We start from the raw sequence: 121,896 nt of genomic DNA on the forward strand, positions 1-121,896 counted from the left end.
AACTTTCAAAGAGCAGCAAACCCTCCTATCTCAAACAAGAAGGGGGAAACACTGCATGTGGCAGTTCCCCGCCGAGGCAATGACAGTCGGTACCCGGGTCTACATTCTCCGTAAGGAAAAATGCAGTTACACTTGAAGACCTGGGAGAAGGCAAAGGCTGAGAAGGTGGGGTCCAAACAGCCGAGCATCAGACATCTCTTCAGCAGAAACTCTTGGTAAGGTTCCATTCAACAAAGAGAGGGGCTCTGAACTGCAGCAGCTTGGAAGTGAGGTCCCGCCAGGAGCAGGGACAAAGGCATAGATGGCTCTCTGTTGCCACCCAGTGGACAGGAGCGCCGTGATGGGGCTGGACTCTGCTGAGCTGATGCAGTGCAGAAACTTTAGCCTGCACACAATCACGTTATCTCCTCTAAAGAATTACTAAAGCTTCCAGGATGTCCCTCTCCTTCCCCCAGTCCTCCCACCTCCCTCATGAGCTGCCTTTGTTTATCTCTGAGATAAAGGGGTCTTGGCCAGCCTCTCCTTGTTGACTGAAAACCTCAATATTAAAAAAAAAAAAAAATCAGCTTTTGTGGCACTTGAACCAAATCTGCAGTTCCCTGAATTGGTTTAAAAGAAGGGAGAGAGAAGTGTGGAGGGAGAATCAATGAGAACCAGGGAGAAAGCGAGAGAATGGCTTCAGCTGAGCGCCAAATGGTAAATTATCCCTTTTATGGACTCGTTTGGTCTCAGTCCTACAAAGGTTTCCTTAATTGAGGGAGGAAGCAGACAAAAAGGCAGTTTTAAGTGACATTCGATTCCTCCTGAGGAATGCTAAGGTTTGTGGCTGATCTGCGGGGCAGATAATAGGGATTCTCAAGTCACTCTTTAAAGCCATCGGTTAGTTAACCCGGAATGAAGTGTTTAGTTCGAATTGGGCTGGGATTTTTGTTTCAAGCACATACCTGGCTTCTCCCTCAGTGGGGCTCCCATTCTCCGGCTTATGCGCCGATGCAGCTGGTATAAGCCTAGGGGCCAAGGGGCCTGTCTTTCTAAACCCAAGCCAGCTGCCCACCATGTCTGTGCCAGACAGGTCCTCCCAGAGGCATGAGAGCCTCAGAATATATTTCAGGTAGTTTCAAACTGCCTACCTGAATGCTAGATTGCACTGGGGATCCCACAAATGTCTGAGTCCAGTATCTTTAAAAATTACTTTTACCTTCAAAAAAAATTAAAATGCACTATCAAATGCCTCACAGGTCAAACTGTAACACATCAGGACACTAATAAGTTAACTTGTGTGTCTGGACTTTTTAAAAACTCAGGCCTCTAAATGTCTGCCCAAGTAAGACTGCATGCATGTTCCTTCTGGATGCCCTGGCTGGCTGACCGTGTCAGGCCAAGCTCACGTGTGGCTGCTGGAAGAACGTGCTCTCCCAGCATGTGGTCAGCTGCACAGTAACCAGCAAAGAGATGACAAGACACATGGGGATAACAGCACATTACAGATAGTCTTAGCATTTATTTTACATTCTGGGTGCCTTTTATTTAACTTATCTCTTTGTGATAAATGATATTAACAGATGTTAAATATTGGTAGTCATTCAACTTAATTTTTCTTTTTTTTTTTTTTAAGGATCTTTTGGGCTTTGAATCGATTTGTTTGAAGAGTATCTAGAGATGGTAGTATGAGCTCATTTAAAACTGTTACCATTTGCAAATACTAATCTATTTAAATTAAAATTTTCCCCATTCTACCCAAACTAAACAAATATTATACTAATAAAGCCAGGATAATGTTCATCGGCAGATTTCAATAACAAATACAGTAATATTTGTTACATTAGTAGACTTCTATGGCCTGAAAACGTGTACACAAAAGAACACAGGCTTTGGAGTCTGGTCTGGGCTGACGTATGCCCCCAGATTCACGTGGTGAAGTCATAATCCGCAGCAGCTTCGGCTGTGGCGGTACTTGGAAATGATGTCTCTAAAGAGATGATCAAATTAAAATGAAGTCCTTAAGGTGGGTCTTAATCCAGCATGTCCTTCTAAGAAGAGAGGATCTCACAAGACACACAGACACCAGGGATGTGCGCAGACAGAGCAGAGATTGTGTGCAGACACAGGGGAAGGTGGCCGTCTGCAAGCCAAGGAGAGAGACCTCAAGAGAAACCAACCTGGCCGAGACCTTTATCTCAGACTTCTAACCTCGGGAACTGTGAGAAAATAAATACCTACGGTTTAAGCCAATCAGTCTGAGGTACTTTGTTACCGCAGCCCTACCTAACTAACCAGAGTCCAAAACAATTAGGTCTGGAATTTCCCACTCTACTGCATACTACCTGTGTGGCCTTAAAAAAAAAAAAAAAAAAAAAAAAAAAAGTTTATTGAAATATAATTTACATATCATAGAATGTACCTATTTTAAGAATACAATTCAATCCTTGTTTAGTATATTTAGAGTTGTGCAACCATCACCACAAGACCTGAGAAATCACAACAAAGGCAGTTAACCTCTCTGCACCTTAATTTCTCCATCTGTAAAATGGGGCTAATACCTTTCGCAGGGGTTTGTTCTGAGAATTTAATGACCTAACAAAAACGTGGCACGTGTGTTGTTTCCTTTCTTCTTCAGCCATTTTTAGGATTTGGTGTCCTTCTACCCTAACTGAACCAATTCGCAAATCCTGGTTGCTGCCGGCTCCAACTTCCCTGTCAAGGCTCCAGGACTTGCAAAACTTGGCACATAACACCCTTCACTCCTACTTACCACCTCCTACCCTAAGGGTATAAGAGTTAGCCTTGGGTCCCCAAATACAGTCGTCCCCTGTGTGGTAGGCAGCCACTAAGATGGCCACCAATCATCCCTGCTGCCTGGGATTCATGTCCGTGTGTAATTTCCTTCCCCTGAGTTTTAATGGACCTAGAGACTTACTCCTAATGAACAGAATACAGCAGAAATGATGGGATGTCACTTCTGAGATGAGGTGACAAAAAGCCTGTGGCAGCCCCTCTGGCTCTCTCGTTTGCCCACTGGCTCTGAGGGAAGTGAAATGTCGTGTTGTGAGCTGCCCTATGGAAAGTCCACGTGACAAGGAACTTGTGCCTCTGGCCAGCAGTCAATGGGGACCTGAGCCCTGCCAACAGCCATGCCGGAGAGCTTCGATGCACACCATTCCCCATGAGAGTCTTTGGATGACCAGAGTCACAAATGACACCTTCACTGCAACCTTCCAGATCTGGAAGCTACACCAGGACTCCTGACCCACAGAAACCTCAAGCTAATAAATGTTTGATGTTTTAAGCTGCTTAAAGGGATAATTTGTTATGCAGTAATAGATAACCAATACATTCACCTTTTAGTACTCTAGAAGAGAGTCAAAATCAGGCTAACCACTTCGGGAAGGTCCCTCCTCTGCTCAGTGCTCAACACATTGTCCAATGGCCAAGTAATTAACAAGTAACATCAGCCCACACTTGGCCTCTAAGAATTTGCTAAAACATCAGTTGCTTATGGCTGTTACCTCTTCTTCCCATGCTCTGCAAAAATCACGGCAGTTTCTGTGTCCCCATCTCCTAGAAGGGCCTCACCACTGCCCCTCACCCCTGACCCTAGAATTCAGGTGAGATTGTCTTATGACCTCAGCTCTCTGATGGGCTCAGAAAAAGTTAAGATTTTAGAGATCCCCCAGCTTTTTCTCTTTGTTAAGTCAGAAGCAATGTTCTCTTATGGTTTCCTACAACTTCAGTGGAAGTGGAACCCCAGTTTGGGACTGACGTCTTCTCTCTCCTTTCCTTTCCTTTCACCCGGATGCTGTGACATGGGCCCCGGAAAGCACACATGACCTCGACAAGGAGGTCTGGATTTATTCTTTGAGTCTCAGGTCTGCAGCCGACTGGCCCCACCTATTCCATTAACCCCTAAAAGCAGATATGCCCACTGACCTAGAGGCACAAGAAGGCTGCCTTAGCAATGGGGTTTACAGACCATCAAGGCTGACCTTCAGCCACTGCTTGAAATTCCCACCATTAAAACCAGTAATGAGTTTGATAAGTACGCTGTTGAAGGTGGGCTAATACAGAAAAAAAAAAAAAGCAGTAAACTGGGTGTAGGAGGTTTGAGGGGGTTTGTCCGGTTACCAATTGGACAATCTGTCTTGGGCAATTCACTTATGGGTGAATCAGTTTTCTTATTCGTCGAAAAACCTAAATATGATATTCCTGATGACAATATAAAAATTAGATCCCAAATGATCAGAAAGAGACTTCTTTTCCCCAATTAATCTATAAATTCAGTATCATCATGGAGAAAGAAAAAGAAAGGAAAGAAAGAAAGAGAGAAGGGGAAAGACTTCTTTTCTCCTCTGATTTGCATTTGGATCACTCTGGGTTGGTGCAGAAGACTCCACTGTTTTGTTGGGCTGTAAGCAGACCAATTAAATTTTAGGGAAGGTTAAGGAGAACTTCAGTAACTATTAATCTTTGCACATTTCCCATTCCTCTTTAAAAAAAAAAAATTTCATCCGCTAGAGTGGAGACCCTGGTAAGAGTCAGGGTGGTTCAGAACACAAGTGACTCCCAGGAGGATGTCTGTGTCCAGGGGATCACCTACTATGACGGTGCGTTCCAGGCTGATGCCATCCTCCCGGGACACGCAGTCCAAGAGGAAGTGGTTGGGCTTCCCCAGGAGGTCGGCCTGGCGCTGAGCCGCAGTTTCCAGGGCCAGGACCAGACAGCCGGTACCCGCGAGGAGGCGGCGGTTCTGGACCAGGAGCCGGCTGTCCACCGTGGTGCGCACGTCGGCATCCAGGCTGGTGCCCACCAGCTGGCAGGCAGCGCACAGCCTCGGTGGGTGAGCTTCCCGGAGCTGCGGGCCCAGGCCGAGCCCACCACGAGGGCGCGCGCGCGCAGCCGGGCGCCCGGGCCGTGGCCCCGCAGCGGCTCAGGCCTCGCGGCCACCGCTCCCGGCCTCAGGGGCCGCGCCGCCCAGAGCACAGGCCTCGGGGGCCGGCGCGGCCAAGGCGCGGGCGCAGGTAGGGCGCGGTGCACCAGGCCGCGCCCAGGACCTCGTGGCCGGCCCGGCGCCGTCTGGCCCGCGGGGCCCAGGCGCCTGGCTTCGCGGCGTAAGCCCGAGGGTCTCGCGGCTGCTGCTGGTAACGAAGCTGAGGCTCAGGGCCTCGCGCCCGCGGCACCGCCGTCCCGCCCGGCGGCGCAGTCGCACAGCAGCGTGTCCGTCAGCCCGTGGCGCCTGCGCTCACCTGCGCCTCGGCCGCCTCGCCTTCCTGCCGCCCCCGCCCCGCACAGACACAGACGCACGCGCACATGCACGCACATGCACGCGCACACACACACACACACACACACACACAGACACACAAACACACACAACAGGAGTCGGTGCATGACCTAGACCTGGCCAGTCTTAGGACTTTCACCCTGCAGAGTTCGATCTGAGAGACACAGGAGAGCCCTTCTCTTAGCTTATCATAAAGATTCGGGAGAAGGTAGTTCCCCTGTTTGCTAAGCCAGGAGAATGTGCCTGCCACTTGGAGAGAAGCTTTCAGCAGGATGACACCAACACACGGAGAGGGGGAAGGAAGAGAGGGAGAGGTCTCTGGCTGGACTGTGTTCTGGTTCCAATTTTTTTTTTTCTTTTTTTTAAATTGAAGTATAGTTGACTTACAATGTTGTGTTAGTTTCAGGTGTACAGCAGAGTGATTCAGTTATGTATATGTATATTCTTTTTCATATTCTTTTTCATTATAGGTTATTATAAGATATTGAATATAGTTCCCTATGCTATACAGTAAGACCTTGTTGTTTATCTATTTTGTATAGAGTAGTGTGTGTCTGCAAATCCCAAACTTCCAATTTATCCCTTCCCCACTCTCTTTTGGAAACTGTGAGTTTGTTTTTTATGTCTATGAGTCTGTTTCTATTTTGTAAATAAGTTCATTTGTGTCATTTTTTTAGATTCCACATATAACTGATATCCTATGATATTTGTCTTTCTCTGTCTACTTACTTCACTTAATATGATAATCTCTAGGTCCATCTATTTTGCTGCAAATGGCATTATTTTATTCTTTTTTGTGGCTGAGTAGTATTCCATTGTGTATATATACCACATCTTTTTTATCCATTTATCTGTTGGTGGACATTTAGGTTGCTCCCATGTCTTAGCTATTATAAACAGTTTTGCTGTGAACACTGGGACACCTGTATCTTTTCGAATTAGAGTTTTCTACGTATATATGCCCAGGCAGTTCCAATTTCTAAGACTCTGATCACTACGGCTCTTTACAATCTGTGAGCAAACCTAGTACCCTTCCCAAGTATGTGAATCTGTAAAAAGAGCTGGTTTGAGTTGAATTTCAGTTCCTTGCAACTCAAACAATCCTGATAAATACAGAGATTGAGAGGAGGTGGGGGTCATTAAAACAAGTCCCACAGAACAGAGCACAAAGGCTTTGGTCTAAAGTGATGGGACTCTTCAAGGCAGAGAATCTGGGGACACGGACAAAACGTCCAATTTGATTCCTTCCCAAATGTACATGCTACAGATTGCCAACTACTTCTTAGAAAGTGGGGAAAGATCGGAGGCTTGTTTCTTGCAAGATCCTAGTTGAACTCTTGGGCAACTGGGTATCCTGGGCATGGATTCTTTCAAGCTGTACTTGTCCGTCTGTCCAAGTCAATTGGGGGAGCAACGTGTATGCACTGGAAGGATTAACAGGGCAACCTATGCTGCCTCTAGTGCAAGCAGCCTCTGCTTTGTAAGTACAATGTGGCTCTGGAGACAAAGTCATTGATTACATTGTCATGTTACAAACTTCCAGCTGTGAGTGCACTGAGAGCAGAGACATTGTGTTAGAGGGGAAGGCGGGAGTGTTGGAAATGCACTGGAAGTCGAGTCAGACGTCATACTCTCTCACCCAATCCCACTATGTGCAAGGGTGAAGGGTGTCACCTCAGTTTTGGAGCCATGAGATGCTAACAGCTCCTGTGGGGACAGAGCCAACAGCCTTAGCTTTGGTCTCATTAGTACCAAGCTCTAGCCAGCTGAATTAATCATAGAAACGAACACTTGTCTATGTAACACACATAGTCCCAGGGCAATTAAGCTCTGGGTTTTAAAGGGAAGTTACATTCATAGTAGCAATCCATATTTTGCTGAGTTTTTCCATCCTGCTTGCTCTAATGGAATATCCAACCCCCTCAACAAGTTCCCCAAAATTATGACTTGGTTGGGGGTGGGGGGCGTGGATTTTATAAGGCACAAAAAAGCCCTGACGGTCCCAGTATGATCTCCACCGCCATACTGTTTTTACTACCCTCTCTTTCTCTGTCCCTCAGTGTCCTTCATATGCCAGCAATGCACCAACGCTCTAAGGCACAGACATAAGAAAAATTCTCTTCTAATTCCTAATGCTCACCTACAGGGACTACCACCCACTAGCATTACACCCTGTGAGCACACACACCCCTCAGTGTCAAGCTCTGTCTCAATGATCCCAAAGAAGCAGTGTGTTATACTCCAAGTCTTATAGGGACCCTTCCTACAGCGCACTCTTTTCCATCCCGATTCTTTTCTTTTTATTTCCCATGGCCCCAGATGCGAACCCAAGATGCTCACAGGGAACCGTGTGCTTCCCAGGAAAGTGAAGAAAATGAATGTGATCAAAATCATCTTAAAAGGACAGGCGGGAATTTCTTTTTTCTCTCTGTTCCTTGCCTGACATCTTAGGGAGAGATGTACAAACCATCCAAATAGAAAGTCAAGCTACAAAACAAAACAGAGCAGGTTGGGACCCATACAATCCACCAACTAGGTAAGCCGATCTTTAACAGTGAACACTGCAGGTTCCTAGACTAAACGGTAACTTTTTAGACTCAAATGCAGATCTCAGGTACCTAGGCCACCTCATCTTTCTAATCCTGTGTTAGGGACTTTCTTATATATTATCCCACTTCGGTGTCCAGGATAAAACTCTGCTAGCTGTGATATTTGAAACAAAATATATGGCTTTACCTTTTGTTCTCAGAGTCACACATGTTTACTCTGAAAGAAACACAATCTAATAAAAAGGGACATTTTAAAATCATCCATAATTCCCATACCTAGAGAAAAGTATTTTAGCATTTTGGTATGTATGATATATATTATTCCACTGTCTTTTTCTATGTATATATAACATATAATTTATAATATTACCATGTGAAAGCTACTTTTTTTCTTAACAAGATAGTAGTGAATACTGTTCCATGACATGAAATGTAATTTTTTTCTACAACATGTTAAGGTTACATGAAGTTCTATCATACACCACACACCATGGTAGCTTTAACAATCCCCTCTTGTTAGAGACAAGCTGTTTCCAATTTCTAGTTATCATAGAAATGCTTTGATCAACATTCTAATAGCAAAAGCTTTGCACAAAATCATGATTATTTCCTTCAGATTTATTCCTACAAGTAGAATTTCTGGATCATAGCACAAGTCAACTTTTCAGGCTTTTCTTCTGTTCTGCCAAATATCCCTCTAAATAAGTTATAGCAATTTACATGACCACAAGTGATATAAAAAAAAAGTACTAATTTCACTGCAACACTGCCAGCATTTTTATTTTTATCTTTGCTGATTTTTTGCCAGAAAAATTAACTTTCAGTTGTTTACAAAATGCACAACTCTTGACATTTCCCAGGGAGGTTAAATATATTTTTCATGGGCTTACTGGTCCTTTGCATTTCTTCTTATGTAACGTGATGATCATTTTTTTAATCTCTTTTCTATTAACTATTTTTCTTGTTGATTTGTAAATACTTAATTATTAAATTTTTATAAGCACCATAAATATTTTGTGATTAACTCTTGCATAGGTACCAAAAATATTGTCTCCTATTTTGCTTTTCAATATTATTTAGTATTTTACGTACCTAAGTTTTCATGATAACATTTTTTTTTAATGGAGGTACTGGGGATTTAACCCAGGACCTCGTGCATGCTAAGCATATGCTCTACCACTGAGCTATACCCTCCCCACCATGATAAACTTTTATAGAGTCAAGTTATTCCATATTTTTCTTTATGGTTTTTATATTTTCATGCATTGTTTAGAAAGACCTTCCAAGATTATTATTTTTAATTACTTCCTTACCTTTTAGAACTATAAAGTTTTGTTTTCATGTTGAAATCTTTACTTTGGGTGTGGTCTAAAGCAGAAGTCGACCTTTATTAAATGGCTAGCCATTACTAGGTAATCCATTTTCTTCCCACTGAGTTGAGATGCCAGTCTTATACAAAATTCTGTCATTTTGAGTCTAGTTCAGTTCCATTTCGTTGATTTAGCACGGAGTGTCGCATCATTCTTGTGTCTGGTTTTTCCCCATGTAACCTGCTCTACCATCGGGATTCCTTTTTTGCACAAAGTGAAGACTAGTCATCTGATTTTTGATTTCCTGGAAAAGCAAAGAGTGAAAATAATGATTAGCCATGAAGATTTTTAAATCAAAGAGTGTCATTTGGAGGAAATCATTCCTAAAGTAAAGGGCTTTACTGCTAGCAGTTTTTTTGTTGTTACTGTTGGCCATTAGCAACTGAAAGAGGGGGGAGAAAAAAAGCCCCGTTAAAATGCTTTTCTCTCTCTTTATTAACCCTTGAATTACATGGAGACCCAGTTCAAGGAAGATGGAAGTTGGCCAGAACAGCCATGCTGTGCAGTCCAAGTATACGAAGCAGAGAACAGGGACCCATCCCCGCGGCCGCTTTCCTCAGCTGCTGCTCCTTTAATATGGTAGAATAAGAATCCACTTACGATACTGGGTAGTGTAAATAGGCCTTTGACCCTGCACCAGAGACCTCTATCACTCACTGTTTTGAATCTGTTTCTGGTCAACTCAGTTGGCCCGAACGCACCTCTAATGAGGCTGAGGTCATGGGTTCAATACCAGTGTGGTCTAATTACCAATAAGTCAACTGTTTCGGGGTCTTGGCTTGTACCTTCTAAACCAAGCCAGCCATTTTTGCATATGTCTAGGTTTGGTCACACAGAGGGCAAGGTGAGAGAGCAGAGATAAATCAGAACAAATCTCCCACCATACTGAGACCTGCGCTCAATGCCCCGCTGTTGGCAGGTCGGCGCGGGGTTTGGGGTAGAAGCAACGGGAGCACATTTTTCTGTTGGCACGACGGCCATCAGTGATTGGCATACACTCCCCCCATCCTGCAGAGAGGCTGCCAAACTCCCCTCTCAAAGGACTTATTATTCTAATTTAGAGGATACAGATTGGGGAGTTGGGGGGGGGGTGTCCAGTGCTTTAACAGCAATGTTTGCAGTAACCATGTATGCCTAGGGGTAACTCAGTCAAAAGTTAAATGAAGATATAACCTTTCTTTTTCATTTCATGATGCAGTAAATAAAACATGTTAAAAGAAAATTTGGAAAACAAGCAAGGAAAGAAAACATCCAGTCTCACCAACATTAATACACAGTCAGAAAATTTAAACCCCTTATTTTACTTTTTAATCACCATTTTAATGCATTTGCACAAATGACATTTTACAGGAGGAACATTTTGCAGGAAAATGGAAATCACCTCCTATGTCTAACAAAGCAACTATTTTAAAATTTGCACATAGGCTCTCAATCCTCACCCACAGAAGGACTGTGTTTTGAGTGACTTCTTATAAAATGCTGAGTCCTCGAAGATGCTGACCCACTGACCCCACAAAAGGCCCATAATTTCCATCTCCCAGGAAACAGAAGATACCTCAGTACTACTTACACTTCATATATTAAAGACGTTTCTAATCGCAGGTATTCAGTAGAATATCATTTGGAAAACATCAAGAGGGAAAAGAAAAAAAAAAAGTCCCCGTACCTAACGTGAATGCAGTGTAGTTGGCCTTCAGAACGTACTGTAATTTCTCATGGAAACACTTTGTGAAAAGCCAGCCGTATATCGTAGCCCCTAAGTACGAAACCACGGGTCCCTCTAACCACACAAAACAGCTGTGCCCTCGGAGGAGGGGTCATCTGCTGCAGCCGTGTTTCTTTTTACTTTTAAAGAAATGTCAGACCATGTTTTATGTGGTCCTTATGACAGGGTGCTGTTTATTGTATCACCAAGCTGCCATAACTTCAGGACGAGGAAACTGCCATTATTTGGAGAGTATATATCTTCCTGACTTGCAGGAAAGATGAAAATTAAGAACGGCCCTCTTTCGGAGTGGGTCTAAGTATTCTCTGACAGTCTCCTACAATATTTCAAACATCTTCGTCAGACCCATAAAACCCGACGCTCACCTCGCTTGGCCCGGCTGAAGCTGCGGAGGAGGAGCGAGGACGTTGACGGCAAGTGTGGTGTGAATGCTGCCACTTGGCAGATGTTTCTGAGCCGGGAATTTTCAAGCCGCTTCTTGGTGCCCCTGAGGACTACACAATGTACACAAAGAAATCATGCGACATTAGGAAATCACAATGATGGCGAATGTTTATCAAGTGCCAGGTTCTGTGCTACGCCGTCGACATACATGACCTCAATTTATCCTCACGTCTGTGAGGACACAGTGAGAAACCCTATGACACAGATAAGGAAACTAGGATAGAAAGAAATCAAGGAACTGGCCTCAAGGTCGTACTGCTGCAAAGCAAGGGTGCCGGGACTCCAAGCCAGGTCTTCTCACCCTGAGCCACGCAGGTAAGGAGCATGTAATCAACATGAGCTGATCACGTGACGTTTCCCAGGCAGCTTGGTCCCACGGAATAAAGGGGGCTGCTGTCACAGTGCTCAGGTGTTCCCATGGCGTGTTCCTATCATCTAAATTGGATCTGAGAAAATAAGTTCCCTTCGTCGGCTAACAACCGTGGGGCAGCTTGCATGTGAAACCAGATCTCGGTGACCTCCAGCTTCATACCCAGATGCCACAGTTCTTGACCTGGAGAGTTTTCCAGATCCCAGAAGTAAAGGGACTGTGAAACATTTTCAGAAACCTGCTCTAGGTCTTAATTATCTTGGATCGATGAGGGGAGGTGTTGTGATAAAGTCCCTCGAGTGCTCTGTTTCAAATCCTCGACCAAGTCTGTTTCAGTGTGTTTTTTGCGCTCCAGGGTCGGTGAAATTTCAGGAACACAGAGCCACTTTGGAAATCAGTCTGGATATGGACCACGCTGATGAGGGACAAGCGATTACTGAACTGAGTGCAACCTGTTGGAGTTAAGTTAGTCAAGCGGTACCTCGCCCAGGGTCACCGCTAGCTGTGGTCCCTGCCAGTTAGGAATCTCCGTGGGGATGGGGAGACCTCCGAGTTCACACGGAGAAGGTGAAGCGGCTGTGAAACTTTCTCCTGCTTAAAGGAAGTCACAAGGGAGGCTGACAGTGGACACACAAATTTACTTTCTCTCCTTCTCCCCAGCTTGCCTCCCACTCCTCCCTCCCCTCCCCCCTTTCTTCTCCCTCCCTCCTCAGCCACCCTGGGGCGAGGGAGGGGGTGGGCAGAGCCCGCGGTTGAGGGGAGGGGGGAATCACAGGATAGGTGGGCTGGCTTCTAGCCCCTGCTCCGACACTCACTAGCTTTGTAACCCTAGACAAGTCGCTTAACCTATGTCTTTCGACCTCAATTGCTTCATTTTTTTCAGCAGATTTGTATTAAATGCCAAGTGAAATGTCCATATTTCATCGGTGACATGAGGAGTTAAGCTAAATGGACCCTGCAATCCTTTCGCGTTATAAAAGGCTGTGACTCTCTCCCTCTTCTGCAATGCTTTTTTTTAAAACTTCCTTCTCTCCCTACTTCCTTCCTCTGGAACCTGCATTCCAGCCCACCCCTAAGAGTCTGACCCAGGAGCAGAGAAATAAAGATGGAGAGGAGAGAAATCCCTAGGTGAGAAATCCGTAGGTGAGTGGAACCTTCCTTCCTTCCTACCTTCCTTTCTCTTTCCTTCCTTCCTTTTTCTTCCTTCCTTCCTTTCTTTCCATTCTTTTTCTTCCTTCCTTTCTTTCTTTTTCTTTTCTTTTTCTTCCTTCCTTCCTTCCTTTCTTTCTCTTTCTTTTTTCTTCCTTCCTTCCTTCCCCCATGGTACTTTCCTTTGGCTTTTCGAGAGAGCGTTGCAGGGACTAGAGAGCCCACTCTCCACTCATCTCCTCATGCAAGCAAACATTTTGAGTGTCTGCAAGTGCCAGCATTATGTTAGGCATGACCATTGCAATGACCATCAGTGGGATCTGGGAAGTATTTGCTCACATTCATTTGCAAACTGTGGTTCCTTAGGGAATAAAGAAACTGATGTGCATTGTCGTCACTTACCTCTACGGGAGTGCCTAAACCAAGCCCCTGGACTACCTTAAACGTGACAGCTTCAGGAGTCCACAGCCATAAAACCCTCCCGACAGGGACAGGCAGCAACGCCAACTCTGCTTGTGCCCAACCCATCCAGCCTTGGTGCTTGGGAAGAATGTCAAAGGGCCTGAGGAATAACTAGACCAACGCTGTCCAAGAGAACTTCGTGCTCATGGAAATGCTGTGTATCTGCACTGTCTGATACGGAAGCCACTAGTCACGTGGCTGTTGAGCACTGAAAATGTCAGGAGTGTGACTGGGGAACTAGATCTTAAATTTTACTCTATTTTAAGTATTTAAATTTAGATAGCCACATGTAACTAGTGGCGACCACATGGGGCAGCTCAGATACAGAACACAAGGCACTCATGAAAGGACATAGATGTCCTAGACAGGATAAACCAAATTATGTAAAATGGAGTCAAGTAATACTAAAGTAATGAAGAGATTAAGGGTAATCAAATCCTGAATCGTGGAACTGTTAAAAGGAGAAATGCCAAAACAAGGAGAAAGGAAGGCTCCTCCTCTTGGACAGTTTCAAGGGTCCCTGGTATGCAGTGCTCTCTGGAATGTCATTGGATGGATGACTGGTTCTGGTTAGGCTTGCCTGGTTATTACAAAGAACAAAGACCCACCCACATTAGCTTAAGCAAATGATGGCAGTAGCTGTAGAAAAGCTGTGCATGTTCTATGCAGGGGTTAGGATCTTCTGGACCTCCAAAGTCAGGAGCTACACAGAGCTGGGTCTCACGATGATTGGATGGCTCTGGAGTAAATTTCAACCATTATGGAAAAAAAACCCAGCATGGTGTCAGACACCTATACGTACTGTTATGAGCAATTTTCTGGGTTTTAGCTCTGATAACTGCCAATGGTAACAACAAAAAAAGGCTTTTAAAGGGAATATAAAGAACAAGAAGAATAAGGAAGTTAATTGATCATATAAGGAAGCTCATATTAATTGATCATTGATAGAAACAGAACTACTTGGCTTCAGTTTATTTTTTTTTTCCTCTTAGCCTATTTCAAGGAGCTAGACCTTCATATTAGAAGAGAGAAAACCAACCAGCCCAGACATTGTAAGAGAGAAGCCCAAACTAGTCCTAACATACCTCATTGCTCTCAGCAAGTTCAGGTCCCTGGATCTGCACAAGTTACATCACTAGGGTCTTGTAGAAATAACGAGAGCTGAAATGCTATAAATATCTTCTGAACAACCACAGAGAATAAGAGAAGTCTCACTAGGCTGGAGCGGATTGAATATTTTCCCAATTTTCAAGAACGGGTAGAAAAAAGATTCTATAAACTGAAGACCAATAGGATTGATGATAACCTTTAGTACAATGTCAACGTGGGTTTCAAAGGAAATGCTTTATGGACATACTTTGAAACAAAAGCAGTGATCACCCAGAGTCAGTATGGGTTCACTTAGAATAAACCGTGCCAGTCTGACCTTCATTCTGCTCTGGGCACAGAGAATTGCAAGGCACATAATAAATCACATTTCAGCAGCACATTCAACAGGGTCTCTCATTAGATCTTCATGAACAGGACTGAGAAATTTGAGTTAAATGCTGGTATTGTTAAATAGGTTAATAAGCACTTGGACGCTATCCTCACAGAGTTGTGATTAATAGATGGCTGTCACCTGAAGGGAGGTTTTTATACTGTGCCATAGAACTGTTTGTCCTTGGCCTGCTCTGCTAAATATTTGCATGACTTAGATGAGGACAGTGATGCAAATCAGCAGATGACAGGAAACTAGGAGGGACAGATAACAGATTTCAGGCCCCAGATCTTCTCAGCCTAAGACAAACAATGGGCCAACTTTAATAAATTTCCAGTGGGGGGACCTGCCCTAGTTCACACTGACAAACACCCTCTCTAGCTTCTTAAAAGAGCAGATGGGGTGAAGCCAGGAAAACGTTGCCTGAGTGATTAAAAACTCAGCTTCCACCATTTTCCCTGAACAGACCACCAGAAACCATTTTGCCTTCCAGGCTCTTGGTCTGTTTTGTTTTGTGGTCAGTGTAACCAGCATGACATCTCTTATCTCATTCCTTGGCTCTTCTTGGGACTGACCCCTGGAATGACTCCTCAGTCCCTTGTCTTGGCGCCTGGCTCTGCAGGAAGAAATTTCCAAGTTTCAACCTACAGTTAAAGCCCCCAGTTCTTGGGTCCCCTTCTTGGTGGGGAACGCGCAAAGCTGAGTCTTACCATCTGCCTTGTGATGGGGCTACAGCCCACAGTGACCGTCCTGGGCTTACTGTGTGAAGCTGCACTGTCCTCTGCGCAGCAGGCTCTGCTTGTCCTCTGATGTCATCGAAAAGCCCCAGCCAAGCCTGCTTTGCCCGTTAACACTTTGGAGCTGTGACATAGGGTAGACAATTGAAGTTAGTTGCATTTAATAACCAGTTGTCCAAGGGGCAGCAGTAGACTGTGTTCCGTTGACTGTGAATCCCAAAGCCAATGTGATTCTAAGCTCTGCTGTCAGAGATAATGAGTCCATCATAAGAGAAGGGAGATCTCGCTCCTTCTTGCGCTGATTAGACCATGATGGGTAACACATGGAGAAATATTAACAAGTGGAAACTTTCTTGGAGAAGAATGGCTAGCAGAGTTAAGAGGCTTGAGACCAACTAAATAAAACAAAAATCGGAAACTTTGGATGTTGAGTTTTGACAAGACCATAATAGGTGCCCACAAGTTTTAGTTCCAGCATGTGAAGGAGGATTGGAGTTACTCTACCAGACAAAGCAAGCATCACTGGGTGAAAAGTACAGAAAATCTCACAACAACTTCTCACAACAGAGAACTATCCAAGACTGGCCCGGGCTATTGTAGGAAGTTTTGGATTCCCTGTTGCCAGAACTGCTCAAAAAGAGAAGCATTATCTGTAATGTTACAGTTGGAATGCGTGAGTTAGTGTGTAGTTAACCAGAAAATCTTTAAACTCTTTATACCCTAGGTCTAGTGATTTTATAACTATATATCTGATTTTAGCTTGGGCTATTTTTCCCAAATTCTCCTTGTCTACTATTCCAAGAAGATACTCTGGAGAAGATATATGGCCTCTCTTTTAAGTTTGCAGGGCCAGGCAGAGGAAAGTTGAGGAAGACCAAGATTAATCCTTCTTTGAAGATACAGCTGGTAAATATCTGCTGGGGTCTCCAAAATTCTCCTCGTCATTTGTAACAATGCTTGCCCCCACCCTAGCTCCCTCGGGTCCTTTGAAATATGACTTCAATCCCGTCCTGTTATCAGACTCTGGACAAATGGGTCAGTTTCCCTCCCAAGCCTTCCTCTTCACAGATGGGAACCGTTCCAGGACACTGTGGCCAAGCTTGGTGGAGCAGGCTTCGCTTACTTAGTCGTTGAAGCCCACACAGTGACCTGATTGGCTCCTTCTTATCCTATGATAAGAAAGGAAACAGAGAAACAAGGGAGTGATAACGTAGAAGAGGCTGACTAGGTCCATCCGTCTTCCCATGTCAGCCCATGGCCATTCCACTTCTGGGCCTCTTTCCATCCCTGTGCCTGTCTCTCCAGCTAAACAGCCTCAAGGTGACTCCCCAACCCTCTCCCGTGCCTCTGGGCCACCCTTCCCAGATGAGCATCCTGTCTGCATCACTACCATTCTCTGTCCAAAACCACACATCTTTTACCTGGGAGAGGAAGATCTGGCTCGGCTGCTTTCAGACAGGGAAGGTATCATTATTTTAAGTGTTACTGTTATCATCCCCATTTCCTGAAAACTTACAATGTCCATGCTGGCCGGTACTCCCTTTAACAGATAAGGAAACAAACCAAGATAAAGAATATTTAATAATCGACTAGTCTCAGAACATGCGGTAGATGGAACCTAAAATATGTGGATGAGAAGTGAAACCAGGTGATAATAAGAGAACTTTTTGAATCTAATTGGAGGGATAGAGAGGAAGGAAGGAAGGAAAGAAGAAAGGTGGGAGAGAGGGAGGGAGGGAAGAAGGAAGAAAGAAGAATGGTGATGATGTCCAAGGACTAGGGGTAGGGAGTCATGAGAAGTGATTGTTTAATGGGTACAGAATTTCAGGCTGAGAAGATGAAAAGACCTCTGCAGATGGATGCTGGTGATGGCTGTACACGAAAGTGAATTACTTAATAACACTGAACTGTATACTAAAATGGTTACAAGAGTAAATTTTATGTTATGTGTATTTTAGCACAACAAAATCGGGAAAAATATATTTTTTTAAAATCTAGATTTTGACTCTGATTTTTTCAATTAGAACATCTAAAAATCAGCACATAGGTAATATGGTACAGGCCACAGAAATCTGAGACATGATGCCAAAGTAGGTGAGAAAGTAAGGAAGAAATCCATCTAAGCTGGAAAGTACAGTTCTTAATGGACAACAGAATTTCCTCACTCAGAAATTACTGACACTCATGCCTTGGTTCTCTGGATTCTCAGCCAACAATAGGTTCCAGCAGCACCTCTGAAGAGGAGGATGTGTGCTAAGAAACCACAAAGCTGGATTTGAGTTGGGAAAGGCTTTCAAGGGGACAATAGCTAAGCTGAAAAGTAGAATATGAGTGGAATGAACAGAAAAGAGGGGAGAAGGCAGAGCAAATCATGAGGGTAGCGCCAATGTCGAGAGAGAGCTGGTTGGCCAATAGGCACATGAAATAATGCTCTATATCACTACTTATCAAAGAAATGCAAATCAAAACTACAATGAGGTATCACCTCACACCAGTCAGAATGGTCATCATTAAAAAGTCTATAAACGGTAAATGCTGGAGTGGGTGTGGAGAAAAGGGAACCCTCCTACATTGTTGGTAGAAATGTAAATTGGTGTAGCCATTGTGGAAAACAATATGGAGGTCCCTCAAAAAATTAAGTATAGAACTACCATATGATCTAGCAATTCCACTTCTGAGCATTTATCTGAAGCAAACACAAACACTAACTCAAAAATGTATGTGCCTCCTGTGTTCACTGCAGCATTATTCACAAGAGCCAAGATATGGAAACAATCTAAGTGTCCATCAATGAATGAATGGATAAAGAAAATGTGGTATACATCTACAATGAAATATTATTCAGCCATGAAAAAGAAGGAAGTCTTGCCATTTGCAGCAACATGAATGAAACTTGAGTAAAATAAGTCAGACAAAGAAAGACAAAGTATTGTATGACCTCACTTACACATAGAATCTAAAGAAAAACAAACCTGAACTCATAGACTCATAGATACAGAGAACAGATTTGTAGTTGCCAGAGATGGGGGATAGGGGGAGAAAAGGGTGAAGGTGGTCAAAAGGTGCAAACTTGCAGTTATAAGAAACAAGTCCTGGGATATGATGTACAAGCTGGTGACTATGATTAATGATAATGTATTGCATATTTAAAAGTTGCTAAGAGAGTAGATCTCTACAAGTTCTCATCACAGGGAAAAAAAAGTTCGCTCTGTGTGGTAATGGATGTTAACCTGACTTACTGTGGTGATCATTTCACACTACATACATATATTGAATCATCTCTTCTGGGCGCAAGTTTCTGCCTTCTGAGCCACCCTTCACGTTTCATAAAGGGCAGCATGTGTTTGTAGCTGAGTAGTTTTTATCAGCCTGTTTTTTGTCTGTAGAATTTAAGGAGTCCCACAGCCTTCTTTTATTTTGTCCTCTTTTTCAGCTCACGCTGGCAATGTTTCTGCTGGTGAGACATTCTGAAAAGGCTGTCAGTCTCCTATGTAAGTCGTGGTGATCACTAGACTCCATTAGATCGAAGATTCCTCCACAGCTCTTTCCTGAATAATCTCATCTCTATCCCTGGCTTCTGTTGTGATGGCTGAGTCACAGATCTAATCTCTTCCAAGAGCCCCTGTATAACCGAACACGCTTCTGTTTTGATCCTTTCTAGACATTACCTGAAGATTGTCCAGCCACACCCTCTGGAGAGCACACCTTCCCCGACAGTGAATCCAGTCTGAGCATTGTTTGCGTCTGGATAGGATGAGAATTTCCTGAATCGTCAAGTCCTGTTCATTTTGCTTCAGAGCTCTTCCCTCACTTTATCTCTTTTCTCTCACAGTTCAAGAAAATGTGAAGAAGAAACTAGGGTGTGCCTTTCATATCTTGCTTGGAAATCTGCTCAGCTAAATACATGCATTAATTGTTTAAAAATTCTGCTTTTCCACATAACTGTAGGACACCATTCAGCTAAGCTTTCTGCCGCTATCTGACAAGGATTCCTTTCTCTCCAGTTTCCAAAAACAGGTTTCTCATTTCCTTCTGAGTCCTCACCAGTATTACCTTTAATGTCCTTGTCTCTGCTATCAGCCTGTTTATGAGAACTTACATGTTCTCCAAGACAGTCTAGGCTTGCTTTATTAGCGAAGGATCCTCTCTTTCTTCTGTGCCTTTCTGGGCAGACCCTTTCTTTAACATCCATGTTTCTACTGACAGCCTATAGAAGGCAAACAAAGCCTTCTCTAACAGGGCCTTCAAAATTCTTCCAGCCTTTGTCCACTGCTCAATTCCAAGGCCACTTCCACATTATTAGGTGTTTATTACAGCAGCACTCCACATTTAGGTATGAAAATCCATGTCAGGGTTCTACCAGAGAAACAGGACCAGTAGCAAATCTATATTAAGAGATTTATCCCAGGGCCTTGGCTTGTGATTGTGGAAGCTGGCTGGGTAAGTATAAAATCTGAGGGCCTGGGCCATCAGGAAGGGCAGGCTGGAGCTCTCAGGCACTGGCTGCAGCTGCGGTACACCAGGAAGCCCTGGTTCCACTCTTAAGGCCTATTGGCTGATTGAATCAGGCCCACCTAGAGCATCTAAGATAAAATCCCTGAAAGTCAGCGGATTATGGGCTTTAATCACATCTACAGAATACCTCCAACACCTAGATTGGTGTTTGATTGAATAACTGGGAGTTACCGCCTCGGAGCTTCGTCAAGTTGACACATGCGCTGGCCATCAGACAGACACACGTCACGTTTATGATTCAGCAAGGACGCCAATGTGGCCAGACAGGCGTGAATGAGCAAGTGAGGTCAGAGAAATAACGGGGGGCCTGAAATGTAAAGGGCTGCAGGGCATTCAGAAGAATAAAACGCTTTGATGGCGTTAACTCAGAGAGCCGGGGGCCCAGCCTAGGCTGAAGAGCAACAGTTTAGAGCGGGAACCTTTAGAATCACATTGTTTCCTGCAGCAGTGAAGCAGCCCAGGTTCAAGCAAGTTGAATTCAGACACTCGAAGTGATCTTTTCAGAGTGGACATAACAGAAGAAGGAAATGGGGGAAAGGAAGTTAATTGGTAAGAGGCGTGCAAACTGCAAACCATGAAGTCTAAGCTGGGTAGGAAACAGAGCGCTACTGGATACGAGGGGAGCTGGGCTTCGAGAGGTTCAAGGAGAACGATGCTGACAGGACCCTATGAGTAAGGACCACGTAGATAGGGGCAACTGCACGGGGGCGCTGTAGAGTTATGAGGTCCTGGTCAGCAGTGGAATGTCTACAACTGTCCTTTCAGAGATGGAATGGTTACGGCTTGTGATAGGGTACATGGTGTGTCTGTAGAAAGGGTGGCTGATGAGGAATAGGGTAAAGTTCACCAGGATAAGCAGGACTTTGAGTAGAAATTAGGACATTAGGGCATCTGCCAGGACGGCTAGCGCTATAACCAGATGGCAAAGCTGGAACATGGCGGGGCTTTTCTTCCACCTTGAGGCACAGGTGGAGTCAGAAATGAGGATTATCCATTTAAGATCACTACCAAGGGAAGCAGGGTCCTTAGGAGACAGCCTGGTATCCAATAAAGCATGGAAATAGAGGGGATCTGAGTATAAAGATTGTGGATGCAGGAAACTTGCTTCCTACGTGACTGTGGAAGGTTTGGGAAGGAGAGCAGTGGGCAGGTGGCTGGGGGCGAGGGAGCAGAGAGCTATAAAGATGAAAGTTAGAGGATCTTGGATGCTAATCAAGAATAACAGGGAGGGGAGGCCTCATGGATTTACCAGGGGGTGAGTTTTCCAAAAGAGTTAAGTCACAGCAATCTCCTGGTGGATGAGAAAATGGACATTCAGGCCCTGATGGATTCCACTTGCAAGGGAGGCCAAGTCTGCTGGACAAGTAGCTTCTGGCCTCACTGGGAGGAGACAGCAGTAGTCAAGACTGACCCCGTGAGTCCTCGGTAGGCGCCATCACACTGTCTGGCAGTGGTAGAGTTTAAGTAGATGTGGAACCTTATGTATATGGCGGACTACTTGGGAATGATGCTGTGAGTCCCTCAGGGCTGAAGGTCAATGGAAAGAAAGGTCCAACAGACAGTTAAACCATGGGACAGAGAGCCATAGTCACAGATGCCTCCATACATTTTAATTTTCTCCTTTGAGTGCTGTCAGAATTAGCCTGTCAGTGAAAGAGGAGGAAAAGTACCATCTAGGGATGTCGTTAGTAATCCCAGTAACAATAATGATAGCAAACGCTCACTGAGCACCTCCTCCAGGCCAGCCACAGCTCTAGCTCATGCCCTGTGCCAGCTCACTTAATCGCCTGAACCACCCTAGGAGTAGGTATTAATAATTTCCCCATTCTACGGGTGGTATCACGAAACATATAATGATGGTACTGGAATTCAAACTCAGAGCCCGCACTCTTAGTCCCAATCGTATACTATCAAAAAAAAAAAAAAAAAAAGAGAGAGAGAGAGAAAAGAATTAAAGTCATATTCCTGGAGAACATCAGTTATTAAGAATATACTGCAGAGACAATGTAGAAAGTGTACGTGGTTGAGATACATATGTAAGGGACCCTAAATATGGTATTGAAGGTTGCTTTTTGAGAGGGAGAGTATAGGTCAAGTGGTAGAGCCCATGCTTAGCATGCATGAGGTCCTGGGTTCAATCCCCAGTACTGCCTCAAAAAATAAATAAGTAAATAAACCTAATTAACCCCCCAAAAAAATTGAAAATAGAAAGATAAAAATGTTTTTAAAAAGAAAGTTGACTTTTGGATAAATTCCTGACATGACAGCATCTTGTTTTCTTTGACACTTTTTTTTCCCTTGAAAATGAAATGTGGGAGGAAGAAAAATGAGTTCAATTTAGTTGGGTTTCAATTAATGAAAGTTTTGTGGTATCTGCTTAGTAGCTTAATAAAAGCAACTTTAGCACTGGGAAAATTTCCTCCGGCCTTCCTGTATTCCCACAAGGAATTTTTATTTAAAAAATAATCACCATAATAATAATACTTTTTCTTGTTTTCTAAAGGGGACTCCTTGGACTCCACTCGCTGGAGCAGTTCCTGAGGAAGGATCAGAGGTTAATTTCAGTCCTCCTGGGTTATGAACGCTGACATGGGACTTCAGAAAAACCTTCATCCAATTTTTTTTCCAAATTAAATCAAGAGCATTGATAATTAGTTTCTATCAAAGACGTCTAGTGGGAAATGAAAGAACTGAAAAAGCCATAAGCTGCCTTTACTTCTTCATTAATATTTGCTCCCAAATGCAGGTCAAGTAAACCGCACTCGCAGTTTTAAATGAGTTGCTTTAAAGTTGATGAATTATTTTTCTCTTTGGATTTATACCACCCTATCACGGCTAATTATTCCCACTGCATTCCCTTCTCTTCCTTGAGCTTTCAGTCGAACAAAGAAAACAAAGTGAGGCTCCCTAGAAATTGGGACTCCGTTTTGCTGTAAAATTTCCTTTCACCACACAGGCAATCCCACTTTGAATACTGAGAGAATTGTTCTCACCATCAAAACTCCTCCTGGCTCTAACGGAGAGTTTGTGAGGGCAGCTGATTTCATGGCTTTGGGAATCCCCTGAATAGAAACGTGATTTAGGAAGCCGAAGCCTGTAGGAGCTACAAGTGCAGATCCCACCGTGACCACTGCCAGTATTCCTTGGGTGAAGCTTTCTTTCACTCTCCTGTGTCTTCCTTGGCTCAGAGGCAAGGGAGGGATAAGAAAACTGTGGTCGAGACAGCTAGCTAGCCACCAAAATTCATGCCTCCCCTCTCTGACTGCAGAGTTCTTGCTGGGAGCAATGGTTCAGCTGGAGATGACATCTCCCCAAACCCACTGTATCCAGGTAGACAGATGACCAGTTTTCACCAAGAGCAAGTCCCTGGAGGTGTGTGGCCGTAGGTTTTTAGAGAGTGGGCATGCACTCCCACTTTTCGCTAAGACAGAGTAATGGGTACCAGATCCACCCTCATGCCTGCGACAATATATATGAGGCAATGGTTCTCAAGACGTAAGGAATCAGAAAATAAAGGGCAGAGAACCCTGAGTGATGGAGAACAAATGAGGTGAGTCCAAGGATTGTCCATGCTTTTTGTGCGGAGAAAGCTCCCTGTCTGCAGCATGGGGAGGGGGAATCCAGGCAGGGCCCTGCAGTCTCCCAGCATCGAGGACACGCTGCTGGGAGTCTCAGGAGGCCGAGGCAGCTAGTTCACAGGCCAGAGTACAGGAGAGCAGAGAAAGAGAGCTGCACAGCCAGAGGGCTCGGGAGCGCTGCAGAGGGTCTCCACTGAGTACTCCGTGACATTTTACTCAGTACGTGTGTGAGTAAACTGCGTGAAGCCAGGAAAAGAACCGCTCAAAAGGAGAAGCGGGACCAATGCCCAGAGCACACACAGGGTGGGAACGGTGCCTGCTCCAAACAGCCAGGTGGATAATCTCACAGTTTACGGGGCATCAGGGAACCTCACTACTGGAGAAAGATGCAGCTTCGAATAAACACTGCTCTGGTCTCATCTCAAAAGGCTTTAAGGCAAGATCCAAAAGGACTGAATACTTTAAAGCAAATTAAACTGCATCCTAGTGAGGCGGGAAGCCCCATGAAAAAGACCACAGGACCCCCAGGCAGGGCCACTACTCTCCTGCCAGCACCAACCGGTTCCCTGGCCCAGTGGCTGTATCTCACTTTTTGCCTCTAAAATGGTTTGCTTCTAGGAAAGTGGAACTTGCCCCTAAGATTCTATTGGTTCCCTGAGCTCACTCCTGACTGGTCCATTTGCAGTGCTTCATTTGCATGGAGCTCACTCCTGATTGGTCCATTTCTACAAAGCTCATTCCTAATTACTCAACTTTTGTTACACCTTATTTGCATATGATGTTGCAAAGTGTAGACTGGCAGCCTATAAAAGCCTGTGTAAACCTACAGACGGAGTTCAGAGCTTGGAGTGTTAACTCCAAGTGTTAACTCCTCTGGGCTCGCTGGCATAATAAACCTCCAACCCTCCAAGTGCTGCTTGTTCTCTCGCCCGGATCCAGGTTGCTGTCACAGCTGAGCTGTAACACTGAGATGTAACACACTTTGCTGCAACACCAGAACAAAGCTCAAGGCTATCTGTTAGGACACAAAAATATCCAGCACCAAATCGTGGAAAAATTCACAATATCCGGCATCCAACAAAAATTGCCAGGCATGCAAAGAAGACAAAATGTACAGCCCGTGATGGGAAGGAAAAAAAAAATCAATTGAAACTGACCCAGAAATGACACAAATGATCACAACAGTAGAAAAAGTAATCAAAAGTTTTTTTATAACTATATTCTTCCATATATTCAAGATGCTAGAGGAAAGAAAACAAGCTAAACAGAGACGTAGGAGATACTTCAAAAGGACCAAAGTGAGAAAGTTATTAGAGCAAATGCAAGAAAATCACTGGAACTAATAAGTGATTCTGGGAAGGTTTTAGGATAAAAAAATTCATATACAAAAATCAATTGTGTGTCTATGGTGTACATTGAACAATCAAAAAATTAAATAAAAGCAAGACCATTTATAATAGCAACAACAGATAAGTGATAATTAGGGATAAATCTAACAGAAGATATACAAGACTAATTATACACGCTCAGAACACACCCAATGACCAGCTGCGTCAACAGAAAGCATCTCCCCTGAACAGTCTTTCTCTTTCAATGACTCCATTGCCCCCTAATCTAATGAGGTCTTTGCTCTCCCCCACCTCCCAGCTCTTGCCTTGGAGCCTGAAGCCTCAAGGTCCGTGGTCCTTTTGAGTCCTGTCCCAATGCTGGAGCTAGAAGAGCCTCTAGCATCCCTCCTGTCCATAAAAACTCGCCAGTTCGACACCCCGTCTCCTTTGCACCCCAGTGCCACTCCCATCTTCCTTTTCCATCCCTGGATCTGTCCCCTTGCTGTGTGACTGACGATACGAATTTTCATTCTCAGGGAAAACTCAGACCCCTGGTGTCAAGGTAGCTTACTAAACCTCTCCCATCCACCAGAGCCCAGTAATCCACTGTCAGCACATTGTGCAGGGCTGAGTTTTAAGCACCCAGTCTGGTTTCATCTCATGGTCCCTCCATCAGTATTACCTGGGGCTTGGCCCTGACCTCCTGATGGAGAAATGGCTTTAACAAGAACCAACAATCAGGGGGAGGGTATAGCTCAGTAGCAGAGTGCTTACCTAGCATGCATGAGGTCCTGGGTTCAATCCCCAGTATCTCCATTAAAAAAATTAAGAAATCTAATTACCCACCACTCCCACAAATAATAAATAATAAAACAAAAATTGGGTTGTCTTTTAAAAAAAAAGGAACTGTCAATCACTTTTAGCTGAGGGCTATCAAAATCCACATAGAGGAGGACATTTTTCCTGAAAAGGAAAGTGATCTGTGGAGCTACAACTTTGCCTACAGAGACATCCTTTTACATTACTCTGCAGTACAGCTTAGTCTCCTTAGAGACTCTCATTTTTTTGAAACCATCCTTTCTGAGAAAGAAAGGAGCTTTTAAGTTTGCAAAACCAAAGTTCCATGAGTTGGTCTTCCTGCAACCAAGGATTATTTATCCTAAAGTTCTTCAAGACCCCACCCTTTTTCTTTCCTTTTGCAATGTATTTTTTTCTTTTTTTTTAATTTTTATTTTTTATTGAAATGTAGTCAATTGACAATGTTAGTTTCAAGCATACAGCAAAGCGATTCAGTTATATATATACATACTTTTTTTTAATTTCTTCTCCATTATGGCTCATTAAAAGAAATTGAATATAGTTCCCTGTGCTATACAGTAGGTCCTTGTTGTTTATCTATTTTATATATAGTCATGTGTATCCGTTAATCCCAAACTCCTAATCTATCCCTCCTCCCACCTTTCCCCGCTGGTAACCACGGTTTTGGTTTTCTATGTCCATGAGTCTGTTTCTGGTTAATAAATAAAAGGTATATCTTTTTTTTTAAAGATCTCATCTTTTAAATATATTTTTTCCCTAAGTTTCCAAGATCCCAGGGCTCAATTTCACAGTATCTGTACTTATCCTTTTCCAACTGACACGCCAGCAGTTCATGCAAGAAGGAAATATTTCTAAACCAGCAGCCTAAGATGGGAAGCTGACCACCCACAGCAAACCCCAGGGATCGTAGCCTGTATCTTATTATAGGATACACACACACACACACGCACACACACAGTATAACAGGATATACATGTATTATAGTTAATATATGTATTATGTTTGCTGACCTACAACAGCCTGGCCTGTGAATGGCTGCACTTGTCTGTCTCCCTGTATCTTCAAGACCTTCCTCTGTTCCTAACAGTGAGACAAGGGCCCCTCCTACCATACTTTTATACTAGCAGATAAAGTAGGAGTTTAGCAGGTAGAGGGAAGAGCGAACCTACACCATTACAATGAAAACATCTGTCCAGCTATCAGCATCTTAACACAGAGGACTACAGTAATTACCTGCATCCCACACTGCAAAGTGTCTTCTGCAGGAAAATTCATTTGGTGCTCCAAACCAGTCACTCCGAACACAACCCTCTTTTCCTTTTCACATGCTTATAATATACTATATCCTGTAACATTCCCCAAAATATGTTTTATCTCTATGCTTTCCTGTGAGATAGAGTAGGCAAATTGCTAGCTCCACTGCACAGATGGAAAAGTCGAGGCTAGAGAGCTGACAAAACAAAACAAGTCCACTGGAGGTCCAGAGCACGTTTCCCCTCTGCTAAGCAAGACTGCTTGCCAGCATGGACCAATCTCCCAGATACATAAATGAAGAATCAGAAAGCGAGCGAGAAGGAAGCGAGGAAGACAGAATCTTGCCCAAAATACACAGTATTTTGTCACCATAGTTCAGTCCTCAGACCTGGGCATCTAAACATTTAGAAGTCTTCTGCTTTGGCCAATCGGAAACATTCAGTTATGGCACGACGGCAGAGGAATAAAAGAAACGCCAAACCTGAAGGGATGTTTGGACTGTGCTTTGCCTCCATCCATCAACCAAGAACTTCCTAGCTGGAAACGAAGTCTCCAAAACCCTCAGTTTTCCTTCCTGGCTCCCCACCCTGCCAGCTCTAGTGAGAGACCACCGTGTTCTCTTGACACGTCCCCCCCGGCATCCTCTCACTGGGCAACGTTTGGTTAGAACTCCAAAAGAAACTGTTACTTCCACTTGACTCCACTCCACTCTTTCCTAATAATGCTTGCCAGGCGCTGCGTTTCAGGCTAGTATTTACGTGGCCATGAGGGCTCCTTCCAGGCTCGGCTATCACCAGTGAATGCGGTGACATTAATATGAGTAAATGCAGGGAAGGGGATGAAATAAAACATATCCTATTGAAGGAAATGAGAGCTCCTTAAGAAAGGAAAACACACATAGGAAAAGACGTGGGCATATCAGAATACAAATAGGACACTTGGGACCCGTGGATTCCACAGGCATGATGTTATTGAAGTATTTGATACTAGAGTAAGCACCTGCAGATATGAATTACATCCTTGTTCAGACCACTAACATTCGAGTACTGACATCTCAGGAAGCGCTTATGTTATATTTCAAATCCCCCTGCCCGCTGCACAAATAGCCAATAAATCAATCAATGATAAAGGACACCAGCTAAAAGGCTTAAAATGCTGAACAAGCCACCTCTCCCTCCTCAGAGAGGCTGCCACCCTTAATTTATTGGGGGTTTCCCTAGTCACTCACACCTCGAGCTTCGGACACAGGGAGGGTGAGATGGGCTGTTAACACCTTCAGTGCTGGACTGGGGGGAAAGCAATGGGCTGGACATCTGGGGACGCTTCCCCGAGGTGGGCATCAGCCCGGAGAGGGATGGTGGAATTCTCTGGTGTCTTTAAGGAGCTGCTAATATCTCCCCCGACCCTCCTCCCCTGCCCCCTTAACTTCTCCCTCTTTGGGGTGAGAAATAGGATTGTAGGCCATGCTCATCTTATTTGGTTATAATAACCATGTCTTTTATATATTCAAGACAATTACAGAATTTTAGGTAATTTCCTAAGTAAATCAGAAAAGAGATAACATGAAATCTCCAGTCAAATAGAACAGATGATTAAAAAATTGATCTGTGATACATATAAAAAGAGATTGGAAAAAAATGTCAAAACTCTAATAATGGTTATCTTTAGGTGGCAGAATTTGAAGAGGTTTTTTCCCCTCTTCTTTCCTGCATTTCTCAAATAGTCTACGATACTAATTTGATGTTTGATTTTATATGTCAACTTGGCCATATATTTGGTCAAATGTTATTCTGGGTGTGTCCATGAGGGTGTTTTCTGATGAGACTGATATTTCAATTTGTAGACTGAGTAAAGGAGAGTGGCCACCCCAATGTGAGTGGGCCTTGTCCAATCAGTTGAAGATCAGAAGAGGATAACAAGGGGTTAAGTGAACAGGATAACAAGGCTGGTGAAATGGAACCTCTCTGTCTTCAACGTGGGACATCGGACTTCTCCTGCCTTCAGACACAGACTCTAACTGGAACTACGCCATTGGCTTTCCCGGGTCTCCAGCTTGCCAACTGCAGATCTTGGGACTTGGTCTCCTTATCTGCTTGAATCAATTCCTTATAATAAATCTCTTCATATAGAGATATAATATATATACATGTATGATATATACATATATAATATAATACATATACACATATATCCTATTAATTCTGTTTCTTTAGAAAACCCTAATACAGCTAGTTTTTGTGCATACACTTTTACTACCTTCTACAATATTATTTCTATAATTAGAATATAACTTTTAAAATTTATCTATGCAGATTTCAGAAGAACTGTGTTCTATGCAAAGACAGCCTAATAGAATGAATCCCACTGAGAGCGTTAGTATTTCATTTCAGGTTTAATTTTGATATTTTTTCTTACTACATCAATCCTGAGGCACCTGGAGAGTATTAACATCAACGTTATTTACATAACTTTACTCAACGCCTGTACTGGTTTTGAAAGCTTTTTTTTTTTTTTTTGGTGTGTTTAAAGTTTTGCATTGGAAATGAAATCCATTTTAATTGTGTACCAGCAATAGCCTTCTTCAGTGATTTTAAAATCGGTAATGGCAAAAGCCTTGGCTTTGTTCTCAAAACAGACAGCATTTGACAAAAACTTATTTAACGTTGCACAGTGGCAAGCTTTGGGGCCACGCAATTAACAACGATGAACATCCTTTTAAAATTAACCAAGTGCTCTGTTAATAATTCTCTTCTTTAGTCCTAACTGTAACCCTGTGTTTTAGGTACACTGGCCCCGTGTCACAGGAGAAGCAGGGTGCAGCGACTTACCAAAGGTCGCGTGAGCGGGCTGGTCCCCGAGCTGGGGCTTGAACCCAGGGCTTCTCCTTCTAAACTTTATGCTCTTTCCTATGGAGTGTGACACTGTCCCCCTGCTTGAAGAGCCTGCTGTCAAGGCGAGATGGATACCCAGGAAACGACACGAGAGGACACGATTAAACATTAAACCTGAGTGGTATTTTCATCGACTTTCATCAATTACAGCAGGTCTCGCCTGACTTGTTCTATTTCAAAAACTCAAGTTCAAAGTTGGAAAATAATTCACCCACATAGTTAGTGGCAGCTCCAGAAAGAGAATCCTGGAATGATGGCGTATGTTCCAAATGAGGCATAAACACGGACACAGTTACAGCCCAAGAGGCAGCGTTCTGGGGAGGCCCCAGTGAAGGCAGACCTCCCCTCTGCCCAGATGTTCAGGAACAACAGAATGTAATGATTCAGAGGGGAAAAAGCTTTTGTTTGATTGTTGACTTTTTATTAAGCCTTGACAAAAATCAGTGATTCTCTTCAGGGTCCTCAAAATCACTGATTTCTTCTACATGGAATGCCAAGAACCGGATGTTCTTTCATAATTCACGTCCTCCTTCAGATCATCCAGAATAGAGCTGGGGTGGGGGAGGGGGAGGAGGCGTGAGGAGGATGTGGGAAGACTCAGGGAAACAACAGGAAGTGAGAAGAAAAAAAAAAGCAGAGAGGAGAAAGAAAAGGAAAACAGAAAAAAAATTGGATTTTGCCCAGCTCAAGTTTAGTGTTATAATTAGCCACCATTTTGGAGAATTTTTTAAGGGTGGGGGTCTTTCTGAGGTGTTTTATTTATATTAAGTCTCACAAAAAAAACACTTGAAAGGTAGACTTGGCCATCGTGTTAGACAATGAATTTGAAATTGGGATTGGAATCCAGGTCGGTCTGACTTGGGAGTCTGAGTTCTCAGTCTCTAGAGAAAACTGCATCCCCATTTCCAGGCTCTGTCAGCAGGGACCCCGAATGTTCCCAGATGCTCTCCTGCAACTTGGCCAAACAATGGCAGACCAGTGGTTCCGAAGCTGCTTGGAGTTCTGTATCTTAAACGTGGTCTGTGAATTAAGATCCTTTTCCCACCGAATGTTTAATGTGACTGAGTGCCAGGACTGCTGATTAAAGCACAGGATTTAATTCAAAGTAGAATTAATGCTGGTTCCCGAAGGCTCCAGCCAGAATTCCTCAGAACTGAAACTCTGTCAAGGACGTATCACCCCAGTGGGCCGCACCATCACTGCGGTTGTCTGCGTTAAGGCATGAGGGGACTGAGCCGGACCAGTCAGCGCCGCGTGGCTGGGCAATGAGAGAACAAGTACTCTGCTCTCGTTTGCTTCTGGAATCTCTGACCAGAGCCAAAGGCAAACCCAAAGATGACACCTCCAGTTCCCAAGGTCCTAACCACCCAAAATAGGAATAAATTTTCATTCCAGAAATATACTTGACTAAAGGTGTGTGAAGATAAAAGTGCACAAAAGGATTACTATCACTTTGAAAGAAAGTTCTGGAAAGTGCATCAGAGTTCGAGCTGTGACAACAAAACCCCTACAGCTCAGAAGTATGAGGCAGTGAGTGGAGATTAGCACGCCCTGACCCGGGGGCCCCAAGGACGGCTGCCTCTTGTTTATTTTTTCTCATTTTTATGACAGAAAATGGTCAGCAATCTAGAACAAAGAACACCATTTTTTTTAAAGAGTGTTGTTCTGGAAAGAACCCAGGGCTTCGAGTCCAGAGGACTGGGTTCAAATCCCACTTCTACCACTAACTAAGGTCCTTTGGACAATTTACTAAGCACCTTGATTCTTAGTTACTAACTGGCCAGTTTACTAACCAATAATACCTACTTCACAATGCTGATGAGAGAATTTATTGGAATAGTGTTCAAAGCATCTACCTGGCACATCATACGTGCTCAGTAAAAGTGGGTTGGATCACGATCTGAATTTGAGTCAGAGAAACACCGTGGAGATGCTTCAAGTATTTCCATTAAGACACCCTAGTACTCACAGTCTCCCTCGGTCTCCTGGGGGATGGGTTCCAGGACCCTCTACGGTACCAAAATGCGCAGAAGCTCAAGTCCCAGAGTCAGCACTCCGTATCCCTGGATTCCGCCAACCGCAGATCTTCCAGTGCTATAGTTTGTATTTATTGGGAAAAAACAAATCCACACCTAAGTGGGACTGTGTAATTCAAACCTATGTTGTTGAAGGGTCGACTGTAGTAAGTTCTCCTGTGTTCTTAGGAAATATACACTGAAGAATTTCAGGGTAAAGATGTCATATCTGCGAATTTACTCATGTGGTTCAGAAAATACATCTATATATACATGTACATATATAATTTATCTACGCAGATATACCTGTATCTCTACTGAGAGAAAGTAATTAGAGTACAATGCTAACATTTGGGGAATCTTAATGAAGTGTTTTTGTCCTATTTCTGTAACTTTCCTGTAAGCCTGGAGTTACGGCAAAATAGAAAGTAAAACGGAATGTTACCTAATTCAATCCCTATCATGTGCCAGACACTAAACATGAACTTTACACACGGTATCACCCCATAATTCAACACCCCCTCACAATAACTGTAAGAGAAAAAGACTATCATTATCCACATTTTACAGATGCGGCAACTGAGAGGTTCAGACAGGTGAAGAAGTTTAACAAACAACACGGTAATTGGGGCACCGAGTTTCAGGCTCAGACCTGACTTTAAATTCCGTGCTCTCGGCTCACAGTGGCCCCACCGGCTACGGGCATCAAAGGAACTAAGCAGGAGGGAGGGTCAGCTCAGTGCGAGAGCTCGTGCTTAGCGTGCATGAGGTCCTGGGTTCGACCCCAGCATTGCCATTAAAATAAATAAATAATAAGCCAAATTGCCTCCCTCCCCTCAAACAAACCCCAAAAAACAAAACAAAACAAAAAAAAAACCAAAGTTTACAAAAGAATTAAGAAGCAGAGAGTTTAAAAAACTTGGGCTCAGTGCATCCCAGGGTTCAGCGGCTGCTTGAAGCAGTGGGTCCAAAGGGACACTGTCCTCACGGTAATGTGCTGACCTCCAAATGGGATTGCTTCCATCTGCATTTTAAATAAACTCCCTGGCCAGTTTAAAGGGGACCACACTTTGAGAAATACTGGAATGAGTGCATGAGACGCCTTCTCCAGCCCCACCCGCTCAGTGATTGTGCGGCGGGGGTGGGGGCAGGGGCAGGGGTGGGTAGAATGCACCCAGATCGCCTGCTTTTCCCATCGACTCAACGGTCATAGCAGCTAATGCAGGTATATTACAGCATCGCATGAGCTCCCTCAGCCCCTCGACAAGCATTTATTAAACACGTTCTGTGTCCAGCAATGAGCTAGTTAGTGTGGTTGGTACACAACAGACAGAAAGCCAGGTTGGCTGTCATTTCAAGGTTAGAAGCTGGTTAGGTGAAGGAACATCACACATCCCATACGCACAGCATGGGGGCAGAAGAGGCAAGCGCCCTCTGCCCAGAGGGCCCGGTCTGAGCCTTGCCACTAGACGCCGTGTGACCTTGGGTGAGTTACTCCAACCCCCTGGTTGTCAGTCTCCGCATCTGCAAACAAAGTGAGACCTTTGGCAAAATCGCCCCTGGCTTTTTTTGTCTTTCATCTCCATTATTCTTTGATTTTATATGATTGCTTTATTCAATTGCGTATCAAAAGTCTTCCAAACTACAAGTACAAAATAATATATCCTCAGAGTTTATAGTCAGCATTTTATGGTGTCAATGTCCGTGATACAGGAACATGTTACAAGCAAAATGAGGTCATCATGACATTTTTTTTTTTAAAAGATCAATGTCCAATGCCCTTTGCAGAAGCTATTGGGTAAAGTGGGGGTAGGTTTCCCCAAATTTCAAGGCTAACTCCTCTGGAAGGGGGCGCCCATTCTCACCCTGAAATTTCTTGGTACCAGCTTGAGCTAAAACAAGTTGCTAGAGGGACCTCTTAACTTTAATCAGCCTCTCAACTTAAAGCTAGCATGCCAACTAAATTTATGCTTGACTCTCTGTCCAGTAATTAATTATCACTCAATAAACATTTCTTTTGGCATTTGCTGCTCCAACCCCTCAGCGCAGTACCCTTGCCAAGTCCACCTCCTGGACCTCCAGGCAGAAACAGCGACAGCTGACCACAGCTCAGATAGATTTCTTCCTGAAGTTGAGCTGCCTGTCAGGATGGAAAGGTGCCTGGCTCGAAATAACCCCAGAACTAGATTTAGGATGGACAAGACCCCTGATGGAAGCTCTGTTCTTCTGCCAGATGCTAGTGAGAAGATTATGGGAAGCTCCCCAGTCCTTGGCTAAGACGTACACCTGACCCCTCACTGCGAAACCACAGGTGGATATATTTCAGGTGATGAAATTATCCATCTATTTGACTTCCATGGCTAGGAAAACACTAAAGCAGAGCTAACAGTTTTGAATGATAGAAACTGTTTGCAAAAGCTGGTGCATTCAGTACAGGCTTACACAACCAACCACTCACTGGTTACACGTACGCGCCCATAACTTGATAGAGAAAAACCCAAACTAGGAGTGAGGAGTGTGGTGGGTTGTGCAGCGCTTGAGATTTATGTGCTAATGGGATTGATTTCCTTGGAAGACGTGCAGGACGAGGCTACGGGCTAAAGACATGAGAGCGAGACTAGAAGTGGGGAGACGTGCCCCAAGTGGAGCAAAGGGGCTGTTGTGTCTGAAATCACAAGCTCTCCATCAAGGGCATTTTTGACAACAGTGGCAAGTCTCCCAAAGAGAAAATCCTCATCTTCTCTGCATGTCTCTTATTATCTTCTTTCCACAACCCCCAAAGCTGTGCCTCTTTAGTTATGGTATCTTCATCAAAGGAAAATGGACGTTAGACAGTAGGGCAGACTCCTAATTCCAGCCCTGCCACTGACTAGCGGTATTATCTTGAGCAAGTCACATTACCTCCTAACTTCTCAGCGGCCTTCCTTATCTGTAATAACGGGCATGATAACGAGATCGCATAAAGCGGGGGCACGTGGGAAGACACCTGTTTACAGGGACTACACTGCAGAGCAACAGCACATGAGAAAGGAAATGGGCTTCAGTGACAAGAAAGTGCAGAAGGATGCTGGGCTGAGCAGAACAAGAGGCCCACATCTGTGTCACCTGATTTTCAAGGCAGCCCCATGAAGTAGGCATCACTCATATTTCCATTTTATAGGTGGGGTAGCTGAGAATCACAGAGACTTGTTGTTGTTCTGAGCACTTTACTTTTTAAACTTTTTATTTTAAAATAATAATAGATTCACAAGAAATTGCAAAACCAGTAGAGACGTCCCAGCTACCTTTCACCCAACCTCCCCCCGGCTCGCTCCTTACCTCTCTAAGGTCTGACAGAGGCTGCTGCCGGTTCCTCAGATGCACACCTGAGAGAGGGAGCTGAACCCCTAAGGCTGATGGCTGGGGGGCATGGCTGAGGCCCCTAGAGGGCTTTTACTGGGTTAAGGAACAAGGGAATCGATGTCAGTGCCCTGGGGAGCCTGGACTCAGGAGATTTATGAGACAAGATAATAACTGAGGTTTGCTGACATGGTAGGAATGCTTCTGCCTCAGAAAAGGAAATTGGCTCTACCAGTCCAGTTGTCAGTGGTCCCGCCAACGGAGACTGCCAACACACTACACGGTCCTCTGATCTGTTAACTAGGCTCTGGATACTGACCAGCTTCCAGTCACCAGCTGGGTATTTGGTGAGGAAAGGCGTGCTGTTTTATTACCGATCCCTCTCGTTCATCAGCCTTTCCATCCACTCTGCTCGCCATTCCAAGTTCTCCCTGTCTGCAGCCAGCTAACACATATGGCCAGTTCCACCCAGCTCTTCTCTACTCCAACTTGAGAGCCTGGAAGAGAAAATAGCTCCCACATTTCTTACTGCACTCTTTACTGGATGGCAGTAATTTCATCAGCCACTGACCTCCTGCTCAGAGAATGGGTTCCTGGGAAAGAGGAAACTTGACCCTTTTCCTCAGGGTGGGTATTGCTTGCAAAGGCCACTCCAGCCCCAGGATGGACCTTGGTGATGCTTGTTACTGAGTCCAAGCTCGTACTGCTCACCACACAACAGGCCAGTAAATCTAGAGATGAGTTGCTGGAGCAATGAATAGCAACTTTATTTGGAAAGCCAGCAGACTGAGAAGATGGTGGACTAGTGTCCCAAAGAACCATCTTCCCTATGTTAGAATCTAGGCTCCTTTTATACTAAAAGAAGAGGGGGTGTGGTTGGTTGTTGCAAACTTCTTGGTGTTGGAATCTGTTCTTGCAGCTGTCCATGTTGGTCAGGTCATGATGTTCCTGTAAATCTCCAGCAAGACAAATGTTATTCTCTGTTCTGCAGTTTTTAATCTCTGTGTGAATGGAAAAGTGTTATACCTTTAAAGATCAGAGCCCTGAGAATGTGCTATCCTGCATATTTCAGGCTATAAACAACATTCTTAACTTGTAGCAAAAGAAATAGAATACAAATTAAAGTAAAAGAATCAGATCCAGGATGGAGTCAGATTTGTTCCTATTACAAGCGTCTCCCAAATAGTCCATGACCATGGCCTTCTTCACTACCGGCCACGATGCCCCAAAGGCCAAAACACCCTTACAGAAAATTAACTAGATGGAGCAGCTCCCTTTACCCTCCTGCCCCAGCTGTCCCCCTTCCCACTGCCCACCGGGAGGCCACACTTGCACAACGAATGGGGACAGCCTTCTGTGGCTGCATCCTAACCTGTTCCCGGGTCTGGGGGGCAGACCCCGGCTCGTGAAGCTGAGGGAGTCTGGGTAATTGCAAAAACAAAGAATACTTGTATTCCTTAAAAAAATAAAGGAGAAATGTTCTCTCTGACCCCCACTAAAACAAAAACCTTTACAGCAAAAAAGCACCCTGCTCAGCTGCAAAAAGGTGAAAGGTTAAATGTGGACAGAGTAGTAATATATAAGCAGTTTCTTAGTTTTCTGGTGGGAATACTTAACAACCTAAGTATGTTTCCCCAGGAGGTAATCTATTATATTTTGTCCAATTTCTTCCTCCAAGAACTGAATCAATTCATGATGTAACGCCCCAGGGAGAACAATCTTCTGGAAACTGAGTATCTTTCTGGGGACAAGGTTGAGGAAAACATCTTAATATTGTTACAGCTTTGGACTGGTGGTAACAGCTCTTTGCTTGTGGAGATGGCCAAGCAAGAGCAGGGAAGGCAGTGAAATGTCAAAGGACACACGCCTCCAACGTGTTTGGGATTTGCCGAGAACTGTTTTCCTTTCTTGCAGAAGAAATACAGGAAATCAGTCCACTCGGACATTTACAGGATGGCTGCAGGACACCCGGCACACTCCTCTGGGCCTGAGCTGAGAACGCTGCTTGTTCAAAGGGCTGGCATCTCGGTGTAGACGTTGTCCTGACTTCCAGCTTAAACAGTCTTTCTTCTGTCTTCATTCCTGCCCCCAATCCCCTCTTCCCCTCAAGAAATTAGAGAAAGGATGAATCAATGCCCATCACTGAACACCCAGTTTTAAGAAATTTTGATTATTTGTGAGGGGTTCTGGATGGCTTCAAAACCTTGGTGTAGCTACTGATTTCAAGGGCCCTTCCAACTAAATTTTTATAAGAACAGCCAGCGAGTACCCATATGGCCTGACCTCCTTAGGCACCGGGAGGATGGAGGGGGCAGCCGAAGTAAGTGGAATAAACAACAGGCCGAGTATTAGGAGGCCCCCGGTCTCTTCCAGGCTTTAGCACTACTGGCTGCCAAGCAGAGAAAACCACTTCCCTCTTTTTCATCTTATTTTCAAGATAGCAACAATAGTATGTCTTGCTGAGTCCTTCCAGAGATATGAGAACACATGACGGTACCTTAGAAGGGTGTGTTGTACGTTTTGCCTAGAGGGGCTTGTGAAAACAAACAAACTAAAAAACTAGTCCAAGCCTACATTAAGGGTTATGAGTATAAGTTGGTGGGCCTCGGTTACCTATTTAAAGGAAAGCTGGGTTGTCTGTTTTTATTGGAGGGGAAAGGCAGCCTCAGTGGGAATTAAGAGGCTCCAATTTGTTTGGGGGAGGTATGTTATTTTTAAATATAAAAATAAGTGTATTTAGGTAAAAAAAAAAAAAAAAACTTCAGCACTCACAGCGTTAAAAAAAAAAAAAAAAGAGCAGAATTTGGATAAACCAGAATATCCAATTATTCCTACCCTACCCCATGAAACAAACCCATGTATCTCCCACATTTACGTTCAAATACTAAGAGCTTAAAACAACATCTAAGATTGAAAAATAAGAGCCTGCTTTTTTCCCAAGGAGTTTGTATTCTGCCTCCCTCCCCTCCCCATTGGAATCTTACACTCACGTTTGCCCCTTGACAGACTGAGAGCCGTGGACCTCAGTAACACCCACTTACCAGCTCGTGCAGGCCTTGCCACTTCCCACCATCCACTTAGACTGCAAAACCTAAGTGCCCGCTCCTTAAAATGATTTACACGTCCAGAACATGCCAGGCTCGCCAGTTGATAGGAATGCAATCGGACTTTGCAGAGCTTGGGAAGTGGAAATCTTTGCAAAGGTGTGCAATGTTTCTGAATAAAATGCAAGATGCAGGCAGTGTTTTATCTGTAGCGTTTATTATATGAAGAGTTAACGGCCAATGAAATGATCCAATGGCTTATTTCCATTCACCCAGATGTCTGACGTTGTTCAACAAAGCACCCATGAAATTTAGAATTTTATGTTTTCCAAGGGAGGACCTAAAAGGTGGCTTGAAGTCTGCACTTCCATGTTGAGAGGCAGATTGTCTGGCTTCCCAATTTATGTGGCCAGTATTTCTTGGTTAAGGCACAAACCAAGAGCCTGTTGGTCATAGATGACCGTAAATTTAAAGTTATGATTGTGACTAATGAAAAATATATTTTGCCAGGGTCATGAAGCACAATGGCGCATTACAAAATGAATTATCCTGATTGTGGAGAATAATTCTCCCAACAGAATCAAAGGGTGGGAATACTTAACAACCTAAGTGGGGGCGGCTGGAGTCAGTAAAGTGTTGGAGGCATCCTCATAAAGGAGTCATTGATACTCACTAGAGTGGATTCTTTGGGGGCCACACAAGGCTACCATCAAGGGAGTTTTATGGCATATTTGCTGGGTCTGATATTCCTAGAATTCTCAGATTCTTAGTGCCCTTTCTAAATGTTTAAATACTTAAATTCAAGCATTTATCACTCTTCAGGGACTGCTGTAGAATTTATTTACATTAGCAGTTACTATTATCAAAGAGTTCATTTTAAAAATATTAGCCAAAAAGTAGTCCATTTAAAAGCATTACCACAAAAGCAATTCTTTAAGACAAATATCTAACGTTTAAGAATAGATGCCACCTGCAAGCTGTAAATATGCGTATTAATTTTTCCCCACAGTATTTGCTTTGGCTGTGACCTATCCTAATATTCAGTCGAACAAGGGCTAAAAATTGTCAAAGCAAATTCTTGTTTGAGAGCTGAGCTCTAACTACTGCCAGTTTGAGAGAAACACACATCCAGGTTGAGGGAATATGTTTTGTTTGTTTTGGCTATGACATTGGGCAGAACAGTTTCCATCCCATTCGAATGCATTCAAGAGAGTTTGAAATATTGCACAATAAAAGCCATTCATTATATCTGTCTCCTTTCCCTTCCAAAAACAAAAATGGCTGCCCAGTTCCAAATCTACACAGGGGGCAGGAAGAAGGGAGTCACAGGGTCACTGGAAATCACCCAAGACTAACACCAGGTTTTTCAGGTTTGAGGTAGGGAATACTTCTGAAATCTTCATTCCCCATGTACACTTCAAATAAGAAAAGACTGGTCACGTTGGATTATTGCTCTGTTATGAACAATTAGAAAATGAACCCACTGTATGCGTTCAAATGTGAGGCGTAAAATTGCACACTTGACATCCAAGCTCTTGGCATCTGAACTACACTAACTTGAACCAAAAAAAAAAAACAAAAAAAAAAACCTTTTTACTCACTTTCTCTATGAAGTTTCAACTGTTTGACACCCAATTTATACTCCAAAAAAGTTATTTCACTCTTTGGACCGTACATTTGGAAGACTCTAGTTTTGCAAACACCTGACGCTACTTAGCAGCTATCTGATATGTCAAAATAGAGAAAAAGTGGACATTATTTTGTGTTTCCCAGCAAAACACCCAGGACATCAGACACAGGAAATGCAGCTTCTTTTTAAATGGCAAAAATTAAAATGCCACTAACAGACCACTTACACTTGACGCTTCAAAACACTACCAAAGTGAAAGAATTTTTTTTTAAAGCAAATTGTATGTGGGTGAATAAAGTTGTGAGAATAAAGAAATTATTAGATGTAAATAAATATAATATCTATCTTAACATTTCAGAGCTTAAAAACTCCCACACAAATACAGTTAGAAATCTGGAACTTAAAACGCAATTATGAAATTTGAATTTTTCTTGAATGACAGCTAAAACCCCAAAGCCAGCTGTTTGCTCCCCTGCAGACCGCTTTTATCACAGAGAATTAAATTAAACCATGTAGTCAGACAACGCATGTGCCGTGGACAAATGAGAAAAAGGAAGATTTAAGAAAGGCTGCTCTCCAACCGGCCGTTGGAAATTTTGGAAGTCCCAACCTACCCGTTAGAAAATGTAAACTTCTATATATTTTTTCTTTAATGTGCATGCTCATTTATTTTCCCTTTTCATGTAAGTGATATAATGCTTAAAGTATCAAAAAATAGAAGCAGTTCCAGAAAATACTTGCTTCCCAATATCCTAAAATTTTCCGAAAACCTTTCTAATAAATCTTAAAAATTAAGGTCACAGCCAGGCTAAGTATGATCTTGGTTAAAGATATGGGACAAAAATATGTATCTGGAGAACGGCAGTAATTACTCATCTTCTCACTAAAGCTATTATGTTACTTGTAGCCTGTATCACGATTTCATAAAAAAACGGAAACGCACCAAAGACTGTACAAAACTGAACACACCAGCGCCACGTCATACAAACTCAGAATTGCTAGGCCATAGGAGTTAGCCCGTCCAGGCCAAGTCAAAGCTCTAAGAATCTTCAAGTAAATCTAAGACCAAAAACACCGCACTGTCTTTTTGTCTGTGCAGTTATTTAATTTCATCCCCTTGTCGGCTCACTCGATCTAGGAGTCCAAGTCCAGAGTCAACCCTCCAGACATACTACCAAGAAACTGACAGTAGCAAAGACAGAAATACACACACATCGAATGAGAGGGATTTCTTTACAATTTTCTTACGCACAATTCATGATCTCTCGTCTTGTTTTGAATCCATGCTTTACCCAGGTGTATTCATAGCTTAGAATATATGGGGAAGAAAAATGCGTTAAAAATGTGTATGAGACGAAGCCAATGTAATTACATTGCCTGGTCTCAGTACATAATAAGGAAAGGACGTTTGGAATAGAACGGTTCATTTGGATCTGCATTTCCCTGCAACCCCGATGAATGAACTTTGTTCAAGCATCACTTCTTCCAGAAAGAAACAAAACAAACTTACCTGATCTGGAAGTTGGTGCTACCTCGAGGGCTGAGAGGTCCGGAGCACGGCTTCATAATCTTACCCTCTATGGTAATTCTGCTCCCGTTAGAGAACACTGAGCATCTTGAAGGCAGTGATCACGTTTAGAAATTAATGCCTGGCGCATGTGTATTAATAAATCGACAGTCTGCTCACCTGGGATGACCTGGTACAGGGAAGTTTTCCCGTGTTAAGAAATCATTCTCAAATGCTCAGGCTACTTTCCAAGTAAGGTTAATGACAATTTTTATACTAAACCAAACTATAATAAAAGACTTCGAAGAAATGAATCAGACATTCGTTTTTTACAGACTTAATTTTGATCCTAATTTTAACTCATCCCATTTTCTTATTGATGTATATTGTACAGTGTTGAAGAAGAGAATTCTTTCTTAATGACTAAATCTTACAGTGTCTCGGGGTAACAATATTAAAATCACAAACTCTAGCAAAGGCTTTTACAAGAGGATGGGGCTGACTGTATAGGTACCTCAAGGAAGCTGGCTTCCTTCCCATATTTCTGATAGCTTCTCATTGCTGACTTTTTGCCCTAAATGATAATGCAGGTCTGGGTATAATTGTAGGCTCCACGTAGAATTGGTTGGTCAATGTTTTGCTTCTACTGGCCTCCTCTTTCACAAAAAGAATTTTAAACAAAAACTATCATATTCACAGTAAGCAGGGGGGAAAGCTTTCGTATCATAATCAAGATGGTGTGATGTTGGTTTAAGAACAGACATATAGATCAATGAAACAGAATAAAGTCCCAAAATAGACCTAGACGAATGAAGTCAACTGATTTCAACAGAGGTGCCATTGTAACTCAATAAGGAATGTATAATCTTTTCAACAAATGGTGCTGAATGATTTCCATTAAGAAAAACAACACCCTCGTCTTACATATTATATAAAAATTAACTCAAAGTGGATCTCACATCTGAGAGCTGAAACTTGAAAACTTTTCGAAGAAAACCTAGAAAATCCTAGTACCCTAAATTAGTCAAAGATTTCTTAGATAGGACACAAAAGTATGAGCCATTAAAGAAAAACAATGACAAACTAGATTACATCAAAATGAAAATTGGCTTTTCAAAGGGCACTGCTAAGAAAGTAAAAAAGACAAGCCACAGATTGGGAAGAAATGTTTGCAAGATACATATCCGAAAAAGGACTGTATCCAAGTATACCCAGAACCCTTTCAACCCAGTAACAAGACAACAATAACAACAAAAGAAAACATGGGCAAGAGGTTTGAACAGACACTTCGATAAAGAGGCTAGAAGCGTGGCAAATACGTACGGGGAAAAAAAGATGTCCCGCGTCGACGAGTCATTAGGGAAATAAACATCAAAACCACAGTGAGAGACCACTGCACACTGACTAGCATGCTTGCAGCGAACAAGGCTGACAACAGCTCACGATGGTGAGAATGTGGAGCAACTGAAACAGTGTGTTGCAGGTGAGGATGCAAAACGGTGCAGCTGCCATGGAAAAGCTTGGCGGTTTCTTCAAAAGCTAGTCATACCCCAGCCATACGTCCTAAGAGTCCCACTTCGAGGTATTTACCCAAGACAAATGAAAACATGCGTCTATAAAAAAGATCCATATGCCAATGTTTATAGCAGCTTTATTTTTAATAGCCAAAAATAGATACAATCCCCAAATCCATCAACTGGTGAGTGGATAAACTGTGGTACAACCATAAAATGGAACGTGACTTGGCAATAAACAGGAAGCAACCACTTTAACATGGGACATGGATGAATCTCAAAAGCATTTCTGTTTAAAAAGGCAGATACAAAAGGACACATACTGTATGATCCCGTTTATGTGACATTATATGACATAAAAGGCGAAACAGCCGGGATAGAAATGAGATGATTGCAAGGGGCTGGGGTTGGGAGACAGGGCACTTCTGCAAAGAGGCAGGAGGGAACACCTTTTGGGGTGACGGGAATGTTCTATTACTTGACTGTGGTCGTGGTTACCTGACGGTATAAATTTGCCAAAATTCAAAAAAGGGTAAACTTTACTGTAGGTGAACACACCACCATAAACCTGACTTTAAAAAGGAAAAGAAAAAAAGAGAAAAGCTCTTTCAATGTAAAGCACCAATCAGGCATTCTCCACCATCTCCTCCGTGTTACGCCAGATCCGAGTCTCACCCTCACTTCTACAGCTGAGGCGCTCCGGGCAGCGAGAGAAAATGGAACCATCGTGGCATAAAGTGCCGGGGGAGAACGCGACAGACAGAAAGAAGGTGAGGAAGCCAAAATCTTTATAAAGGGACTTTGCCAGGTAAGATCTAGAGAAAAGAACTTAGTAACCATTTAATTGCAAGGAATTTATCTTACATGTTCACGCAAGCCCAGTGTGGCCTGATTTTCAAGAACAAAGAATTGGTGACAACAAGCATCCATTGGTAAGGAGATGGCTAACTCCATTGTATACCCAAGGTACATAATTCTGTGCAGGACTCACAAAGACTGAAGCAGCACCAGGGCTCTCCAGAGCAACACTGAGGATGTTAACACGGTTATTATTTCATTGAATAAAATTTTACATCACAAGATGGCACATACAGTGACCCCGTTAGAAATCAAAACCTATATTCGTGTTTACACCAGTGAAGGGTCTGGAAGAGGTTTGCTGGCTGTTAACGGTGTTGACATCGGCTGCAGGATGCTGGCGCTTGGTGGAGGAAGGGTTTTTGATTTGGTACGGTTCTCTTACTTTTTTCAATGATACATATTACTTTGGTAATAAAAATGAGTGAAAATAAAAGTTAAGGGGCGCACCCATAGCAACAACGAAGAGCCAGCTGCCCTGGTTTGAGGTGGTGCTCGCAGGATGAAGAACTTCAGATGTCATGCTGCCACCTTCTGGAACAAACGAGAATCTGCAGGACAAGGAGCAGATATTCTAGGGCAAAATGTCAAAGGTTACTGCGGTAAAAAAGATACAGCAAGTTTTGGATTTAAACATCAGTGAAAAGAAGCAAAAACAAGCAAGCATGACCAAATACAGAAACCATTAACTTTTCACAAAGTTTATGATACAAATGAGACGGTGGATAAAATTACCTCCAAGTTGTTTTGATTTCTCAAACTTGTTCTTTTTAGGAAAACAGCCTATTTGTTGTTTACAGACAGCAACAAAATATTCATCAGGAAATAGTTTGAAACACACAGAACTTGTAAAGTATGTTTATATTTTTAACTGCAGGGGCTAGAAAATGAGAACAATTTTTACATCTGAAAAATCAAGCCAAGAAAATCACAACCCAAAATCAGACTAAAATCTTTCCTTCATCCTCATTAGCATGAAATAAAACAAAGCATGTGAAATTCTGAAAATTCAAATACAGTGGAGATCATACACCATACAGTAAAAAGGGGGAGAAAATAACAATTTAATACGTTTAACAATGTTAAGCAACAGAAAACAAAAATTTTTTAACAGACAAAACCCTTTAACATTGTATGTTTCTGAAAGTTTTTTTCCTTTTCTTTGCAAATGACACAAACCAAAAGCCTCCTAAGAAGTTAATTATTTTTTGGTTTTGTTTTTGGTTTGTTTTCAGTGGGTAAGACATTTGCCAACCCCACCAAACTATAAATGGACAAAAAAAGTCCATAAATAATTTACGTGTAAAGATAAAAGAATTTTTTAAACAATCCACCCTTTGGCAGAAGAAATTGGGGATCACTTTGAGTGTTAATGTAAAATACATTAGTCTTTAGCAGCAGGAGTTCCAGACCTATTGGTGCCAAGAAGGTAACAAATAGTCTCTATCTGAGGCGGGGGGAAATGGGAGCTCAGCAGGAGCTTTCTTCCCTGTTGTGTTATTTATAGAGAGCCCTATTTGTTAACATGTTTCTGCTGTCCTGGAGAGGGAGAGTTTAATGATTTAAAGGATTTCAAAGACAATGGTTTAATGATACAAAGATTTATGTGCATTCACAAATTCCAGATCTATAGCAATTTAGATTTTCAAACTGTTGTCACCCAAACAGTGACAGGATATATTGCTGAAGCTTAACTGGAAAACCCAAGACAAGTAATGGTACTTGATATTATGAAAGAAAAAGTTAGAAAGTCTGGAAAAATGCCACGAGAGACCTACCACCATGCTTCATGCGGCCAAACCAATTTTTTAGGGCCCTTTAAGTGAGTTTCTGAATTTAAAAAAAATTTTTTAATGGAGAACTATGAATTCAATCCCAAATTACCTGTGACTAATATGAATAATCTGGGAGATGTGTCAACGAAACTGCTTAAATTTTCACCAAAAACCAATCTCGCATGCAAGAGCCTTGTTTAAAGGTGAAAATGCTTTCCTATTAGTTATTTATAAATTATATGTTCATTTTATAATGAGAGATTTGCAATATTCTGATTACTGAAAGATTTTTTTCAGAATTCCATGTTTACGATTTAATTTTGATCTAACTATTAAAATAAAAATTTTCTATGAGATCGGTAAAGCAAGTCATTAAAGCTTCTTTTAACTTTAATGCAAAAGGAAAACATGTTTTACCATTTCCATCTTTCTTAATTGTTAAAATTTTTAACCAGTTTTTTGGTCAGTATTTTAAAATAAAAACACACCTCATCACACTTTAACAGTTTTCAACCTTGTATTACCTTCAGTTTTCATAGTTACATTGACTCTATCAATTTATTTAAAAAAAAGACAAAAAACCCTCTTCTCATACAGATACAACCAGTTAATTCTAAAAGATTTTTTTTTAAACAACAGATATTCTAAACTTCCGGTGGTAAATATATATTAACACGAAATAAAACTTGAGACATCCTGTTGGGTCTTTAACAGAATACCAATTAAGCAGTTATCATTTGGGGGGAGAAAATATTTAAGAGAATGCTTTCTTTTTGAATGATGAAGAAATTCACTTATTTCTACTTAAAAGTAGGTTCAACTCAAATGATTTTATTTACTTGAAACTTTTAAAACACTGAAGTTGAACAAAGGATGGGAACTGGGATGAAGGAATCCTTTAGGCATGGCTGGTCACCTTCTCTCTTGCCAAATGTTCTGCAGGAGATGCTCTGCAGGAGATGTTCTGGAGCAGACGTCACGCTTTAGTTCTCCGTTATGTCCGGTTCTGTCGAAGTCACCTGGAGAGCTTCCTCTCCCTTCTGGCTGAGAAAGGTTCTTCTGCGGCCTTTTGACCGGGTGGTATCTCTCACGTCGGCAAGCGCAGAGGTACAGAAGCTCTTCCTCCTCCCCCGGGGTAAGCTGGGAGCAGCAGCAGCAGCGAAGCCCTCGCGGTGGTCTTCACCTGATGCGAAGGGCAGCCCACATGGGTTTTGTCTGGAGGGCTCGCTTTCAGGTCCTCTGCTGCCCAGCGTGCCGACTGTCCTCCTTTTGGTTTTTTGGGACGGCCAGGATGTGGGAGGACAGGGCAGCGAAACCCACACCAGCCCTTCACTTTCCAGGCCTTTCTGCAGCCTTGTGCTGCGTCTTACTTTGGTTTCACTCTCTGTCCGCTGAAAGGCTTGCTCGATGGCGTCAGATAAATCTTTATAGAGGTCAGAATCTTCTAAACTCTTTTCTACAGAGCCGCTCACGCCGTAGGAAGGTTGGTTTTCCAAGTGTACACTTTGTCCATCAGAACAACACATGGAGGGTCTTCTGTATTTCCTCTCTCTGGAACTCACACCACTGCTGCCCTCTCTGGAGTTTCTTCCCAGATCCTCACCTGGAGCTTTACTTCCTTCCACACCGTCAGTGGAGACAGCTTCTGAACAACCACGTGCCTTCTGTGAGCCGGGCATGAAATGCTTCGCCGGGAGTCTTCCTTCTGGGATGACCAAGAAGCCATCCTGGTTTTCACACCTGACGTTTACATCTTCTGAAATTTTAAAGATTTCAAAAAGGTTTTCCACATTTTGACCAGCAGCAGAAGCTTCTTGGGACTGGAGGGCAAAATCAGGTGATGGGTTACCTGATCTGTTCCCATGAATTTCTGTAGTATGTATATTTGAATCTTGCTCAAAAGCAGCATTAGTCAGTGACGAGGAACTTCTCATGTAAGGGCTGCCGAATCCAGACACATCGTATTTATTACAGCCTGGAATCAACTGCACATCTGGGTTCTGAGGCAAAAGATTCTTTTCCTTAGGGAGCTTCACATCTTCAAGTTCACCGTTTGAGATGAAATCATCTATGGGCATGTAAGTAAGTTTAAATCTAATTAAAAATTAACAGTGGAAAGAAACTTAACAAATCAGACAGGTGCCATACTGTATCCTGTGCGTTAAGCTTTCAGAAAGTCACACGCCCCACGAACGTTACTCGGTACCTGCCCCATCTGTCATCGTTCTTTTTTAGTTCTTCCTCAGCCCACAGGTTAAGAAAATACACCCTGAATGCATGAACTAATAAAGCACATCACCCGAGACCATGAAAATGAGAACTGTATCTGAAATTGCTTCCTCTGTCCTAACGTGCTTCCCACACTACAAGGTCAATTAGCACCAGGCAGTCACATTTCCCATTTCCCTGAGAATGAACGATAGAAAATGGGCAACATCGTGCTTCTCGAACTTTTCTACCAACATTTCCCCTGAAATAGAAGGGAGAAAACTTGGAATTCTGGGGGATTTGAGGACTTAGTTAAAGGGGTCCTTCTGAAGACACTCAGGTCTTATGCCTTACGTTAAAAATTAACAAACTGCCATGGTACTCTCAAAGAGCCCAGTTTCTTTCAATATTCTGAAAATCTCCCCCCTCCATGTCTGTCTCTGACTATGATTTGTCCTCCAGGAAGACACGTCACATGGCACCTGTCACATGTTTCTGGCACTGTCACACCCCTGAAGACCAAAACATCAAGGTTTTTAAGTCACGTAACACAGCCTAGGTGAGTTCAGGCTTTGGGAGCACTAAACCTCAGTACTGTTAGGAGAAGCCATCTCTCTGATTATCTCAGGTAATAAAGGTTTTAATTGGCCTGTCAAATGTGTATAAAAAGCGTTTTAAACAAAATCAAAACTGGAAGATAAAACATAAGCTGAGCCAAAAATCTAAAAAGCAGTGTTTCAATTTGAACATATATATCTAGGACCTAAAATCATGTCTTGTAAAGCTAGAAATTAACAGAGGGTGGGGCCCCCAAGCAGGGCGCTTCACACAGCTTTAAAAAACGGGCATTTGTGTGTTGTTCATGAAATTAACATGCTAGGAAAGAAAGGCCGGGGAGACAGATGGGGCAGAAAGGCAGGGAGGGGGGGAGGGAGAGAAAGGCTTTAAACCTTTGTAGCAGATGAAACCATTCATTATAGATTTAAAAAAAGAAATTCTCTTATTAGTAAGATGCAAGATGGGAAATATACACTAACAGTCATTGTTCAAAATCTCTGGAGGAGTGCCTGTTAGGAGCTGGGGATATAATGAAAATAAGACTTAGATTCTAATCTCAAGGAAACTGCAACTTGCAGGGGAGGGAGGCAGACAGATTGTTATAAACCAGGTGGTAAAGGTGTAACGTGAACAAATAATTTTCTGGAAAGGCAGCCGGCACACCTAAACCTTAAAGGACAAGCAACATTAGGCTGGATGAACAAGAGGTGGGGTGGCCAACCCCCTGTCCCAAGACGGAGCATGCGAAGAGGCTGGGGCAGGAGAGCGCTGCCCTGCTGGTGCCCAGGGGCCGGAACAGCGTGTGTATGCCTGCGGTTGTGTTTGTTTAAACTTTTGGGCTACCCGGAAATTAAGAAGTCAGTGGGAGCCAAGTGTCTATAATGGCACGTCCCATATTCATCCCTGAAAATGTTATAAATCCTGTACCGAATGTTGCAAATGGGACTCAGGCTATGAATATCTGATGACTGACAAAGGCAGCTATCTTAAAAATGATTCCATGTAAAATCCACACACCAAGTGAACACATATGCAATCTTTTCAGTATGATTTAGTCACTTTAAACGCAAGCATCACACACCAGATGCAACTCCAATCCAATTCTTAATCTAATCATGATCTCAACAGACTTAATCTTCCTTTTAAACAAAATTTTCAAAGTAATCAAGTTCAATTTATAACTTATTTCTAGAAGGTGCTTGGCAGCGCCAGCTCTCCTGAAACATCACGGGGCGAGCTGTTCAATTTTCACTCTTAGTTCATAGACAAGACATCTATCACAAGCCACCGCCTTGTTTGTTTTTCATGATGGGCTACGCCACCAAACCGAATTCATTTTACTTTAATTAAATGCTTTAAAAAGCAAAAGGAAAACAGGATGAGAGGGAATTCTTTCTCTTAAAATTATATGCAATATTTTGTGTCTGCGTTTTTCTCGGGGGAGGATCTGGGGCGTCCATCAGATTCTGAAAAGGGTCTAGGTGACCGCAGTTATAAACGTCTGCCTCTTCAACTTCAATTCTCATGGTAATATTTTTAATTTACGTACTCTTTACACAGCGAAGGAGGAAAAGGGCAAAAAGAAAGTGAAGTAGCAACAAAGAAGGAAAAGAGAAGCGATGGTGACAACAGAAAAAGGACAAGCTACCTGAGCACATCCTCCAGACGCTGGGCACGGACGGCGCCACCTCAGAGACCTCGGGCAGCTCAGGAATAGGGCTCAGAAGCGGCTTCTTAGAAGCAATGTCTCTCTCCCCGTATAAAGACTTCTGAACACTCTTCTTCTTTCCCTTTGCTTTCTTCTTTCGGCAGCTTTTTAAAACCTGAGAAAACGTATCAGAACACTGTAACTGGGAACGATGTAGCATCATGTACAGTTTCGACCCTTGAACTAATTTTTTACAAAAGAAGCCCTTAAGTTATTCCATTTAAAATTGTAGAAATTTGAGTCAGGGGTAAGGGGCTATGTAGCTTGCACCCGCTCAAATAAAATATGAAGCAGAACTCAACTGACAAACTGTAACCCTCTTTAGTTCCCCAAAGCATCTGCCAAAATGAGTTGTGGGTGGCTGAAAACCAGATTAGATGCTACAGAACTGGACAGACTTAAGGGAGGAGGTATTTGTAACTAGAATATGGTTAGAATGACTCAGGACCAACCTAGAATGAGTAACCTACTGGGAACTATAGGAGGCTGTTTTCTGTTCAGAGATCTGGATGAAGAAACAGGTGCGTACCTAAAGTTTGAAGATAACCCAAAGCTGCTTCACACGGCAGGTGATCGAACCACGATTAAACTGAAAAGGTTGAAATCAGGTGGAAGTCAACGAGCACACGTAGAAGATGAGGGACAAAGGTTTGATAATAACTGATGCAAAACGTGGATTTCTATAAAAATTAAAACTGCTTGAATAATATCTGGAGTGCAGTATTAAATTCAATTCCGACCGCATATCAGTAAGCAAGCACTAATGTTCTATGCTAAAAAGATTTTTTCATGTGGAAAATACTTGAGGGAAACTCAAACACTCTATCGAAATAAGATTGTTGTGAGCAAAAGAATGAAATATATTTAACGTGGCAGTTTTGGAAGGAGCCAGAGTTTAGGTCAATATAAGGAACAGGTTGTTAACAATGACGGCTTCTGGAAAATGGCATTCATTCAAACATTTATTGAGAAACAGCTATGTGCAGGTAATAATTTTCTGGGTAAGAGACAGAAAAACAAACAAGACGTGGCCCTGGGGGAGCTCTCAGCCTGACGGCAAGTAACTGTGATACAGACAAGAGCAGGACAGACTCCACGTGGACTGAAGACGGAGACCTGGCCGACGGGAGGTTTCCAAGACAGGCTCCACAGGAAATGGACCGTCTAAGTCAAATCTCAGACAAGTGGGAACTGTTTGCTTGATCACAGGAGTGGCACAGAAGGGCTTTTCAGAGAAAAGAGAAGGCCACACGTAACAGCTGGAAGGAAGAGCTGAGTGGAGCCCAGAGGAAGAGCTGTGTTTGGCGGATGTGGTCAACAGGCCCACGGAGAAGTGGCAAGTGAGGCCTGCCGGAGCAGGCGGACCCATCCGTGCAATGAGCGTGAGCCTGAAAGCACTGAGGGCTGAGCGCGTGGTGATTAAAGAGTGACCGCCTTGAGTTTCCATTTAAGAAAGATCGCTTGGGTGACAGTGGAGAGACTAATGGGGGATGGTATTCAAAGCCCAGAAATGGCACAGAATCACATGCTCCTTGAGATATCTATAGATGCCCTGTGAACACAAAACAAGAGAAGACATTCCAGGGAAAAATAACTTTAGAACCGTGCAAGATAAATGTCCCTCCTGGTGATTTGCAGTATATATTTAACGTTAAATTCTCTAAGAAGTCCTCAGTATAAATAATCTCCATGTACATTCGAAAAATGCTGGGTTAAATATTTTTCCAAGAAACTTTTTTCTTGCATGGAACATCTGTTGACATCCAGGGAACAGTTTGGGAAAACAGCTTGGCCATTGGCTGTGGAAGCAAAGAGAAAAATCTCCACTTGGGCTCCATGGATAAAATGCAAGAGAAATATCTGGCCTTGTGCAAGCCACCTTTGGTTCAAATTCTAACTCTGCCACTTAACATCTCTGTAACTTTTGGCAAGTTGCTTCACCTCTCTGTACCTCATTCTTCTCATCTGCAAAATGGGAACCATAATGGCACACATCACAGAAAGCTGTGAAACGTGAAATGGTTATAGTATGGCTTGACCCATAGTAAGGGCTATGTGTTAGCTATTCTTTTTCTTTTAAATTCCTTTCTACTACTTTGAGAACTGATATAGGGGAAATATTTTCAATATTAAACTGTGCTCTTGGTATTACTGTGTGACATAGGCCTCACGAGGGCAGTTAATACACTGTGGTCAACATCATCAGGCCATAACGTCCGGAACAGTTTCTGAGTCATAGGTAAGGTAAATCCCCCTTTCACAAGATTTTGGAGATCTTTGTTTATATAAAATGTCTCCAGCACCTGCAACCGTGCCGGGCACTGAGTGGTCTCTTAACAAACATAAATGAATGAACAAATGTGAGAGAACAGTCCAGTTAAACTTGGTAAAATTTGCTAAACATGATGAAAGACTAAACATGATGAAATACTGATTTTTCTTGGTCATGGGTCAATAGAAGGACACCACCCCCCCCACAAAAAATTAAAGATGAACGCACCCGTGGTCTGTCATAAAAATATGTTTAGTGATTCTTCTCTTAGCCATGAGAAGGTTTCATCTGCAAAGGCTAGAATCTTAGGAAAATCTGAATTTACTCCAATACAAAAAGCCTTGCTTAGACTTAATAAACAAGAGAAGCCACATGTGATTGGAATCCTAGGGAGGCAGTGCGATCTAGAAACGATCAGACTGGCTTATGATTTGGAGCAGACAAAGGACAACTGAGGACATCACGCCTAAAGTGAATCTTTTTACTCCAAAATCACCGGTATTTCTCCTCATAGAGCGAAGAGGCCATGTATCAAAAAATAAATGCTTACTTCTTGTATTGTTTGCACATGTAAATCTTGTTTAGATTGTTTTCTAAACAATTTAAAGTTTTACCTTTAAAGTTACTTAAAAATAATTCACCTATGTGGCAACACATCAAATTGAACAGGAAAACTTCAGGTGAAAAGCAGTTGCCTGTCCCTGCCGTTTACTTACTGTCTGGTCCATTTCTACTTCTTGGAACTGGCTTCACCTCCCCAAATAAGGGGCTGTATTTTTAACCTTTTATAATGGAAATTCTCAAACACCCCAAAAGTAGAGAGAAAAGTCTCTTGAACCCCAGGTACCCGACAACTAGCTCCTATAATTACCAACAGATAGAAATCATGATTCATTTATAACCCCCTTCCCTCAGATTATTTTAAAGCAAATCCCAGACATTACATCATTTCATCTGAAAATCCTCCAGTATCTCTAAGAGATAAGGGTTTCTTTTTTCCACAATAAAATGGAATATTTTATTACCTGACATTGTATTTTATTGTTGACTTTTTCCCCTTTTACAGTGGAGTTTTATTTTCTAGCTTTGAGATACAACTGACATGTAACATCAGTATGTTTAAGGTATATAACGTGATGATTTGCTATATGTATGTACTGCAAAACGATCACCTTTTTCTTTTTGTAACAAGTACAAATACTACTCAGCAACAGAAGGAGCTAACCACTGATACACACACATCTGGACAAATCTCTGGAGAAAGATGCTGATGAAAAAAGCCAGTCCCAAAAGGTTACATTGTGTGAAATTCCATCTACGTAACATTCAAGAAATGACAAAATGAAAGAAATGGATGACAGATTAGCGGTTGCTGGGGGGCTAAGGTGGGGGTGGGAGTGGGTACTGGACATAGTTACAGCGGGAAGAGACCTTGGTGGCACTGGAAGTGTCCTGCACCTTGGCTGTATTTTGACACTGCACTACTGTGATATTGTGCAGTGGTTTTGTAGGATGTCACCACCGGGGGAAACTGGGTAAAGGGCATCTGGGATCTAATTCTTACAACAGCATGCATCTCTAAAATGATCTCAAAATAAAAATTTAGATGCAAGAAAAACCATAAAGACAGCAACTTCCCCTTACTTCCTCAAACTTCAGATTTCTCCTATTGGTCCCTAATCGTTTTTTTTTCCCCCCCACAACTATTCAAATCAGGATCCCAACAAGGTCTCCATACATTCCATTTGGCTGACAGATTGCCTCTGATCTATGATTTCCCCCCTTGCTATCTATTTGGTGAATGTACTGAGGCATTTATCCCACAGAATTAGCCAAACTCTGGGTACAGGTGACTGCAATCATGTGTCTTCATGTTCCTCCACCCCCGGTATTTCATATCAACTGGTCATTACAGCCAGGCTTGATTAGATTCAGCTTTGATTTTTTTTTTTTTTTTTTTTGGAAGGTTGTAGGTGTCCCCATTGCACCAGGAGGCCCACATTCTCTCCTTGTGTGGCATTATGAATGACCCGTGGGCTCTGGTGATCAGTCCAATCCACCTTTGGGCCCCCATCGGTTTCTACCTAACATCCAACAGCGTTCATGAGCAGATCTTTTGTGCTTATTAGTGGAAATTCTTCTATAAAGAACTTTCCCTTATCAGTTATTTCTTTACCTGAAACAGAGCTCAAACTATTTTCCAGTTTTCAAAGTAAAAGTCGATGCCCTAGACAGCTTCAAAGGTGGCCTTTAAATTTCATTGTGTCAGTTTTTAATTATGACGAACTTAAGTGTTTTTTCCTGTTTGATGTTTGTGTTTCAATCCCTTGCAGGCATTATCTCTGATGGTCGCACTGTCCCACCTCTGGTCAGCGGAAGCCCCTTCGAAATGGCTGTGTCTGTTAACGGGGCCCCGGTCGCCCCTCAGGCGGCCCCGCTCACCCACTGGGACAGACCTGGGCTCCTTTTCCACACTTGCTGCTGTAAATCTGAAAGCAGCCATTTCACGAAGGTAATGCTGATCCCTTTTAGTGGAAACAGTAGAGATGACATCTAGGTAGGACGGATGCTCGGTGCTTCTATGTCTTATCAACAGACAGAGCTAGAAAATTATTTTAAATGGGAAAAAGCACGTGTTCATGTTATTTTCAATTCAAATTTAGTCTAACAAGGCTTTGAATCCAATTTCAAAGTTCATCCTGTCTCTAGTGAAGTCTTGATTCCTAATGATAGTAAAAGAACAAACAAAAAAACCCTACAAAACCCTGCTTTTTTTCTTCATTCTAGGTTGAATTCTTCCATCAACGTGTGTGCTTCATACTGTTTAAGCTCTCTGTGTAGTTATTTTTGTCCTTAGAATATATTCCACTTCGAATTTTTCAAATTTAAAATTTGAAAAAACTCTGAGGTTAGGCCATTAACTTGATATATACAGTTAGATTAATTTGTTTCACTTTTTCATTTTTTAAACTGAGCTATAACTGTTTCATAGTCATGAAGGACATTTACATGGTTCAAAGTCAAAAGTAAACACATTAAGGAAATCTAGCTTTCATTCCTTCCAATTCCCTCTTCTCCCTACAGGAAACCAGTTTTTCTTTGTCCCATTCTCCCACGTTTTTTTGTTGTTGTTTGAGATTTTAAGGAACATGTATGTGTTTATATATATACACACATACATATATTATTTAATGTTCCCTGTTTTCTTAGGTAAACGGTAATATATTTGTTTGCCATATTTGCTGCCATAACAAAATACCATGGACTGGGTGACAATTTATTTTCCCACAATTCTGGAGGCTGGAAGGCCAAGGTCAAGGTGCTGATGAGGCTGCTCTCCTCCAAGGCCTCGCTCCTTAGTATACAGATGGCTGCTCTGCTGCTGCCTCTTCACAGAGTCTTCTCTCTGTGTGCGCACCCAGTATCTTCCTTTGGGTCCAAATTCCCTCTTATAAGGACACCAAGCAGACTGGACTGGGGTTAGGAACCACCTCAGGGCCTCATTTTAACCCAATCACATCTGACAAGGCCCCATCTCCAAATTTAGTCACCTCCTGAGACACTGGGGATGGAGGCGTTCAGGGCTGCCGAATTCTGAGGGAACAAAGTGCATCTCATGACGGGTACTCCCTACATACATCAGTTTACAACTTGTCTTTTTCACTTAACAGCAAATATGTCCTGGCATTACTGCAGAGCAGTATTTGGAATGCTTCCTCACTAATTTCTCCAGCTACAGAGCACTCACTTTGTGAACACACCAGTTTATTCTACCAGCCTCATACTGACGGGCATTTGGCTTGTTCATCTCTCGCATTGGAGTGTTGCAATCAGTAACTTAGCACCTATGCCTTTTCATATTTTTGTCATTGGATCTTTGTGATAGATTCCTAGAAACGGGAGTGCTGAGTCAAAAGGTAAAGGAAAATATTTACTTGGCCTGATACCGCCAAACTGCCCTCACAGAGAGGCGCGCCAGAGTCTGCCAGAAACTGGACCTGTGTGTCTGTCTACTCAGCCTCGCCAGCAAGTGCGCCGTCAAATTTTGGGGTTTTGCTAATCAAAAATGGTAAGAAATGGTATCTTGATGCAATGTTAGTTCTGCAGTTCTCTGATTACGATGAGCAAGCCTGAACATTTTTCCGTATGTTGAAGGATCCTTCATTTCAATTTTGTGAACAAAAAAATCTCTTGGAGATCTTGATACGAATTGCAAACACTTTTTTCCATGTTTGTCCTTTGTCTTTAAAGTTTTCTTAGGGAATTTTTCTCCCCCGTGCATGCTCCACATTATTTGGGTCAAATAGAGTAGAATTTACCAATCTTTGACCTCACTGTTTTTGATTTTTCAGTCATATTTTGGAAACATTTTCCATTTCTAGGTTATAAAGGAATTCACATTTAGGAATTCTAATGCTACTTCCCGGGTAGCAATTTTATTTTCAAAATTTTCCAGCTTTACTGAGGCTATGATTGACAAATAAAAATTGTATTTATTTAGGTTTCACATGATTTAAGGTGCACAATACGATGATTTAATACATATACACATTATAAAATGATTATCACAGTCAAGTTAATAAACACATCCATCACCTCACAGTTACCAGTTACTATTTGTGTGTGTGTGCGCGGGGAGGGAGGCGCGGGGAGGGGGGGCACTTGAAATCTACTCTCTTAGCAAATTTCAAGTCTGCAGTACAGCGTAGATCGCTATTAACTCCTTGCCATGAACAATAAGATGTTGCTCACTTTAAACCTTCCTCTCTCCTGTTACTTTTGCTTCTTCTATCGGTTACCTTTGTTCTATGTCTTTTTGCCAACTTAAAAGAAAAAAATCATGAACCCCTAATTTGCAAGATGATAAACAGCCCCAGTACTCACTATGACCAGGCATTGTTCTAAGCGTTTTTACATGTATTCAGATTCATTTAATATTCACAGTAAACTTATAAAATAAGTGCCAACAGAGGACTCAAGAATCTCACCATTGTTTCACTGCTAGAAGTGGTCAAGCCAGGATTTAAGAGTTTTTCTGGCTCCCGAGCCTGAATTTGTTATAACTACCATATTGTTAGTGTTAATACCTTCGCCTTTCACCTCCTGCTACATTTAGACTGTTTGCACTATTAATGCTTTGTCCTTGGTTGAAAAGAGATAGCATTTACATTATTAAAACCGTGTGAACATTTTTCATTGCTCTGCCAAGGACAGAGCTCTTATTCCTCCCCTTTCCTCTGGCGCCCCCTGTAGGTGGTTCCCAACGCTATAAAATACACTCTCCTTACACTCCACTGAGGCTTAAAATCTCACTAAAGTTTGCTTCAAATTCACTCTGAACTCTTGCATACAGACTTTTCTTTGGCATAATAAAGAATTACCTTTCTTTTTCTTCCTATATGGCACAACTCCCATTTGCTCCATCATAGGTCTTTCGTTTCTCCCTCCAGAGACCCCGTCCCCAGAGCACCCTCCTCCTCCTGCTCAAATTTGGGCTGATTGCTCTTCTAGGCTGACTGAACAGTTCTAATCAGACTTCCCTTGCACTGCTCTCCTGCATTACTAGACCCACTGTGTCCTGAATTCTCAAGCTTGCTTCCTCATTCTGCTAGAGTATCTCCTCCAGGAATATTAAAAAAACACAAAAACCACCAAAAACTCAAAGTCTCTGAGTGTCTGAATGTCTTTCACGCTAATTGAACTTGGCTGCGTGCAGAATACTGGGCTGAAATTCAGTTTCTTTCAAAGCTTTAAATGTCCTGCTGAATTACCTTTCAGAGTCCAGACTGCTGTTAAACTGGGTACCCCTGATTCTTGCTTCCTGGTCGGAAAAGTCCACTTTCCTCATTACCCTTACTGCTCAATTTCACATCGACATCTCTTTTTTTCTTTGTCTTCGGCATTCAGGATGGCCTTTTGACTTGAAGACTCCTTTCTTCTGTTCTGAGAGCGCCTCTCCTTTAACTTTGATCATTTCTTCCATTCTATTTTCTCATTCTTTCTGAGATTCCCATGAAGTCTCACAAACTGGTCCATGCCTCCTGGTTCTGTCTGTCCCTCTTGCCCTGCCTCAACTTTATTCTCTAGTCCAACTACAAACTTTTATATGTTTTTGGAAACATTTCTATCTCTGCTCCTTTTTCACAGCATCCCCTTCTTACTTTTACCCAGACGACGTTTTCTGAAGCCTGAGTATTATCAGAATATTTACTTTCATAAAGCTTTCCTCTATTTCCTGAATAAGCTCTCCCTGGGGTCAGTTTTTCAGCTTATTAATAACATTGGTCTTCCACACTCTTGGTTCTGCTTGGTTGTCTGATGCTTACTTAAGAAGATTACTGGGTAAACTGCTCATCTGCTTTCCAGCTGAATCTCTTTCCTGTATGAAAATTCTACCAGGACTCTGGGAGGGGCAGCGCGGGGTGGAGTGGAGGATGTCAACCGCAGGCTTTGCTTTAGGGAAGAGCTGGCTGTCAAGGCTGCAGGACCCTCCTGACGCCAGAATTTGAACCTGGATGATGACACCTGTCCTGAGCTTCAGGGTGGGGTAATGACCGATGCAAGCTGTTTCATAGGTAGGACTTCAGTTAATCTGTTTTCCACTGCCACTTGTCACTGCCACCACCCATGGTCCCTGCTGACACTGGGCGTGGAGTCTCTCGGGATTCCCATGAGCAGGCTGGCTCTCAGCACCTCGCTGGCTCCCTCCTGGCACATTCTGGGCTGTAAATCTTCCATGTCTTTTGTCTGTCAACATGCCCCCGGTCTGCTTTGTCTTCCAGAAATTCATCGAGGGCTGAGTCGGTTGCTGGATGCCCCTCCTCACTGCATCCTCTCAGTGCTACTCTAAGCCTGCTCCCTCCATCACATCAGTTATGCTGATTCACTGGGGCCCTGGGAGGGGCTGGAGCAAAACTAAATGCTCAACCCTTCTTGAACTTTCTGGCTATTGATCTGATGTGAAGAAGCAGGTGAACCTTCCCTCCCTGTAACTGTGTTTTTAAAGCATGCAGGAACCTTATCTCTAACGCCACAATGTAAGACATGCATATTTTGAATGGATGTGTATTTTTTTCTCAGCGAGGGGATCCTTCAGACGAGTGTGTGACCTACAGAAAAGATGGAACCAGGAAAACATCCGGTTTCTCCTGGCGTTGCCAACTTGGGGATATCTGTGCACTGTTTAAACCAAGCCAGGTAATACTTTCTGGTTCGTGGAGCAGGAGAGAAACGGGCTGTTTAGGGCGGGTGTGTGTTGGGGTGGAATGGATGCGTTTAGTTTGGGAAATGTTGATTTTTGTGGTGCTTGCCGGCTGGTTTAAGACGTCTGGTAGGTAGCTGAACGTATGCTTACAGCTCGGAAAGATTCGGGAGTCGTCAACCATGCTGCGTATGAAGCCATACAGGAAGTAAGCCGTTTAGCAGGGCAAAGCGTAGAAGTCTGGGTGATGTAAACGTTTAGAAACGACTGGGAGAAAATAAACCTTTAACGGAGACCATACAGGAGTGCTCTCAGTTACGGTAAATGCTGTGGAGATGACCAGCAGGACCAAGAACTCAAAGGATGCACGGGAGTTTAGTCACTAAGTTGCTAAATGCCCTGGAAAAATAATTCAAGTGACGGGGCAAAGTGGTGGAGAATGAGGCCCGACTTCTAATAACATGTGAAACAATGACTCTGCAGCAGCCGTGGTGGATGGGAGGGGGGTAACGGTTGCACGAATCCAAGGCTGAAGCAGAATGAAAGGGATGAAGACCTGACGTCACGGACAGGAGTGCTGAAAACTGCTTTCGTGGCTCAGGATGAACAAGGAAACAGAGGACACTAAAGGACAGCTGAGAGTTTAAGAGTAAACACGGTACTCGTAGAGGTAATGAGTAAGGAAGGTGGTGTGAGAAGGCTGGAAGGACGGGAGGCTGGGGTCGGACAGTGCGACGTATAACCGTGTATTACTGAAAGTGGGAAGGCCTTAGGTGCCAACAAGCAGTAAGGTACGGCAGGGGAAGGGCCAGCTCACGGAAGCGGAGGCGCACCAGGACCCGTGTTAAGGCGCCAGACCCGCTATCCATACAGACGGTGACGCCATCGGAGCCGGCGCCGGCCGCGGAGCGCGGAGGACAGAGCTGGTTTCTAAATTCTTCCTTCAACACGGGGAAGTCGTCCAGGCAACCACTGGCAGTAGCAAAGTCAAGTAAGTGGCAGATGGCATACTCATCCCTAAGAAGTCAGAGGATTCCCTAATTGGGTGAGGCTAGGTTAGATTAAACACAAAAATCATTTAACGTGAGAGCTGATGATTCACTGCACTGCGTGCCCGAAACCCAAGGAAGAAAATGCAAAACCGGCCCTCGGGTAGTTACTAATTGCGTATACAATCTCTTATGGCCCTTTCTATGCTGTCATCAGATGATTTTAATGCTCTTGGTCCAGCGTTAACGGGGAGCAATTTTGTTTCCATGTTGTCCCGGCACCACTTCTACCCTTTATTGCACCTTTAAACGCACTCTCACCTGTTTCTTTTTAGGAGGCGCTCTGTCTGTGCGTTTGCTTTCTTGAGACTTCCTTCTATTAACTTTCTTTTCTTTCTGAGGCTGAGCTTCTGTATTAAGTAAGTTGCAAACAGTCTCTTCTGAAAAACTGATCAATTGCTATAAAGAAAATTTAAAGCAGGGATACCGTAAAACCGGGCAGGTACGTTTCATGTCTCTTGCACTTCCTCTCCCTCTCCTGCTGCTTCTACCGTTTTACATCCCATTTCCACTTAATTCACAAATTCCACTAGAAGTATCCTGACCAACTTATACTCAAATGGAAGAAATAGCAAGTAACAATTTCTGGTCAAACACAGACCCAGAAGCATATGCACTGTCCAATTATTTTATAGAAGTGAAAAACAACTTAAGAATTAGTTGTCTTGTTCATTCATCAAATATTTACTGAGCGTCTACAGTTCAGCAGCTAACTACTGATGAGTCATGGGGGGAAAACCATGAACTGTTAGGTCATTTGACTTCTGCGTTTATCATCTAACAAGATCAGCTAAAAACCCTATAACAGGTATTGCATGTTTATGCACTGCGATGCTATACAGACAAAAATCCAATTTCATCTAATTTAATAAAATAGCAAAAGACATGCATTCGATAGGAGTTATGCCCTTACTGAAAACAGTTGAACAGTTTTCTAAAAAGTTCTATTTATGCCATTTTCTAGCGCTGCTAATTACATGCTACCCTTCTGCACTTTTGTACTTCAGCAGAATTCATAAAACCACAAATCCCAAGTCAACTTTCTACACAGATTACCTTCCACATTAACACAAATTCTGAAAGCATCTTGTTTTATTGTATTTTTCTTCTAACAGAATTAACTGAAGTCAAATCAGGAAAACAGCATTACCCTGGGTTACATGCTAACTAGGGTATTAGTTCTCAATACATTGATTAAACCAAGATTTAAGCAGTAAATCATTTGATCGTGATAACAGAAAACAGAAAAAAAATCTACTGCAAGCTTTAAAAACGAATACATTGTGCCAGATACACTCACGCCGCTTCTGTTGGAGGTCCGCGTTTCTCTGCCCACTTTACGGGAGGTTATTTTCTTGAGGTTATTTGAAGAGGCAAAGGTATCAGTGCCTGACGAGCAAGAAACGGCAAAATCAGGGCAGCCAACAAAAAAGCTCTAAGAACTTTCATCTTCCTGACACTGGGTACTTGCTTGGAAACCAACTTTCGCCTTTAGTGTCTTACCATATCTAAACGTAAAGATTAATTACCGAGAGAAATACATTTTGACATTGGAAAAAAATTTAAACACATGAAAATAATTTCACGAAGTTCAGGATAATTTAAATTCGGTCACTTTTAATGGTGCAAATACAAGGCAGCATAACACGTGAAAGAGCGCCGGCTTGGCGGGGCGACAGGCTAGGCTTCCGAGTCCGCGCGAACTTAGCACGGGCATGTCTCGGATTCTGTGCTGATGAGCTTGGTCTGTGTCCTGAGCCAACACGGGATGCGGGGGACCCACTCGAGGATTTCGACCGAGGAGTGACGTGAGTAATAGTTCCCATCCTAAGGGCTCTGCCCGTGACATCTGCCAGCCAAGTTCTGATTTGTCAGGAAAGCACAGAGATCTCTGTTGCCTTGTCGTGATCATAAAAATAGCCGGAGCCCTTAGAAAGTACACGTGCCCGAAATGCCATGCTGACGTTGCCTCCACATATTTAAGAACGGCCCTTAGGATCCTTCCTGTTTCAGCTGTGCAGCCCGAGCAGGAGCTTACTGTTGATCCTGAAGTGTTGAGAGGGCAACTCCACTGTGTGCAGGGATTTGAAAAATGGGGCTGCCCATCTAAGGGAGTTATAGGTGAGACTTGGAATGGAAAGGGATGGATAAGAGACTTCTTGCTTTTCTATACTATTTGCTTTTTTTAAATCAAGTATGATTATAATAAAAATTAAAATTTTCAAATAAGGAGATTTTCATTTACGCACATCTTAAAAATGACGTTTATGACTGTAAGATAAATGGAAGCTACTACCTGCAAGAGCCTCAGAGACTGAAGGCTTACTGAGAGGACTCAGGACTGCAAACGATACCTGAAGAGGTTCTATATTTTCCTAAAGAAAGAAGAAAAGTAGAAATTAGGCACTCTTAAATTCAGTGGACATACAAATAATGTGCTCAAAAGAGAGTAAGGATTTGTTTTTGTAGGGGGAACTGTAATAGGCATAAAGATTGGGAAATCAATAAAAGATTAATCAAAAAAAGAAAAAAAACAAAGATATTAGATATAAAAATGTTTTATAATATTTACCAATCATCTTTAATGAAACCACGTTTACTAACTACAATCCACCAAAATACAAGCTTTTAGTGAAAGCGGCCATGATGTAACTAGTAAGTTAATAACTAGTAAGTAACTAGTAAGTTATTTTTTGGTTTATTTAAAATCCCATATCCTAACTCTTACAAATTTTAAAATCCATTGATAAATACAACCTAATACTACAGCATAATTCAGGTGACCTTCAAGGTAAATATTAAGTGAAGATATCAAATCTTTCCTTTCCTACAGTCATTATAATGTAGCTATTAATTTTTCATAGATAAAAATCTGTCAGGTTGAAGAAATTCTCTTTTATCACCAGTTTGCTCTGAGTTTTTATCAGAAATGAATGCTGGGTTTTGTCACATGCCTTTTCTATATCTACTGAGATGGTCATATGTTTTTTCTTAGTCTGTTAATATGGTGAAGTACAGATTATTTTTCAAATATTAAGTCAACTTTGCATCTCTGGGGTAAAATCTCACTTGGTCATAATTTATTTATTTATTTTTTACATATTGTTATGTTTATGAGGACACTGGACTAGTTTTCTTTTCTTATAATGTCTGATACAGTATCAGGTTAACATTGACATTAATTAATTGGGACGTGTTCCCAACTCAATTTGTTTGGAAGAACGTATGCAGAATTAGTATTATATCTTAAATATTTGGTAAAATTCATTAGTAAAATCTGAACGTGTGGCTTTCTTTGTGGGAACTTAAATTGCCTTAGTTGATACAGGACTAATGAGGTCATCCACTTCTTGAGATTGATGGTTTGTGCCTTTCAAGGAATGTAGCTTAAATTGTTGAATTTATTGGCATAACATAAAGTTGTTCATAATATTCTTTGACGATCCTTTTAATATCCGTTAGGATATTTAGTTATGTCACCTCCTTTATTCCTTCTATTGGTAGAGTGTCCTCTCTTTTGCCTCAACAGTCTGATTAGAAGTTCACTATTATTTCTTTAGCACAGTTTTTTGATTTCAATGATTTTTCTCTATGTTTTTCTGTTTCCTAGTTCATGGATTTCTACATTTACCTTTATTATTTCCCTTCTTATTAGTTTGCCTTTAATTTGCTTTTCTTTTTCTAGTTTCTTAAAGTGGAAGCTGAGATCATTAACTTTGAGACCTCTTTTATTTTTTAAATACAGGCTTTAACTTTTAAAAACTGCCCTCTAAGCACTGCTTTAGCTACATCCTACATGTTTTTGCTCTTTTGTAGTAGCTTAGGGTTTACAGCATACATCTTCAACTACAGCACTCTGTGCATAGCCTAAGAACCCCTCCCATCTTTTATGCCATGTTAATCTGGTCGTACCTTTTATTTACCTGGGTTATAAACCAAATAAAACACTGTTAACTGTTGCTTTGAACAATTATCATTTATGAAGACTAATTAAAAGAAGGCTGTTATATTTGCCCACATATTTAGCATTTTCAGGGCTCTTCATTCCTTTGTGTAGAAACAGATTTCCAATGGAACCATTTTCCTTTCGATTAAAGGTCTTCCTTTTTTAAAAAAAAGAAAAAAACCACTTCTAATGCTAACCTGCTATGGTAGTGAATTATTTCAGCTTCCGTATGTCTGAAAAAGCCTTCATTTCACCTTTATTTTGAAGGATGGTTTCACCGGATAGAGAATTCTAGGTTGACAGGTATTTTTGGTTTTTGTTCTCTAAATACTTACATACATTTTTAAAAGATGTCGCCGCACTGTCTTCCGGCGTGCAGTTTCCAGTGAGAAATCTGCTGCCTCTCTTGTATTTGCTTTTCTTTACATCATGTGTCTCTTTCTCTCTGGTCCTTTCAGGCTATTCATCACTGATTTTAAGCTTTGTGTACTCTCCTTCATGTTTCTTGCCCTGGGAACTTGTTGAACTTTAGGGTCAGTGGGCTTATAATTCTATCAAATTGGGACATTTTCAGCTATTATTTCTCAGATTCTTTTTTTTCCCCTTCCAATCTCTCCTCTCCTTTGGGAACTTTAATTACAAGCATGTTATACCACCTGAAGTTGTCCCAGCTCACAAACTATCCTCATTCTTGCTCAGTCTTTTTTTCTGCATTTCATTGAGAATAATTTGTATTGCTACATTTTTAGATTGAGTAATCTTTTCTCTTGCAGCCTCTAATACGCTATTAAACTCATCCAACATATTTTTATTCCTGGAAATTGTAATGTACAGAGTTTGATTTGGGCCTTTTCTTTAATCTCCCATGTTCTAATAAACAAGTTCAATCTTTTCTCACATTCTTGAACATATCAAATATAGTTAAAATAACTCTTTCAATGTCTTTGTCTACAAATTCTACCATGTATCATTTTTGGGTCTATTTCTGTTGATTCATTTTTCTCATTATGGGGCATCTTTTCCTCTACAACTATTACTTTTTAATTGAATGCCAGACATTTTATATTTAATGCTTCTTGGTTCCGGATAGTTTTTTTTTCTTTCTTTTTTTTTTGGTTGTGGGAGGGGAATCAACCATTTTACTGAGGGGCTCCAAGGGAGGGCTGAGGGCTGGGAGGACAAGGAGACCTGATGCCTTTGGCCTGGCTGAGATCTCCCCTGCTTCACAGTCACCGAAAGCAGTTGTGCTATTTTTGAGGTTCATTATGCAATCTGGATTATGCATTATGCAATACATTACTCGGATACAAGTTGGATCTTTTCAAGGGTTACTTTTAACCTTTACTGGGCTTTTAATTCTGCTCTAGTAATGAGGCAAGACTGAGTATCTGACACCCTCTGAATTACCACTCCTGCCCGTGTGAGCTCTAGGCACTTCCCTCTGCTGCCCCTGGGCAGCTCTTCCCTGGCCTCGGGCAGCTCGCTCACGAGCACGGGTTGGGGAGCACTCAGCTGGAGACTCACGTGGGACCCTTTGTAGGTCTCCAGAGCACTCTCTGTACAGCTCTCTCCTCTCTGGTACATGACCCTGTCAACTCCAGCCTCCTTCCCTTTCCCAGATCCCAACTCCATCTTCTCAACTCATGGAGACTGCCAGATAAGCTGGGGCTCTCCTAGAGCTCAGCTCATTTGTTACCCGCTGTCCTGTGCTTCTCAGTGTTCAATGTCTGTGAACCACCGTTTCATGTATTTTTCTCTGGCTTTTTAGTTGTTTCTCACGGGAATATAAATTCGGTCCCCCTTACTCTATCTTGGCTGAAAGCAGAATCTCCTTATTTCAAAGAACAGCAGCAAGGGAGAGAATGAAAGATGGTTCCCAACATAAAAATGGGTAAGTAAAATTAACAGGCAATTCTTAAGAGAAGAAATTCAAATAGACTATAAAAATGTGAAAATCTTCAAACCTCACTAACAAACTAAAAATTTTCAAGTTATCTTTTTGTCCTATGAAGCTATTAAAAAAAAAAGCATGGTTAATACCCAGGGTTTACAAAGGTATAATAAAATAAAACCATTTATAGTATTGTGAGTCCAAATTAGTACATACTTTCTGAATGGTAATTTAGCAATATGTATAAAAAAGTTCAAAAATGTTCCTATACCTTAATCTAGTAATTCTACCTGTAGAATTATATATATTTTATATTTATATTTATAATATATCAATTCTAAGATTGTTGCTTTCACATTTTAACACCACTGAAATCTTACATTTTACAATTCATGATGTGTGTCATAGTTTAACTTCCAGCATTTTTTCGTAGTGATACATAAAACAATGTACATCTTAAAATCCACAGCAGTTAGGGTCCACAAAATATGCTGTGTACAAGGAGTCATGGGAGTACTGTTTTTAATAGGGGAAAACTGGTAATAATCTACCTAGAAAATGCATTAATTTATACCATGATGCAGCACTCAGTCCATTTCATGATTTCAAAGCACAGCTACTGCTCATGAAAATAGGTGAAGTCTGATGAAAATAAAAACATGTTTGCTCCACATTTTTCACACTTACAAGATTCTCTCCCTTGTCATCAAAATCTGGCTGAGATAACCGCTCAGGAACCGGTGACTGCTCAACTGGCAGGGGACTGAGGCTACTTAAATCCTTTTTACGAACGGGTGTTTCTCCTTTACGCAATGGAGTGTTTGCTGGCAAAGATTCATCGAACACTTCAGGGCTCAGGTCCTCTCCAAAAGTCACTCTCTTCCTCTTCCTCACATTTAGAAAGGCTGGTGCTTTAGAATTTTCTTTACCTTCTATAGATAATAAATGGGAATACATTTAAAAATTAAGCTACATTTCTTATCTAAAAGGCATACCCTAGACTCTTTAACCATGATTAGACTCAGCTATTCTTTTGTAACATATAACATAGTTTGTAGAGGAAAAAAGTTCAAAATGGAAAAGATAAGCAATATTTCTAATTAAAATATGGTAATAGATTTTAAAGTAAATTTTGCATGCTTAGCTTAGAAGACTACAAAATTGGAATGTCAATTTCCTTTGCAAGTTTCCCCAGTAAGCAGAAATAGAGAGATGGGCTGGGTAGAACCAACTATGAGACACTCTACAGAGATTCCATCCCTCCCAACTATTCTTCATCCCCCTCAGGCATTAGCAGATCACTGAAAATACCATATATTATACCAGAATATTTTTTATAGCAAGAAAATGATACCCTCAGACTTCAGAATAAATCTGAATTTCTTACCCGCTTTTCGCTCTTTGCAACAGTTCACAAGAGTTGAGATTAAGCTTGGCTGTGTCCTACTATCACAGAGGCTGTCATGGTGTTCCTACACAAAATAAACTTCGATGAATAATTTTACATATATACACACATACACACAGTCACTAAGAACGGCAACTGTGAATTGTTTTCGGCCAAGGGTCGATACTACGGAGAGTGCTGCAGGTTACCTTTCCTAATTGTTTTGACTTAAAACACCATATTAGCCACAAAGAAAAACTGGGTTCCCTACTACTTTAGTAAATAGTGTTTTAGGCCAAAATTAAAGAGCAGAAATCCATAATGTGGGCTCAGCACATTCCCCCATTTTTGACCTAGCAAATGAAGTTAAGAAAAAAGGAGTGGGTGGAATTATATTGTACTATGGATGGCGCAAGATGAGGCAGACCACATAAATGGTCTAAAGTATAAGATTTCCACTGAAACAAGAAAAAACGAAATATGTAAATGGTGTAATGGGGTGTTTTGTCTTTGAAACATGGGAACCACACCTCTTATAAACCTCTTATAATGTATCACTCTCCTGTCTATGATACCACGATCCTGAGTTAGGAACCAGGAAAGAAGGTAGTATTTGTCCCTCTGTGCTTCTTCAAAAGAAGATTACAGAGAAGGCAAGCTGGGGAGGAAAGGACAGTGTGCACCTGAACAACGGAGGGGCAAGTCCAGACACAGGGCCACCGGGGCAAAGCAGGAGAGCCGGGGCTGGAGGTGGATGAGTCACCCTCAAATCCTCATCTGCGCTTCCTGTCTCATCCTGAGCCCTGACCAGTCCTTGCTCTCTAGAGCTGTTCATTTCCTCCAGCACACCCGTCCCAAGAGCAGTGCCTTGTCTAAAAACCAGTCCTGCCCCAAACAAACCTCCTTCATCAACCGTCTCCCAAGTCAGTTTTTCTGACCCAGTAAAAGCCCTCATTAGTACCTAAGTGAACTTAGAAAACAAAGTTCACATTAGCTTTTAGATTTATTTTTAATTCAAACAACCATGAAAGTTGTATCAAACAACCCAAACTGTAAACACCTACAAATCTGAGGCAGCTTAGCAAGATCAGCAGTTGTGAATGTCTGGATTTGATTTTAGTGGCAGGATGTGATGTTTTTGCTGTCATGAATATTGTTAATCAGTAAGAGTTATATGGGTCCTTTAGATGCTAAGTCTAAGATAAAACACATAGAAGATAGAAATGAGCAGTGCTGTAGACAAACTCAAATTAGCTCTTTAACCAGAAAAATTGTTAAAACATTTAAAACTAACAACCGACCATATGTCCATGTAGACAGAAGGCAGTCTAGTTCATTTTGGCTTTAGAGACAGATTTGTAGGTATAGTTGCATATTAAAGTACAAAAAAACCCCCTGTATTTCTCATTTGCCAGGCACTGGTGCTAAATTGCACATTACTGTCCCACTTAATGCTCAAATTACCCTGAAAGGAAGTTACTAATATTGCCCTTTTATAGATAAGGAAACCAGGGTAGACCAAGGTTAGACAATTGGCCCAGTTCTTAAATTTCAGGCACTTTGACTCCAGAGTCGTCCCCTCTCAGCCTCAGTGTTCACAGCCGGTTATGGATTTTAACATCAGATTTGTCTGTGTTCATTTAACCTCAAGCCTCAGTTTATGTAAATGGGGCTGTTAGCGTTCCTGGATACTGCTGCTGCTCGCACATCATATACCAGCACTGCCCGTACGGAGCACTCAGTAATCGCCAGCCGGTTTCCAGCAACCTACTCGCGCCCCATACCAGCTCGGCTCAGAGAAAGACGCATGCCCAAAAAAGGTACCTCATGTTTTGTCACGTTTGTGTTTAATTTGTAAATTAAACACATAAATAAAGCTGTGCTATTATGCAGAATGTAAGTCTATAGAGATTTTATACATAGTGATTTGTTTGAACATATTTATGTACTACAGTTATAAACAGTTAAAATTTTTAGGCAGGGAGGGTATAGCTCAGTGGTAGAGTGTGTGCTTCGCGTGCAAGAGGTCCTGGGTTCAATCCCCAGTTACCTCCAGTTAAAAAAGTAAACAAAAAGAAACCTAATTACCTTCCCTCCACAAAGAAAGACAATGTAAAATTAATTAATTAAAAAAAATTTTAAAGGTATCTCAAAGGCCAAATATTTTGGGTGGAAGTAAGTAGCACGCACACATTAGTAACTACGAAACTGCTGTACACGAGGAACTGACACGGTGCAATTGACGGTACTTCAATCAAAAAAAAAACTATGAAACTCATAAAATACAGCCTACCTATACTAATTCTACATACTACATTCCATACTGAGTTTAGGAGGGAAAAAAGAGCAAAAGGAAACTCTGCCCAGTGCTACTATAGGAGAGAGAGAAGAGGGAAAAGTGGGGTAAGATATTTCCTGTCACACAGCGTGACACACAGCATTTCAGAGGTACTTCTTTGAACCAAAATGAGTTTTTATTCAATTCGCTTTAGGAAATGAAGCTCTACACTCACCTGCAGGCTTTCTAGACGCAGCTTAGCCGAGGGTTTCTTCAGCACAGAACGAAGTACAAAGGTCGCAGAGGATGGACTATCCCTCGGACACAGGGGAGCAGCCAGTGGCCTGGCTCCCGGGGCTGGGTCTGTGCTCATTTCTGTAGACTTGTCACCTGAAATGGCATCACTCGGTCCTTTGCTCTCTGCACAGCCAGCCACCTGCATTCCTTCAACACAGTGTTGTAAACGTGAGTGGAGGTCATCTGATCAGTCTGTTCCGCACCAAAAGTATTACGTGCTTGCAAAGAGAATCACTATTCAGAAATTCAACCCTAATACACCCTGCTTGGGGAGGAACGTCTGGGATTTCACTTATAAGTGTAAAAAGGAGACAGATGTGGCAATGAATCACAGCTTTTATTTCAAACCTAACTACCAAGGGTAACAGTAAGGAGTTTGGGCTCACGGGAATCTAAGACGGCGTCCGTGGGTCAGCTGTTGACTGTTAGCCTGCCTCCACTCACGACACCTATGACTCACACCATAATGCTAAGCAGAGCTGGACAGCCAATAATGACCAGTTTTACTGCTGGAGTCAGAGGTATTTTCAGCATGCGAGGGTGGTGGGAGGGACGGGACGGGATGCCGAGGAGAAAGATGATCAAACCAAAAAATTCACATACTGCATGTGCCCCCAAACAAGGCCAGCCTCCTCCCTGCAAATTCTTCTCACGAAAGACCCATTGCCTTATGACCGACATGTAACAAACATGTATTAGGCAATTTCAGAGATACAGTGGTAAACACAAGGGACAAGGCGCCCATGTCTCCAGAGGACAAGCAGACAACATAAAGTATAGTAGGTGGGAGGCACAGGAGGAAGAAGGCAGCAGACAGCTGTGCCGGTAACAGGGCAGCAGGAGGGACCCTGCGGTGGGACTATGATAGATGCTAACTCTGCTGTGCTTACAGCAGGCCACACTGGGGTGAAAGCACACGGAGCTAAACGTACACACGACGTGTGTGTGCAAAACTGGTGAACTCTGAAACCACAGGCCCGTGGATTGTATCAGTGTCGATCTCCTGGTTGTGCCAGGCATTTCAGCTTAAAAGGTACCACCACTGGGGAAACCGGGGGGAGGGTGCAGAAATCGCTTCATATTATTTCTAGCACTGCCTGTGAATCTACAGTCATCTCAAAATAAAAAGTTAAAGAAATATGTATGTAACAGCAAGTAGTAAAGCATGCCGGGAAGGAAGATAATGCAGAGATGGGGGGTGGGGGGTGATGTGGGGAGGTGGTGTTCGAGGACAGCTTCCCCAGCAGGCATCTGAATAAAGCGAGGAAGCGAGCCCCGCCCACGTGCAGGGAAGAACATCAGGGGCTCGGGGCCAAGTGCAAAGACTGGAGGTGGGAGACCTGGCGCGTGAAGGGTTGGGCAGGGCCAGTGTGACTGGAACAGAGTGAGGGCAGAAGAAGGCAGCTAAGCATGAGCTCGGAGACAACACTAAGGACTAGGTCAGGGGAGGCCCGTAGGAATGGGACAGACTGGATACTGTCTTAAGTATGCAGGAGGCTGATGAGAGATTTTAAGTAGGGGAATGACAATGATGACTCGCTTTTTTTTTTTTTTTAACTGTTTTTAAGAGTAACAGGTCTTATAGGCACGAATATTTAGAGGACTTTTTTCCTCCCAGTTTTATTGAGATACAGTTGACATCCAGCACTGTATGTTTAAGGTGCACAGCATAATGATTTGACTTACAAGCATCATGAAATGATTATCACAGTAGGTTTAGTGAACGCCCATTACCCCACACAGGTACATTAAACAGAAAATTTTTTTTTCCCTTGTGGTGAGAACTCTTAGGATTTGCTCTCTTAACTTTCACATATAACATCCAGCAGTGTTATTTATATTTATCATGTTGTATATTACATCCCTAGTACTTATTTATCTTGTAACTGCAAGTTTGTACCTTTTGACCACCTTTATCCAATTCCCCCTTCTCTCCACTCCCTGCCTCCGATGACTCTCCACCCTCTGCCTCTGATGATTGCAAATCTGACCTCTTTTTCTGAGTGTGTTTGTTTTTGAAGTATAATTGGTCTACAGCATTATGTTGGTTCTCAGTACACAACATAGCGATCTGATATTTCTATACCTTTCAAACTGAACACCACCGTAAGTTATCTGTCATCATACAAAGATATTCCATAATTATTGACTGTTCTCCACACTGTACATTTCTGACCTGTGATTCATTTATTTTGTAACTTTAAGTTTGTTATCTCTTAATCTCCCTCACCCACTTCTTTCCTCTGCTCACCTCCCTCCCTTCTGGCAACCTATTTGTCTTCTGTCTCCATTACTGTTTCTGTTTCATTATGTTTGTTCATTTTGTTTCGTTTTTCAGATTCCACATATAAGTAAAATCATGCAGTATTTAAAAAGGAGCAACCTGGCCACTGTGTAGAAGACTCTAAGAAAGGGGTGAGAAAAAGGGTGGAAGCAGGGAAGTCACTTAAGAGGATCTGCAGAATAATCCACCCAAGAGAAGACAGGAGCCAGGATCCCAGGGAAGCAGACAGAAGGGAGAAGTTAGGGATTTGACACAATTTAAAGACAAGGCCAAAAGCAAGTGTTGATGGGATCGGAAGTTTAACTTGAAAAAGAAAGGTGTCGGGCTAACGCCCATGTTTTTGGCACAAGCAAGTGGTGAGTGGTCAGACTGTTGCACTGAGGTGAAGAAAACATGAGCAGACTGGGGGAGGAAGCATCAGCAAGACCTGCGTGAGCATGTCAAGTCTGAGACACTTATTAGACACCCATGTGGAGACCAGGAAAGGCAGTTGGGCACTTAAGTTTCGAGTTCAGCAAAGAGGCCAAGGACAGACACTTGAAACTTAACGTCAACAGCACACAGATGGTACTTAATGTGAGAACACCTGCAATCACGTAGGAAGGGAAAAGTCCAAACACTGAACCCGGGGCATTGAACATTTCAAGGTCAAAATACACAAAGAAGAAATGGTCTGTGACACAGGTATAAGTAAGGGAGATACCAGAGGGAAACTTAGATCTTCAGCAAGGAATGAAAAGCACCAGAAATGGTATCTAGCTGGGTAACTTATAAAAGACTATTTCCAATACACGTGTTATTTCCCAAGACACATGGTTGTTTAAAGGAAAAAAAAAAAAAAAATCTTATCTTGTGGGGATTAAAATGAATACAAATATAGTGTGGGTGACATCTATAGTGTAAAGGACCATAAAAGACATGGGTGGGAGGAGAGGAAACAGATCTATAGTTTGTAAAGTCTCTATATTTCACATGCAGTTGTGCACTACTAACTCTAAGAAGGCTGTGAAAATCTAAGGATGTATATCCCAGTCCCTAGAGTAACCATTAAAAAATAATAATAATAAGATGCAATGAGGTATAGCTTAAAAGTCAATGGATGAATGGATTTTTTAAAAGAAAATTTCAAATAAACCCAAAAAAGAAAAGAGTAGGGAAACAGAAGAACAAAAATCAGAGAGAACAGAAAATGTATGGAAAAAACAGCAGATTGAAATTTATTTATATATTTAAACCATATCAATAATTTGGACTTAAAAGGGTTATGCACCAAATACTCCCATTAAAAGGCTGAGATTCTCAAAAGTGATTAAAAAAAAAAAAAGCAAGACCCAACTACACATCTCCCAGAGTGGTACTTAAAGATAAAGACACAGGCAAGTGGAAAGTAAAACTGAGACCTCGCTGGTGCCTTTCACTCAATACCAGCGTACTGATTTGGGGAATGTTTTGGATGCTGGTCCTTTTCACACACTTAAAAACAAAAACAAACAAACAAAAAAAATCACAGTGTAGTGTCTTCCCTAACAAAATACACTTGTTAAATGTTCAGAGACCCTGTGCTTCACAATAGATTCTCAGCTCGGAAATATTTCACTAATTCTTATTGACAGCAGTTTAAAAAAGAAAATGTCATCTCTCACATAATATGAATTCTGAAACATTTCCACTACACCATCAGCTCCTAAAATGTAAGGAATTACTTTTGTTTTCCCAAATTTTAGTATGTAGGTAAACCAACCATGAACATCTACTAAACAAATGTTTCAATGGCGGGATTGGCAAGTGTACTAAGGAAAAATTAAATACTTACCACTTGAAGCCTCTGTGAGCTCTGAACGTGGAGCAGACTCTTCAACTATGCATCCAGACTCAGAAGATTTCTAGGGGAACAAGAGTAAAGATGTATATTTTACTACTTTATAACATTACTGATACCTTTATAAAGACTTGAGTAAAGCATTACAGATTATCTGTAAATCTGATGTTAAACCAATCAATCCATCACCTTCATGACCCAGTGGTTACAAAAGTATACAAGAATCTAACTATAACCAGCATTCATTCTAATTGCATCCTACCCAACTATTTTCAGTTTCCTAGGAAATGTTTACGAGATGTATTTTTGCTGCCTTATTGTTTGAAGTCCAGAAAACTATGCTGACTGCTTTCTTTAAAAAGAAAATTCTCAAAATAACTAAAAATATTATATAATTATTAATCAAACAAGAAAAGTTATCAATAGCTAGAAAAAGAAAACCATTCATGGCCAGGACAGAAAACACACTCGTATTAATGTGGAAACCATTTCTAAATCACGGCTTATATCCAAAAAGGAACCAAAGTTATGATAAGAAACATTACTGGTTTTGTCAGATGATGATTTCATGTTAACTAGAATAAAGCAGAGGGATCAGAGATTATAAGCGAGCGTCTGAGACACACTGACCTTCAGCAGTCTTATTTAATTCCTGTTGGTTCTCGTCTTTTGATGATGTTGACAGGCTCTAGGTAGTTATAAGCAACAAAAAAATCCCTACCATTACTTGAAAGAAGTGAGCAGAGCAAAGAAATTGCTAAACTGCACCTGGTTTCCAAGCCAGTATTAAGCCAGGGAGGGGCAGCGAGGCAGAAGTGCGAGACCCCCGGGGCCGAGGAGTACAGCCCAAGTATCACCGTCACCTGATCTACCAGTCCTGTGTAAGTAAGATCGATGCTCATGTGCCTGCCTCCATGGCAGACAAAACACTGGTCAAAGGCAGGACTGGGACTTTCACACAGTTGTACCATCAGTACCTAAGACCACAGGGCTTCATCTTTTCATTAACTCTTTTTCATATCAAAGGCAACAGATTCATCAAAACTGTCTCTAATAACCAATAAGCCAAACAACCACAAAAAAACTTAAAAAGGAGGAAATACACACATGCGCACACATGCAATTGACAACCCAGCTACAACACAGCAATACAGTGTCTGTAAGTACCATAGTTACCAAAGGGCCTTGACAGCCCCAAAACTGGCTAGCCAGAGAACCCAAGCTTTATTCCCTGTGTTTCCCGTAAGTGAATTACCTCAGAGGGATCTGCTGAAGCTTTAATGGCGCACATCCTGTCTGCACTGGGAAAAGCAGCGGGACTGAGTATCCGGAGATGAGCTGCGTCAGTCACATTTCCATCCGAGTTGCTCGGAGCAGGCTATTCTCCGACGCTTGGATGATAACTTTGCGGGGAACTCAGACTGTTGACATTCACCAAGACTTTCCTTTTTGGCTATGTACATAAAACAGAAACAACGCAACACAGGCATAAATATTTTCTTTTACAGTATCATTTAAAAATTGTGTTCATCGTAATAATTTTAGTAAAATGTAATGCTTGAGCCTAACTACCTTATCAATGGAAAGGAAAATCTAGTAGTGCATTTTTTTAATCCAAAAAAGGAAATCTAACTGAAAGGTAAGAGAACATGACTGCTAAAAAGATAACAAAAATTTAATTATGGAAATTAACTTTCTTCAGACTTTAAAATGTACAAAGACACCCCAAAATAACATTTGCACTTCTGATACAGTATCTCATTCTATTTTAAAATTCAGAATGAAACCGTTTCTTTGGAATATTTTAAAAGATGTGTTTATGTTCTAATACTGGTTCTGCTTTGACTGTGTATGATTTTATGAAAAATAGAGCCACAATGTGCCTCAGTTCTTCCCAGCTGAAAAAAGGGAAATTAATTGTCTGCAGAACTATACTAATCATGGAAATAAAACATTTAAAAGCTCAGGTAAAAACTGAAAAATATCTTAAGTTACAAATTACAAATGACTGCATTGGAGCAGGTCATGTACTGCCGCGATAGATAAATTGGATTCATCTTGAGTAACAGTGTCCTGCACACAAGGGGGTGCTGACATGTACCTGAAGATGGTTCAGGAAACCAAAGAAAATCACGTGGAACCTGAGGGTTATGATGACAGTAAGGCCACGATTTCTGTCTAGTTCTGGTGTTTGAAATGCTTTGCAATTGGGAAAGGGAAAAGGACAGAAAACTCACCAAATAAACTACAATCTAAAAGTCATGGCAGAGGGGATAAATTTGGGAGTGTGAAATATACAAATGTTAGCCACTATATATAAAAATAGATTCAAAAAAATTAAACAAAAGTTATGTTAAAGAATATGGCAGGTTGTTAAGATGCCAGATTGAATATATCTGTTTATAATATCAGGGTTGGGTGATGGTATTCACACAAATGTTTGCCAAACCTCGTAATAAATCCTCTAAAAATCAAGGTCTGTGCACTCAAATAAATCCACCACATGCCCTCTTCTAAAGATGAAATGAGCTCACCAGCTCTGACACTGTAACACTTCACACTTAACTGTGGCCACATGGAAATGGAAGGCATAGGCTCAGGAATGCCTGATACCAGGTTTTTTTAAAGAGAAACAAGGAATCCAGGTTTTTGTGTGAAATGTCCCAATATTTAAATGTTAGGCTCCACTTAAAAATACAGCTCCACTCAGGAAAGACTGCTTTCGCAGTAAGGAACCAAATCTTTTTTATGTCTCAGAGGCTTGTCTAAATAAATAAGTCCGAATTGGCTGCATTCTTTCTACTCACTCGAGCCTGTGGTCTCGAACTTTCTTTCATTTTCTGAGAATTCAGGACACCCGGTCATTTTCTCATTTTCCTTTATGGAGTGAAAAGCCGACTGGAAGGCAGACATTTGCTCTCTTAAGGAATGAACATTTCGATACAGAACAGGGCTGCCCTATTAAAACGCAGAAACATAGAAGGCGTTATAAATCACACCAAATACAGGCTTTCTGAAGATCAGAGCTGGCTGATAAGCAGTGCAGCAGACAGAGCCTCCCCTCCCTTGAATCACACATTTTCAGTCCGAATATTCAGTGCGCTGCCGAAGCTTCTTTTCTCCTCTCTCCTCCCTCCGTTTTTAACCTGGGCAACAGCCGAACGGGCAGTGTAACGTGGAGCTGCAGGCTGGCCGGTGCTGAGACTGACAGCCCGCAGGGCAGGCCAGGCAGGTCTGCAGTAGGTAGAAAGCACTTTAGAAAGGCACCCAGGCAAGACACAGCCAGTTGTTTGGGGGCCAAACCCATCTTTAAGAGGATTCTTTCCGGGGGAATTAAGGACTCTCTTTTATAACTGACAGCCCACAACCTGAGATGGCCTCAGGGAATCAAATTTGAAAGGGCAAGAGATTCAGCACAAACATGTCTGACAGGCTGGTTTAAGAGGCTCCGTGCTGAGCCGTATGCGTTGTTTATATATGCTGGATACTAATCAAAAAATGGGCAAAAGAACTGAATAGACATTTTCCCAAAGAGGAAATGCAGGTGGCCAACAGGCACATGAAAAGACACTCAGCGTCACTAATCATCAGGGAAAAGCAAATCAAAACCACAAGATATGACCTCACACCTGTCAGAGTGGCTGACATGAAAAGAACACAAATAACAAGTGCTGGTGAAGACGTGGAGAAGAGGGAACCCTCGTCCACTGCTGGTGGGAATGAACACTGGTGCAGCCTCTATGAAACCAGTATGGAGGCTTCTCAAAAAACTAAAAACAGAACTACCCTATGGCCCAGCAATTCCACTCCTGGGTATACATCAGAAAAAAACAAAAGCACTAATTCGAAACGATACATGCACCCCCATGTTCACAGCAGCATAATTTACAATAGCCAAGATACGGAAGCAACCTAAGTGCCCAGCAACAGATGACTGGATAAGGAAGATGTGATATATATATATATATATATACACACACACACACACACACACACACACACACACACACAATGGAATATTACTCAGCCATGAAAGAGAATGAAATAATCCCACTTACAGCAACACGGATGGACTTGGAGGGCATTGTGAAATAAGTCAGACAGAGAAAGACAAATACTGTATGATACTGCTTACAGGTGGAATCTAAAAAATACAAACTAACGAATACAACAAAAAGAAAGCTGATGCACAGATGCAGAGAACAAACTAGTGACCAGTGGAAAGAGGGTGAGGGGCAATGTAAGGATGAGAGTGAGAGATACAAACTATTGGGTATAAGACAGGTTACAAGGATGTATTGCAGAACAACAGGAATAGAGTCAATATTTTCTAAGAACTGTAAATGGAGTATAACCTTTAAAAATTATATAAAAGATATTTTTTAAATCAGTACTAAGAATTTTGTGTCTGCAAGTTAGCAGAGGGTTTACCCCAATAACCAACAAACAACAACCAAGAAACTGGGGAACACACAAAAGCACTGAATCCTAGAGATGGCGCCAGGGGGAAGGGACAGGAAGAACCTGCCTATTTGGAAATTTTACCAAAGTTTTGCTAAAAATAGCCTTTGCAAATCATCTGCATGACACCTTTGTCACATGTAGATCCCAGCGTAACTGACTCCATCCAAGCCAGTCTCCATCATTTCCATCCAGACACACCCTCTCCCAGGTGGCCCGAACAGGACACCCGCCCTCACGTGCACCCTCTCCCCTTTAGCATTCTCCCGCTACATCTTCCTGATGTCAGGGCGTCTTACTTCCTTAGAGCTGAAAGCCAGCCATTCACTAAGTTGACAAAACCAAATAGTTAAAAAGGACTAAGCACAGGAGCTCTCTGGAAACTCTGCTAATAGAGTTTCAGCCAAAGAGTCATCAAATTCGATTGATACTAGCAGGGCCAGAAGTGCCAGATGAATGCAAGCAATATGTAATTTAGTTCTGTTACCCACAAAATAAATTACTGATTAAGTTCTCTATTTGGTTCTCTTCGACCGCCTTATTATTTAGACTAACAGATTTCCACTGATTTGGAGGTTACAGCAATTTAAAAAATTACACCAACAGAACGTTTGAGTATTTCAAGCATGAGCCTCCCATCCTCCTTGCTTGGCCCTGCAATAAACCTTTCTCTGCTCCAAAATAAATAAATACATAAAAATAAAAAAGTATACTAACAGGGAGAAGTAAAAGTAAAAAATTACCTCCCATTAAGATATTATATGGAGAAAAGCCAGTTAAAATCTTGAAGCCATGTTTGATGGTGAATTTGCTCACACATTGATTCTATTCCCAGTTAAATACATCCATAAAGCAAACTCTCTGTTACACAACAGAACATTTAAAATTCAAATATGGTTGATGATGTCAACCTTTATGACATAAACAGCAGATAACATTCAGAAAAAGCTGGTGGTCCACTCTTACCTACAGATAAGAGATACAGAGAAAAGGTTTATCCCCAAGTCATACAATTTACCTTCCAATGTACTTTTTTTGTATTTATATCTGAACATGGGAGGGTTAGGTTTAATGACCTAGGAGTTTAGAGCACTTGAAATGCTGCTTAAAACAAATGAAAGGTTCCCTAGTCAGAAATGTTCTTCCTCTATTCCTCATAGGAAAGAAAACAATATTCATGCACAAAAAATCAACGAAGCATTTAAAAATATACTGCTTTTTTGATGCTTTTGTCTTATGACTCCTATCAGAAAGTCAGCCACAGTCTTTCCTTGTACCAGAAACTATTCCAGGGGATCGGGAAACAGAAGGAAGTGACCGAGCAAAGTTCTGAAAACATACGAATGTAGTTTCAGGGACAAGAGGTGCTGCTGAGAAGGGAAAAAGGAATGGGGTTCTGTAATGAAGGTGCTGCTTTAGCTTGAGTCAGGACCGCACTCTGAGGAAACATCTGAGTGGAAACTAAAACAGTAAGTAAGTGGTGGATAAGGGAGGGTCCTGAGGGAGGGAGGCATTCCGCAAGAACACAGCAGAAAGAGAGCGGAGGCCTGAGATGGAAGTGAGTGCGGTAGAAAGAAGGCCCACGTGCCCAGAAAACGGCAGCGGCTGGGCGCTGAGGCTAAGGGTGGGCAGGGCTCGGGTCAGGGAGGGTGCTGAAGGCTTCAAGATGGGGTTTCAGTTTAATTCAAGGCATAACAGGAAGCCATGGGAAGGTTTTAAGCTGCAGAGTGGATGATATGATTTGTATTTAAATGTCTCTCTGACTGCTCTGTGGGATGGTGGATGGATCAGGCAAGGAGGGAGACAAGGAGTGATGGTGATGAGTTTTTGGATTTGACACCAAAAGCAAAAACAAGGGAGACTACATCAAACTAAAAGGCTTCTGCACGGCGAAGGGAATCATCAACCAAATGAAAAGTCAACCTACCAAGTGTGAGAAAGTTTGCAAGTCATATGCCTGATGAGGGCTTAACATCCAAAATATTAAAAACAAAACAAAACCTCATTCAACTCAACACCTAAAAATCAATCTGATTAAAAAATGGGCAGAGGATCTGAACTGGCATTTTTCCAAAGAAAACAGACAGATGGCCAACAGGTACATGAAAAGGCACTCAGTATCACTAATCATCTGGAAAATGCAAATTAAAATCACAGTGAGATGTCATCTCACACCTGCCAGAAAGGCTAGTATCAAAAAGATAAGAGATAACAAGTGTTGGTGAGGATGTGGAGAAAAGGGAGCCCTGGTGCACTGTGGTGGGAATGTAAACTGGTGCAGTCACTATGGAGAACAGTGTGGAGGTTACTCCCCAGAGTAAGAAGTACTGTACGATCCAGCAATTTCACTTCCAGTATTTAATCAAAGGAAATGAAAATAGTAACTCAAACAGACATATGCACGCCCACATTCAACAAAGCATTATTTACTTACAACAGCCAAGATGTGGAAACAACCTAACTGTTCACCGATGAATGACTGGATAAAGAAACTGTGGTATACACAAAATTTATGGGACACAGCAAAGGCAGTGCTAAGAGGGAAGTTTATAGCGATATAGGCCTTCCTCAAGAAAGAACAATCTCAAATAAACAATGTAACCCACCAGCTGAATGAACTAGAAAAAGAACAAAAATCCCCAAAAGGCAGCAGAAGGAAGGAAATTATAAAGATTAGGGAGGAAATACATAAAATACAGGTTAAAAAGACCATAGAAAAATCAATCAAACCAAAAGCTGGTTTTTTGAAAAAGTAAATAAAATCGACAGACCTCTGGCCAAACTCACAAAGAAGAAAAAAGAGAGAGCACAAATTAGCAAAATAAGAAAGGATAATGGAGAAATTACAACAAATAAAATAGAAATACAGAATATCATATGAGAATATTATGACAAACTATATGGAACCAAACTGGATAACCTAGAGGAGATGGACAACTTTCTGGAAACATACTGTCCACCAAGACTGAATCAAGAAGAAACTGACCACTTGAACAAACTGATCACTAGAAATGAAATCGAATTAGCAATAAAAAACCTCCCTACAAAAAAAGTCCAGGACCGAGACGGCTTCACCGGGGAATTCTACCAAACATACAAAGAAGAACTCGTACCAGTCCTTCTCAAACTCTTCCAGAAGATTGAAAAGGAGGGAATACTCCCAAACTCATTCTATGAAGCCACCATCACCCTGATACCAAAACCTGGCAAAGACACTACCAAAAAAGAGAATTATAGGCCAATATCACTGATGAACATAGACGCCAAAATCCTAGCCAAATATTAGCAAATAGAATCCAACAACACACAAAAAAGATTATACATCATGACCAAGTGGGGTTCATCCCAGGGACACAAGGGTACTTCAACATATGCAAATCAATTAATGTAATACAACATCAATAAGAGAAAGGACAAAAACCACACGATCATCTCAATAGATGCAGAAAAAGCATTTGATAAAATTCAACACCCATTTATGATAAAAACTCTCACCAAAGTGGGTACAGAGGGACCATATCTCAACATAATAAAAGCTATATGTGACAAACCTACAGCTAGCATAGTACTCAATGGTGAAAAACTCAAAAGCTTCCCAGTAAAATCTGGGACAAGTCAAGGATGCCCATTATCACCACTCCTATTCAACATAGTCTTGGAAGCCATAGCCACAGCAATCAGGCAAAAGAGAGAAATAAAAGGGATCCAAATTGGAAAAGAAGAGGTAAAAGTGTCACTATATGCTGACGACATGTTACTATATATAGAAAACCCTAAAAGGTCCACACAAAAACTACTAGAGCTGATTGAAGAATTCAGCAAGGTAGCAGGTTACAAGATTAACGTTCAAAATCAGTGGCATTTCTTTACACTAACGATAAATCAACAGAAGAAGAAAGTAAAGAAACAATCCCCTTTAAAATAGCACCCAAAGTAATAAAATACCTAGGAATAAATCTAACCAAGGAGGTGAAAGAATTATACACAGAAAACTATAAACCATTGATGAAGGAAATTAAAGAAGACTTTAAAAAATGGAAAGATATCCCATGCTCTTGGATTGGAAGAATCAATATTGTTAAAATGGTCACACTGCCCAAGGCAATCTACAGATTTAATGCAATCCCTATCAAATTACCCAGGACATATTTCACAGAACTGGAACAAATCATAATAAACTTTATATGGAACCATCAAAGATCTAGAATTGCCAAAGCATTACTGAAGAGAAAGAAAGAGGCTGGAGGAATAACTCTCCCAGACTTCAGACAATACTACAGAGCTACAGTCATCAAGACAGCCTGGTATTGGTACCAAAACAGACATATAGACCAATGGAACAGAATAGAGAGCCCAGAAATGAGCCCACAAGCTTTTGGTCAACTAATCTTTGACAAAGGAGGCAAGAATATACAATGGAATAAAGACAGTCTCTTCAGCAAACGGTGTTGGGAAAACTGGACAGCAGCATGTAAAACAATGAAGCTAGAACACTCCCTTACACCCATATACAAAAATCAACTCAAGATGGATCAAAGACGTAAACATAAGACAAGATACAATAAACCTCCTAGAGGAAAATATAGGCAAAACATTTTCTGACATACATCTCAAGAATTTTCTCCTAGAAGAAATAAAAGCAAGAATAAACAAATGGGACCTAATGAAACTTACAAGCTTCTGCACACCAAAGGAAACCATAAGTAAAACAAAAAGACAACCTATGGAATGGGAAAAAATTTTTGCAGATGAAACCAACAAAGGCTTCATCTCCAGAATATTAAGCAGCTCATACGACTCAATAAGAAAAAAATAGACAACCCAATCCAAAAATGGGCAGAAGACCTAAACAAGCAATTCTCCAAGGAAGACATACAAATGATCAATATGCACATGAAAAAATGCTCAATATCACTAATTATCAGAGAAATGCAAATCAAAACTACAGTGAGGTATCACCTCACACCAGTCAGAATGGCCATCATTCAAAAATCCATAAATGACAAATGCTGGAGAGGCTGTGGAGAAAAGGGAACCCTCCTTCACTGCTGGTGGGAATGCAGTTTGGTGCAGCCACTGTGGAAAACAGTATGGAGATTCCTCAAAAGACTAGGCATAGACTTACCATATGACCCAGGAATCCCACTCCTGGGCATATATCCAGAAGGAACCCTACTTCAGGATGACACCTGCACCCCAATGTTCATAGCAGCATTATTTACCATAGCCAAGACATGGAAACAGCCTAAATGTCCATCAACAGGTGACTGGATAAAGAAGATGTGGTATATTTATACAATGGAATACTACTCAGCCATAAAAACCGACAACATAACGCTATTTGCAGCAACATGGATGTTTCTGGAGAATGTCATTTTAAGTGAAGTAAGCCAGAAAAAGAAAAATACCACATGAGATTGCTCATATGTGGAATCTAAACAACAAACAAACAAACAAAGCATAAATACAAAACAGAAATAGACTCAGACATAGAATATAAACTTGTGGTTGCCAAGGGGGCAGGGGGTGGGAAGAGATAGACTGGGATTTCAAAATTGTAGAATAGATAAACAAGATTATACTGTATAGTACAGGGAAATATATACAAGATCTTATGGCAGCTCACAGAGAAAAAAATGTGACAATGAATATATATATATGTTCACGTATAATTGAAAAATTGTGCTCTACACTAGAATTTGACACAACATTGTAAAATGATTATAAATCAATAAAAAATGTTTAAAAAAACTATATTAAAAAAAAAAGAAACTGTGGTATATACACACAAGGGAGTATTACTCGGCCATAAGACGAATGAAACCTTGCCATTTGCGACAACACGTATGGATCTCAAGGACATTATGCTCAGCCAGACACAGACAAATACCTTACGATCTCACTTATATGTAGGATCGAAGACAAACACAAAGAAAAGAAAATGAAAAAATCAAACTGAGCTCATACATACAGAAGAGAGACTAGGGGTTGGTTGGTGGGGGGTTGTGTAAAATGGTGAAGGGGGTCAAGAGATCACTTTCAGCTATAAAATGAATCAGTCATGCGTGTAACGTACAGCACGGTGATTGTAATAATACTATATTGTACATCTGAAAGTTGCTGAAAGAGAAGATCTTGACAGTTCTCATCACAAGGAAAAATATTTTGTAAATCTGTGTGGTGATGGATGTTAACTAGACTAATTGTGGTGATCGTTTTGCAATATATACTCCTCATCTTTCCTCCACTACTGTTGTGTTCATTCTTGAACATCTCAATGCTAGATACTAAAACTGAATATTCCAGCAACTCTTTTAAAAAGTACAGTCATATGATACTTGTGGGGATGTGTTTATGTATATATGTGGGTGCATATCCTTAAGAAAAAAAATAAGAAAAACCAACAGCAGATATGGAATGTCACCAAACAGAAAGTGACTTAGTCCAGAGAAAGCTGAAACTGATAGGGGCTCCTTAAGGTGGTTTGACAACAAGGAACAAGGTGACTTGCTCCAGACCCCCAGAACGGCCCAGGTATCTAAAGCATCAGGTATTTCTGAAACAAGGGCAGGATTTAAAACAGAGACACTGTTGAAGCTGTATCATCGACACTGGAAGCCACAGATCTCTCCACTGAGAGGAAAGGGCCTTTTTGTTTTGGGGGGAACAGGGATTTAGGATTCCATAAACAGCTAAGGATAGAAGGTCTTCTACTGAAAAGTTTGTCCCAGTCCTCTCAATGCCCTGTCAGACTTCCAGCTCTTTTCCACATTGGCCTTCCAGAGTTCTGGGGCTCATGTTTACACCCCCAGGAACTCCCTCAAAAAAAAAAAAAAAACAGATCTGCTAAAGAGAGAAGACCTACAGGATGCTGACATCTGGGCCTTCTTCCACTGGAAAGTGGTCCTGTCATCCTACATAGAAATCCACCGGCCCACAAACCCAGACCACGCACACCCATCTCCCAGTTTTTAGTGTCACATATTTAAATATGAACGTACAGTCAAGGATCACTAGGCATCTGAGAAAGAACTGAGCATGAATCAGAGGCTAAAATAACTAGGTAGCAAAATGAGACCCCGTGATACAAGGAAGAAAACTTTAAGAAAACTGTAACGTCCTCAACAATCCACAATGAAACACAGTCCATTGTGAAATTATTTAACACCAGGAATAGAGCTTCCAGAATGAAAAAGCAGGCCATGTGTGTCCAATGAATGAAGGAGTGAATGAACAGGATTATTCAACTCTGTACACTAAATATAATAGAGCAATGCCTTCAAAAGTTCGATGGAAAACACATCCAGCCTAGATTTCTACACTAAGACAAACCAGAATTCAAGTGTGCTGGTAGAATTAGCTTTGTCAGGTTTGCAGAGGCTCCAGAAAAATGAGGTAGTAAACCAAGAAAAGATATGAGGTCATAGAAACAGGAAATCCAAATGGGAGAGAAAAAGGGAATTACCAAGGATGGTGAAAGGAAGTCAGACAGTGACAGCTGTCCAGCAAATCTAGATGACAGCCGACAGGAGGAAGACAGGCACCAAGAAACAAGAAAAGAATCGATCAACTCTTAAGGGTTACAATTCCATGAGAATCTGGGGATTCTCAAGATTACATGATAAAAGACGAAATTTAAAAAAAAAAAGGTACTTATTAACTACAGGAAAAACAAAAGCCGTGCATGAAAAGAAATATGACCGTAACACACTACACAGCAACTTGTGAAAAACATCTATACAGTTAAATGATGCAAACTAAACCCTAATTTAAACAAAAATTATAATTGGCTATATTGGAAGGACGGGGAAGGGGAAAGCGTCAGGATAGCTATGGCTGAGATGTGAGAGAGCAAAATCCTCGTTTTTCACAGAAATAATAACAACAGCGAATTGAAATACACCATGTTCCAGGCACAGTTGTAGTAAGTCTTGCGTATTTACTAATTTATTCATCCTCATAAACCCTTGCTATACTATTATCCCCACTTCATGCATGAGGAAACTGAGACAGAGAATTCAAGTAACTTGCCAAAAGTCACATTAACTAATACTAAACTCAAGAATCAACCCCCAGCACATGCCATGCTCCTATCTACTCCAACACAGTTCTCATTAAGTCTAGAAAATTGAGCACACCGAAGACTTAGTTCATGTTGGTTGTATCTATCAAGAGGATTTTACTAGCTTTTTCAGAACTGTATACATTTCCAGTGCAAGCACAAAAGATGCAGTTCAACAAAAATTTCTTAAAGGTTAGTTGTGACGTCAAATACAAAATACGTCAAATACAAAATCTTATCAATCAGATTTTTTCACTGGTAAGAAATACCAGTCTTTCCTTGAAGTGGCAGGTTCACTGCTCACTTTTGAGAAAACACCAGCCACGTTCCTGAGTCCGCCTGAACGTGTCCATCAGTCACCCTTTCAAATAAATATGATGTTCCATGAAAAAGGTAGCTAATTCAACTCACAGCTCAAGCACACCCACGATTTTTTCTGGAAACATCCAGCATACTTCTGTATGTACTTGGGACGTGCCTGATGCCTGCTTCCCACTTCATCACACATAGGACTCCAGGGTTGGAAATTAATCAAATGTACAATTTGTATTGCTTCATCAGGGATGTTATGCGAAACTGGCCTTATTATTATTTCCTGTGAGTGATGGACAGGAATGAAGCTAAAATGACAGTCTGGTGTCTTCAGTTTCACCCACCATTGCTTTTACACCATGAATGCAAACATCAACTCAGTGAAAACGGCACATTATATCTTAGCGCTGTTTCAAAAAATAGTTTTGACCTTGTGGTCCTCTTGGATGGGACTCAGGGATTCCCAGGGATCTGCAGATAATCTGAGAAGCCCTGCATTGCACTCTACAGCTTCATGCAACACAGTGTGTAAAACCTAAACATAAAGAAGTGGCAATAAAAATAACTTTTAAAACAAGGCGAATCAATACTAAGAATCAAAGGAGGGCAAGCCAGAGACCATCTTTCATAGTAAGCCTAGTACTATTTGACTTTTTAGAAGCATGTATTATACTATTTGGATAAAAATCTGCAAAAATATCTAAATACTTCCTCATCAACAGACAAATAATTTGCTCCTTTCCACTAGGTTATCCCAAAGACATTTGGGGGGAGGCATCTTGCCCCTCCAAGCCAACACACAGAAGTCACAAAAAAATTAAGACACAGACAAGGTATGAAAAGAAAAAAGTTGGAAAACACTGTCTCACCTCATTATAGATGTGAACTAGAAAAAAATTTGCAAAATAAAACAGAAAAACACCTCCACAAAGCCATTTCTATCCAAGACCTCAGAACTCTTAACAGATCCACACTCAACATTAGCATTTATGCTAACTGCACAATCTCTGCGAGACACAGGAGAAAATATTCTCTCTCCAGATCCAAAACAGACGAGGTGCCCTGGACAGTAGCCACGCTGTATAAGAGCTTTCTAACAGAGCAAAATATTCTCCTAGAAGAATTCACGGTGGAACTTAAAAGAAGATCATACCTGAAAAGGGGAGTTCTTGGTCAAAGACGCATTCTTTAAATTCCGCTGCTGAGCAATGAAACGAATTAGATGGTTTGTTTCAGGAGAGCCCCGCACGCCAACTGTAGAGCGTCGTCTGGATTTTTTAAGGTAGGATGATGACTCTCCTGGAATGAGAACTTTCTTTTAAATTGGAACAAAACAAGGCCATCATCAGTACCTGTGCCCTAAATACCCGTGATATATCAGCCTGAGAACATGACAAACACATGGTACAGAAACCTAAATTGTAAACCAGAGGCAGAACTGTTCGCACACGATCGGTTGAGGAGGTACCTGTTTTGTCTACTGCTTATTCCATGCTCCTGGAGTAGTGTCTGGCACATAGACGGTGTTTATCAAAAAGTTGTGGAAGTGAATGAACACATTTGAATTACTAAGTCCCGTTTCTGTTTGCACAGGGTTGGGTAATGGCTTGCTTTGGACTAAGACTTTCTCTTTCTGCATCAGTCATATCCCCAATGACGATCTACCCTTGGGCACATACTCTCATGTCCTCAATTGTTCAAGTTTCTCTCAGATACCCATCTCCCTTCAGCACACTACCCTGAATTCCAGGCACATGCCTGAACACACAAGCTAAATTTAGCTTTATGAAGGTTCAAGAGGGACGTTCTTGAGGAGAGAACACAAAACGGCACGCGTCTTGTTTCCATCTGCATCATGTATCTAGTCCAATGCCCTGTGACTTTCGAGTCCCCCCTTACCCTCCATTTCTAAATGCTCTTCTCTCATTCCATTCCCTTCATGTCTTTCTTCTCCAGCTAAGTCAGCCTTCACAGGTGATTTTCATTTCTACTCCTTAAAGGAAACTAACTAGCCCAAGTCAATTTTCTCTGTGATTTTGAAAGAGGCACACCCTAGTCTTTCAATGTCACATTTTCTTAATTGCTCTATAACTTTCTTATTTTTGCCAGAGGACCAGAAAATGTACCACCACTGACAGCATACACACCCCTGTATCCCATGTGTCAGGTGAAAAAGTGATTCACACACATATTCTCCAGTTTTGGCACAGAGCACAACTGTGACTTAGGGAATTATGCTGGGTGCCCTGGGGCTCTGGTCTCCCTGATCCAGCAAGTCTGAGAGTACGAAGTACTACAGTACTAAGAGAGGCAGGGTAGGTGAACAAAACATTTTAGTTTAAAAACTTTTTTAAGCATGGCAATAGAATGACAACTTCTCTTACCTGAAGAGTTCTTTACAAAGCTTTCAGGTGTAATCCCCAGCTGCTCCACAGTTACTGTGGAAAAGTTCAAGGGTGATTTAAAAGTATCTGATGTGCAACGAAGAGGGGTCACTTCAGCTGCATGCTTGTGAGGGGTTACACACTCCCCATTGCCCAGAATGAAAGAGGTATTTTCTGAAACAGACAGCATATTGTAAGAGCTAAACATCATTATCAAGATAAATATCTAAATCTTAAATTTCAGAGAGAAAACAGATCCCTACTTACCAGCATTATTAACAGCAGACTCTTCGGTTTCCAGGGGCTCGCTGTCTTTTGAACTAGTATCCATCTAAAAAAGACAGAGAAAAAAAGAAAAATAACCCCACCTCTCCAAGATTAATGTGATTTGACCAAGATCCCTTTTTTTTTTTTAAAGTTTATTTATTTATTTTTTAATGGAAGTACTGGGGATTGAACCCCAGGACCTTGCGCATGCTAAGCACGCTCTCTACCACTGAGCTATACCCTCCCCTTAAGATGTACTTTAAGTCTAGGATATACAAAAGATTCTCTTTCAAGACTAAATTTGAAATCTATGCTGGCACGAAAACAGATGTCAAGAGTGTGCTTTTGGAGCTCAAATTTAAGAGAAATGGAGGAAACTGCTGTTCGGGATGAAACAAAGCAGCAGATCCCGTACTATAAGCCAAGGCCTTTCCACCTTGGCGAACATCTGAATCACCTGGGCACCGTGTTAATGATGCGGCTTTAAGGGCCCCCCAAAATTCCAAACCAGGAGGTCTGCCTGGGCCCCACAGATCTGCATTTTAAAAAGCACGCGGGTGATGCAACACAACGAACCAGCTCTGCGGTCCTGCTGGATCTGAAACCCCAAGCAGGCCGCTCCCCCCACCTCTCGCTCCCACAGCTGGGCTCTCCTCCCGCTCGGGTGAACGCTCCGCCGGGGAGCGGCGTGGCCTTCGTGCCTTCTCAGACCTCGGCTCTTTGATCCCGAAGGGTTCGCTCGAGAAAGCGACTGTTGGCTGCCAAGCAGGCCGCCGGGGGCTGCCCGGTCCCCGGCCGACGACACCCCGACCCCGAGCCCGGCGCTGCCGACACCCCCCAGCTCCTCAGCCGCTGCCCGCCGCCGGATTCAAATCGCTAGCCCCGCCTCCTCGGCGTCCCGTCGTTATTCGGCGAATCAATACGCCGTCGCCGCCGCACGTGGGCGCGCTCACCCGGAACCCTCCTGGCCTGTACCTCGCCGTCCCAGGAACAGGAGTGGCTTCGTGGGCTCCGAGAGAACTACCGCTGGCTGCAGGTGACACATTGACCAGAGAGACCAGCTGCTGTCGTGTGTCCGCGCGGACTATTTTGTGTGCGACTCTCGCGGAGGAACCTTTCGGTTGGATTTAGCTCCGCCTCCCGCCTTGATTTAGCTCCGCCTCCCGCCTTTCGATTGGATGCTGTAAACTTCGAAAAGAATCATTGGGCCAATCGTGACAGAACGACTGGATAGCTCTTGCCCAATCAGACAGTCCCGACGGCAGCCGTTTCCTCTGTGGGCTGAGCCGGGTGGGAGGGGTTAAAGTTGGGAGGCGCTGACTGGTTTGGATCACTTCCCAGTGCTCCACCTCCCTCCCTCAAACCCCTCCTTCGTATGCAGATAAGCGCTACCTGGTGTTGGCTTTGCGCCTGCTCAGTAACGCTTTGAGCCGCCGTTCGGCTCCAGGTTCAGCTCTGATTGGCTGATAACCCTTCCCGTCGGCTAGACTGCAGCCGCTCCTCCCTCCTTCCACCTGGGATGGATTAGGAAGAGCCCACCCAGCGCAGGCGATGATTGGCTGAGTTCTGGCCAGCACTGCCGGATGATTGGCGGATCTTAGAGTCAGTCTGGGGGAGGTGGGGGAAGGGCCCCAGGCTGACTGAGGAGCCCAGGGGCGGGGTGGGAAGGAGGACCGGCCAACCCCGGGGTGTGGGACGGAGAGTGCGTGCCTGTGGGTGTGTGTCTGCAAGGGAAGGAAGGTGGCGAAGGGAGGAGAGTCCGGGTGGGTGGAGGGAGGGGAAGGGCGGGAGAAGAAAAAGGTGGGAGGAGAGCCAGGTGGGAGGGTGGCGTCTCACTCAGGACCCAGTGAGGGCAGCGCGATGAGGCGGGTGACCCTGTTCCTTAACGGCAGCCCCAAGAATGGAAAGGTAAGGGGGTCGGGAGGAGGCGAGGCGGGCCGGGCTGCGGGGGCCGGGGCAGCGGCGTGCGGAGCGGGCTCGCGGGGCAGAGGGCTGAAGTTGGGCAGAGGGGCTGGGAGCCGGGAGGTGGGCGTGCGCCGGCGTGGGGAGAGGGCATCCGGGAGGCGGCGGACGCCGGGTCCCCGCGGCCTCCTCCCGAGCCTGCCCTTGGACTCCCCGGCTGTCCTCGGGACCGGCGCAGGTCGGCTTGTGCTTAATCGTCCCCAAGCCCAGGTGTGGGTCCTGGAGAACCGAGGACTGGGAGGGCGTGGGGAGGGCCGCTGTCACCTGTGCGCTGGATGCTCCTCTTCCCGCCTCCCCCAGGACCCCGCTGCCCCCCACCCTTGGCTGTAGAAGCTGCTGGTTTCCACCTTCCTGCTGAGTAATGGTCTGCTCCGGAAAGTGGTGGTAACAGCTAAGGCACGTAAGGTCGATCAGGTGAACAGAACTAAACTTTCAGTGGATAAATAAAATACTCTGCTATCCTAGGTCGATTAAAAGGATTGAAAATTAGTGACATTTTCTTCGTGGTTCCCCCCCCACCCCCTTTTAGAAGCCCCAAGTCCCGCTGCCGCCAAACTTCTGTACTCGCTTTATTATTTCGCCTTATTTTAGTTGCTTGGAGGACTGGGGACAATAGACTCAAGTGGACTGATTTACTATGACTCTACTCTGTTAGGCTTCTCTGGAGGGTGTGGTGCTAAATATTTTTCCAACTCTGAAGCAAGCCAAAATGAGTCCTGTTCCTTCTCAGCCGCTCGCCCCACCCAGGAAAGTTGTTCGGCTTCTCTGGAAAATTTGTTCATGGCAGACATTTATAGTGTGGCTAAAAGACACCTAGGAATAACTAAGCCTTAGAGTCTGAGGTGGAGGTAGATTGGCCTTTACTGTCTTGTTGGCCAGAATATTTTGTTTCCTGCATATTTTGGAAACACTGTAATATTTTAAATAGTGTAATTGTGCCACGGTATTAAAAAAAAAAAAGGCTTTCCAACTACCCAGAAATTTTGAGTAAACGTGCTCTAAAAATTTAAACCACACCGTAGTTTGTTGACTAGAATTTTGCAGTCTTCTGGTCTTTGAGATTTAATCCTCATATAAAAACAGCTGGCATAAATTCAGATTCTCGAGTTTTCATAAATGCCACTTCAAAATAGGCTTCATGAGAGTCACATTTCTGGCCATTTACTAACTTCTTCCAAACTTGTTTTTGTCTGTTAATAACTACTACTGGTAATCCAAAACGTATAGTGTTACTTGAAGAAAGATTTAGTATATCCAAAGTTAAAACTGTAATATATTCTCGAAAACGGACCTCTGGTTGAACCCTGTATTCAACATCTCTGCTGTGTTATTCCATGAAAGACAAGCTGTTTGGACCCAGGTGTAAATATTTAACTACTCTAAATCTCTTCTGAAACTACTGAATTTTGTTCTTGTCAAAAATTGGCAGGGTCAGTCTTTTTTAATAAGTTTTTTTTTAAGCTGTCTAGTTTTGATTGGGTTATGTTTTTGGATTTAAAATTATTTCCTTGAAAAATATTTTGTTAGAGAATCTCAGAAGATTGGGGAAAAAACTCAAGTAACTAAAGATGTTTATGTTACACAGATCATAAAAACCCAAACTGGAGAATATTGGTATGATTCAGTATTAAAAATAAGTCATGCCATAATCCTTACTCTTAACTGAAAAACATGTTCTCTGCCAAAATTGTCAGTGTTTCCTCTCCTCTCCCTTCAGCTAATTAAAAAAATAACATTATAGTGACAAAAGAGAGCAGAATAATACATAACAGCCTGCATTTTTATATAAATAGTGACTGTTTAAGCCAGGATTGGCATGATCTTGACATGATTTTCATGAAGCTGAAACAAAGCACTACTTAGAGATTGAGTTTGGTTTCCCATCCACCAGTTGGAATATGTGTCATTTCATTGTCTCTTTACGTAGATTCAGTTTTTGTTTCCTGGCTGTCAGAGTAATGCCTGTTTTTTTCAAGTAAGTTTCCTTCATTTAAAGCCTGTTCAGTGGTTGCCAGACTGGGCCCTGATGCCTGGGGTGGCACAGAGTCACCGAAGGAGACATCACATGCTCACCACGACTTTTCCATACACTGAATGAACATAAATGTGACCTAGTGAGTGTTTTGATGTGGAAGAGAGGACCGTGCATTCTCTAAAACAGCGTTTTCCGGAGTGAGATGGTACACCCAGAGGGTGTGCAAGAAGATTCAGTAGAGTTTAAGAAGAAATATTATACCTCTTATGTATCTATTTTACTTAAAGATATAAAACAGTATCGAGGCTTGATTGTTCCAATCTGGAAAGACACAGGTGCGTTCAGTCACTGCCTAGGTGAGCTGGCCTCAAGTCTTCGGAGAGAAAGGAGTGCGTTCACCTGTGAAAAAGTTGATAGCGACTTCTTCACTGGTTGGTTCCCTTCGGCATATTGTACTGAAGCTTACAAGTGCCAGGTTAAGACTTGTATGTATCCTGTTTTAAGTAAATTAACCCTCATCAAAATGCGGAGTGGCATTACAAGATTCCTGCAAAAAAGATGCAGATTGAAGACAATGTTAATTTTGCAGGCACAAGAAAGCCACCAGGAAATAGCAGAGATGCTACTTCTAATTAATATAAACTATCAGATTTTTAAAAACACAGTGGATCTCTGGATCTGAGAAAAGGGCAGAAAATGCCCTCTTTTTAAAGAAGACTACTTGAAGTCCTGCTTAAGAACTGCTATTAACGATTTACTGTTAGGAGCAGTTAAGTGTAGATTCTTCTTTGAAATATTAGCTCATGATAGGATGTCATCCCAATTAGCGAACACTTACAAATATTTTCCAGCACACAAAGACAGTCAGATTTTTTTCCTTCTTTTTTTAAATGTTTAAAGTATTTTCCAAAATTTCACTAAATTTGATGATAAACATTTTAAGGGATTTTGGCTGGTTGATTTATAGTCTTAAGTCAATGAAAGTCCTCATATCATTTGGGAAACATTCTTCCTGACAGCAGTATATAGTTTATAAATAAGTAAATAAGCATACAAATGTTTGAGCACACACCCAAAAATGTGTCACACTTAGGTTACATTGTAAAAAAACATCTGAAGGCCATATCTAAAAATTGGGATCTTTAAATGTCAATTTTTAAGAATTGCTCTAAAAGAGTCAGTTAGGTTTGACCTTTTCATCCTTTCTCTATATGCCTCAGAATTCCTGATCTCTTTTTAATATTCTCTGTTAATGGTTGGCATTCAGGAATTTGAAATGAGAACTCAGACCTCTGAATGCAGTGAGTGGCTTCTGAGTAACCTGATGGCAATTCAAAGTTTCTGTGCATCTTGGACATAAGTTGCTTTTTTTTTTTTTTTAACTTCAGACTATTCAGCAATGAGCTGTACAAGTCTTAGGCCTTATTCATCCAGGCAACACTTAGTGAGTACCATCTTTGTATGAAGAACACTGCAGACATAGTGGGATATGAAATCTATCTTAATTCTGTACTGATGTTTACAGTCTTGATCCAGAACATCACTGTGTTCTTCTGGCTTTGATATTAGGTGAGAAATGTGTGGTCGGTATTCAGTATCCAGATTTGAATTCATTGTATTGAGTTGAAGAAAGGTGAAAAATCTATGTGAAGCTTTGCCTATTGAAATCTAAACATTAATAAGAAACTTGTTCAAATTCAAATGGTTTAAAAATGTATTTGATACATACAAGAGAATACAGTAAAGAATATTAATATGCATAGAAATTAAAAGGAAAGTAATGTAACAAATACCAGTAAACCTAGCACACAATCCAAGAAATAGGTCATTACTAAAAACTTAATGTACTCATCACTTTCCTGTCTCCCTGCTTCTCCCTTAAAGACAGCCAGTTTCATGAATTTTGTATTTCTCTTTGCCATTTTTTTTTTCTTTTTCAATAAACAGTTTTGCCACATATGTGTGTATAACTAAACTGTATATTTCTTTGTCTTATCAGCTTTGGGCATATCATATCCTAAATTGGCATCATATAAAGTCTTTTTGGACTTGCATTTTTCATTCACTGTTATATTTCTAAGATTTCATCCGTAATATCCCACCTAGTGAAAGTTTAGTCACTTTCACTGCTTTATAACAGTATTCCATTGTATACAGGTACTATCACAGTTTATCCATTCTCAGGTCCGCGGACAGTTGGGTTGTATTCTATTTTGCTATGAAATTGACACTGTGGCCATGAATGTTCCTCTATATCCTGGTGCACATGTGCAAGCATCTTTCGAGGGCAGTGGTTGGCAGATTTTACCACGAGTTGAAATCACCTGGAGGGGCTGAGCTGGGCCCCACCCTCCAGAGCATTAGATTCGCTAGTTCTGGGGTGACGCTAGGAAATGGAATTTCTAACCTATTTCCAGGTGATCCTAATGCCGCTGGTCTAGGGACCACACTTTTGAGGACCACTGGGCTAGGGTACATATGTAAGTTGTAATTATTGGATGTGTGAATATTTCATTTTTTTAAATAATGCCAAATTGTTTTTCAGAGTCACTGCATTAATTTTATACCCCACCAGCATTGCATAAACCTTCTCATTGATCCATATCCTCTTCCACATTTGCTGTTGTCTGACTTTAAAATTTTTTGACTATTTTAATATTTGTCTTTTTGACCTAGGGTCATCTTTTTTAGGAATGAAATAATTTTAATTTTTAAATGTGTTAAGACTGAAAGTGTACGTAGAGTAAATTAATTCTATATTTAGTTATTAACTGATTGGTAGGTTAGTTGGATAAATCAGCTGGCATAAATCTGAGTATTTATTGATTTTGCATTACATAATAGATAATTGTGGGCGTATAAGAAAAACATGTTTTAAATACATGTGCAGGTTTTACTTTTTAAAGTTGAATAACATAGGTTATAATTTGAAAAGTGTTTAAAGGCAAATTAAAACTTCATTAGACGGGCATGTCCTGCTTGGCACAGTATATACCATTCACTTTCCCAGTTGGTGGATAGCTTTCACTTGTCAGTGGGACCTGAAATTTAGAAAGAATTAAGTTAAATAGTGGTGTAATACAGTGGTCATCAACTTTAATAGACGTGCTTCTCAGTTTACTCCATAGGATGCTTCCATTCTAAGTACAGTGCCTAGGTTATAAAGATGGATAATCACAGTGACATGGAAACTGCATGTCCACACTAGGGAGTGTAACTCACATGAAGCAAATACCCATTGTAAGCATGATCGTTTTATAAATGCTCAGCCTCTCTGAGGACTGAAGTGACCTTAGTAAATATCAGTTAGAGCTCATGTCTGTGATACGCAAGATTTCCATTGCTTTTTTCCCCCAAAAGAGTTGATATAAAATGAAAGGTAAATGTGCCAGTCTGTTTGAAATGTTCTCACCAACTTAAAGTCTTTTCCATGTGTATCACATTTTAAAATCTGATATTCTGATTGGTTTATATCAAAGACATTTTGAATATTACGTCTGCAATAAACTTCCATCTTATTTGTGAGTTATTTGTTTTACTATGCTCAAGAGAGTCAAGCTAAAGTGATCTTGTTGAAATACAAATGCCAAAAATGCCTTTCAAATGAGAAAGAAGTATGTTTGCCCAACTTAAGGGAAAATTTTCAAATTTGCAGTACTGTAAGATTTTTTTGCTGTAATTTCAGTGCTCTTTTCTCAAATTGATGGCCCCTTGATTATTTCATTTAAAGAAGATTGTCTATTACTAAATTACTTGTCAACTGCTAAAGTAATTCTGTATTTTACAATATAGTATCTAGAGCAATAGGGATCTTAAATTACAACTTTTCCCCCTTCCTGCATAAATAATACCAATGCACTGTACAAACCCTTGAGAACAAAAAACTCACAAGAAGATAAGTGAACCTTAATTCTACTATCCAAAGATAGCCACTTTGCATTGTTACATGAGCATCACTTTAGAATTGCATTTCTACTGTGTACTTTGTTTTTTAACTTAATGTCAGTGGAAAGGATTTAAATATAACTGACACACACAAAACACGTGTCCTTGTTCAACACTGAACGCAATGAAAATTTCATCTGGCATTCAAGAAACATTTATCAGAGACCCACTATAAAGCAGATATTAAGACGCTTAATTAAGGGGGTCCTTTTTAAATTGGCTGTGGTCATTTTCTGCATGTCAGAGATTTGGGGAGTCCGCAGGGATGGACTTCTTCAGTGCTGCTCATTACCGTTATAAGGGATAGTTGGTTACCTAAATTCACAGAATGAATAACAACTGTTTACAAATTAACATTTTTTATTAAACCTTTACAGTCTGGATCGAAGATCAGATTAGAAAATACTGGTGAAATGATACATTTTGTTCGATATCGTCAGGGCTAATGTAAGTGGTAACAAAATAAAGGTGAACTCAGTTTATATCTAGAATGTGCTCCTTAGAAGTTTGCAGCCTACAAAGAAACACCTGGGGTGCTTTGACTGCCCTGAATTTGCCAAACCGTATGTGTGATGTGTGGGTTGAGTATTTTTTTTAAATCTTATAATCAGATTTGAATTCACTGGGGAAGAAAAGGAAGATGGCAACCAGTGAGCCTTCCATACACAACGATAAACAGGGTTTGAGTTGGACTGTGTCACTGTTACTGTGGGTTGCCATGGCATGGTCAAGCCTGACAAAACTAAAATAGTTGTGTCTTTGTTCTTCACTTTAATCTGCTCTTTAATAAAGAGCAGTGTCCAACAGAATTTTCTGTGATGATGGAAATATTCCGTATTTACACCGTTCAGTATGTAACCACCAGCCAGTGTGGCTGTTGAGCGCTTGAAGTGTGGTTGGTATAACTAAAGAATGACTTATTTTAATTAATTGTAATGAAGTTAGCTGCTTATGGCTAGCTTTCAAACATGGCAGGGGGCTTTACTTTCCCCAGGAGACACCTGACCCACAGGAAAAATCCAGTCAACGTAAAGAAGTAGAAAACGATTTAATTGGATGTATTTTTTTAAAAAAAAAAGTCATAGAAAGTGTTATGCTCTAATATTTAAACCTGGGAGCATAATATATAGAGATATATTAAATTTCTATCCATTTTATGATATGTTTGCTTGAGAGAGAGAAGTGAAAAGTAATAAAACCATGTAAAGATAAGAAGCAAAGATAAGGAAGAGGAGAAAGAGAAAGATCTAGAGAATTCTTAGTGTGATAGCAGCTATGACAAGAATGCTGACGTTGGAAAGGAGGATTTTTCTTACCCTCCCCTGTCAGTTTCCAGACTGCAGAAGTTGTTTTGCATTTGCTTTGGTCAGTCTCTTGGCTCCTTGGCATTTTGGGTACATTCTTTTCTGTGTTTTCTCTTCTCAGGCCCTCTGCCTTAGCACAACCAGGTTTGCTATGTGTAACGCCTCGCATACTTTCTCTTCCTTTTCTCCCAGGAACTTGGGTCTGCAATAATAGTTAGAATTCCAGGCTCTGTTACAGAGGTAAAAATGACAGGAAGTATGAGGGACACGTTCTCTTCAGGCTTCAGTCATTTCTGGCATGTCTGCTGCGTGCAAGACACGGCCAAGTACTGTGTGTTAATTTTTTTTTTTATCGTGGTAAAATATACATAACATCAAAGTTACTATGCTAGCCATTTTTAAGGGTACAGTTCATTGGCATTGGGTACATTTGCAATGTGCTTAACCTCACCACTACTTATTTTCAAAGCTTTTTCATCATCCCAAACAGAAACTGCACCCATTAAGCAATAACTCTCCACTGCCCCTTCTGCCCCAATATCCTTTATTCTACTTTCTGTCTCTGTGAATTAGTCTTTTCTAAGTACCTCATGTAAGTGGAATCACACAACATTTGTCCTTTTATATGTCTGGGTTATTTCACTTATCAGAATGTTTTCAGGAGTCATCCATGTGGTAGCATGTATCAGAATTGTATTCCTTTTTGATGGCTGAATAATATTCCATTGTGTGTATACACCACAATTTGTCTGTTTATGAGCATTTGGGCTATGCATTTAATAACCCACCTGGTTCCCTTCAAATTGTGCTTGCCTGCAGTCCTTCCCCAAAATGTCCCAGCTTGCAACACTTCTCATAGGTGACGATCTAAGAGAAAAGAGCTGGAATCTGCATACTCAGCTATTAAAAGATTGCAGACTCCTTTATTGGTAAACAACCCCCTCCATACTCTAATTCACTTCATTTACTTAATGAAAAATTCTGTGTCTGCTGTAGTCCAGTCATCACCAGTGAACAAAGGACCAGCCCCGGTTCTCATTGCCTATGGCACGTTTATCCAGTATCCAGTGGCAAGTCAGGTGGCTGTTGATGCCGCAGGTGTAGGTTCAGCTCCTCGGCTGCTTTTTATTCATAACTTTCGGAGATCCTCACCGATGATGGTACAATTATACAACAAAGCCTCTAGGAACCCTTAGTTACAGTTATGATTGGAGCAAAAAAAAAGTCACTACCTGTGGAGCGTCTCAGCCCCTTGCCTGAGCAATTGCATGTGTCTTGCACGAGTGTCACACTGCCTGATTTAAAGTGGGACAGAGCAGCTCATTGTAACCCAGCTCTGTGCTGTATTTAGAATGTTAGCCAAAATCTGGCTTTTATAAAATAATATAAATAATTATTGAAGTTAAACGAGGTGGGAAGTTGTTAACCGTTCACATGGTAGTTGATGTAGTAAATGTTACAATAAACAGTAAATCTCTCCTGTTTAAAAAATAAGCCGCCATTCCTTCAACAAAGGAATAATGTGAAAGCAACATCATAAGGACTTAATAGGTCTCAGGACTTCACTAAGCTCTTACCACGCGTTAACTCGGTTCTTCCTCGTGACCACCTTCTGGTACAGGTGTGACTGTTTTCGTCCTTTCTAGTTAAAGCCACAGAAGCACAAGGAGGTTAAATGGTCTGCAGTTGACAGAAAGTGTCAGACTCTAAATTCCGGTGCGGAGTCTCAGAAGAGGAGCCGTATTTACTGTACCTTAAGATCGTAGATTGTCTTTTAGTTAGAGACAATTTCTCTAGTTTTGAATTTCAGAGGTGTTAGGTGCTAAGTAAATAATCTGAGTCATAAAAGGAGCAGAGACACCGTTAAAAACTTCTCAAAATTTCCTTTTCTATGATAATCTGAATTTTTAGTCTTGTTTATTATCATATGGTGGTTTGCAAATTTGTGAGTGACGAAATTCACTACATACGTTGTTCAACTTAATCTGGTGTGTTCACAGGTGGTTGCTGTCTATGGAACTTTATCTGATTTGCTTTCTGTGGCCAGCAATAAACTCGGCATAAAAGCCACCAGTGTGTATAATGGGAAAGGTGGACTGATTGATGACATTGCTTTAATCAGGTAACCTTCACCTTTTTATAAGCTGTCTACACCGTGCCCTCAGCTTCTCAGTGCTGTGCTCTTTCCTTTAAGCAGTAGCTCAGTCAGTGTTAACAGTGCAGGATTTTTGGCAAATGAATTGCCTACAATTTGGTCTTTGGAATTTAAGTAACTTGGACTTCTGGTTCGTTGATCAGATAGAAAACCCTGAGTACCTTCCAATATACTGATAAGTCTTTTTGCATATGTGGCTATGAGGAAGCTTTATGTTACTAGAGATGGAACTAATGAGACATGAATTTTTAATGCTAGAAATCTAATTGCTCTGTTTAATTTGATATGCTCCTGCTTATTATTCAATTCATTTCCTAAGAATGCTTTGAATTTTATAAACGCTACAGAGACCTACTTTTGTGAAAATATGCTAAATAAGGTAGAGTTTTAAATAAGAGTTAACTCACCAGTGTTCTACCACAATAGTGGTTTTGGTTTGTTGGGGTTTTGGTTTTAAGTATCCTGGGCATATTTTAAAACCAGTGTGTGGTTCACCTCATTCCATCCTCGTGGGAACGTTGTAGAATTTTGGAGCAGGAAGAGGCTTAACAACGAAGAAGGAACACAAATTAAGTACTGCCTACGCCGATTACGTTGTCTTTGCTTTGCCCACAAGCTACCTCTCTCAATTGGCAAAGCATGGACTTTCTGAAATTGATGGTGTGAAGACAACGATCTAGATGATGGTAGTTTACAAAGTTTAATTTTCATTTAAACCCAGGTCAGAAAGACCTTTCAATGTAACATACTGCCTCTGAAGTTAATCACTTCTAGTCCCTTTATTTTATAAATGAGGAAACTAAACATCTGAGAGGTTAAATGACCTACCCAGGTCATATGGTTTAATAGTTGATTTTTGGTAATGAGAGGAAAACAGATTTTGATACTAGTCTTAAAAAGTTAACTGGCATGGTGAACAAGTAGAAAAAGATTGTAGACTTCAAAGATACAGATTTAAAATCCAAATAAATTAGGAGAGTTTCTTAGTTTTTCAGTATCTATCTCCCAGCTTCTTTCAGTTTCTATGGATAATGGTCACATTGTTGAATAATTTATATCAACCTAAATTTCTTCTTAAGAGACAGAGTCTGCTTCCAAGAAAAATTCTATGTGTTCCTGTGATGTCTTATAGGAATAATTTATATTCTTACAGAAATAAAATTTCTACAACATAGGTCATAATTGAAGAAGGCCATAGCTGAAGCTTTCTGAGCTGTAAAGTATCTACCTGTTTAGAGAGCAAACCGGTGTTTGCTAGAGGGGAGGAAGCAGGGGGACTGGGTGAAGTAGGTAAAGGGGATTAAGAGGTACAAACTTCTAGTTATAAAATAGAGAAAGCACAAGAATGTAATATGCAGTACAAGAAATATACTCAATAACACTGTAATAATTTTGAATGGTGACACCGATGGTTACTAGACTTATCGTGGTGATCATTCCACGTATTTGTCAGATCACAATGTTGTACACTTGAAACTAACATAATATTGTGTGTCAACTATACTTCAATTAAAAGAAGAGCTAGGACAAGAAATAAACATAATATATATTATATTGTATCATATCATATCTACATCTACCTGTTTAATAATTTGTGGTTCACAGTACAGTCTGATCATTTATTTATACTAATGGAGGGGTGAGGTGAGGTGGGCCAGGGGAGGAGGATATACACTGATAATCCAGATTTTCGGATTATGGGCAGTTATTTACATTTGGGGGTGTGGTGGGCATAGTGGGTGAGTGTTTACAGCAGAGTTACTTCCAATTATATTCTTCCTAGATTCAGTATGGAAACGTATTTCCCTTTCCAAAGTACAAAGCAGCTGATAACTTGGGAGAGAACCCCAATAATTTATTTAGAGTTACAGAACTAAAGTAAAAAAAAAAAAAAGAGAAGAGTTGTCTGCAGCTTTAATCCTATCCTTTGAGCATAATAGTATATTCTTCAATTGATAAGAAACTAAATTCACATAATTTGTATAGTGGGTTTTGTTTTGTTGCATTTCAAAAGTACCTTCATGTGCAGGATCTTGTCTGAATTTTATAAACATCACAGAGACCTGCTTTGGTGAAAATTTGCTAAATAAAATAGAATGTCAGGTAGTGTTAACTCACTAGTGAGTTACCACAATAGTGGTTTTTGGTTTGTTTGGGTTTTGTTTTTGTTTCTCAAATATCCTAGGCAAATTTATCTCTTTAAAACGAGTGTCTAGTTTAGCTCATTCCATCCTCATAGCATCGTAGAATTTTGGAGCAGGAAGAGGCTTAAAAGACCTGGGTTTAAACAAAAAGCACTGGAAATTCAGTTAGCTTCTTTGCAATATAGATTCATAGGTTCTGCCGTCTTCTGCATTTACTCTAAGGAATAGTTCCTCTAGTCAACAGATAATTACTGTGATTTCTGGATTTTGATGGTGGCTTTTTAAATTTTGATTTCCCCAGGGATGATGATGTTTTGTTTGTGTGTGAAGGAGAACCATTTATTGGTAAGTGACATCCTTAAAAGCCAGTTTTGTCTGCTGAAATAAAAAAGATGAAATGGCAAATATTTTTCATAGGTTTACTAAGCTTAACACTTAAAAGTATCTTGTGGCCGCATTCAGCTCTTCATACTTTTCTTGATTCTGCATCGGGGTGGGGGGAGGGGGTTGTGGAAGTAAATCTTTGATTTGAATTGTATGATCATATTTCAATGTGGATACCCCATCTTCTGCGTGCCTTTAAAATGCTATGGGTGTGCACATATTCATTAAACATGACAGAGTAGTTTTGATTTTAGATAGCTGTTTTGTTTTGAAATTTCTCTTTGATAGTAATCAAAATGTTGTTACATATTTTGAAGCATGCATTGCTTGCAGAATTAATGTTTGCCAATCATTCATAGCAGTCAAATCAGTCAAAAATGACTTGGTGTCAACCACGCTCACATCCACACATACACGTACTATACCCTTTCCTTTGGAAGAAAGCTTCTCCAGTGTATACCTCAAAAAATACAGCCCGAGGCTTAAAAAAGGTAAATACTCTTTAATGAATATTTGATATATTTAGTTCCAGACAATCACACCCTGAATATTTAAGTATTTTTTTAAGCCATCACAATAATGGTATTTGGTGAATGGAGGTAGTTCTCTGGATCATCACACAGGCAGTTGCCAACTTAGAAGTAAGTGCATAGTCTTCTCTATCTCTGCCTTAAAACTGTGAGCAAAACTTTTTTCTCATCTTTTTACCCATTAGCCCAACAGAGTGGTTAGCAGGCAGTGGTCACTTAATTGGTTCATTGCATGCATACAAACAAACCACAAAATAAAAAGTACTAACTAGTACGTATTTTAGTTTTATCATTATGAACTTTTGGATTTAAAAATCCTTGGTATGTTTTCATCCTCTGGGTTTATTGATACCCAGATTATTTTCCTTTGGGCCAGTGGAAATCCCTTCAGCCCTTGTCCTTTTCACACAACCCCACTAATCTTTCACAGTTCCCTTACTACCTGTAATACCAAAGTGTTTGTCTTAAACTTCTCTTATTCTAAACCCAGATCAGTGTGTTTTCCAAGAAGCCTTGGTTTCTTTTAGGGGGAAATGTCATTTCAAGACACAATCCTGGTGCTAGGGAGGCCCATTGCTACTGATTTTATCCTCATCATTGGGCTTTTTGGTGGACAGAGTTGGAAATACATAGCTAGCTACAGATAAAATTCACATATAAGAAATATAAAGTTCTATATCATATATAACACGTAGATAAAATATCTCATGGGTTCACACTAATACTTTGGTTAATAACTAGGATTATAGGGTTTTTTATTTAACTGCTTCTGTCTTACATCTAGATCTCCTTTCTTGCATATCAGTAATCCTGATTTTCAGGGACATAGGGCATGATGGAACTATAATGTCACATAAGTACTTCATCCTACACAAAAAACATAGAAGTTTCAGTAACAATCTCAATACTTCAAGTACCAATAAGACTACTAAAGACAGGTAAACATTTAATATGTTCATTCCTTTCTTTCCTTACTTAAAAAATAATTGTATTGTTTCTCCATTGTCAGAATGTTATTACTGTATACCATATACAGTGATGTATATATGCATGTATATATATGTGTGTGTATATATACACACACACACACACACATACAGATGCACCATTATATACTCTACTGTCTCCCTTAAAACTACTACTTAACTTTACTTCTCCAGCCCTTAGGCTGATGCCTCCAGTAGTTGTCTGCAACTTGTTCTCTGGTAGATTCTTTACAAAGAACTTGTGAGAACCGTGTTCTCTGACACCTTGCATGTGGCTTCTGTAGTTGAAAGTCAGTCTGGCTAGTCTAAAATCATATGTCAAAACTGAACAAGTTGCAAACTTTAATATGCGTAGTCTGTAGTGTATCAATTATACCTCAATTAAGTTGTTAAAAAAAATCCTTGGTTCACATTATTTTTCTTTAAATATATTAAATATGTTACTCTGTTTTATTCTGGCATAGAGTGTTGGTGTCAAAAAAAAATCTGATCTTTCATAAGTGAATATTTTTTGTAAGTTACCCAAAGGATTATTCTCTTTCTTTAAAGTACAGTAATTTTAGTAAACTATTTCTGGGTGTTCTAGGTTGATTCTCTCAGGTATGTGGTGGGCCCTTTCCATACGTAGTTCACTTTTTTTTTTTTTTTTTTAAGGAACGTTTTCTTGAGCTTCGTGCATTTTGTCACCATACTTTGGTTTTCTTCTTTAAGGACTCCTATTGTATATATGTTGGATCTCCTGCACTTTCTTCTGTATTTGAAATCTATGAAATTCTTTTACTCTCTTTATTTCTTTTTGATTTTTGAAGTTTTCCTCTTTTTCGTCATTTTTCCTTAAGGCGCTATCTCTGTGTTCTTTCATTCTTCTGCTTCTTCGAATTTAACCTTCATTTCCGAAATGGTGTTCCTTTTTATTTCTAATCTATCCTGAGTTCTCGTGCCTCTTCTCTGAATTTTGTGATTCTGTTTGTTCTTTCATACCTTGGATGATGTACTTCTTTTAGCATCTTTGGAATATTAGATTATAGTTTATCTGTTTGGTGGGCAATTCTTTCTGGCATATTTTCATTGGCTACAGGGATGTAATTCTTGCTGTTCTTTTAATAATTTTGTATGGCATTTTCTGTTCATTTTTACATGAAATTAGCTTTCCTTAACTTGGAGAAGGGAGGGCTGACCTAGGAAAGTTTTTCTGATTTCATGGCTCTAGATTTCCCTTTTCTGTTGTTCCTGTGAAGTATTAAAAATATGGAAATCACCTTCTGATGTATTTTGGTTCTGTTAGACCTTTTTGACTTTTACCTCAGCTTCTTTTTCTTTCACCTCTGATCTGTTCAACTTGGATTCTTTTCCCAACATCGTATCTTTAGTCTGGGGCTTTGTCCTAGATGCGGGTTTTTGGCTGGTGGGTGTTGAGAGTTCATTTCCAGCTTCTTCAAATCTTACTACAAACTACTTGAATCACCTGTGGCTGGACTGGGCCTGCCCCTTCCGCTTTCAGTCCTCTTTTCTCAAGTAGCTGAGTTTTGCAGTGAGTATTTACAGATTAATTTGGAGTTCGTACGTTCATCACATACTCCATTGTTTCTCCCGGCTTCTTCTGTCAGGGATGCTGACACCACGCTGTCTTCTGGCTGTCGGTGCTGGTGGGAATATCTGTCCCCTGGCTGTGTTTTAGATGCTGTCTGTGGCTGTGGGGCTTGCGTGCGAGTAGCTCTGTCATGCTCTTAACGTGTGCTTTTAGTTTAAAAAATAATGCTATTGCCATCTTCCCCAGATCCCCAATCTTGATGTTTTTGTTTTTGTTTTTTTTCCTGTATGTCATCTCTAGATCCTCAGACAGATTCTAAACCACCTGAAGGATTGTCAGGAGCCCACACAGACTGGCTGACGTTAAACGTTGGAGGGCGGTACTTTACAACGACACGGTAAGTGCACGTGGGTGCCGAGAGGACACCATGTCCTGTTGGTTCTTCCCTTTAATTGGCTGATTTCCTTAGATAGTTCAGTGCTGCCTAAATATCCTGTGTGATTTGAAACCAATTTTTAGAAAGTTTTTTTTTTTTAACAAAAGAGTAGAAAAGTAGCTCACTTGTCATTCCAGAGAAAGCAGGAAAAGCATGAATTTAGTGTTTTAGAATATGCTTTTTCAATACTGAGTAACATACATGCAACGCAAGAGAAAAATTAACAGCACTGAAATCTGCAGAGACTACAACTGCTTATACTAAGGGGTCAGGACAATGTAAGTTTAGATCAAGAAAATTGTTTCATGTAGCTTGCTATAGGACAGATTAGCGCTTCAGTGAAAGGAAACCAAGCCAGTATTTGGGTCAAAGGAAGTGCCAGATTAGGAGGGATTTTGATAAATTGCAACGTAGGGGACATTTTTTGTCTCCCGGCATCATTCCTCCCAGGTTATAGCATGCCTCTTTTTGAGAAAGCAGCTGGCATCAAATAGACGCTTGACTTAAATATGTTTGTTTATAAAGACAAATGAAGAAACCCATTTTTTTCCCCTGACTTCTTAGGAGCACTTTAGTGAACAAAGAGCCCGACAGTATGCTGGCCCACATGTTCAAGGACAGAGGTGAGTACAGCAAGCACCTGGTTCTCACACTTGGTCTCTTTTTTGTAGCTGTAATAACCCCTGTCGTCCTGTGCTTTTTAATGCTGTCAGTAATTTTTATAAGAGTAGAAAGTTACTGGCATATTGCATAATTTCCCTTCCATAAATTTCTAACTTTGTCTTTTGTTTATGGGGGGGGCTTTCTTCGTTTTCATGGTCACACAGGCGTCTGGGGAAATAAGCAAGATCATAGAGGAGCCTTCTTAATTGACCGAAGTCCTGAGTACTTTGAACCCATTTTGAACTACCTGCGTCACGGACAGCTCATTGTAAATGATGGTATTAATTTATTGGGTGAGTTGTCAGTATAATTTCTCACAGTTTTATAAGTTTAGGATTTTTATTTTGTTTTCACTTGCTTAGTCATATAGTGTATTTTCACATAGTGAAAGTATCTTTTCCATTTTAAAAACTGTTTTTGGGGGGAGGGTATAACTCAGTGGTGGACTGTGAGCTTAGCGTGCACGAGGTCCTTGGTTCAATCCCCAGTGCCTCTGTTTAAATAAACAAACAAACCTGTTTATCCCCCCCCAAAAAAGCTTAAAAACAAATAAAACTGAATGTTTTTATTTGTATAGGAGTACGTAGGCACAGATAGTCTTCCAGGTATATCTCTAACCCATAAATTTTGATTTTTACATTCTAAATAGATTTAGATTTATCAGTAAGGACTCTAAAAGATTTAGATTGTATCAGTGAGGATTCTAAAGGATTTTGTCATTGTACTTTTTTTATTGAGTTATAGTCAGTTTACAATGTTGTGTCAATTTCTTGTGTACAGCACAATTCTTCAGTCATACATCAATATACATATATTCATTTTCTTTTTCTTTTTCACCGTGAGCTACTGCAAGATATTGAATATATTTCCCTGTGCTATACTGTATTGACTTGTTTATCTATTTTTTGTTGTTGTATTTTCAATTGAATGGTGACTGTCACTTGGGTTCAGTTATGGACCTTCCCATTCAGAAGAGGAAATTATACTTCAGAGTCATAAGACTGAATTAGAATCTTGATTCTACCACTTATTAGAAGATTAACTTGGGGGAAGTCTCTCTGAGTCCCCTTTGAAACCTGAGCATTAAAAATACCCTGATCCCTGACCATATCACAGATTTTTGTGAAGGTCCGTGGAGACAAGGTGGACGACAGCCCTTAACTTACAAAGCAGTGGCTGCATGGTCAGCTCACAGGCCTCCACATGCCTGAATCTGGTCTGACCTCAGGAGTGGTGGGAACGTGGTGATCTTGAGTGCACCCTCCACAGATTTTGTCACGGGGGTATGTGGACTCAGGGTTTTAAAAGATTGATTTAAAAAAAACCAAAAACTTGATTTTAAAAGAAAAACTGGAAATCTAAAATTTTATATGAAGTCTTCTGATTTTCAAAACACTACATGCCAAACACATCAGAATCAGCCTGGGGGCTGCTAGTTTATAATCTCTGTAGTGAAATGTGAAACGCTCAATAACTGGCATTATTGTTGTATTAGATTTTATATTGCCTTTAGAGCTTACCCACTGCAGAAATAATGATAAGGTTTGACCCTTTCCTCTAGCGCCATAACTGTCCATAACTGCATTCTTGTTGCTTTTCTTCTTCACCTTCTACCAACCATTGCTTTAAACCCTCTACAGCCAATTTTTCACTTTAGCCATTCTGCAGCGATTGTTATAAAAATAACCAGCGATGCACGCTTGCACAGAGCCTTTCCTTTCAGCACCTGTAGCAGTCTGCTGCCTTTCACTCCCATAGCCACCCTCTTCTGAGGACATTCGCTGCCTCACCTTTAGATGGCCAGTGGGTTCTTTGAAGGCACCGCATTTTAATTTTCCTTGTGTCACGGATAGCATCTCAGGGCCTCCCTGCCTAGGAAGTAACGTCGGACCTCAGCAAGGTGGGCTCTTACCAGCCTCCCTTGTTTTCCCTTTTCACGTTTCCCAGCCATTGTTCTTCCTTATTCAGTCGTTCAGCAGGCAGAGCATCTCCTGGATTCATTTTATAAAGTGTTGTTTTTAATTAGAACAGTTTCCATCCAAACACTTTACGTGGGCTACAAGCTGCCCCAAGCAATCACGTGCTTTGAAATAATCTATAGTAACTCATTTCTCTTCCCCCCACCTCGTTTCTTGTCCTTCCTAATTTGTGTTTTCGTTGGTGAGTATGTTTTCACCTTCATGATCCCCCTTTGTCCCCGACCCCTAATGACTGTCTTTTTCCAGTGACGCTTGTCTTCCTTTTCTTGCATTTGTCTTCAAAATCCTCTTTCCCTGATTTAAATCAGCTTTTCCCTACCTCCTCCCTAAATCTCACCTTAATCCAAGTATTCTCCCAACTCAAGAACTTTTCTAGCATTTCAGTATTTATTTCTGTTAAGTTAACATGAATTTTCTGAACCTAATTTGATAAAGTAAAAAGAGAACATTCCCAAGTGTCAGAAAACATATAATTTAATAATTATTTATTTATATATTAACACATATCATCATATACTAATATACTAATAATAATCATGGTGATCATTTACTGAGGACCTACCAGGGGCCCAGGCATTTTACCAGACAATACATACAGGTTATCTCTTTTAACACTTTGACAACTTCACAAGGAAGGTCATAATATCCCCATTTCACAAATGTGCAAATGAGCTAAGGCAGAAATGAAGTAGCTTCTGTAAGACGAAAAACTGGAGCGCTGGGATTCAAGTCCAAGGTGTGCCGGTGCTAACAAAAAAAAACACTAAATACTCCTTCTCTTCCTCAACTGTCTCCCATGGGTGCCTTCTGTGTTAAGGCTTTTCTGGAAGTTTTTAAGATTAAGTTCTGAACCTAAGATTAGGGGGGCAAAAATCTCTACCACATTTGCTGAGAGGTCCTGACTTACTCAGAAGATCTTGGCCTACTGAGCACGGGGCCCAGCGGAACCCCTCTTGTGATGTGTTTGCCAGGAACAGACAGTGAGGAACCCAGGGTGAAGCCACTCTGGTGCGGGTAGATGGCGTTGGGCCTGGGCGGCCCTGAGTGGTGTGCTGTCCATCACGTGACCTTTGTTTTGCAATTGGAATATTGAAGGTGGAGTTGGGTCTTTCCAGAAAAGATCATAACCTTCCCAAATAAGTGTTGTGGTTTTCTCTTCCTACACTCTTACTAGCTTGGAACCATCTGAAGGGAAGGATTATATCTCTTATTTCTCTGATTTCTGAGATCTTAGTAGTTTTCAAGTGGACTCAGCCAGCTGAGGTCCTCATTTGAAGGAGAGTGGATTCCAGATTTATTCCCACGTACTCTGATGAAGATGTTTACTAACGGCTGTGAGAAAGTATATATACCAAGCCACCAGGAGAATGTACAGTTTGTTTTTGTTTTTGTTTTCTTTACAAATTAAGAAAAGTAAATGATAGATAAAATCCCTTTTATCACATAGAAATCATTTTTTAAAATTGATTCTCCTATTAAAAAAAGGTTTCTGAATTATACGTTTAATTTTTGCTTTGAGGCTGGGTTACTTTTATTCAGTAAGTAAAAGAGATTTGTGACAAACCTATTCAGATGTGCTTCATTGAAAAAGTCAGTGCAATGTTGATTGCTGGGTTCACCAATCACTGTATCAATTATTTTAGGAATGTCTGATATTAGGACTTTTTTGCCTGTGACCTTATTTAAAGTAATTTTCAGAAATAATTTTGAAATGTTGAAATTTTTCATTCTAAATCATTAGTTTTATTTTTTTTGCTATATGTAAATATTTGTTTATTTTAAAATATTCTCTCTATATGTTCTAAACCTTAGTTACTTTCTCCTATGTTGATGGATAGCCTACTTTTTGAATTTCACTTCTATTGTGAGAATTTAACAAAGAATTCTATAAATAATAAAATGAAGAGCATTCTATAAACTCAGATCGTTTTTATTATGATAGGTGTGTTAGAAGAAGCCAGGTTTTTTGGGATCGACTCACTGATTGAACACCTAGAAGTAGCGATAAAGGTAAGGCTCTTTTGACGTTAGGCAAATATTCCATTTACTGTAGCTATCTCCCAGGAACGCTCCACTAAATTGATCAATATGTTTTTCAAGAATTCTCAACCACCAGAAGATCATTCACCAATATCTCGGAAGGAATTTGTCCGATTTCTGCTAGCCACTCCAACCAAATCAGAACTGCGTTGCCAGGTAATTAAAGGAGACTTTGACGTGACTTACTTGTGTCAGCAAATCTGTGAGTGAAGTTTAATATTATTCTGGGAATTTCTTTCTTGCCTGATTTTCTTTTTACATGCAAGATATAATTAATGATGGTCACAGCAGTGATTTAGTCCTAAAATGGTTAGCAAAAAAAAAAAGTCATAATGGCCTTTTTTATTGTTTATGCCTCATGCAGCAGTTTTTTGAGTAATGCATAGAATTTCAGCAATTAAAATAAAAAGTTGTCTGTACAGTTGTTATGTGTGGCCAGTCAGTGGGAGATAACTTGTAAGCATTACAGCACTAACAATTTTAAAAACCACAATACTCACTTTTTAAAAATAAAATAATCTTGAATTATTGAATTAATAAAATAATTCAAATACAGTCAGCTTTAATAAAAATACTTATCAACAGGTATGTGGCTAACAGAGATCACCCCTTAGAAACTTCTGCACATAAATGAGGTAAAGCCAGGATGCGTTCTAAATATTATGTGTAAATAGAGTTTGAGAACCCATTCAGGACACTGATTTTATATGTCTAAGTTTCATTTGAATGACTCAACTGCCAATTGCTTCTAAAAAAACATGGTGGTTTAATTACTATAGTAATTAAATTTAATACAGCAAATGGTTTAAATATTGTGACAATTCGTGTTTTTTAATTTTAGGGCTTAAACTTCAGTGGTGCTGATCTTTCTCGTTTGGACCTTCGATACATTAACTTCAAAATGGCCAATTTAAGCCGCTGCAATCTTGCCCACGCTAATCTCTGCTGTGCCAATCTTGAACGAGCTGATCTCTCTGGATCTGTGCTTGACTGTAAGAATCCTTTTTGATTCCAAGAGAAAATTAAATTTTTAGCCTATTGAACAAGTCTCAAAGAGCAGAAATTCTCTCTCTTATGGGAGCTTTTATTGAAAACAGATTAATTTACTAAGTTGATAAAACAGAAGTCCCTGAAAGTGAAGTGGGTTGGTTTTGCAACTTTGATATCCTTTATTAAACAGAGACCTGAAAAGTTTAGCAAATAACAAGGAATTAAATTTTGAAATTAGATCCTTATCTCCTCAACCTAGTTCACTTTATTTATTCAGAATTCTATTTTCAGTGAACTATTAAGGTAAAAACTGGAAAGGACCTTTGAAATTTTCTATTCATCATTTCTAGAGTGGGAGAATGTTATTGCTCTGGTGGGTGTTTGGCAGAGAGATTTTGAAATAAACATGGTGTCCATCGGTTGGTGTACGTTAGCTCTCAGCGGCTCTCCCCCTGTACACGCATGCATGTATGTGTTTGCATGTATGTATGCGTATGTACGTACTTACATAACAGTTGCCCGTGTTAATCTGGGGTTAGAGGATATATGTGAAACCTGACAGTGAAATCTACTAACTTCTAACAGCTGTAAATGCCTTAACACCAAGGCCCTTGTCTCTGTCTTTTGAATTCACAACACCTATTATAGTACCTTGCTTTTAGTATTCCTTGAATACATGTTTACTGAATTTCATGATTTGGGCTTTATTCCTTAGTTGCAGTGTATTTTTCCCACGAAACTTACATCTTAATAACAAAATCTGCCAACATACATTTCCGTCATTTTCACTCCTTGTTCCATCTTGAAGGATCAAATTGATAGTGAAGTAAGTGAAAGACTCACAGTACAAAGGAAAGGCTTGAGACCTAGTTTTTAAATAGTGAAATGCCGGGAGGCAGCTTGGTTGGTTTTTCTGTTAGGGAAAGGAAAAAAAAAAAGACAGCCACTCTTTCAGTACAACTCATTTTGAGTTCTCTTTAATTTTAGTACTAACTGTACATACTTGTTCTTCTCATATAATTGATGTGAAGGCCAAAATACTTATTTTTTAACTGATATTTACTAAAGTGCTATCAAACGGGAAATTTAACTTATTAATGATAAAAATGGCTCACGTTGAAGACTCATTGCCCAGAGTGTGCGGGCTGTGAAAGTCAAAACTGATCGCTCATTCTTGGGCACTTGAAGATGTTGCGGTGTCCAAGGAACACTGGTGTGCGCTAAGCACAAGATGCACTGCATGGCCCCTCCACTCCTATTGAACTCCCCCTGCGGGCTCACGGGCTGTGAAACCATCCAGCTCTGCTGTCGACAAAGATGACCTCTGCGGCTGTCCCAGTCCGCAGCCCATGTCTGAGCTGCGCCCTTTAACCTGCAGCATCCTTTGGGTGTTTGTTCCACACCCTCCACCTGCCCTCGTTGACTTTCGCCTGCTGTGGAGGAGCTGATGTAATAATGCAGCTGTTACAAAACCACTGCACGTTCCCTGTGCCAGACTTACAGAGTGGTGAGAGCCGGAAGGGACCGTGAGGAGTATGACCTTGCCTCACAAAGAAACTGAAACCTGGAGAATGACCAAGCCCCGAAGGCTAGTTTGTCAGCAAAGCTGGAACTAGACTCTAAGGCACGTGTTTTCTTTCCCTTGTGTCCTTTTTCTTTTTAGTGACTTTTTCCTTTCGAAAATAGCAAACATACACAAAAACGAGCTAGTATAATGAACCCGCCTTGTGCTTCCATTACTCAGCTTCAACAATATCCATATATAAACAATTGTGTATTGTCTTTCCCTTTCCACAGATTATTTTGAATCACCTCATTCTTTTCACCTATAAATATTTTTTCTCTCTCAGATAAGTCATTTTAAAAACATAATCGCAATATCATTATCATACTTTAAAGAAAAACAGTAATAACCTAACTGCTTCCATCAAAACCCACTGCCCCTTGATACAGTGAACAGCACAACTCTTACAGGTGTGGTGCTGCTTCACTCAGCAGCTGGGTTCTGAGATCTCGCTGTCAGTGACCTGCTTTACTATTGGACGAATAGAGGGTGAAATGGCTTCTGTGGTTGAAGACAGAAAACTTCACTGAATTTCTTCCAGGTTTATTTCTCGGTGAGATTCCGCAGTAGCGCCTAGAGTCTAGGGCGGTACTTACATAATCACCTTAGGAACTTTGGATGATATTTACAGTCTGCTTTACCTGGCAGCATCCCATAGAGAACCAGAGACATTTATTTTCAGGCACCAGCTTCCTGTCCTGTCATATCTTCAAGTACATAAAGTCCAGCCATCCCTTCGTTACGTTGGGCCTTCCACGTCCTCGTTATCCTCCTCGTTAGTCTGAGGGCTCTGCTACCTCGTGTTAAACGAGCAGACACGGATGGAAGTGCACACGTGTTTGTCAGCTATCTGTGATCCGAAATGGTCTATAGCTTATCTCCGCTGTCACTAGAATTGACTGTAGGTGAAGGAAATTGCACTTAGGAAACAAGGATTTTTCTTGATGGGTGTGGCTGTGACATCACATAGTCAGCCTTAGGATTTGAGATTTCTTCACTGATCTGCAGTTATCATTTATGTTGTGCCCTGCGGTTTTTAAAACACTTCTTACCTTCATCATCTACTCTGGTGGCCACAATTTGTGAAGATCTGATGTGAATGCCAACTTTCTAGATAGCTTCCTGCCTCATCTAGTAGTTGTCTGAGTTCAGGTCTGATGGTATTGAATCCTTTGAGATGAATTAGCGTAACTTAAAATTCGAACATGTATCTTCTAGCTTTTTCACACCTTGTACTGTGGCTTGGGTGCTCGGGTTGGTACAGAAAGGCCCTGCAAACAACTTGCTAGTGCTGGTAGCTAACTGACTGCTTTAACTGCTGGCCTTCGCAGTCTGACCTTTGACATGTAGGTAATAGTAACATTGAGAATCAGGAATTCCATTGATTGATTCCTTCAGTAATAAAGAAGGGAAAATCCATGACCCTGACAAGCTTATGCTTTCTCACGCAGACATTTCAACGGTCACGTTGTCATAGGCTGGGCTGTTTATGTGCCCAGGGCTGTTGGTAAAAATAGAAAGAGGGCTGTCATGCTTCTGACTCCCCAGCTTCTTTCTCTGCACTCTTTTAGATTTCATGTAAAGGACTGCTGCTTATTTGGCATCTGTTTCTTTTTTAAAACAACGATTTTTAAAGAACACTTCTCAGTTCTTATCGGGTTCAACTGGAAAAGTCTTTATTGTGAGTAGAAAATAATTGATGGTGAATGTATCGAACTGAGCTTTTTTTTCTCCCTTTTTAATTTTTTTCTTTTACTGTTTGAGCCAGTTTTTTCTATTCCAAACAAAACCCTGAACCTTAATGCATGGACTTTTCTCTCCCCCTTGCTAGTGTGCCAATCTCCAGGGAGTCAAGATGCTCTGTTCTAATGCAGAGGGAGCATCCCTGAAACTGTGCAATTTTGAAGATCCCTCTGGTCTCAAAGCCAATTTAGAAGGTGAGAGAAACTGCATCTGTAATTACCGTCTCTAAGGTGAAAACACACCAGTAAGAGAAAAGCCAGCAGGATAACTGTTACTGGTGAAAGCATGGTAACCACAGGGAAGGGAGGCAGATTACTCCGTCCTGTCATCACACTTAGAGAATCTGCAAAAAGCTAAGCCGTTGCTTGGTTTCCGTCATGCTAACCAACAAGGAGAACTTGGAAATCTGGCCTCCAATACTTAAGGAGGCTTCAGTCGGAGAATTAAGTATCAAAATCTTAAACTTTCAGACAACGGCAAACTTTTTTAGGACCAAAATTAAGAACTTCGGTTTACATAAAGCCAGGCAGTTTTTTGTCACTTCTGAATGTACTGTTTTGTTGCTCTGTTGTGTTCTTGAACTGGTCACTTTGTTTACTTGCATAATTAGAAGACATAGTACTTAACCTCCACTGCCATGAACTTTCAGAGCCATATTATAAAACTGCTAATTATCCTAAGTCTGAATTGAATTCCTCCCTCAAAAATACAGACTAAAACATTCTTAACTCATAGTATAAGCAAACAGACTGTTAACAAAGAACTCCTTGTATATGTATGTTGGTTGAGAGACTGAGATTTATCGTTCAGTCATTTCCAAAGGTTCCAAAGGTTATTCACCTCCCATTAAGCCATCTTGCATCTTTTGAAGGTAGATGACTTTAAATGCTTTTACGTTCAACGACGCCTAAAAATATTCCCTGTAGGTGCTAATCTGAAAGGTGTGGATATGGAAGGAAGTCAAATGACAGGAATTAACCTGAGAGTTGCTACCTTGAAAAACGCGAAGTTGAAGAACTGTAACCTCAGAGGAGCGACTCTGGCAGGAACTGACTTAGAGGTGAGTTACCACGTTTTTTGTTCATCTAGAATTTCTGAGTAGCTCCTGCAGAACGTATTGAAATCATAAACAAAGTGGTTGGCTGATCACAACTGCCAGGAAACATGCCAGCCCAACTGATGCTTTCAACTGCTTGTTTAAACAAATCTGAATTCCAGAGCAGGATTGGGTTACCTCAGGTAACAGGTACCAGTTTCAGATTTGATGATTCATCTGGCATTCAGTCCGAGTTGATTTCATTTCTCCTCTTTTCCTTGGGTCTCCCTCAAGTAGGTGAGTTTGACAGATGCTTTTTTAATCCAGTCAGTTGTATTTTTCTTAAGTTCTAATTCCAAACAGAATTAGTAATTATGGGGCCGGATTATTTGAGCTACCTGAGAAATTTAAATGAGATCTGAATTTGAAATCAGGTTTAAGGGAAAGCCTGTTCTAAACTGGCATCATATTCTTTTAGAATCTCAACCTGAGATTATAATTTTGTCCAGCCGTCTTTGTCATCATTGTCTTCTGTCTGCCATCTTGATTTGCAGGCTCAGCTAGTGGACTCAGTAGTTGTTCTAGGCCTGCGCCATCAGTGTCCGGCAGCACTTTCTGCAAAGACGGGCATGCTCTATGCCTGTGCTGCTCAGTCCAGCAGCCCCAACCACACATGGCTGCTGAGCTCTTAAAACGTGGGTAGTGCAACTGAGGGATTGATTTTTAAATTTTAATTTAAAAAAAAAATTTTGTTATTTGAAGTGTAGCTGATCTACAATGTTGGTTTCAGCCGCACAGCAAAGCGATTCAGTTACACATATACATTGCTTTTTCCGATTCTTTTCCATTATATGTTATTACAAGAATTTGAATACAATTCCCTGTGCTATATAGTAGGTCCTTGTTGTTTACCCATTGTATATATAGTAATGTGTATCTGTTAATCCCAAACTCCTAATTTATCCCTCCCCAGCCCTTCCCCCTTTGGTAACCATAGTTTTCTATGTCTGTCTCTTTTTGGTTTGTAAATAAAATTTGTATCCCTTTTTACTTCAGTTCCACATATAAGTGATACCATATGATACTTGTCTTTCTCTGTCTGACTTACTTAATATAATAATCTCAAGGTCCATCCATGTTGCTGCAAATTGCAAACTTTATTTAATTTTAATTCATTTAAATATAAACAGCCATATGTGGCTGGGACTATCTTATTGAATAGTACAGCCCTATACAAGAAAGTCTGGCACAGATTGGGTTGTAGAGAACAGTATGTCAACATTCAGTGTGCTGTTGAATTGTTTTTTTTAGTGTTTTCTCCTTGTTCTCTTGATAGCTCTTAGCATAGTAGCAGGCCCCCCAGTAAACTTAAAGGCAAAAAGAACCAGCCTGAGGCCGAAGGTATAAACCTATTCTAAGCACAATTATTTAAATGTTTATGATTTGTTACTGTCACCCAAGATGATGGGTTTTTTCCCTTGGCTTTAGTTAGCATGTAGTCAGTGAGGTTCAGTAGCAAAAAGCCTCCCTCTAATCTCACTGGTGGCGCCGACTAACCAGGCTGACTGTTGAGGCGCAGCCGCTGACGTTTTACCCTAGAAGATCATGTGCAGTCGCCCGCATCTCTAACCATTGTCTCCGTCATCCCCGGGGACTCAGCCAAAACCCCTGTCTCATCTGTTCACTCCCTGATCTCAAGGGAAATCTGAAAGCAGCTCCCAGTCGTGGTGCGGGTTGCAGTTGTATACATTTGTTCAAACCCAGTGAACTGTGCAAGTAATTTTGGGGTTTAAAATAAGGCAGTTCCCTGCTCTAAGAATGTCAGGGCTGGGGAATGGAAAAAATCTGTTACATAATTTAATCATTAAGCAAAATCCCTTTCTCTGAGATTCTTTTAAGCCATCTCCCCACCCCCCATGCCCGTTGTTCATGGACTGTGGTGAAATTGTTTAGATACTGTTGACTGCGTTGGAGCCCATCTGGATTTTAAATGCCTGATGCTAAAATACGTGAACAAAAGGGACATGCTTCGTTGTCAACCTTTGTACACGTTTGTGGTGGTCAGCCTGAGCATCAACTGGAGAGGAGAAAACCTGACTTTCTTCCAAAGCTTCTGGAAGTTTCCTAGAAATAACTGAGTTACTACGTAGGAACATTTTCATACGTGCCCAGGAATCAATTTGACCTCTTAAATGGTGCATATTGTTTTTGTCCTGCAGAATTGTGACCTGTCTGGGTGTGACCTTCAAGAAGCCAACCTGAGGGGTTCCAACGTGAAGGGCGCCATCTTTGAAGAGATGCTGACCCCACTACACATGTCACAGAGCGTCAGATGAGACTTAAGGCTGGAGGAAGACGCTCACGGTGAAAAACGTGTTCCTTACCACTTTTCTTTCTCCACCCACTCAGTTGTCTAGAAGAAATAACACTGTGAGGGAATGAAGAAAAAAAAAAACATTTAGAGGATTACGCTTGTTCTCAGCGGTGCATAAGGGGGAAAAAGTCACTTTTCCCCCCACATTCTGATTTTAACAGAGAAGCACTCATTTAACTGATGTAGGGAAGCTAGATTAGCGTGCTGCCTTTTGAGTGGAGTAGGGGGATTTGCCTGGCTTGGGACCAGGAATATAGTATCTCTTTTATTTGCTTTTACATAGGCATGCTGTGGAAATACCATTCTGGTTTGAGACGCATTTGAGGATTTTAATTTATGAAAAGCACAACATATGCAACTATATTTATTGACTCTCTAGATGCAGTATGGATATTTAAATTGTTAAACTTTATGAAAATTTTGAAAAGGTGGTTCAGGTTTACAAATAGCTTTAGTGACGCCTCCCGTACTTTAAATACCTGCCACCCATGTGCATATGGTGAGATCAGACTCCCCAAGGCTCTCTTTTCAGGTTAATTTTTTTTTTTTAAAGAACAAAACAGTAGCTAAATTAAAGAAATCCTCTGTTACTGATTGAGACAGAGTGGAAGGAAAGACATCATTATACATCACTGTCAGCTGAAGTTACAGTGGACCTCTCCAGATGGAGGAAGGATTTACCTGTAGCTGCAGCTTTTAAATGCACATTCTTGAGGATTTCATTCTAAGCAAGTTCCACTCACTGCCAGACCAGGCAATTTTATCAACTTACACTACTGGCTAGTTTCCTCCTGTACAGTCAAAACAAGCGTAGGAAGATAGTTGAAAACCAAAAAGCCAAGGTGCGTGAGTATCATTCATTTATAGTTGAAACGGGGCCAGCCTGGATGTAGGTATCAAATCCCAATCCACTGCAGTCAAAGCTATACAATGTGAATGACTACGGCAAATCCATCTTTCAGGAGTCAACATACTATAATTGTAGCTCAAACTCTACAATGGAGAACGAGGGCTTCTAAACTGACAGTTGCATTAGAGTTATCAAAAAAAACTTAAAGGCATTGGGCTGGTCCAAGATGTAAAACCAATCATTCAGCACCTGTGGTTCTTACATTTCTGATTTAAGCGAATTTTAGCCTGGTTTTCTTGCATCATTATCTCTGCAGAAGCAGGGTTAGGGCCTGCATTTACTCGTGACCTGTGTCCCTACGTCTACCACAAGAGCAGGGATGTAAGCTGTGTCCAAATGGGTTCTGAATTCTACAGACTTACCAGTTTGAGGCAAGGAATCGTTAAAAACCACTTCATCTCCTTTGGGAGAATGACATGTCTTCAATATTTACGTAGCTTATCCTATACATACATATGCAACGCTTTCCTGAACAGTAAAGGGTACAATTGCAGAGCGGGAGGGCAGCAGACCTTTACAGGTGAAGGAAAGCAACTTCAGAAATGAATTATTTTCTTTGCTTTATCATTTTTACCAAGACAGAGAAGAATTGTATTGAGAGAGATCTATTTTCATAATCAATATGTGCCTAAATTATATTTAAATCATTTCACTCTGTACTATATTTTCAATAATTATACAATGTGTTGTCCATCCACTTAAGGGTACCTCTGTAGACATAACTAAAACTGCAGAAGAATCTGAAGGATCCAAACACGGTATGCTTAGAAAATGCAGATTTTGGATCTAATGTGTACTGCATTAATAAATGATGTGAAATGTTGAAAAGGAGTTTCTTGTCTTGCTTTTGAAAATCAGCACCTTCCAGATTTTGCTTACGTTTCTTCAATTTGTGTTGAAGACCAAGCCTGAGGGGCTGGGAGGAAAAGGAAGCACAGTGTAACACGTACCATGGAGGTGACGGTGCCTTTAGTTATTTCTCTATGCGGGATTATTTTATGATCCTTTTCTGAAAGTCCGCCAAGCTAACAAGACAGAGACGTTTTATTAATGCTGAACAAAAGACTGTCTTCCGGTAATTCATTTAATTTGTGTTACTTCCTTTGATGAACAGGGCCAGTTAGCTTTATTAGGTTGGTTAAACACAATGCCCCTAAAATGTTCTCAGCTGACAACTAGGAGAAAGGAGTTTAAGGAGGGAGGGAGGGAACATTTCAAAACAGTAAAAC

The 121,896-nt window shown here is 41.2% G+C and overlaps 2 protein-coding genes, 1 long non-coding RNA gene and 1 other non-coding gene across 4 annotated transcripts; 2 read left to right on the forward strand and 2 right to left on the reverse strand.

Annotated features, from left to right (window-relative positions):
• Positions 1-9,367: 9,367 nt before the first annotated feature.
• Positions 9,368-30,059, reverse strand: LOC106730897. Its single transcript, XR_004316437.1, has 4 exons — positions 29,888-30,059; positions 15,539-15,689; positions 11,289-11,417; positions 9,368-9,441 (listed from the first exon to the last, which is right to left on the reverse strand). It is a non-coding gene; the product is annotated as an uncharacterized LOC106730897 (long non-coding RNA).
• Positions 30,060-43,119: 13,060 nt separating this feature from the next.
• On the reverse strand, positions 43,120-90,880 carry CDCA2 (cell division cycle associated 2). The gene is given in 16 exon segments (XM_032471060.1): positions 43,120-47,700; positions 50,047-50,221; positions 60,890-61,027; positions 61,929-62,017; positions 62,925-63,003; positions 67,153-67,397; positions 67,853-67,937; positions 70,366-70,574; positions 74,525-74,594; positions 75,786-75,905; positions 75,907-75,983; positions 77,338-77,488; positions 88,519-88,664; positions 89,750-89,923; positions 90,017-90,080; positions 90,645-90,880. Coding segments are annotated over 15 exon segments (2,907 nt in total). The 5' UTR covers positions 90,645-90,880; the 3' UTR covers positions 43,120-46,615.
• TRNAA-CGC lies at positions 69,835-69,906 on the forward strand. The gene has a single exon. It is a non-coding gene; the product is annotated as a tRNA-Ala (tRNA).
• An 885-nt stretch (positions 90,881-91,765) lies between the features above and the next one.
• KCTD9 (potassium channel tetramerization domain containing 9) lies at positions 91,766-121,495 on the forward strand. The gene is made up of 12 exons (XM_032471066.1): positions 91,766-91,924; positions 101,203-101,324; positions 103,803-103,846; positions 107,233-107,329; positions 107,933-107,991; positions 108,196-108,324; positions 111,953-112,020; positions 112,111-112,206; positions 112,892-113,041; positions 116,436-116,541; positions 117,274-117,407; positions 119,603-121,495. The coding sequence occupies exons 1-12, from the start codon at positions 91,877-91,879 to the stop codon at positions 119,717-119,719; spliced, it is 1,170 nt and encodes a 389-aa protein (XP_032326957.1). The 5' UTR covers positions 91,766-91,876; the 3' UTR covers positions 119,720-121,495.
• Positions 121,496-121,896: the final 401 nt, after the last annotated feature.

The sequence above is a fragment of the Camelus ferus genome, chromosome 31 (assembly GCF_009834535.1).
Source record: "Camelus ferus isolate YT-003-E chromosome 31, BCGSAC_Cfer_1.0, whole genome shotgun sequence".
Classification (NCBI taxonomy): domain Eukaryota; kingdom Metazoa; phylum Chordata; class Mammalia; order Artiodactyla; family Camelidae; genus Camelus; species Camelus ferus.

Coding starts and splice junctions, on each gene's coding strand:
- KCTD9 (XM_032471066.1), top strand. CDS start 91,877: ATGAGGCGGGTGACCCTGTTCCTTAACGGCAGCCCCAAGAATGGAAAG. Junction 91,925..101,202: donor GCAGCCCCAAGAATGGAAAG/GTAAGGGGGTCG, acceptor GTGTGTTCACAG/GTGGTTGCTGTCTATGGAAC. Junction 113,042..116,435: donor TCTCTGGATCTGTGCTTGAC/TGTAAGAATCCT, acceptor CCCCCTTGCTAG/TGTGCCAATCTCCAGGGAGT.